The 144,179-nt window shown below is 41.6% G+C and overlaps 2 protein-coding genes and 1 pseudogene across 3 annotated transcripts in view; 2 read left to right on the plus strand and 1 right to left on the minus strand.

Moving 5' to 3' along the window:
• Window positions 1-22,450: 22,450 nt before the first annotated feature.
• DYNLT2B (dynein light chain Tctex-type 2B) lies at window positions 22,451-31,949 on the minus strand. The gene is made up of 5 exons (XM_088444710.1): window positions 31,791-31,949; window positions 29,016-29,149; window positions 28,783-28,852; window positions 26,133-26,196; window positions 22,451-22,673 (listed from the first exon to the last, which is right to left on the minus strand). The coding sequence occupies exons 1-5, from the start codon at window positions 31,922-31,924 to the stop codon at window positions 22,626-22,628; spliced, it is 450 nt and encodes a 149-aa protein (XP_088300836.1). The 5' UTR covers window positions 31,925-31,949; the 3' UTR covers window positions 22,451-22,625.
• Window positions 31,950-36,838: 4,889 nt separating this feature from the next.
• Window positions 36,839-102,157, plus strand: LOC148508237 (uncharacterized; annotated as a pseudogene).
• A 36,079-nt stretch (window positions 102,158-138,236) lies between these two features.
• PDCD1 (programmed cell death 1) overlaps window positions 138,237-144,179 on the plus strand; it is a 14,731-nt gene continuing 8,788 nt past the window's right edge. The window contains exons 1-2 of one of the 2 annotated variants that reach the window (XM_088444711.1): window positions 138,237-138,321; window positions 142,566-142,898. In XM_088444711.1, coding sequence (XP_088300837.1) covers window positions 138,237-138,321; window positions 142,566-142,898 — 418 coding nt within the window. The remainder of the gene's footprint in view (window positions 138,322-142,565; window positions 142,899-144,179) is intronic. The other variant, XM_088444712.1, reaches the window with a different exon arrangement.

A 144,179-nucleotide genomic window follows, 5' to 3' on the forward strand; every position in this document is an offset into this window, starting at 1 on the left:
TTCACACTAAATTCTCCTTTTTATTTTTTATGGACTGGTCCGAGACTTCTTTACACAAATAGAAAATGACGGAAAGGTTTTTTGATGTTTGGCTCCCTTATGTCCTCACACTTTCTGATGTTATAAAGGATTCATTACGAAAATGTTTTGGCTTAGCAACATGGTACAATTTGGAAGTTTTGTCCACAGGTGTGCCATTCTAATAGAATTAGATGGTTATTATGTGTTTTGCTTTGTATTTGATGGGGTATAATATGGATATATTTTTGTCAATGTCTTATGGTTGTAAAATATGTATCTTCTAATCTGTTTACCATGTTTATTTTACCCGATATTGCAATATTTATGTATTTTGTCATTTTTGCCAATCTGTCAATAAAAATTTGTTGAAAAGAGAGAAATCCAGGAGCAGAGCATTTTGTACCGGATGGAAGGGGTCATGTTGGAGAGTCTGCCTATCCCCTCCCGCCTACTCTGCTCCTGCTCTCCTGTGCCTGTTCCCATCTTGCACATCTCTTCAATCTTTCCCTCATCAGGCACTGTCCTGTCTACAATCAAGCATATCCTTGACTCCTCCATTCTTAAAAAAAACACCTTTGATCCTGACACTCTCTCTAATTACTGGCCAATCTCTCTCCTCCCCTTTGCATCCAAACTCCTTGAATGGATTGTATAAAACCACCTTAATGCCTGTGCTTCCCATTGATCCATTTCAATCTGGCTTTTGCCCTTTCCACTCCACAGAAACTGCCCTCACTAAGGTCAGAAGTAACCATCTTGCTGCCAGATCCAAGGGACACTACTCTCTGCTCATTCTCCTTGACCTTCCTGCTGCTTTTGACACTGTGGACCACCCTCTCCTCCTACAAATCCTTCACACACTTGTTCTGCACTGTCCTCTCCTGGCTGTACTCCTACCTCTCTGTTCGTTCTTTCTCTATCTCCTCTCATGATTCCACTTCTATCCCACTTCCACTACCAGAAGAGGTTCTTCATGGTTCTGTTCTTGGACCTCTTCTATTTTCCCTTTATACCTTTGATATGTCCTATTGGCATAGAACAATAGGCACCAGTGGAATGTGAAAAGAAGGTTAGTCCATAGAGTTTATCCTTAAGCAGGTTTTTAGGTTTATTGAGGATAACAGAGGCTATCAGTGTTAACAGCAGTAAAATAATGTAATACAGAGACAGTGGTAGTGGTAATATCTGTGTTACTACTTGCCCAGAGGAACATGTGCTGCAGGTCGGTGTAGTACACTCTCAGACATATACACAAGATGGTGCAGGGTCACAGTTACATAAACACAGTAGTCCTGGATGGAGCAGAGCTTGAGCTGAGCATACCAATGGCCAGTTGGTCATCTATGAAAGTAGAGGTGCAGGGATACAGCGGTATAACGCAGATATATGCAGGCTATATGTTGGGGTCACCGAAGACAAGTAGTACACAGCCGTGTACTACTGCGGATCTTAAACACAGTGGCAAGATGGCGCTACATCTGCACAAAGTACCAAACGGTGGCCATCTTTGTAAAGGAGAATGCTTCAGTTATGGATCATTCATAGAGGCAATGCAGTAGCACACTCCATATTTCAACAAAATAGGGGTTATGCATCAAAATATAAAAGAATGAAAACACATCAACATGTCCAATACTTTTCAGTCCACAATTCCCTATGAACATGTCTAGTGACATTAGTCCCTTTGTGAACATAATAACATAATTATTTTCACTTGCTACAACGGTAGGAAAGTAGTTCCACTCACCACTAGTTTACAGATGAAGTGGTGCCTAATAGCAATGTGCTTGGACTGTCCGTGGTGCTTGGTTATGTAGGACAGATCAATTGCAACTTTGTTGTCACATTACATGTTGATAGTTTCATCTTGATCCAAAAGAGTTAATTCACACAGTCTCTTTTAGGAATAGTGCATCCTTAGCTGCTTCTGCTAGTGTATTATATTTCAGCTCAGTGTTGATGAGGGGTGCTTTCTTCTTGTCCTGATAACATAAATAGATATCCCCTGTAGGAACAACTATCATCCGCATCTGATTCCCAGTTGGCATCACAGAAAGAGGAATTCCCAGATTTTAGCTTTAAGGAAGATGAACCAATCAGGTATCTGAAGATTCATTTAACTGCTGTTCAATCTTGCTTCCTTGGGATGATAACAAATAGGCTCACAGTATGCGTGATGTCTGAGTTGATACACTGGCATACATTAAACTTCCAATAGTGTTTTGATAAGGTACATCTCTCATGTCCTCTTGTGCTGCTTCACTAATGGTTGACATGGCTTTAATTATTTTAGCGCTTTTGTCAATGGGAGTACACATTGGTTTTACATCTGAATACTTATACTTCTCAAGTGTTGCTTCAATGTATGTTTGCTGATCAATAGTGATTGTTCCTGTCACTAATACCCCTTTTACACCGGAGCTAAAACCCAGGTTTTTGAAGGGTTAACCCGGCCAGCTCCCTGGTGTAAAAGGGGAGAGGGCAGGATCGCCGGGTCGAGTGACCCGGCAATCCAACCCAGGTAACTAGCAGGGTTTAACACGGGCGCAGCCTGTGAAACCCTGCTGTGAGAACAGCGCACTCCGGGTCACGATAACCTGCAGTGTGCTGCTAGCCGGCCGATTGGTCCAGCTTCAGTGGCGCTTGGAGATGATGTCATCTCCAAGCGACCACTTTCACTCCGGAAAAGCTGGGTCTATGCAGACCCGACTCCGGTGTGAGTGGCGCCGACTCGAGAATATCCCGAGTCGGCGCCGGCAAAATTCCGGGTCTGATCCGGATAGGAACTTTGTTCCAACTCCGGATCAGACCCGGAATTTAGGTGGAAAAGGGGTATAAGCTTTGTTAGATTCTTAGCCCTAACAGGTGATTTGCAGGTCCTAGGTCTTTCAGTTTAAATTTCTTCTCTATCAGCTGCTTGACACTTGTTATGTGCTGCTTTTAGCCTGTTAGTAACAAATCATCCACATACACCACAATGATGATCAATTTCTGTTCTATGTACTTGTGGTAGAGGCAATAAACAGTCTATGAAAGTACAAAGCTCATTTCAATTAGTGCTGCATCTAGCTTAAGGTACCAACAAAGACCACCTGTCTTTACACCATACATAGCTTTCTTTAATAAACACACTTCTCCCTCTTGGAACATATCCTCACAGTAGTCTTCAGGCGGGTTCCATGTAAATTTCTGCTAGCAATTCTCATTTAAGAAAGCTGAGTCAAAGTCTAATTGGTAATAAGTCTTACATGACAGATATGGCAATGATGTAACATAACATGCTGTACCTCGCCACTGGAGGGAATATCCCCCCGTAATCAGGGCCCAATTCAAACCTGGTCACAAGGCTGCATTCGCACGCAGCCTGCCGATGTCTGCAACCCTGTGCACAAGACGCAGATTGCGTGCGCATACCAGTCACTGCGATTGGGAAGCGATCGTACCCAGTACACAGACGCCCCGCAAGCATGAGTGACAGGACGTGCCGTTTGTGGGTGGTGACAGGGGTGGTCAATGGTAATGGCGGTGTTGTGGTGCGAACGCAGGCGTGTCTTTGTGTTGGGACACCATTTCAGGGTCATGCATAATTAAGACGCATCGTCAGCATACACGTCACATGACTGAATTAAACACAGCAGCATTCGCAGTGCTTGCGGTAGGGTATGGTCAGCCACAAGTGGTTCGTATGGGTCCGATGTCAGCTGAAGTTACCGATTGTTTAATACACTTCCTGGAGATGACATATGTTACTAAGGGAAAGTGGGCGCCTTGTGTCAGGCTGGTAGGCGTCTAATTTCATACCATGATCGCATGGCAAAATATAGTGGGTGTGCTAATGTCTTGCTAGCAATCGCAGGATTTGCATACTTTGACTGCGGACGGCTGCGTGCGAACACAGCTTTGCGTCCATGTCTGAATCGGGCCCTCAGTTCCAGATCTCTGTGTATACCCCTTTGCGACCCAACAGGCTTTTTAACGCGCAATTGTTTCTTCTACATTCAGCTTTTTACAGAAGATCCATTTCCTCATGACTGTTTTTCTATGGCTTGGCCTGTTGGCTACAGTCCATGTACCATTGCCATTTAAAGATGCCATTTCTTTGTCTGTTGCTGATTTCCATTCTTTCCAGTTATTGCCATTTTGATTGTTTTGAGGTTCACAGAATGTGATGTTAGCAAACTCTTTTCACTTACTGTTTCTCTCAGAACTTCTACTATTGTTGTTGAGTGTGGTTATCTGTACTGTCAGCTTCTGGTTAAAACACACTTTCTGCTGCTGGCATATCCAACATTACAAACTCATTCTGTTGTTCTTGTTTCAGCTTTATTTTAGGTGGTGCTATTTCTTGGAATATAATGTCTCTTGACTTTATAAGCTTTTCTTTGTGGTGTCTCAAAGTCTGCTGTATCCCTTGCTCTCTTGGCAATATCCAAGAATGATACACTCCACTGATTTGGCATCCTGCATCATTTCTCTTTAGGTATGTGAGCATATGCTTTGATTCCAAATACTCTGAGATGATTGATGCTTGGCTTAATTCCAGACCATGCCAGTAATGGTGTTTTGACTTGTACTGCAACTGTGGGATCATGAGTCTTTAGGTAGACTGCTGTAGACACTGATTCTGCCCAAAAGCATTTCTCTAGGTTGGCGTCATGCAGAGTATATCTTCCTTTTTTCACAATTGTACGATTGGCACGCTCACTTACACCATTTTATTCTAGCAAGTATGCAATTGTTAGTTCAGGGGTCTTCAACCTTTAAAACAGTGTGGCCCACATAAAAAAATTCAACAAAGCCCAAGGGCCACTAAGCTATATGACACACAGCAGCACAGTCTTGATTCACCCCTGATTCACATTACACCACATAGCAGTGTCCCTTATTCATGTATGACACACAGCAGTGCCCCTCTTACACAATGCCCACATTTGTGTCTCTTATACACAATGCTCACAGTAGTAGTGCCCCTAATACACATAATGCCCATAGTAGTAGTGCCCCTTACACATAATGCCCACAGCAGTAGTGCCCCTTACACATAATGTCCACAGCAGTAGTGCCCCTTATGCATTTCCCACAGCAGTAGTACTCCTTACACTTAAAGTCAACAGCAGTAGTGCCCCTTATGCAATGTCCCCAGTAGTCGTGCCCCTTATGCAGTGCCCCCAGTAGTGGTAGTGCCCATTATGCAGTGCCCCCAGTAGTGGTAATGCCCCTTATGCAGTGCCCACAGTGGTAATGCCCCTTATGCAGTGCCCCTAGAAGTGGTGCCCCTTACACAGTGCCCTCAGGAGTTGTGCCCCTTATGCAGTGCTCTCTATGCAATGCCCCCTGTAGTAGTGCCCCCTGTACTAATGTCCCCAGGAGTAGTGCCCCCAATAGTAATGCCCCTTGTACTAGTGCCCCCAGTAGTAATGCCCCCTAGTATTAGTGCCCCCTGTAGGGAAGCCGCTTACACAAAAAAAAGAAAAAACCTAAAACCTTAAGCCCCACTCTTGCGTTTGCTGCTGTCTGTTCCGCCTGGCTCCTCCTCTGAACTATGGGAGAGACGTAATGACATCTCTCCCATAGTGCACTACACACTGTGGGAGCCGGAAGCCAGAGCTCACGAGTGAGCTCCAGCCTCAGGCTGCCGTTGGCTCGGGGAGAGAGCTGGATGTCCGCTGGTAACAAAATCTCAGTGGGCATTCGGCAAATAGAGCCTGTCGGCGGGCCTTGGGGAACCACTCCACGGATCCGCAGTCAGCGGGGCCACGGGTTGAAGACCCCTGTGTTAGTTGATGCTCAATTTCATACATCTTTAGAAAGGTTGTTATGTTTCTATTCTCTAGCATTGTCAGACTCAAGACTTTTATCTTCTGACCAGTTTACGCTTCTATTGATCTCTTAAGGTGCCCACACACATACCGACTTTTAATCCAATTTGGCCGATTTCGACGAATCGTGATGACAGATCATGTAAAAAATGGGCAAATCGTGAGTTTCTACTCTTGATCACGATACCGATGCGCGTCCCCGCTCGTCGTACATCGCATCTTCAGATCTGCCGTGCTGTAGGGCAGATTAGCCAATCTGGGATACAATGCATTGGCTGCAAGATAGATCTTTAGTCAGATTGGACATTTTTAACTCCAAATTGTGACCACGACTGCCTGGGGAGAGTTCAGGGGAAATCGTGTACATCGGCCGATTGGGAGCAAGTCGGTATGTGTGTGGGCACCTTCATAATCTGCAATCTTACTTATTACCTTGCTTTTTGTTTTGATGAAGTAAACATGTGTCATTCTTATGAAGTCATCAGTGAATGTCAGAAAGTCAAAACCACTTGTGGTCCCGCACCATACGTATTAATAAATGATTAATCCAGAGATTATATAATTTTAAGAATTCTAATACTCCTATAACATATTATATTTATTTTAATTTGTATTTATTTATATTTGTATACAGTCAGGTGCATAAATATTGGGACATTGACAGAATTGTCATATTTTGGCCTCTATTCACCACCACAATGGCTTTGAAATGAAACAAACAAGATGTGCTTTAACTGCAGACTTTCAGATTTAATTTGAGGGTAATTACATCCAAATCAGGTGAACAGTGTAGGAATTACAACGGTTTCTATATGTGCCTCCCACTTTTTAAGGAGCCAAAAGTAATGGGACTATCAACTCAAAAGCTATTTCATGGACAGGTGTGGGCTATTCCCTCATTATTTCATTATCAATTAAGCAGGTAAAAGGCCTGGAGTTGATTCTAGGTGTGACATTTGCATTTGGAATCAGTTGCTGTCGACTCTCAATATGAGATCCAAAGAGCTGTCATTATCAGTGAAGCAAGCCATCATTAGGCTGAAAAATCAAAACAAACCCATCAGAGAGATAGCAAAAACATTAGGTGTGGCCAAATCAACTGTTTGGAACATTCTTAAAAAGAAAGAACGCACTGGAGAGCTCAGCAACACCAAAAGACCCGGAAGACCACGGAAAACAACTGTGGTGGATGACAGAAGAATTATTTCCCTGGTGAAGAAAAACCCCTTCACAACAGTTGGCCAAATCAAGAACACTCTCCAGGAGGTAGGTGTATATGTGTCAAAGTCAACAATCAAGAGAAGACTTCACAAGAGTGAATAGAGAGGATTCACCACAAGATGTAAACCATTGGTGTCTCAAAAACAGGAAGACCAGATTAGAGTTTGACAAACAACAGCCATTACAGTTCTGGAACAACATCTTATGGACAGATGAGACAAAGATCAACTTGTACCAGAGTGATGGGAAGAGAAGAGTTTGGAGAAGGAAAGGAACTGCTCATGATCCAAAACATACCATCTCATCAGTGAAGCATGGTGGTGGTAGTGTCATGGCATGGGCATGTATGGCTGCCAATGGAACTGGTTCCCTTGTATTTATTGATGATGTGACTGCTGACAAAAGCAGTAGAATTAATTCTGAAGTGTTTTGGGCAATATTATATGCTCATATTCAGTCAAATGCTTCAGAACTCATTGGACGGCGCTTCACAGTGCAGTTGGACAATGACCTCAAGCATACTGCAAAAGCAACCAAAGAGTTTTTTAAGGCTAAAAAGTGGAATGTTATGCAATGACCATGTCAATCCCCTGACCCGAATCTGATTGAGCATGCATTTCACTTGATGAAGACAAATCTGAAGAGAAAATGCCCCAAGAACAAGCAGGAACTGAAGACATTTGCAGTAGAGGCCTGGCAGAGCATCACCAGGGTTGAAACCCAGCATCTGGTGATGTCTATGTGTTCCAGACTTCAGGCTGTAATTGCCTGCAAAGGATTTGCAACAAAATATTAAAAAGTGAAAGTTAGATTTAGGATTGTTTAGTTTGTCCCATTACTTTTGGCCCCTTAAAAAGTGGGAGGCACATATAGAAACGTTGTAATTCCTACACGGTTCACCTGATTTGGATGTAATTACCCTCAAATTAAATCTGAAAGTCTGCAGTTAAAGCACATCTTGTTTGTTTCATTTCAAAGCCATTGTGGTGGTGAATAGAGGCGAAAATATGACAATTCTGTCAATGTCCCAATATTTATGCACCTGACTATATTATATATGTGTTTTTAGTAGGTGCTACTTGACAATCTTGATTAATACATCATTTAGAACACAGAAGAAGAAAAGGCAAGATTTAATGTCAGGTGCACTAATTAGATCCAATAATTTTCTTTAGGGAAATCCTCTGGAAAAATATATAGTATTAAAACATTAATCTTTATTGGTTATTATTAAAAGATATAGTCCAAAATTAGGTGAAATATTGTATAAAATAAAAAAGGTACTCAGTAATATAAAGGATGTGTGATAGATATATAGAAAAGTAATATAGATTTAGTTCCTGCTGCCTTCGGACCTATTACCATCTATTATTCACATTCCCGAGTTCAATATAATATAATGATATCAGATTATAAGTGAGTGCTATTTGATAATAGGAGAGCAATACTATAGATATTATATTGTTCGTTAAATAGATTTAATGTTGTTAGAATGGGCTTATCAGTTGATCACTATATATGAAAATGGCTCTTATATTAGTTCACAAAAATTGAGCACTTCTCTTATCTTTCCGTTTCTCCATTGGGATCTATATATAGGGGATCTAGATACCTAGATATTGTGAATTATAAGGTTTGAATTAATCAGTTTTAATTCAGAGACACATTTCTCATTCCTGCCTTCATAGCTAGTTACTTGATTTAATAATCATGTGTTATTGCTATGTCACAATATCTAATAGTGGGCTTGATTCGGAGCCGCTCGTAAGCCGCCGCTCGTTCGCTCCGAGCGATGTTCGCACATCTGCGCATGCGTATGGGTCATAATGCGCATGCGCCAACCAGTCATTGCGGTCGGAAATCGTGCGCTCGCAAAGCAGCGAGGGCCTGCTAATTTGAGTGACAGAATGAGGCGTTTGTGGGTGGTAACAGGGGAAAGTGCTTGAAAACGGGGAGTGGAGATCCGAACGCAGGCGTGCCTAATGGTCAAAACGGGCGTTTAATGGGTGTGCATAATTAACAAAGCAGCGTCATTGACCACGTCACTTGGTTGTCTTTTAGCATGAACTGCTTGCAGTGATTGCGGGAAGTAAAACCTACCACAAGCACTGCGAGCAGTTCAGACGCCTTTCGATGTACTCGATTAATCTAATAAATAGCGGAGATGACGTATGATGTGAACGGCCAGGGAGCGTCTTTACAAAATAGCGAGCGCATGTTTTCGTTCGCTCGCTCAGACATAGAGACGTCAACAGACCTCAAAGAGCGAGCGCTCAATTTAAATAGCCGGCCCCTTTTTCTGAACGACCGTTCGCAAATAGCGTCCGGCTCTGAATCAGGCCCAGTATCTCTTTATACGTTTAGTAAAGTAACAATAAAGTTAAATTCACAGTCCTGGAATATAATCCTATAACTGGATATATAAGAAATGTAGTGCAGACAGATCAATTCCTGCGTGGTATCAGTTACAATTACAAAGTTGGAATTATTCCGTTTAAGTTCAGAAGAACATTAATCATCTCTGCATTCATAGCCGATAGCTTCTTTTATGTCATGTATTGTTGCTTTATTACAATATCTGATAGTATCCCTTCTTTCATTTAGCAAAATAGGAGTATAGCTCACATGTCATAGAGTGTAATTCTATGACTGAATGTATAGGGAATGCAGTGCGGTCAGACCAATTCCTGCATACTATCAGTTTATCTTGCCCTCATTCTATTGAACATTTATATGCTCCCATGTATCATTATAGCCTCCGTGAGTATCATGATCGGGATTAGGTATTTGGTGATTCAATACATTAGGTACAGATATAGCATAACGTTTGCTGCGTCCGGCGGCAGCATAAGGAATGCCGACGCATGTTTCGCCGAGTGGCTGCTTTATCAAGGCAGTGCAACAAGAATGTCTTCCGTGTCTCCCTAATATACCGTCTCCGTGAATCCTATTCGTCTGTTCAAATCTTTCATTGTCTAGCTCGTTATCTAGTTGGTATCTACGTTCCTTCTCATACATCTGGGTGTAATGACATCATCTCATAACGTATGAGATGATGTCATTACACCCGGACATATGAGAAGGAACGGAGATTTCTAAATGACACCAAAATCACTGACTAGTAATTTTAGCACTAGACCTGTTCTATTCCATTCTAAAATGTGTTTTGATGGTGGTTTTACAGCGGTTTTGAAGCGGTTTGGCCTTAGTAAATCTGCATATAGCAAAACCGACACCAAACCACCGGGTTTAGAACCCGCCGCTTAGTAAATTTTGCCCTAAAGGTCGATTTGATCTCTAAACTGAGACCCCCGTCGATCCCAGTGGTTTGTAAACGACAACCCGCCGTGGATAGTTCTATTCGGCAGTGGTTTCTATTCTATTTCACTGGGGTTTCTATTGAAACCACTGCAGATTAGAATCTATTCTATTCACATTCAGTTAATAGTACTTTATAGAAAGAACATTCGCCTGACATCATAGAAACAGACTACTTTGAAATAGAAGCTATTCTATTCATAATCATTTATTTGTGCTACAGTATTTGTTATAGAAAGCAAAAAACTATTTTTATCATAGAAACATTCACCTGACATCATAGACACAGACTACTGGCTACTTTCACTTGGTGGGTGTGTAAGGAGTGGAGAAGGAGAAAGTTGTAGGAAAGTAGTGATAATTGTGGTGATTTATTTTTTATAAGTTATCATGTTTCTTGTTCTGTATTTGTCTATTACCCCCTTTCCACTGGTTTGCCGGGTCGCACACAGAATGCTGGTCATGCGCCCATCCCGGGAGAAACCCGGCTGAGACCCTGTCAGACAGGCAGCCCGACCCGGCACTAATGCCGAGTCGATGACGCCATCAGCATCACGTGATGAGCTGCTGGCTCTCCCTATGCAGAGAACGGGACCCGGGTCCAATCGACCCGGGTTACCTATTCACACTGCTTCACAAGCCGGGTTGAACTCGTGACCAGGGTTTAAATGCCGGGTCACCACTCGACCTGACTTATTTCAAACCTGCCCTTTCACACAGCAAAATAACCCGGGTTGCTGCCCGCTCACGTGCAAAACTCGGGTTATTGCTGGCAGTGGAAAAGGGGTATACTTGAGCTGTGTTTTTCATATATAGTCAGTTTTTAAGTCCTGTGTGTAATTTTTTTTGCGGATAGTCAATTTTTTCAGCGTGCTTGCTGCCAGTTCTATGGTGGTCTTCAAAACGGTATGCAGTAAGGAAGCCGACGGTCGAAATGCAGACCGCCGGCTTCCCAACTCTGCAATCCCGACTGGGGACAAATGATAGACGCCTATCATTATCCCTACGCCGGGAGCCCGAGGCCCGGCATTCCGAACAAAGGTAAGCCAGGCGGCGGGTGCGGACAACCGTGGGGGGGGGGGGGGGGGAGAGTTAGGTTAGGGGCTCCCTGGGGTGACTTAGGGTTAGGCACCCCCCCTGGGAGGGCTAGGCTATGGGAATTGGTGTGTTAGGGTGAGGCACCCCCGGGGGGGGGGGTTAGGGTTAGGCACCCCTTCCCCGGGAGGGTTAGGTTTAGGCTGCGGGGACGGGATTAGGCAATAGGGGGGTAGGTTATGGTAGGCACCCCTAAGGGAAGGTTAGGAAGGGAGAGGGAGAGGGGGTTAGGTTAGTTAGTTTACTTACCGATCAGGATTCACCACTTACCTGTCGATCTTGTTACCGTTGGGATCCCTTTCCCACTCCCTCACTTATACTATCATCACCTTCCAACTGCCAACAAAAGCAACAAACCTCTGGGTTTGACTGTCCCGCTTCTCATTTGGGCATTATGGCCCTGATTCAGAGCCGGACGCTCTGACCAGAGCGCTCGCTCTGAATCAGGGCCCACCTCCATTAATATGGAGCGTCCTCCTGGACGCTCGTATAGCTGTGGGTCACCACCCACAGCATATACGAGGGTTCAGGATGATGGTCGCGATGGTCTTGACCATCGCGACCATCGAAACTGCGAGCAACAGCCTGCGGTTGAGTTTTTCAACCGCAAGGCCAGGAGTGATTTTGGCTCTATCAGAGCCAAAATCACTCCCACTGACATCACTAGTGATGTCAGTGGGGCCGGCTTCAGACGGTAGGCGTTCCCATGGGAACGCCTCCGTCTGGCAGGCTCGTCCCCGGCACGCCCACCAAAGGGGGCGTGCTGTCAGTCACCATCGACAGCACGCCCCCTTTGATGAGACACTCCGAGCATGCGCAGTGCAGACCATCGACCCACTTGCGAGCGGACAGCTGCTCGCGAGTGGGTCTGAATGAGGGCCTATGTTTATAAACCTTGTCCATGCTCTGCAAAGTTATGTACTGTAAGTCAATGTTCTATTTATGTACTCTACGAGGAGCTGGGGACCCCTTGTGGCACCATATAAAGGATAATAATAAAAATAATGCAGTTATCAAATGCTGAGGAGTCAATGCAATATTGGAATGGTAGCTAAATGCTTTAAGACTGGAGACTGAATCAGATGCAGAATGCACTATGTAATGTAGATAACTGGACACGGTCTGATGCAGAAAGCACTTTGTAATGCAGGTACGTGGAGACTGAGGGCCTGATTCAGCAAGGAACGCATGTGAGAGAACGCACGCAATTGGCCTATATTTCCGTACTGTGCATATATCGCACTGTGTGTGCGCGAACTAGCCAGTGCGATCGAGTAAGCGTATGCAGACCATACTCAGCGTGTACGCAGAGCCCTTCCAACATTGATTGACAGGAAGTGCCGTTTGTGGGGGGTGGTCGGGTGAATGCAGGCATGCCTGTGCGTTGGGACGCCATTTTAGGGGTGTGCATAATTAAGGCAGTGCGACAGCATACGCAGCCATACCATAAGTTCTACACAGGAAGCGGCCAAAATCCTGCGGCAGGTCAGGCCAACCACTAATATGCTAATGGATACGATGGTTCTCGATGTTTAAGCTATCTTGCGTACTGATCAGGCTGTGGGTAAAGGTAGATGGGCGGTTTAATATGGGGCTGGGCGTCTGCATCTTGTGCTTCTGTCTCCGTGCGTTGGCACTGATTAGCATATTCTAGCAGTGGCTGGGTGCGTGCGTCTGCTAGCGTGCGTTCCTTGCTGAATTAGCCCCTGAGTCAGATGCAGAATGCACTAGGCAATGCGGTATCTAGAACAGAGGCAGGAAGTAACCGAAAAGAGGAACCAGGATACAGTTCTTTAGGAGGGAAGTGTTGTTCTGGCAAGGAACATAGCGCCAGACAGGGTTTAAATAGGGCGCTCCTTGCGCCTATTGGCCGTGCGGATCATGTGAGCGTGACTTCAGAGACCTTGTTTATTAAAGAGAAACTGTACTCAGCATGAAACATATCTACAACAGTGTGAAGAATTGAAAAATAAATTTATACAGAAGAGCTACAAGGGAACAAAGCTACAAGAAGAAATAGATAAAATAGCACTTCTAAACAGAAAGGAAATGATACAATATAAACACAGACAGAACAACAATGACTTTGATATAGCCTTTGTCGGGATGTAGTTATGTGACCGGCGCCTATCATAATCGCCGGAATCCAGGACGAAGCGTGCCCGTACGAGCTAAGTCAGGGGCGCCCGTCCCGTTAGCCGCGGGTTAGGGATAGGGCACTTAGCGGGATTAGCGTTTTGGGGGGGAGAGGTTAGGGTTAGGCGCTCCCCCCGGGAGGTGTTATGTTTAGGGAGCGGTAGGGGGGGGGTCAGGGTTAGGCACCACTAAGGGAGGGTTAGGGGAGGGACAGGGGAGGTTAGGATACTTACCTGACTCTGGGCCTGATTCAGAGCCGGACGCTATTTGCGGACGGTCGTTCAGAAAAAGGGGCCGGATATTTAAATAGAGCGCTCGCTCTTTGCGGTCTGTTGACACCTCTGTGTCTGAACGAGCGAATGAAACATGCGCTCGCTATTTTGTAAAAAACGCCCCCTGGCCGCTCGCATCCTATGTCATCTCCGCTATTTATTAGATTAATCGAGTACATCGAAAGGCATCTGAACTGCTCGCAGTGCTTGTGGTTGGATTTTCCTACCGCAATCATGCGAGCAGTTCAGGCTAAGAGACAACCAAGTGACGTGGTCGATGATGCTGCTTTGTTATTTATGCACACCCTTAAAACGCCCGTTTTGACCGTTTGGCACGCCTGCGTTCGGATCTCCACTCCCCGTTTTCAAGCACCTTCCCCTGTTACCACCCACAAACGCCTCATCCTGTCACTCAAATTAGCAGGCACTCGCTATTTTGCGAGCACACAATTACCGACTCGCGCATGCGTATTACAACCCATGCGCAGTTGTGCGAACATCGCTCGGAGCGAACGAGCGGCCGCTTACGAGCGGTTCTGAATCAGGCCCTCTGTCGGGATTTTCATCCTGTTGGGCAGCCGCCAGCATTTCAATCCCATTCCCCTTTGTCACACAGTACAACAGTCAGCACCATTTTTTTGAATCAATACTTAAAAGACACTGGCACATCCTGCAGTTAGAAAAACAATTAAAGCCTCTTATTAAAGAAATACCACAGATTATCTATAAAAGAGCTCACAATCTGAAACAAGAATTAGTCAAAAGCTATACTAAAGTAGAAAAAACAAAGAATACCCCAACTGAAAGGAAAGGATACTTTTTCTGCCTAAATTGCTTGGTATGCAAAACCACTAAGAAAATATCCACACCCCCCAAAAAGAATTTAAATCAAATGTAACAAAAAAGAATTGCAAAGTGAAAGAGAGAATCTCCTGTGAGACGGAAGGTTTGATTTACTTATTAGAAAGCACGTGCGCCATCAATACATTGGGAAAACAAAAAGAAAGTTAAAAACGAGAGTTGTGGAGCATATCTTCAATATAAAGAAAGGCTCACAGACACACAGTGTCTCAAAGCACTTCTCTGATTTTCACAACAGAGATTCCACTGGACTTATATTTATGGGGATCCAGACAGTGGAAAAACATTGGAGAGGAGGAGACATATCTCAGGAACTAAAAAAGAAGGAAACAGAATGGATATATTTTATGCAATCCCTGCAATCGGCGGTGCTGAATATTGACATAGAATGTAAAGCTTTTCTACAATAAGTTGAAAGGGAATCAGTATGTAATGCCGGCGGCTAAACAAATACCAACAGTGGCAGCCCGGCAGGACAAAATCCCGACAGGTAAAGGTAAGTAACCTAACCCTCCCCTCCCCCCCTAACCCACCTTCAGGGGTGCCTAAACCTAACCCCCCCTTCCCCAAGCCTAACTCTAACCTAATCCAGGGGGTGCCTAACCCTAAGTCCTCCCGGGGGTCCCTAACCTAACCCCCCCATCCCCGGGCTAAGTGATATACTTACCCGTCAGAGGATGATCCGGATGGCGGGGGTCGGGAATAAAATAGGCGGCGGCATTTTGACGACTATCATAAGCCCCTTGTCGGGCATGAGGAGTCGGTACTTAGACCAGCGGCATCGCGTCCGCCGGTCTACTAACTACATCCCGTTGAAAGGCTATCAAAGTGGATTACATTCTCATAATTTCTATTCCTTATAAAAAAAATGTATAATAATGTTAATCTTTCATTTTATTGTACATATATACTTACCAATCTAATACACACATATGAGCGCTATACCAACTTTTAAAACGAAACCTTGGAGTTTACAAGGTCACTAATTTTTTAATGAAGAAATTTGAATCAATCAGTGCTTTTAATTAATCAATTCACTTTTTAAATAAAGAGACCATAGAACCTAAACGCTATCCTTGGTAAAGGGCAGCAGCCTGAAATGCGTTGCAAAGCGTACCACCTGTGAACCGGGAGTGATGTCATCATACAGTGCCATCGGGTGAACAAGCGAGGCGGACAAAGAAGGAACCAGCCAGCATGATCAACGTATCACGGAAAAGGTAGGCAGATATAGGGACAGCTAGACAGCTCTCTTTGCCACCTAAGTGAGGTGAACTGCCGGTAACAACGGAACCTTGATCTCCCTGCACAGGACTATCAAAACATATGCAAACAAAAGAGCTTTATAAACATGAATATGTACTAACCTTTTTTTTTTATCCTTACAGGTATTGCGTTCACACATCATTTACGTTTTAATTTTATATAGCACATATCATTTAACTAACCTTTTTTATCCTTACAGGTAATGCGCTCACGTATCATTTACGTTTTATTTTTATATAGCACATATCATTTACAAGCGCTCTATTTTAGTTCTTAGATCATTTGTATTTTACAGAGCTGCTATTTTACCCAAACATTAGCGGAGTATTCCATAGAATATGCAGAGACATTGTTGTCAGATGCAGTCATGTGAGTGAAATCCAATTTGGTGGCACCCGAGCTCCAGAACCACAGGAATCACCAGGAGAAGATGCCAGGGCCATATGTAGCAATAATCATTTTGGGTGAGCGTTTGGGAGTGGAGCCCCCGGAGTTATTCTGGCTGGACCTTTTTCAGGGCATCACCACTTAATTCACATAGATATTTTTTATCACTTTTCTAATTGTTTGTTTATTATTTATGTCATTTTAATTCTTTCACATTTCATTAACACTTATTGATTTATCTTTACACATCTATCCTTTATACTTCACTATTACCTTTTTTCCCCTTTTCGTGTGATGCCCTGGGGATGGTCCTTGGCTGGAATTTTTTGGGGTACCCTGCTTCTCGGACATGAACCCCATAATGTTAGGGACACCAGAATAGAGGAGCCTTGACGATGGCCTGGCGCTTATGTACATATTAGTTACATATTTATGTAACTAATACCTCTGAATCTCTATTATCATGTAGGATTTAAGTATTGTTTGTTGATTTTGCTGCAGTGTGCTGGAGGGCAGGGCCGACATCAGGGGGGGACTGACGCAACTATAGTCCCGGGCCCGGACAGAAAGGGGACCCGGGTAGCAGCGGAGTGGACAAGTGCGGGCTGTATTTTACATTTGGAGCCGGCCGCAAGCTGATCGGAGCTTGTGGATCGGCAGCCAATCAGGAGCGGCCGCAAAAGCGGCTCCTGATTGGCTGCCGGTCTGCAAGCTCTGATTGGCTTGCAGCCAGTGCTATATTCAAAGTGCCGTTGCCTGCCCCCCGGGTCCCTCTCTCTCTGTCTTTCTGTCCGGGTACAACAACCGGCTGCCAGTGGGGAGAGGCTGTGCAAGGAAGATAGCAGCCGGGGAAAGAGGGAGCAGCAGTGGAGAAGCTATCTACAGCCGCCAAGTGATGGTGCAGAGGAAGGACGGGCAGGAGCAGGAGAGGCTGGAGACTGACCAGGTACATAGACTCCAGATCCCACACCCTCAGTCTGCTCTCACACCTTCACCCTGCTCTCATATCCACACCCTGCTCACAACCTCACCCTGCTCTCACACCCTCACCCTGCTCACACTCTCACCATCACCCTGCTCTCACACCCTCACCATCACCCTGCTCTCACACCCTCACCCTGCTCTCACACCCTCACCCTGCTCTCACATCCTCACCATCACCCTGCTCTCACACCCTCACCCTCACCCTGCTCTCACACCAATTCTGCTCTCGCACACTCACCCTGCTCACACCGATTCTGCTCTCGCACCCCCACCCTGCTCTCGCAGCGACACCCTGCTCACACCCTCACCCTGCTCTCACACCCTCATCCTGCTCACACCCTCACCATCACTGTGCTCTCACACCCTCACCCTACTCACACCCTCACAATCACCCTGCTCTCACATCCTCACCCTGCTCACACCCTCACCATCAACCTGTTCTCACACCCTCACCCTGCTCACACCCTCACCATCACCCTGCTCTCACACCCTCACCCTGCTCACACCCTCACCAATACCCTGCTCTCACACCCTCACCATCACACTGCTCTCACACCCTCACCATCACCCTGCTCTCACACCCCCACCCTGGTCTCACATCCTCACCCTGCTCTCACCCTCACCATCAACCTGCTCTCACACCCTCACCCTGCTCTCACCCTCACCATCAACCTGCTCTCACACCCTCACCCTGCTCACACCCTCACCATCAACCTGCTCTCACACCCTCACCCTGCTCACACCCTCACCATCACCTTGCTCTCACACCCTCACCATCACCCTGCTCACACCCTCACCATCACCCTGCTCTCACACCCTCACCCTGCTCACACCCTCACCCTGCTCTCGCACCGATTCTGCTCTCACACCCCCACCCTGCTCACACCCTCACCCTGCTCTCACACCCTCACCCTGCTCTCACACCCTCACCATCACCCTGCTCTCACAACCTCACCCTACTCACACCCTCACAATCACCCTGCTCTCACATCCTCACCATCAACCTGCTCTCACACCCTCACCCTGCTCTCACACCCTGATTCTGCTCTCACACCCTGATTCTGCTCTCGCACCCCCACCCTGCTCTCACAGCGACACCCTGCTCACACCCTCACCCTGCTCACACCCTCACCATCACCCTGCTCTCACATCCTCACCCTGCTCACACCCTCACAATCACCCTGCTCTCACATCCTCACCCTGCTCACACCCTCACAATCACCCTGCTCTCACACCCTCACCCTGCTCACACTCTCACCATCACCCTGCTCTCACACCCTCACCATCACCATGCTCTCACACCCTCACCCTGCTCTCACATCCTCACCCTGCTCTCACATCCTCACCATCACCCTGCTCTCACACCCTCACCCTGCTCTCACACCGATTCTGCTCTCGCACACTCACCCTGCTCACACCGATTCTGCTCTCGCACCCCCACCCTGCTCTCGCAGCGACACCCTGCTCACACCCTCACCCTGCTCTCACACCCTCATCCTGCTCACACCCTCACCATCACTCTGCTCTCACACCCTCACCCTACTCACACCCTCACAATCACCCTGCTCTCACATCCTCACCCTGCTCACACCCTCACCATCAACCTGTTCTCACACCCTCACCCTGCTCACACCCTCACCATCACCCTGCTCTCACACCCTCACCCTGCTCACACCCTCACCAATACCCTGCTCTCACACCCTCACCATCACACTGCTCTCACACCCTCACCATCACCCTGCTCTCACACCCCCACCCTGGTCTCACATCCTCACCCTGCTCTCACCCTCACCATCAACCTGCTCTCACACCCTCACCCTGCTCTCACCCTCACCATCAACCTGCTCTCACACCCTCACCCTGCTCACACCCTCACCATCAACCTGCTCTCATACCCTCACCCTGCTCACACCCTCACCATCACCTTGCTCTCACACCCTCACCATCACCCTGCTCTCACATCCTCACCCTGCTCACACCCTCACCATCACCCTGCTCTCACACCCTCACCCTGCTCACACCCTCACCGTGCTCTCGCACCGATTCTGCTCTCACACCCTCACCCTGCTCTCACACCCTGATTCTGCTCTCACACCCTGATTCTGCTCTCGCACCCCCACCCTGCTCTCACAGCGACACCCTGCTCACACCCTCACCCTGCTCACACCCTCACCATCACCCTGCTCTCACATCCTCACCCTGCTCACACCCTCACAATCACCCTGCTCTCACACCCTCACCCTGCTCACACTCTCACCATCACCCTGCTCTCACACCCTCACCATCACCCTGCTCTCACACCCTCACCCTGCTCTCACATCCTCACCCTGCTCTCACATCCTCACCATCACCCTGCTCTCACACCCTCATCCTCACCCTGCTCTCACACCGATTCTGCTCTCGCACACTCACCCTGCTCACACCGATTCTGCTCTCGCACCCCCACCCTGCTCTCGCAGCGACACCCTGCTCACACCCTCACCCTGCTCTCACACCCTCATCCTGCTCACACCCTCACCATCACTCTGCTCTCACACCCTCACCCTACTCACACCCTCACAATCACCCTGCTCTCACATCCTCACCCTGCTCACACCCTCACCATCAACCTGTTCTCACACCCTCACCCTGCTCACACCCTCACCATCACCCTGCTCACACCCTCACCAATACCCTGCTCTCACACCCTCACCATCACACTGCTCTCACACCCTCACCATCACCCTGCTCTCACACCCCCACCCTGGTCTCACATCCTCACCCTGCTCTCACCCTCACCATCAACCTGCTCTCACACCCTCACCCTGCTCTCACCCTCACCATCAACCTGCTCTCACACCCTCACCCTGCTCACACCCTCACCATCAACCTGCTCTCACACCCTCACCCTGCTCACACCCTCACCATCACCTTGCTCTCACACCCTCACCATCACCCTGCTCTCACATCCTCACCCTGCTCACACCCTCACCATCACCCTGCTCTCACACCCTCACCCTGCTCACACCCTCACCCTGCTCTCGCACCGATTCTGCTCTCACACCCCCACCCTGCTCTCACACCCTGATTCTGCTCTCACACCCTGATTCTGCTCTCGCACCCCCACCCTGCTCTCACAGCGACACCCTGCTCACACCCTCACAATCACCCTGCTCTCACATCCTCACCATCAACCTGCTCTCACACCCTCACCCTGCTCACACCCTCACCATCAACCTGCTCTCACACCCTCACCCTGCTCTCACACCCTGATTCTGCTCTCACACCCTGATTCTGCTCTCGCACCCCCACCCTGCTCTCACAGCGACACCCTGCTCACACCCTCACCCTGCTCACACCCTCACCATCACCCTGCTCTCACATCCTCACCCTGCTCACACCCTCACAATCACCCTGCTCTCACATCCTCACCCTGCTCACACCCTCACCATCACCCTGCTCTCACACCCTCACCCTCACCCTGCTGACACCCTCACCATCACCCTGCTCTCAAATCCTCACCCTGCTCACACCCTCCCCATCACCCTGCTCTCACACTCACCCTGCTCACATCCTCACCATCACCCTGCTGTCACACCCTCACCATGCTCACACTCTCACCCTGCTGTCACACCCTCACCATCACCCTGCTCTCACATCCTCACCCTGCTCACACCCTCCCCATCACCCTGCTCTCACACACTCACCCGGCTCACACCCTCACGATGCTCACACCCTCACCATCACACTGTTCACCCACAGCGATGCCCATCTCTGACAAACTGCCCCCCCCCCTTAAGGGGACCCTGCCTATTTTGTCAGTCCCGGGCCCCATAATTTCTGATGGCAGCCCTGCTGGAGGGCAAATCTCTTTTTTTCTGTGTTCAGTGTAAACCCCGCCCTTTACAAGCACCTGTGCTATGTCATTAAGCTGATATGAGCGACCACCATACTTTTTGTTTGCAAGCCCACTAGAAGGCTACAAGGTAAAGGCTAGTTAATGAGGTGGGTAGTGCACAGGAGGACAGAGCTTTTAGAGGAATACTAAAGCAAAAAAAAACTAAACTAAACATGAAACTGCACATTTGTAGAGGTTGCAGACCTTGTCCTGTAAATCACAGCCTTTGTATTATGCACTTAAGTTCTCCATAGCTCCCCACTCAGTCAAAGTCCCCCGTCCCTGTATTGTACTGCATTGCAGGTTAATATTTGTACTACGTTTACAAAGATCTGCAGGTTTCTTTTTTTATTTATTATACATGCAGCGTTCTCATTTTGTTGTTTAATGTGAACAGAATCATGGTTTTTACACGAAGGAGCAAACAAATTCTGGAGTTGATATTTCTATTACTGCGTCATAATGTTTCCAGTGAGTAGGAAATGGTGTGGTGTTATCACTGTCATTAAAGCGGAGATGTACTAAGCTGTGGAGAGCGATGAAGTACCAACCAATGAGCTCCTGTCTGCCATTCTTCAAACACAGCCTGTACTACTAATAATTGCGGACTACCACGAATATTATCTATCCATATCATAGGGGATATTTTGATTTTTAATGAAAATATCCCCGCTATGTACAAATGGGAACCGCTGTTCCTGTGAATTATATCACTAGCAAATTGTATAAGTCTTTCACAGAAGTGAAAGACTTCTCCTGCTAAAGCTGACACTGCGTATACGCACAGCGTCAGCTTCCGGAGCCGACCAGGGGCTGCGAGAGAGAGATCGAAAGAACTCTCTCCTGCACCTGGAGCCACCATAGGCTTAAAACAGTTTACACCATCTGAAGATAGTGTAAACTACTGGGGCCAAACTCCGAAAAGCTTTGCCTTTTGGAGTTTAGTACATAGGGGTCAGATCATAGTCCCCATTGATAATAATGGGGATTGTGACCTGAAGTGCCAATTAGCACTGCCAGAGACTTCTGTGAAATCTCCTGTATAGTGGCATTAGTACATAGGAACAATACATAAAATTTTTTAGAATAATTTATGTAACAAAGAGCTTGATACATAGGCCCCTTAAATCTTTTATATTGCAAGTTATCAATGTTTAATCAACTATAATGCCACCATGAAATGTAAATGAACATTTGTATACAGAAAATACATGTTTATTATATATTTTCACATATTTCATTAAAATTATACAAAAACGTATACACCAATATATTTATGCATTTCGTATTGTGTGAACAAAATGCATCATAAGATTTTTGCTGTCAATGGATAGGATTCTAATATCACATGTAAATAATTGTGTCTTCTTAATAGTAGAAACACCCAAATGCAGCAACAACACAGAAAAGATATTCCTAAAAATAAAGAAAAAAATAAAAAGTTATATGGGGCAAGAAAAATACATCTATACTAAAGTTCATTTAGAGGATGTAGAAGCTGCACTGTACAACACACGTGTACTGCTGTGTCTATATTACATATCTAGGATACCAAGGATGTCCAGTTATAGATATTTCACCACCTACTATACACTGACTGCACCACCACATTACACATAGGTGGTGTTTACTCCACTGGGAAAGGGTCAGCTTCAGAAAATAAATATCTTGGACACTGGGTAACCCATTATTGAACAATCTAATCTATCTGTATTTTCTATCTTTTTTTTTTAAAATTTTGTTATTACTGAGCTAAATGATTTACATGATAACTTGGTGTTAAACACGATTAGGTGCATGTGCCATTCTCTCTGGTCCACTTGCTTAAATAAGTGGATCAGCAATAATGCCCTGGTTTTAGTATAAGTCTATATGATTATTCAGTATATATGGGATGTTCATACAACACAATAGTGTAATTAAAAGAGACTCTCTATGGCAGGGGTTCCAAACCACGGTCCTCAAGGCACACTAACAGTCCAGGTGTTAAGGATAGCCATACTTGAGCACAGGTGACTTAATTAGTACCTCAGTTATTTTGATTTAACCATCTGTGCTTAGGCATGGATATCACTACAACCAGGACTGTTGGTGTGCCTTGAGGACAGAGGTTGGGAATCACTGCTCTATGGTAACAGCGATAAAAGCATTGTTAGTGAACTGGATGAATATGATTGTCTACGCAATAAAACAGTTCAGAGGTTCTTAAACTCGGTCCTCAGGACCCCACATAGGTCACGTTTTCCAGGTCTCCCAGCAGGTACACAAGTGTATTCATTACTCACTGACACATTTTAAAAGATCTACAGGTGGAGATTATCTCACTTTTGATTCTGTGAGGAGACCTGGAAAACATGCACTGTTTGGGGTCCTGAGGACAGAGTTTGAGAACCTGTGAAATAGTTGGTAAGCTGAATTCCTTTGCCACAATTTCATGCTTAAAGACTAATAATATGTGTGCAATTTCTAAAAAGCAGCTAAGTGCATGCGTAGTGTCAGCCCCTTTACAACGTGTGTACATAAGCATGACCAGGGCACTGTTTTACTATTATTTATATACACTCCTGGGGTGCCATCTTCCTCTAATAATTCCACTAACTGGAAAGCATAGTGGCATATTGGTTAGCAATGCTGCCTCACTCTCCTGGGGTCATGGTTTCGGTTGTGACCAGGGCCTTACATGTTTTATCATTATCATTTTATCATTAGATGACCCAAGCTGACAATAGGAATACATGGGTGTCATTATTTCAGATTCACTGGATTATGCAGACTTCTTACTACTGTACAGTAGCTGCCACTTACTGCTCATCTGTGTCAGTTATAGACTGGGAGTGTGGCACTGTGATGTCATGACGCATCACCACGCTCCCGGCTAGAAGCTTCACAGTACTACCTTCCCTTTCCCTTCTTGCTACACACTATGCAAACAGCAGGGGCAGAAGCAGGGGTGCATCTAGAGAGCTTCCACCAGGACTGGTTGAGTTGTTACGACAAAATTATTGAAACTATTGTATAAAATGACCTGCAGGCTGTGTGTATAAGGTGCATATAAAATAAATGCATTCTGTGTTTAGATTTGGGTCCCATTCCCAAGATCTCATTATAGTGTGCAAATATTCCAAAATAAGGAATATTCCATTATCCAAAATACTCCTGGTCCCAAGCATTTTGGATATGGGAGACTCAACCTGTACTAGAATTCAAGTGGTACCCTAATAGACTTTATATAATTTTGCTTGACAATATTAAATTTCAATGTGTTGTTTTACTAATTACTTAAAAGTTCTTTTTCTCTATGCCTATGCAGAAAATGTTACATGTTGGTGCTTTGTAAATTATAACAAGTTAGAAAATACGCCATCACCAACTAGAGACTGGAAGCGATGATCAGATAGAGAGCCCTTTCATAAATGCATGTATTTTTTATTTTTTTTTAACTATGTGCATTGTAAGTTATAAGCATTAGTTTGAACAAGAACCATATCTGTATATGACAAATGCTTGTTTGATAATCACATATAATATAGTATAACATGGATGTTTGAACTTGCATCCTTGTGAAAGTAAGAGCCCTTCCATACAGTACATCCATAAAAATGTATATTTAGCCTAAATTCTAATTTAGAAATACACATTTTGAACCGGAATCATAGGCGGTGATTTCATTATTTTGGAAGCCCACCGGTGTTTATAGCCACCTGAAGGAGCTATTCAGTTGTTTCACCGTTCGGGTTCCCACTAATATTTACCATACCTAAAAACACCTAGTTTAGCCGTACAAAGAGGCTAAACCCTTATAAAGAAGTGGTAAGGGCGCCCAAACCATCGTTATGGCACCCAAACCAATGGACTTTGCACACACTTCTTGCACCTCAGGAGACTGCAAGAAGAAATGTGTCCCCCCCCCCCCCGTGGCTTTAGGTGTCTGAACAGAGCAACAATTGAATTGCTCCATCGGGCGCCCAATCATATCGACGCCCAGCGGGTATGTCCAAAACAATTGAATTCCCCCAAGAATGTTAACGTATTAATGTGCAGGTTTAAAGTGACATCTGCATTTTATTAATCTGGAATAGCAATGGCCAAAATCCCGCTTTTAAAGATTAACATTACCCTAAATGTTTTTCACAGACAAGTTTAAACAGTCACAGAAACTCATTCTATTTCAGGAACACCACTATAAATTTTCTTAATAAGTAACTATAACCGGAGTGATGTAATGCAGGTTGAGTCTCCCATATCCAAATATTCCAAAATACGGAATATTCCGAAATACGGAATTTATTTTTGGAATGATTGAGATAATGAAACCTTTCATTTTTGATGGTTCAATGTACACAAACTTTGTCTAAAGGCACAAATTATTACAAATAATTATAAAATTACCTTCAGGCTCTGTGTATAAGGTGTATATGAAACATAACTGAATTTTATGTATGTACACAAACTTTGTTTGAGCCACAAAATTATTGAAAATATTGTATAAAAGTAATTGCCGGCTGTGTGTATAAGGTGTATATAACACATAAATGCATTCTGTGTGTACATTTGGGTCCCATTCCCAAGATATTTCATTATGATATGCAAATATTTCAAAATACGGAATATTCCGTTATCCAAAATACCCCAGGTCCCAAGCATTTTGGATATCGGAGAATCAACCTGTATTGTGTTTCCCATGTAGGAGACCATTTTTTTGTCCTAGAAGTCTATGAACTTCTAAATCCACAATAGTAAAAGTATATTATTTTCATTATTTTTGTAGATTTTTCTCCACGTCTGCAGCAGTAGAATTAATGTCATTATGTAGCTACAGCATATTGAATCTATTTTGCTAAGGTTGTGAGATAAGTTATGAAATATAGATCTTACATTCATGAAAACAGCTTCAGCATAGTTATCAGTATCAGCATCCCAGAAGCATCTGGCAGCCATTCTGCAGGTAGAGAATAAATAGGTTAAGCAAATGTTTTTAAAGATACCAAATGTCAAATGTGGTAGGATGATGTACCGTACAGGGCCCCATCGTTACTTTTTGCGGATTACAGGTCTGTTCTTTGACTCCCAACAGGCATCTATGGGCCTAATTCAGCAATGATCGCAACTGTGATTACGCAAGCAATCGGTCGATTGTTGCATTCTGCGCGAACAAGCCACTGCAATCGCAGCGACTGCACAGACCCATTGCAGTGTGAATGACAGGAAGTACCGTTTGGGGAGGTGGTCAGCGAAACGCAGGCGTGCCAGGGTGTTTTGAACACTGTTGCAGGAGTGTGCATAAATTAGCCACTACGATGCCATATGCAGCTCGAGTACTCGAGTGCGTGCGATGAGGTTAGCATTTCCTGAATAAGGTCAGAGCTTGTGCAAGTGTGTGTAAGGCTGCGATTGTACTAGATGGTACCGATTGTTTTGCAGTCTTGCTAAACATTACGGATAGTCTATGTAGATCGCAATGCCACATGGGGCAAAATTTACCAAGAGTTGATTTTGGTCGATTTGGTGTTTTTCTGCAAAATCCCGTTGATTTTGCCAATCGGAAATTTGCTGAAGGCAAACCCGCAGGGAATTCTTATGAAAGACATGACTTTACCAACGGACTAAACACTGAATACTTTTAAGTAACCGGAATACAGACCCTGGATTTACTAAGCATCGTCTCAATCAACCCGACAGAAACCGCAGAAATATCACAGCTGAATAGTCAAGAAAAAAAAATAAAAAATAGACCTGGCTGTGAGGGACAAATGGCTGTTAATGTATACACTGTATTCCTTAGAAGTGTTGCATGTATATTGGATCACTGTGGTTGTAATGTATATTGGGTTATTTTTTTCAAGATTGACATGTGGGTCTTTGTATCTCAAGCAGTCTCAGATGCCACTGAAATAATTGGTCAAGATGTTCTCCATCCTTACCACCCCCCTCTCTGTTATTAGCTTGACAGAAAATATTTAACTGAAGTCCCTGTGATATTTTTTTCACCAAGTGGCCAAGTAGACTACCTGGCTTCAACACCCCAGAGGGTATAGCCACACATGACCACAGTAGCAGTGTCTCACTCCTGTTAAAACAAAACCCTACAACACCAATGAGATCAGTCTAGACTGGGTGAGCCGACTCTACCAAGAAAAGGGGGGAAGGGGATCTATGAAAGGAGTACCCGGCAATTCAGAGGTGTTCCAATGTTGTCTTGACAAAGCTTGTGCACACATCAGCAATGGTTCAGATGACTTCGCCATTCTGCTCAGGATTACAATTACCAGTCTGAAGAAATCTAAGTAGCACTGAGGTGAGACCCTCACAGTCTGGGTACCGAACAGATGATCCCGGACTCCTGCCAAGCTGCAGAGAGCTTGTGGCTGGGAACTCTTCAAGGTCTCGATTTAGGTCATTGCACTTGTTACTCCGTTAACCCATTGAACTAATATAATCATCAGTCTGGTAAAGGTCTAAAATTATTTAAGAACAGTGATTTTCTTGCTAGCGGTGAATGTTAAGTACACTTTGTACAGGTATTGACATAACGGGATGTAGTAAGCATCCCGGCGTGCGGGATGCTGACGGTCTAAATACCAGGGCTGGAATCCCGACAGCCTCGGGATCCCGACTCCAGTATCCCGACCGCCGCCATCCAGAAGGTAAGTATCGGGGGTTAGGTTTAGGGACTAGGGAGAGGGTTAAGCACTAAGGGGGGAGAGGGATAGGTTTAGGGTGTGGGGAGATTAGGTTTAGGCACTGGGGAGGGAGGGTTAGGGTAGGGGTTAGGGGTAGTATACTTACCTAAGGGTGTCGGGATGCTAATTGTCGGCATCCTGACTGCCGGGTACCCATACCCAACTCGACATAACACCCGATTATGGGAGACTTACCTGGCTTCCTTGCTTGTTTATCCTATATAGTATTGTTGGTTTATATTCTATTTTGTTGGGTATAATAAAGATAGCGTTGTAACTTTCCTATGCCTCTTTGCCTTAGTGTCTAGTAACTTTCTTACATACTGAAATAACCCTGTGAGTTCTGACATCACCACATCATTTTAAACTAGAATGAGGGTAAACTGGAGGACTGACCTGCATCTTAATGAGTTCATATAGCTTTTACAATAGACACAGAAATAAGTTGTCATTGTCATCAGTATAACACATGTAGACTGATACACAACAATATTTCAATGTAGATTATTTTTAAAACTAAATTAATTAAATCTTAATTGTGTAAATGATAGCTATTCCGAGTCTGCATTGATCTTAGTGCTTGGCATTTTTTTTAATAGATAAAACAAAAAGTATTTTATCTCCCAACAACCCTCAGCCATACTGTAGGTACTGAGTCTCACTGGTTACATGTTTTGTTTTTCACATCCTTATCAGAAGAAGCATTTCTTTTTATTCAGCAAGGAAAATAATCCTAGAATGACTCTGGCAAAATGTAGCCCATGATAACTGACGTACAATAACGATTAATTTTTTGTTACTAAGTACTACAATTTTCCGACACTAAACATATAGACACTACTTACTTCACTCCTTCCCCTCTCTGTTCACCAATCACAACTTGCACCACAATTTTATATCTATCGAAACCCAATTCTGTGAGCAAAAGAAAAAGAAATTATGTCATAATATACAACTAAGCATCATATATTCAAACATTCATAATTTTAACATAAACTATGACCAAATACTGAAAAAGAAAGATTATTATATATTGTATATTTATGGGTAAGTACACTACATGCTGCTTTTTCTTTACCTTTAAGTTGATCTTTTATAGTTTCTGACAAAAAACGGGACAATTGTGGAATCTCTTCAGGTATATACTGTTTGCTTTTGAGTTCTTTCTTCAGCACAGACTGGATGCAATCCTTTACTATTGCAGTTCTAAATCTAATAAAAAAAGAATTCTAGTATAATAAAGTGACAATAAAACATTAAACCCAACCTCTTATTAAGAATTTTAGGGGACAATTCAAATGTTTGAGCCTGTGTCTGTCAGTGTCAGGAGCCCCACAGAGCAATTCAATTGTTGCTCCGTTCGGTCTCAAACAGCTGCCGGCAAGGGCGCCGAGAGGGGGGGGGGGGGAGCGGGTACAGATTACCCGGGCCCGGGCTTCCAGAGGGGCCCGGCGGGGGCCCGGGTCCGACCCCCCCTCCCTCACAGCAGCCCAGCACACAGCGTGTGCTTAGCTGCAGTTGGAGACAGCCGCAGCAGTCTCCTATGCCTGTGCGGGGGAGCAATCACACTGATTGTGCCCCCCCCTGGCTTTGCGCCGGGCTGAGGGGGCTCAGAGCGCCCCCCTCCCCTGCAAATCTTATTTCTTTTTTTGGCAAGGGGGCGTGGCCACACCACCCGAGATTAGGCCACACCCCCTATTACCAGGGCCCGCCTTGGTTCTTGGCGGCCCTGGCTGCCGGTGTCGGCATTTCTGTTCGAGGCCTCCTGAGAAGGCAAGCAGAAAAATGTAAATGTTTTTTGTTAGCCTTGTTTATAGCCTTGTTTATAAATTCATTTAATCATCATACCTAGAGGACATTGGATTTTACATTTAGAAATGTACTTCAAGAAATGCAGAAGTGGCACTGGAAAATGTGCAGCATTTTAAGTATATAACAAGGGAATCCATATGAATTACGTCCGGCGGTTCAAATCCCGACAGCGGCTGCCCGACATGGGTGAAAATCCCAATTGTTCCCAGGTAAGTATTTACTAACTTAACCTCCCCCTCCCTAACCATCCTTAGGGGAGCCTAACCATAACCTTCCCCCCAGTGCCTAAACCTAACCCCCCCTTCCCCGCCGCGTAAACTTAAGTCCCCTGGAGGGGTGCCTAACCCTAACCCTCCCTTCCCCTAGCCAAACCCTTATGTCCCGGGGGGGTGCCTAACCCTAAATCCTCCCCGGGAGCCCTAAACCTAACCCTCCCTCTCCGCGGCTATCCGCAGCGGCGCCCGGCATCACTTCGATCGGGATGCTGGGCGCCCGGTCTCCCGGCGTCGGTAAAATGACAGGCGTCTAGATTTAGAAGCTTGTCATTTAACCCTCGCTGGGATAAAGCAGTCGGGAAGCCAGCCATCGGGATTACGTCTGCCGGCTTCCCGACTGCATACCATAACAAGACTTGATCTCTGCCAGCTCAGTGTTGTGACAAAGGTCTATCCTTTTAAGTAATGTCAATGTGTCCTTCCATACAAACCTTAATATAAACCCTCTCCATCTCCCATTTTGTACTGCCCTGCAAAACTGGGCATACTGGTATGCTTATACTGCACTTTACAAGTAATGCCCAACTCCTTCCACCTTATGCACTATAGGGTAAAGGAGGCACAAATCAAGGATTTTGCACTGCATCTCAGGTATTTATCCTATTAACTGTTCCTCCTCCATTATATTCATTTTTACATCATTTTGACCTAAAGTATGTCACCAGATTACACTTTTATATTTAGTTTCAGTACAAGTCTCCTGCAGTGCACACACATCATATATTGAGTGAGATTTATCAAACCTCCTAAACCACATGTTCTCAAACTCTATCCTCAGGACCCCAAACAGTGCATGTTTTCCAGGTCTCCTTGCAGAATCACAAAGCTCCACCTGTGGATCTTTTAAAATGTGTCAGTGTGTAATGAATACACCTGTGCACCTGCTGGGTGACCTGGAAAATGTGAACCTCAGGACCCCGAGTTTGAGAACCACTGTCCTAAACAGTGGAGAAAAGGACAGATTGCCCATAACAACCAATCAGCTTTTTGCTTACATTTATTAAATAGATTCTATAAATGCATTCTATAACACTGACTGGCTTCTATGTGTAAGTCTCCACTCTATACATCTCCCCACTGTCTCTCAAATGCTGGGTCTGTACACAGAGCCGTAACTAGACTTTTTGGTGCCCTGTGCCAGAAAGAGCATTGGCGCCCCCCTCATTTTTGAAAGGGACATAATGCACCCAAAAAAGGGTAATGGCCTCATGGGGAAGGGCCTGGGAAGAGATAGGGGAGGCCAGGAGATGCTGGGGATGAAATAAGAGGAAGCTACAGGTGAGAATGATAATAAACAGAAATTTGACAGGCCCAAACAGCGCCCCCTGATCTCCGGTGCCCTGTGCGATGGCACCGGCAGCACTACCCTAACTACGGCCCTGTCTGTACATAGGCATGAATGAATGACCAGCTATACTTAAAGGGCTTCATGTTTTAGATTTTTTTTCCCATTTAACCATTTACATGGTACAAACAGATGTGAAGATTGTTTTCCTGATCTAGAAAATGTAGGGGATGCAGAGGCCGAGTAGTTCATTCTGTAATCCATCATCCTGCAGGTGATAAGGGAAAGTCTTGTGTTTGGGATCGTTTGTAAATTGTTGCTACACGCCCAGCACCCGCAACACACATGCCCCCTGTCTAGCATTATGCACTTGGAACAAAAACAAAATAAATCCTACTATGTCCTCCACATAAGCTGAGATGTACATGACACGCAGCAGCCATAGCGGGTAACTTGCTGACACACACAGGCTGGCACTTACTTGTGCTGGAAGTTAGGCCGGATAATGTATGAGTTATTATCTCCGCTCTCCCCCATGGTTGGGCTGCTGGGAATAACAACACAACGTAAGAACCCCACTGGCGTGCCCGTCACCATGGCAACCACCGGGGCCATCCATCACTTCCGGTCTGTAAGACACTTCCGATGCCGGCATGGAATGATTTGTTATGTCAGTCTTGTGACATATCCGGCCATGGGCGGGGCAGCAGCTACCGCCGTGTTACAGCAGGTGATGGCTGCAGTCATTGTTGTCGCTGATCTGCTGGACCGCTCATACACGTTACGGCCCTGCACTGTAATTTTGGGCACTAGTGTCTCGTTTAGATCGCATTGCAAATGCAATTATCGATAGATGGGCCCCTAAATACGAAAGGGGTGTTAGATCTCATGTATGTGCAAATGTAGGTCAGAAGTATTCTAGTGGCCGCTACAAGGCTATACTCCAGTACGCAGCTATAGGTTAAGCTGGGTACAAACTAGATGATGTGTGTAATCAGCGACGGTAGATGCGACTGGACGATATATAGGGCGGTCCGTATGCCCAGGATGATCTGTTGTATGACCGCCCAATATATTGTTCCCCCGCCTCATCCTGAGCCATGGTGTTGGATGCCAGATGTTTAGATTGTTCTGCACTGCTGGCAGATCTGAAGATGCAATGAACGATGCGCGGGAGTGTGCTATAGTGTGTACACACTGGATGTTGTGAACGACTTGTTCCAATTTGTCCCAAAACGACAAATCGTCCAGTATATTGTATAGTGTGTACCCAGCTTTAGAGCTATGTAACATGCAGGATACCCACTGATATGTACATGCTCAGGGTGCCGCCTGTCGGTGGCCAAAGTGAGGTGCCAGATTCTAAGCAAACCTTTCCAACCTAATGTCAGTATGTGGGAATATTTATAATATTTGGTTGATATCTGCAAGTATGTCATCACAATTCAGGCCCATGCCAGACTTTGCAAACTCCATTAGATATCTTGGGGCAAATGAATTAGCCACGAGGTTCTGCAATAGATATACCCGTTATGTTCTTGTAAAAATAACAGTAATGTTAAAATCCCTCATTTTTGCTCTTACTGTACCTCACAAAATGAAACTAATTTAGCCTATTTTATTCTGGAAACAACGTGACAGCATATTGTAACTAGGGTTGGGAATTGAAGATTAATGTATTGGAATTATTGATGTCTGGGGTTTGAGATTACACTTTATATTTGAAGAGGCGAATGGATGAAGGTGTTATGTTACTTTTAAAATAATCAGATATTTACAGTTAAAGATTAATTATTAGAACTTAAGAATAGGACATAGCACTTTTAGCCACAAAATATATCTGTAAATAGACTACCAGCATTGAAAATCACATTGTGTATTTGTTCTTTCACATTGTTACTATGATCCCTATTATAATAACACCTTCATCCATTAAAAAAAATGAATTTATAAGAAAATTGTTAAATACCACCTTCATTCACTCGCCTCTTCATGTATATAGAGATGACTGCAGGAAATTTGATTTAAAAAAAGCAGCCACAGGTGAAACATACCTTGGCTTCAGTGAGAGTCTCAGGGCCCCATTTATTAATGAATGTAAACATCAGCAGCATTTTTCGTTTAGTATCACTGTGATACAAACGAAAAAGTCACTGGTATTTACCAATACTTACCACCCGGCGAGGTCCAACGGATCCTCCTCATCTGCGAGGTCCTCCGCTGAGCTGCTGGCAGCCTAACGCTGCCAGCGAGAGGGGTCTTGTGTAATGCGCATGCGCGGCGGTCCGTCTTCGCATGTGCATGACACAGGGACACGGCAGTGCCTTGGGTGCTTCGCTGAAGCCGGAAAGATAGTGCTGGGTGCCCATTGTCATCAATACCATCTAAAGATGTCAAGAACGATGCTGTGACCAACAGCGGTAGTCTTTGTTAAATCCACAAAGGAAGTCATACTGTACCTCTTAGCTAGCGCTAAAGGGGTTATGCTTTGTTAATAAATGGAGCCCTCAGAAGCCGATAGACACTGTGGATGTGTATTAGCTATACAGTACAATGATGAAGGCTTAGACTAAAAGCCATTTAACAACAGTATTTAACATACACATCACAGTGCTGCCTTGAACGTATAAGGGCAGATTAAGAGAGTGACTAAATGAACCTATTACTCCTATTATAACTAGAAATCACATGTGCCCATGATATGTGTATTTTGCAGTGTTGATAGGATCATGGAATAACTGTGCAGATGTGATCAGTACAATACTAGCTTATAATAAACGTGTACTTAATAAAGTCTGCTTACATGTGTCTACCATTATGCAGCTGCCCATTGTGTGAATATGTAAGACATTATGGTCCCACTATAATTCTGAAATGAGCCTGATCAGGACTGATGTAGGAAGATTACCATCTAATTAGGTCTTGATGGATATAAATTATATCAGCAATAAAGAGAGAAAACAGTTACATTTAAAGAATGTTTTTATAAAATAATCTGATTAGTTATATTAATCTTTCTCTGCTTCCAAACCAAACTAATGGACTCAAAATCCGAGAGGCAATGCTGACTTCTATAGCTACATTGTAACAATGTAATGTATCCTTATTGGGACATTGCTACTGAGATTTGAGGACTAGTAATACAATGTGTCCCAGTACCAATGAGTGCCGTATACTATTTTGAAGCTATTGAGGCATTACTATAAAAAAACATCTTGGACATAATAAATAGAATACTGAGATCTTTTGGGAACTAGAAACCTTCTAATTTGAGAAGTAGCAATAGTACATTTTAAATGAAGTAAATGACAAAAGAATATTAAATACTAAATGGCTATTAGCCTTTATTATAAAATATTAACAGAGTTGAAAAAGCAGCGGCCACAGGTTTTATCATATATTTTAATACACACTTTTCCATATCTAATTCACATTTTCTTTATTTTAATATCACAATTCTGTTTACATGTGTATATTATTTTAAAGTATACCAATAAAAAAAATATAATTTTTTTAATATTGTTAGGGTCTTTAGTGCACCTAAACAATATACTTTCTTTATCTTGTGTTTGTATTTATGGTCGCGGTGGAGTAGTGGGTAGCACCTCATCAATATTTAAGATAGGTTTAATAACCCCAATTTGTTTGTGCCATTGTCGCTAATACCCCTTTTACACCGGAGCTGAAACCTGGGTTATTGAAGGGTTAACCCGGGCAGCTCCCTGGTGTAAAAGGGGAGAGGGTTGGATCGCCGGGTCAAGTGACCCGGCAGTCCAACCCAGGTAACTAGCAGGGTTTAACACGGGCGTAGCCCGTGAAACCCCGCTGTGAGAACAGCGCACTCCGGGTCACGATGACCTGGAGTGCGCTGCAAGCCGGCCGATTGGTCCGGCTTCAGTGGCGCTTGGAGATGACGTCCCGACTCTGGTGTTTAGACCCGACTCCGGTGTGAGCGGCGCCGACTCAGGAGTATCCCGAGTCGGCGCCGGCAAAATTCCGGGTCTGATCCGCATAGGAACCCTGTTCCAACTCCGGGTCAGACCCGGAATTTTGGTGGAAAAGGGGTATTAGTTTAGCCAGCCAGCTTGCTGCAGCCTTTGGCCATTATTGGTGAAAACAATATTGTGAGTTGGTCAAAATTTACTGAAAATGAATGTTATTGCGTTAATAATACTATAGGTCAGAGTTTCCCAAATGCGGTACTCAAGGCACCCCAACAGATCAGGTTTTAGAGATATTCATGGTTGAGCACAGGTGGTTAAATTAAATTGACTGAGGTACTAATTAAGTCACCTGTGGTCAAACTTGGTTATCCTTAAAACCTGGACTTTTAGGGTACCTTGGGACCGAGTTTGGGAACCTCTGCTATAGGGACAAAAACAGTCCAAGTTACGTTGTTTTAGCTATTTCTCCTTCATCCACTAGGGGACACTGAGAGAGTGAGGTATAGACGTGTACTAAGTGGGAGCTGGCACTTTAAATTTTGAAGTGTGACTAGCTCCTCCCCCTCTATACCCCCCTACAAGCCCAGTCTTAGTTTGTGCCCGAGGGGAGCTGGTTGTGTTATTCACATTCTCCTCAGGGTATTTAAATAGAGCGCTGCTGCGCTGAAGCTAAAGAATATCTACATGACAGGAAAAGGCAGCAGCTGCACTGCCTGTCTGCATTGATGGAGCTGCTGGGGGGACCCGCTCGCAACTGCACGCAGTTTGCCTGGGGTCCCCGACTACAGAGACAACTGTCTCCATATAGGAGGTCCCGCATGCCGCTGCTTGCAGCATTCATAGCGGTCCTCCATTAGTCAGCTGGCAGCGGAGCAGCGTTGTGAGTATGCCCTGGCTCCCCGTCTAGCGAGGTAGCCAGGTTAACAATAAGGGGCAGCATATACAGCAGCAGGCTGCTCCGATTAGCGGGGCAGACAAACAGATCACTAGCTTGGATGACTCATCCAACTAGTGCAGCAGACATAGCGCGCTTATAATTCAATTTAAGCCCCATAGCGGGGGGCGGAGCTCCTACCTCCTTGCTCCTTCCTCCCAGTGGCCTCAGCACTTCCCTCGAGGTGTGCTGGTGGCCATTACACGGAGGGACAGTCTGCTACATAAGAAAAATGCTGCTGCATGAAACTGTTAGCCTAACCTGGACTATAAGGAAACAGTGGGGCTTAGGCTGGTCTGGAGAGCATTTAAGGCAAATCTACTTACAGTGGTTACTTCCTTCTATGCCTAGCATTTTATGGCACTACTAGGAGCGCTATTAGGGCTAGTGTGCCTCTCTCCTGACTCTCTGTATCTCAGTTTCTTCTTTTGACCTTTTTCAGTACACTTTACTGTTTGTGTGGAGTCTGTATGTATCATGACTGGTAGGGGCTCTAAGGCATCCCAAAAGTTATTTACCTACAAAAAGTGTGCAGAAAAAAGTACACAGGGGCAGTCATCTAACTCCCTAATGTGTGACAATTGCAATCCTGATCAACAATCTTCTGCGATGTCAGATCCGCTGTCTTGGACGGCGTGGGTTACATCAGTTATGTCCCATCTCTATCTCTCTGCTGAGCTGGAAGCTTCTTGGAAAGAAAGAGAGGCTTCCAGGTCAGCGGCTCTAGAACCAGCATGGGCTAGATCCTTAGCTAAATCCATGGATGGGATCTCAAAAGCCATGGCTCTTTCCCATACCACAACTGGATCCTCTCCACAGGTCTCAAAAAAAGAGACTGTTGCCCTCAGTCCTCCAGTCGCAGGAGGATGATATGCCAATTTTAGAAGAAGGCGAATATGCTCCAGATTCGCCTAAAGAACCCCAAGAGGAGTCTGAGCCAGTGTCCAATGGGATAGAGGCTTTAATTTCTGCAATCCACCAGGTATTGCAGACATAGGAGGAGGACACAGGTCCTGCTCAACGGTCTTTCTTTCTAAAGAAACAAAGACAGGCTATTGCATTTCCAGTTTCAGAAGAGCTGGATTATCTTCTGATGTCAGCTTGGGAACATCCAGATAAAAAATTTCAGATGTTCCGGCGGTTATTATCCTTTTACCCTTTTCTTGCAGATAGCAGAAAATCTTGTGAGACTTCCCCTACAGTAGATCCATCGGTATCGCGGCTGTCTAAGAAGACTACGCTACCGCTTCCTGGGGCCACATCTTTGAAATACACATCAGACAGGAGATTGGAGAATACTCTCAAGTCCATTTATACAGCTGCAGGTGTGACACTGCGTCCTGTGATTGTAAGCTGCTGGACTAACAAAGCAATTGAACTTTGGGCAAAACAATTTGTTGACGGGATGACAGATCAGCTACCGGGGGAGTAGCTTATTCCGTTAGCAGAGCATATAGGTGAAGCTGCAAATTACCTTGGAGAAGCACCCAAAGACGTTTGTAATATCGCCTCCAGAACTTCAGCTCTGGCAATTCGGCACGTAGGGCGCTGTGGCTTAAACAATGGCAGGCGAATGCAGAATCAAAAAGCTGTGAAAGCACTTCCATTTATAGGAAGTGTATTATTTGGACCGGAGCTAGATAAATGGATTTCTCAAGCTACTGGGGTTAAATCCACTTATCTTCCGTCTGCGGCTCTTCCTCCTAGAAGATCTTACTCGGGACCCTCGTTTTGGTCCTTTCATTCTCCGGGATGTTCACGTGGTCGCTTCAGAGGAGGACCATCAACTTCACGCGGTTCCAGATGACGTGGCAGAGCCGCAACAATGCCTTCTCAACAGGAGGTTAAGTCCACTACCAAGTCTACTGCATGACGGGCTTCTCTCTCACCTGGGGGACCCCAGAGTGGGAGCACGTCTTCGGGACTTCAGAGAAGTATGGACGGAATCTTGCACGGACGCTTGGGTATGGCATCTCATCACAGGGATACAGGCTCGACTTTCAGTTTCAACCTCAACCTCATTTTTTTACCACAGGTTTACCAGTTTCCAACGACAGGAGTATCGTTCTACAAGAAGCAATAGACAAGCTTCTATCCACAAGAGTGGTGGTCCACGTTCCCAGAAATCAGACCGGAAAGGGTTTTAACTCCAGTCTCTTCGTGGTTCCGAAGCCTGAAGGCTCGGTCAGACCTATTCTGAACTTGAAGGATCTCAATCCATACCTAAGGATTTTCAAGTTCAAGATGGAGTCCCTTCAGTCGGTGATTGCGAGACTATAGAAAGACGAATTCATGGTATTTCTAGATATCAAGGATGTCTACCTTCACATCCCTATCTGGCCGCCTCACCAAGGCATTTCTGAGGTCGCAGTTCAGAATTCATATTTCCAGTTTCAGGCTTTACCCTTAGGCTTATCATCAGCCCCCTGTTAGGATATGCACTTCTGCCATCCATCGCCAGTGTCATCCCGGTGGCTCTGGTAGCAACTCTGCGTTCCAGGTGCGTAATCTAGCACACCGTCACCAGTGTCATCCCGGTGGCACTGGTAGCAACTCTGCGTTCCAGGTGCGCCATCTAGCACACAGTCGCCAGTGTCATCCCGGCAACATTGGTAGCAGCTTCACATTGTGCATACTTCACCTTAGACTCATCAGCCCAAAGGCTGCATCTGTCCTGGGTCCCCAGGTCACTATCAGCCCCCAATGCTGCTCCAACAGCCCAAAGGCAGCTTCACATCTTCAGTCCCTTGGCCACGACTATAAAGGCCACAATCAGCCCTCGAGGCTGCTCCAACAACCCACAGGCTGCATCACATCTCCAGCCCTCGGCCACAACTAGTCGTAGCAAATCAGCTCCAAGGCTGCATCAACAGCCTAATGGCTGCATCATATATTTAACCCTCGACCACAACTAGTAAATACATTCCAGCCCTCAAGGCTGTCATCAGTCGGCTCTACATAAACGCAGTCGATGTCCTCCTGGAATCACAACTCCCCCAGGGTATTCACAAAGGTCATGGCTGTGATGATGAGTCTCCGGAAACAAGGGATCACTATTATCCCTTACCTGGACAATCTCCTGCTGAAGGCCCATTCCAGGGACCAATTACTGCAGAACATCACAGTGACACACAGCCTTCTCATTCGTCATGGATGGATCCTGAACTTTCCCAAGTCTCATCTGCAACCGATGCAGAGACTACAGTTTCTGGGAATGATCATGGACACATTATGTCAGGTGTTCCTCCCTCAGGAAAAGGCAACTTCCATTCAGGAGATGGTGAGGATGGTCCTTCGACATTGTCAGGTATCGGTGCATGTTTGCATTCGACTCCTGGGGAAGATGGTTGTGGCATTCAAGGCCATTCCTTATGGACATCTTCACTCCAGGACGTTTCAGCTAAACCTCCTCTCACATTAGACAGGATCCCATCTTTTCCTACACCAACAGGTAAAGTTAAGTCCCAGAATTCGGATATCCCTTCTCTGGTGGTTGAACTCAGTACACCTAATGGAGGGAACAAGATTCGGAGTGTGGGACTGGACTCTTCTCACTACAGACGTGAGTCTGAGAGGCTGGGGGCGGTGATTCAAGAACATCACTTCCAAGGCCGCTGGCCATCACAGGAAGCGAGTCTGTTGATAAACATATTGTAACTAAGGCCCTCATTCAGAGCCGCTCGCTATTTGCGGTCGTTCGTTCTAAAACAAGGGGTGGCTATTCAAATGAACCGTTCACTAATTGCGGTCTGTTCACGCCTCTAAGTCTGAACGAGCGAGCAAAACTTGCGGTTTTAATTTTGAAAAATACGCCCCCTTGCCGCTCGCACCATACGTCATGTCCGCTATTTATTAGATTAATCGAGTACATCGAACAGCATATGAACTGCTCGCTATTCTTGTGGCTGGTTTTTTCAACCGCTATTTTGCGAGCAGTTCTGAGTAAAAAAAACCCAAGTGACGTGGTCAATGACGTTGCTGTATTAATTATGCACTCCCTTAAAACGCCCGTTTTGACCTTTAAGCACGCCTGTATTCGAATTCCACACCCCCGTTTTCAAGCACCTTTCCCTGTTACCACCCACATACGCCTCCTGTCTCTCAAAATAGCAGGCATTCGCTATATAGCGAACAAACGATTTTCGGCCGCACTGACTGGTTCGCGCATGCGTATTAAAATCCGTACGCATGCGCAGATGTGCGAACATCGGTCAGAACGAACGAGCGGCCGCTTACGAGCGGCTCTGAATCGGCCTAAGAGCAGTCTTCTACGCTATTCAGACAGCAGATCGCCTGTTGCGGGGCGGGGCAGTCAGGCTCCAGTCGGACAACGCCACGACAGTAGCATACATAGCAAGGCGGCACCAGAAGTCGAGCGGCTATGAAAGAAGTAAGCCAGATTCTAATCTGGGCGGAAAAGTTCACAAAGCAATTTCAGCAATCTTCATTCCAGATGTCGAAAATTGGGAGGTCTACTACCTCAGCCGGCAGGTTGTGCATCCAGGGCACTGGGCACTACATCCCCAGGTTTTTCACCAGCTGTGGGGTCTTCCGCAGGTTGACTTCATGGCATCCAGACAAAATCATCAACTTCCTCTTCTCCCTCGAATCCTACAATGCATCAAAAGGGAGAAGGCCAAGGTTTTATTGGTGGCTTCAGATTGGCCTCGCATAGCTTAGTATTCCAACATTCAACTTCTGCTGATCGACGATCCGTGGCCCCTTCCACTGAGAGAAGATCTCTTACTACAGGGTCATTTAGTCTATCCAGACTTAAAGCGGCTATGTTTGACAGTGTAGTTGTTGAAAGGCCAGGGTAATCCCTACAATGCTTAGAGCCCAGAAAGAAGTTACTTCAAAACATAACCACCATATTTGGAAGGCTTATGTTTCATGGTGTGAACGTAGAGGGTCTCCTCCTACAGAATTCAACCTAGCCAGATTTCTGCTTTTTCTGCAAGCAGGTTTCCCAGCCGGTCTGCGTTTGGGTTCTCTGAAAATTCAAATTTCAGCTCTGACGGTTTTCTTCCAAAAGAAGCTGGCCTTAATACCGGAGATGCAGACTTTTCTGCAAGGTGTGATTCGGTCACAGAAACCCTTTGTTCCTCCTACGGCTCCATGGGATTTGGATCTTGTCCTTTCCTTCTTGCAGTCTTCTCTGTTCAAACCTTTGGAGTCTGTGGAGTTAAAATACCTTTCGTGGAAGGTTATACTTCTTGCACTGGCATCAGCCAGGAGGGTGTCAGAACTGGGAGCTCTATCCTGTCATCTTCCATACTTGGTATTTCATGAGGATAGAGCAGAACTCCATACAAGAATGGATTTTCTTCCTAAGGTGGTTTCGACTTTCCACATCAACCAACCTATTGTGGTTCCGTTTCTTCCACAGGATTCACCTTCGTCAAGATCCTTGGATGTTGTTAGGGCTCTTAGGATCTATGTGGAGAGGACGGCAGCCATATGTAAAACAGACACTCTATTTGTTTTGTATGATGCTGTTCGTCCTGGTTGGCCAACTTCCAAAAATTCGCTGACCCGCTGGATTTATCTGACCATCAGACAGGCATGTATGGCCTCATCTAGGGAGCCTACGCCTTCTATTACTGCGCATTCCACTCGCTCAGTGGGTTCCTCGTGGGCGGCTGCTTGCGGGGATTCCATGGAGTTACTTTGCCGGGTAGCTACTTGGTCTGGCCAGCATACCTTTATTAGTTTTTATAGACTTGACACGTTTGCTGCCTCTGCAGTGCAGTATGGCCGGTCTGTTTTGCAGAGTTCTCAGCACTCTCCCGCCCGTGATGGGAGCTCTGGGACGTCCCCACTGTCTTGAAGCCTCCAGTGTCCCCTAGTGGATGAAGGAGAAAACAGGATTTTGGTACTTACCGATAAATCCCTTTCTCCGATTCCATAGGGGACACTGAACGCCCTCCCTGGGCTGTTCCTTCCTGTCACGCTTGTGGTCATTTTTATGTTATGACTGTTAGAGAACTGTTTGACATCTCTTGTTGTATTACTGTTATTTCAACCTTCTAAAAGGTTCTGTGTACTTTCGCCTCCTCCTCTTCCGTTTGTTTTTTCTCAGCTCTCCTTGGGCACAGTTTCCTAAGACTGGGCTTGTAGGGGGGGAATAGAGGGGGAGGAACTAGTCACACTTCAAAATTTTAAGTGCCCCGTATGGAATTGGAGAAAGGGATTTATCGGTAAGTACCAAAATCCTGTTTTTATAAATTTTTTTAAGAATCCTGATCCAAAAACAAAGAACATTCAAGGAATATTGGTTCTGACTCCATCAGCCTCCCACTCCCAGACTGCTCACAATCACTTTACTACCTCTGCCAGTTTTGCTGCATTGCGTTCTGTGAATGAAGAAACCAGAATATGGGGTCACAGGTGGAGACAGATGAGAGGGAAAAAAAACTACTCAGTCATCTGGTGATTAATAAATTTGACATATTAGTTTTAAAAATAAAAGTTTTCCACTAATGATTACTTGTATTCGTTGTGCTGGAGCAGATCCTGAATGGCTGTGTATTATTGATGCGTGCACTTAGATTGTCCAACACTAAGCTTAGCACGCAAGGCTGCTACAGAATCTCACAGATAATTGAAACGTCCCCGTGGGCTCCTACCACTTTAGAACCAACTTTCATTAAATAAAACTAATCCATTTTCTTCTAAAATAACTATTTAGTTTTATTCATAGCTTATAAATGCATCAAGAGAGTGAGGGTATAGCTCGATAGTCTCTAGTACATGGCATTTTTAAGTTTTCAATAGCTTTTTATTAGATTGGGCAACGAGTGCATAGAAATGCGCTTTTTACCTGAAGTACAAATGGTGGGTGGCTGAGTGTATCTCATCATCAATTGCTATGTACCCTTCCTCAAAATAGGGAATGTTCCCAAAATTGTGCACTTTTCACACCTTTATTGGATAAATGGCATCTCAGTCTGTACTCCTTCCATCAGCAGGTACAAACTTTTCAGCATCTTCAGGTACTGCCATCTAGCCAAGCAATGTACTAGATGCCGTGGATTTTGCAATGTGCCTACTCTGCCAAGGAATATAGTGTATGCTTGTTGTAAGATATTTCTTCTGAGAACTGGTGTTGGATGACAAAAATTTCCAAAAACGTCTATGAAGCATGCGTTACACAGAGTGTACGGACACAAAGGTGCTGCTGCATTCGGGGCAAATGGTATCACAAAAGTGGCTGTAAAGTGATGGGCATTCCTGAGTGTGACTTGAAGGTGGTTAGAAGTGCACACAAAAATGGTTTTCAGTGGACATGTTATGGGAGTTTCGCTGCCGCTTGTGCTTTTGTGTGTGACTCAGAATCAAGCCAGAAACCTCACATGATAAAGGAACTGAGAAGCCTCTGCAATATGTATTGTTGTTCCTAGAACGTCCATGGCAGATTTTAGGCCTCTGCATTAGGTAGTAAAACCAAAAAGTTTGTAAATTGTAATATCTAACAGTAACAATGCAGTCAGTTAGTGACATATGTTTAGTATGGTAATAAAGACTAATGCTGGTTTGGGAATTTAGGTTACATGTGGACACTAATTAAAGTAATTCTCTGTTCAATGACTACATGTTCATGCAAATGTGGGCTATGCAGATCTGCATATAAGCTGAAATATGCCTGTTTAGAAATGTAGCTATTGCACTTAGTGCAAGGTAGGTGCAGGGCAGTAGAGAGACTGGTACGGTAGGGGGTGTGACATTTTTACCTTGAAATAGGGATTTTCCCCATCTTTTCACCTGTTCAAGAGGTGGGGAAAACTTTTTGCGACTTTATACTATGGAAAATTCACACTCGCGAACACCACGGCTAATAGGATAGCACAATAAGTACAAATTTGCACTATAAGCTGTTTTTTGTGAAAAAGCGGCTTATCACGACTATTTGAACTCCCCCCTTAATTTTTTTTTAGATATTGCTAAAGCTGTGCCATTAAAGCATTTTCAGAGGATGAAATCTTGCATCTCCAAACCTTCATCTGTCAGGTCTGAGCCAGTATAAAGTGGGAGCTCTCCCTCTTTTGCAAAATTAAAAAACAAACCAAAACGTGCATTATAGAGAGTGTATAGTAGTAATAAAGCAGATGATTTATAATTGATTTAAAACATGCTGATAAAATAGCCAGTGATGAGGCAGGAAGTAATTACAGAGAAGGAGTACTACAAAATATACAATTTGTCATCATCCTACTTTCCAAATATGATGTTATTAAGAGTTGGGTACGGGATGTGGGAGCTCAGGATCCCGGCAGTCAGAATCCCAACGCTAGCATCCTGATAGGGTTAGGATACCGACACCATCGGTAAGTATTCTAATCCTACCCTTAAACCTAACCCTCCTTACCCGCAGCCTAAACCTAACCCTCCCTCCCCTTGTAGTCTTAACCTAAACTCCCCCTCGGCTGCCTGAACCTAAGCCTCCCCCCTAACCCCACTACTTGCTGTCGGGATGCCAGCAGACGGGATGCTGGTGCTTTGATTCTGACTGGTGTCGAGGCGCCGGCATCCTGAGCGCCAGCATCACAGCCGGGATTTATACTACATCCCGATATTACAACATATATATAATGACGATCAAATTTAAAGCATTTTTAAAAATAAATGCGCTCAAAACACTTTAACTAAATCTACGAAAGTCATATCTATACATGTATTTATTTTCCTCCTTCACACTGTGTGAATGTCAGTTAGACTATAAAATCACTTGTACTGTGTAGTGTTATTCACTAAAGTAACTGACTAATTTCCATTGTCAGTCAACTGTTGTATGGCTTAGAATCTGATATTTAGGTGAGGAAATGTATAACTGAATGTACAAATTATAGTTAAACTGTAATGTTAGACTCTTGTAGTTAAAACTTTTATAAAAGTTTGATGCAATTAAACTTCTATTGTTTTAGTGTATCTGGTTATTTAAATACGTAAAAATGTGCAATGCAGAAACATTGCAAAACAATGTGTGTTTGTTTTACCTTTTACCACTTTTCACAAATAACAGATTGTTTTCATATACTTTTAGAACACTTGCTGTAAATTGTAGGGCACTGATAACCTAGAACTTGAAAACCACAGAACGATTTTGCAGAAACACAAAAAAAACGACATTACCCCAAGTCCTTACAAAGTGTCTCACATGCAAATTAGCATGCGTGTCACTTATTTCTGAGAACAGAAACGTTCGTCTCCCAAATTTTGCTTATATTTGCTAACTCAGCTCACCATATCCTGTCTCGTATATGGCCCTAATAGTTTATTATACTGTATCTATGAAACTAAGAGGATACTTTTTCCAATGTATGTAATTAGTCATCTGAGGTTGTATTCTCATGCAGGGATTTTTTTTTTCTAAATGAATGCATCGTCTTTGTGTTGTTGAAGGCAGGATTAATTAGCACTATTTCCTCCTTTGCTAATAATGAAATACAGCCTTCTCTCACTCTCTTCTGTGGCCTTATAAATGTTAAATTAGGACCATTAGTATTGGGGAGACTCGAAAGAAACGTGAGAGGTGGCAGACAAAAATGTCAGCTCTGATGAGTCAGGGACTGAATAATGGAAACAAAGAGAGTGAAGGGCAGAGAGGGAAACTGAGTTAGAGTGGGTGAAACAAATGAGGCAAGACTTTAAATGAGTGTACTGAAACTTGTTTCTGAAGCATAGAGAGCATCTTAGTAGTGTGAATTAGTTGGGGGCAGAGTTTTCAAGAGTGAAACAATTTGCTACAAATTTGATTTATTTCCACACATGGAGGAAATAAAAAATGTTTAATATAGGGAGGGTTTATTTTATCCAGAATTATCGGCACTATGGGGTTTTCTTAATTTGGAGCACCATGCCTAAAATATATGAAAACTAGAGATGTGCGCCGACCCTCGTGTTTTGGTTTTGGATCTGGTTTTCTCCTGGTTTTGGATCTGGATTGGTTTTGCCAAAACCTCACCTCTGTGTTTTGTTTTTTCGGTTTTGGATCTGGATTTTTTCTTAAAAAAATCATAAAAGCAGCTAAAATCACATAAAATGGGCCTGTTTTTGTTCCTACGTTATTATTAACCTCAATAACATTTATTTCCAGTAATTTCCAATCAATTTTGACCACCTCACAGTATTATTTTTTTCATCTAGTTAAGGCCAAAAGGTTGCATCCAGCTAGCTGGCTGACTTAGCTAAGCGACACAGTGGGCAGCACTAACATGTGGCAGTTCAGCTACCAAGTTCCAACACGGATACAGTGTGTTATACAGTGTGGGTTGGATACACCAATAGTCCACTTACTGTGACAGCAGTATCGGCAGTGCCGGGTGCTGGTGGTATCCTCAATCTGATAGTGCCAGTGGTGTCCACAATGTGGTAGTGTTGGCAGTGTGACGGTGTTGGCAATGTGGGGGCCCTGGCAGTGTCCTGAGTGCATAGTGCTGGCAGAGCAGGGGTGCCAGTGGTGTGCTCACTGCAGGAGTGCTGACAGTGTTGGCTGTGCGGGGATGCCCTCAGGGGTGGGAGTAGCAACAGTGCGGGGTCGCTGACTAAGTCCTCAATACATGGGGCAGTAGTGCGGGGGTGCTGGCAGTGTCCTTAGTCCACGGGGCCGGTGGTGTTGGCAAAGCAGGAGTGCCATCAGTGTCCTCAGTGCACGGTGACGGCAGAGCGGGGGTGCCAGCGGTGTCCTCAGTGTGGGGGTCCTGATGGTGCCCTCAATGCAGGATGCCAGCAGTGTTGGCAGTGGGGGTGTCAGCAGCGGGGGATGCTGCCAGTGGGGGTTGGCAGCAGGGGGTGCCGGCGGAGTCGGCGGCGCGCGCAGGGGTGCCGGCGGTTTCAGGCTGCGGGGGATGGCCGGGCGGCATCTTCTTTTCCTTCCTGTGCCCATATTCAATGGGCTTAACGCTGATTGGCTGTGAGTCGTGACAGACGGCTCTCTCAGCCTATCAGCGTTAAGCCACCTCAATACAAAACCTCGCGATCCGACAGCAGGATCACAAGGTTTTGCCTCAGTGAGGGATCCAGGAGCAGGTAGGGAGATCCGAGCTTTGGCTTGGATTGCCCCGGATCCCCAAAATTCGTGTGGATTCGGTTCTCTGAGAACTGAACCCGCTCATCCCTAATGAAAACAAATATTAAATTGTAAAATATGTGCAACCATGAAAACAGTGCACTGCTACTATGCTAACATTAACTACTACTCGTGTGCAACCATCAAAACAGTGCACCGCTACTATGCTAACATTACCTACTGCTCGTGTGCAACCATCAAAACAGTGCACCGCTACTATGCTAACATTAACTACTACTCGTGTGCAACCATCAAAACAGTGCACTGCTACTATGCTAACATTACCTACTACTCGTGTGCAACCATCAAAACAGTGCACTGCTACTATGCTAACATTAACTACTACTCGTGTGCAACCATCAAAACAGTGCACCGCTACTATGCTAACATTAACTACTACTCGTGTGCAACCATCAAAACAGTGCACTGCTACTATGCTAACATTACCTACTGCTCGTGTGCAACCATCAAAACAGTGCACTGCTACTATGCTAACATTACCTACTACTCGTGTGCAACCATCAAAACAGTGCACCACTACTATGCTAACATTACCTACTACTCGTGTGCAACCATCAAAACAGTGCACCGCTACTATGCTAACATTAACTACTACTCGTGTGCAACCATCAAAACAGTGCACCGCTACTATGCTAACATTACCTACTGCTCGTGTGCAACCATCAAAACAGTGCACCGCTACTATGCTAACATTACCTACTGCTCGTGTGCAACCATCAAAACAGTGCACTGCTACTATGCTAACATTACCTACTGCTCGTGTGAAAACAGTGCACTGCTACTATGCTAACATTACCTACTATTCGTGTGTATTACGGATGTGCGAAAGCGGTAGTGTGTATCTCTATGCTGACTTTGGGCGTCTCTATAATAGCCTGGCGATTGTAGTTATTAGCATATTTTCGCAATGGACCTACGTAGGTACTCGCAGCCTCGATCGCAGTAGCGATCCCTAATGAATAAGCCCGTATATTACTGTTTCATTGGATTAACATACTTTGAACTACTAGATGGAGATTAACACATTAACCTTGAATTGGATCCTGGCCATAAACAATTAAATTATTAAAGAAGATCCAAGGTGGAGCCGTGGACGGCTGCCTCGGTGCTGCTGCACCTAGTACTCTTCTGTGTGCTTGTGTCGGTATGCCAAGTCCTTGCTCATGTGACATACAATAGGGATGAGCTGTGGGGCATTCTGGAGATGACTGACCTTGCCACCTAGGCGGAATTTGTGTGGCTGCTGGCTGACGGAGTGGCAGCTCTCTGCCCTAGGAGGTGAAGCTGCATAGAATGACCATATTATGCAGAGCTGTACAGAAAATGTGTAATCGCAGCATGGCCATATTATGCAGTGCTGTACAGAGAATGTGTAATCGCAGCATGACCATATTATGCAGTGCTGTACAGAGAATGTGTAATCGCAGCATGACCATATTATGCAGTGCTGTACAGAGAATGTGTAATCGCAGCATGACTATATTATGCAGTGCTGTACAGAGAATGTGTAATCGCAGCATGACCATATTATGAAGTGCTGTACAGAGATTGTGTAATCGCAGCATGACTATATTATGCAGTGCTGTACAGAGAATGTGTAATCGCAGCATGACTATATTATGCAGTGCTGTACAGAGAATGTGTAATCGCAGCATGACTATATTATGCAGTGCTGTACAGAGAATGTGTAATCGCAGCATGACCATATTATACAGTGCTGTACAGAGAATGTGTAATCACAGCATGACCATATTATGCAGTGCTGTACAGAAAATGTAATCACAGCATGACCATATTATGCAGTGCTGTACAGAGAATGTGTAATCACAGCATGACCATATTATGCAGTGCTGTACAGAGAATGTGCATAGAATGACCATATTATGCAGTGCTGTACAGAGAATATGTAATCATAGCATGACCATATTATGCAGTGCTGTACAGAGAATGTGTAATCACGCATGACCACATTATGCAGTGCTGTACAGAGAATATGTAATCATAGCATGACCATATTATGCAGTGCTGTACAGAGAATGTGCATAAAATGATCATATTATGCAGTGCTGTACAGAGATTGTGTAATCAAAGCATGACCATATTATGCAGTGCTGTACAGAGAATGTGTAATCACGCATGACCACATTATGCAGTGCTGTACAGAGAATGTGTAATCACAGCATGACCACATTATGCAGTGCTGTACAGAGAATGTGTAATCACAGCATGACCACATTATGCACTGTTGTACAGAGAATGTGTAATCACAGCATGACCACATTATGCAGTGCTGTACAGAGAATATGTAATCATAGCATGACCATATTATGCAGTGCTGTACAGAGAATGTGCATAAAATGATCATATTATGCAGTGCTGTCCAGTGATTGTGTAATCGCAGCATGACCATATTATGCAGTGCTGTACAGAGAATGTGCATAAAATGATCATATTATGCAGTGCTGTACAGAGATTGTGTAATCGCAGCATGACCATATTATGCAGTGCTGTACAGAGAATGTGTAATCGCAGCATGACCATATTATGCAGTGCTGTACAGAGAATGTGTAATCGCAGCATGACCATATTATGCAGTGCTGTACAGAGAATGTGTAATTGCAGCATGACTATATTATGCAGTGCTGTACAGAGAATGTGTAATCGCAGCATGACCATATTATGAAGTGCTGTACAGAGATTGTGTAATCGCAGCATGACCATATTATGAAGTGCTGTACAGAGATTGTGTAATCGCAGCATGACTATATTATGCAGTGCTGTACAGAGAATGTGTAATCGCAGCATGACTATATTATGCAGTGCTGTACAGAGAATGTGTAATCGCAGCATGACTATATTATGCAGTGCTGTACAGAGAATGTGTAATCGCAGCATGACCATATTATACAGTGCTGTACAGAGAATGTGTAATCGCAGCATGACCATATTATGCAGTGCTGTACAGAAAATGTAATCACAGCATGACCATATTATGCAGTGCTGTACAGAGAATGTGTAATCACAGCATGACCATATTATGCAGTGCTGTACAGAGAATGTGCATAGAATGACCATATTATGCAGTGCTGTACAGAGAATATGTAATCATAGCATGACCATATTATGCAGTGCTGTACAGAGAATGTGTAATCACGCATGACCACATTATGCAGTGCTGTACAGAGAATATGTAATCATAGCATGACCATATTATGCAGTGCTGTACAGAGAATGTGCATAAAATGATCATATTATGCAGTGCTGTACAGAGATTGTGTAATCAAAGCATGACCATATTATGCAGTGCTGTACAGAGAATGTGTAATCACGCATGACCACATTATGCAGTGCTGTACAGAGAATGTGTAATCACAGCATGACCACATTATGCAGTGCTGTACAGAGAATGTGTAATCACAGCATGACCACATTATGCACTGTTGTACAGAGAATGTGTAATCACAGCATGACCACATTATGCAGTGCTGTACAGAGAATATGTAATCATAGCATGACCATATTATGCAGTGCTGTACAGAGAATGTGCATAAAATGATCATATTATGCAGTGCTGTCCAGTGATTGTGTAATCGCAGCATGACCATATTATGCAGTGCTGTACAGAGAATGTGCATAAAATGATCATATTATGCAGTGCTGTACAGAGATTGTGTAATCGCAGCATGACCATATTATGCAGTGCTGTACAGAGAATGTGTAATCGCAGCATGACCATATTATGCAGTGCTGTACAGAGAATGTGTAATTGCAGCATGACCATATTATGCAGTGCTGTACAGAGAATGTGTAATCGCAGCATGACTATATTATGCAGTGCTGTACAGAGAATGTGTAATCGCAGCATGACCATATTATGAAGTGCTGTACAGAGATTGTGTAATCGCAGCATGACTATATTATGCAGTGCTGTACAGAGAATGTGTAATCGCAGCATGACTATATTATGCAGTGCTGTACAGAGAATGTGTAATCGCAGCATGACTATATTATGCAGTGCTGTACAGAGAATGTGTAATCGCAGCATGACCATATTATACAGTGCTGTACAGAGAATGTGTAATCACAGCATGACCATATTATGCAGTGCTGTACAGAAAATGTAATCACAGCATGACCATATTATGCAGTGCTGTACAGAGAATGTGTAATCACAGCATGACCATATTATGCAGTGCTGTACAGAGAATGTGCATAGAATGACCATATTATGCAGTGCTGTACAGAGAATATGTAATCATAGCATGACCATATTATGCAGTGCTGTACAGAGAATGTGTAATCACGCATGACCACATTATGCAGTGCTGTACAGAGAATGTGTAATCACAGCATGACCACATTATGCAGTGCTGTACAGAGAATATGTAATCATAGCATGACCATATTATGCAGTGCTGTACAGAGAATGTGCATAAAATGATCATATTATGCAGTGCTGTACAGAGATTGTGTAATCAAAGCATGACCATATTATGCAGTGCTGTACAGAGAATGTGTAATCACGCATGACCACATTATGCAGTGCTGTACAGAGAATGTGTAATCACAGCATGACCACATTATGCAGTGCTGTACAGAGAATGTGTAATCACAGCATGACCACATTATGCACTGTTGTACAGAGAATGTGTAATCACAGCATGACCACATTATGCAGTGCTGTACAGAGAATATGTAATCATAGCATGACCATATTATGCAGTGCTGTACAGAGAATGTGCATAAAATGATCATATTATGCAGTGCTGTCCAGTGATTGTGTAATCGCAGCATGACCATATTATGCAGTGCTGTACAGAGAATGTGCATAAAATGATCATATTATGCAGTGCTGTACAGAGATTGTGTAATCGCAGCATGACCATATTATGCAGTGCTGTACAGAGAATGTGTAATCGCAGCATGACCATATTATGCAGTGCTGTACAGAGAATGTGTAATCACAGCATGACTGTATTATGCAGTGCTGTACAGAGAATGTGTAATCGCAGCATGATCATATTATGAAGTGCTGTACAGAGATTGTGTAATCACAGCATGACCATATTATACAGTGCTGTACAGAGAATGCGTAATCACAGCATTACCATATTATGCAGTGCTGTACAGAAAATGTAATCACAGCATGATCATATTATGCAGTGCTGTACAGAGAATGTGTAATCACAGCATGACCATATTATGCAGTGCTGTACAGAGAATGTGCATAGAATGACCATATTATGCAGTGCTGTACAGAGAATATGTAATCATAGCATGACCATATTATGCAGTGCTGTACAGAGAATGTGCATAAAATGATCATATTATGCAGTGCTGTACAGAGAATGTGTAATCAAAGCTTGACCATATTATGCAGTGCTGTACAGAGAATGTGTAATCACAGGATGACCATATTATGCAGTGCTGTACAGAAAATGTGTAATCACAGAATGACCATATTATGCAGTGCTGTACAGAAAATGTAATCACAGCATGAACATATTATGCAGTGCTGTAAAGAGAATGTGTATAGAATGACCATATTATGCAGTGCTGTACAGAGAATATGTAATCATAGCATGACCATATTATGCAGTGCTGTACAGAGAATGTGCATAAAATTATCATATTATGCAGTGCTGTACAGAGATTATTTAATCAAAGCTTCACCATATTATGCAGTGCTGTACAGAGAATGTGTAATCACGGGATGACCATATTATGCAGTGCTGTACAGAGAATGTGTAATCGCAGCATGACCATATTATGCAGTGCTGTACAGAGAATGTGCATAGAATGACCATATTATGCAGTGCTGTACAGAGAATATGTAATCATAGCATGACCATATTATGCAGTGCTGTACAGAGAATGTGTAATCACGCATGACCACATTATGCAGTGCTGTACAGAAAATATGTAATCATAGCATGACCATATTATGCAGTGCTGTACAGAGAATGTGCATAAAATGATCATATTATGCAGTGCTGTACAGAGATTGTGTAATCAAAGCATGACCATATTATGCAGTGCTGTACAGAGAATGTGTAATCACGCATGACCACATTATGCAGTGCTGTACAGAGAATGTGTAATCACAGCATGACCACATTATGCAGTGCTGTACAGAGAATATGTAATCATAGCATGACCATATTATGCAGTGCTGTACAGAGAATGTGCATAAAATGATCATATTATGCAGTGCTGTACAGAGATTGTGTAATCAAAGCATGACCATATTATGCAGTGCTGTACAGAGAATGTGTAATCACGCATGACCACATTATGCAGTGCTGTACAGAGAATGTGTAATCACAGCATGACCACATTATGCAGTGCTGTACAGAGAATGTGTAATCACAGCATGACCACATTATGCACTGTTGTACAGAGAATGTGTAATCACAGCATGACCACATTATGCAGTGCTGTACAGAGAATATGTAATCATAGCATGACTATATTATGCAGTGCTGTACAGAGAATGTGCATAAAATGATCATATTATGCAGTGCTGTCCAGTGATTATGTAATCGCAGCATGACCATATTATGCAGTGCTGTACAGAGAATGTGCATAAAATGATCATATTATGCAGTGCTGTACAGAGATTGTGTAATCGCAGCATGACCATATTATGCAGTGCTGTACAGAGAATGTGTAATCGCAGCATGACCATATTATGCAGTGCTGTACAGAGAATGTGTAATCACAGCATGACTGTATTATGCAGTGCTGTACAGAGAATGTGTAATCGCAGCATGATCATATTATGAAGTGCTGTACAGAGATTGTGTAATCACAGCATGACCATATTATACAGTGCTGTACAGAGAATGTGTAATCACAGCATTACCATATTATGCAGTGCTGTACAGAAAATGTAATCACAGCATGACCATATTATGCAGTGCTGTACAGAGAATGTGTAATCACAGCATGACCATATTATGCAGTGCAGTACAGAGAATGTGCATAGAATGACCATATTATGCAGTGCTGGACAGAGAATATGTAATCATAGCATGACCATATTATGCAGTGCTGTACAGAGAATGTGCATAAAATGATCATACTATGCAGTGCTGTACAGAGAATGTGTAATCAAAGCTTGACCATATTATGCAGTGCTGTACAGAGAATGTGTAATCACAGGATGACCATATTATGCAGTGCTGTACAGAGAATGTGTAATCACAGCATGACCATATTATGCAGTACTGTACAGAAAATGTAATCACAGCATGAACATATTATGCAGTGCTGTACAGAGAATGTGTAATCACAGCATGACCATATTATGCAGTGCTGTAAAGAGAATGTGCATAGAATGACCATAGTATGCAGTGCTGTACAGAGAATATGTAATCATAGCATGACCATATTATGCAGTGCTGTACAGAGAATGTGCATAAAATGATCATATTATGCAGTGCTGTACAGAGATTATGTAATCAAAGCTTCACCATATTATGCAGTGCTGTACAGAGAATGTGTAATCACGGGATGACCATATTATGCAGTGCAGTACAGAGAATGTGCATAGAATGACCATATTATGCAGTGCTGGACAGAGAATATGTAATCATAGCATGACCATATTATGCAGTGCTGTACAGAGAATGTGCATAAAATGATCATATTATGCAGTGCTGTACAGAGATTTTGTAATCGCAGCATGACCATATTATGCAGTGCTGTGCAGAGAATGTGTAATCGCAGCATGACCATATTATGCAGTGCTGTACAGAGAATGTTTAATCGCAGCATGACCATATTATGCAGTGCTGTACAGAGAATGTGTAATCGCAGCATGACTATATTATGCAGTGCTGTACAGAGAATGTGTAATCGCAGCATGACCATATTATGAAGTGCTGTACAGAGATTGTGTAATCGCAGCATGACTATATTATGCAGTGCTGTACAGAGAATGTGTAATCGCAGCATGACTATATTATGCAGTGCTGTACAGAGAATGTGTAATCGCAGCATGACTATATTATGCAGTGCTGTACAGAGAATGTGTAATCGCAGCATGACCATATTATACAGTGCTGTACAGAGAATGTGTAATCACAGCATGACCATATTATGCAGTGCTGTACAGAAGATGTAATCACAGCATGACCATATTATGCAGTGCTGTACAGAGAATGTGTAATCACAGCATGACCATATTATGCAGTGCTGTACAGAGAATGTGCATAGAATGACCATATTATGCAGTGCTGTACAGAGAATATGTAATCATAGCATGACCATATTATGCAGTGCTGTACAGAGAATGTGTAATCACGCATGACCACATTATGCAGTGCTGTACAGAGAATATGTAATCATAGCATGACCATATTATGCAGTGCTGTACAGAGAATGTGCATAAAATGATCATATTATGCAGTGCTGTACAGAGATTGTGTAATCAAAGCATGAACATATTATGCAGTGCTGTACAGAGAATGTGTAATCACGCATGACCACATTATGCAGTGCTGTACAGAGAATGTGTAATCACAGCATGACCACATTATGCAGTGCTGTACAGAGAATGTGTAATCACAGCATGACCACATTATGCACTGTTGTACAGAGAATGTGTAATCACAGCATGACCACATTATGCAGTGCTGTACAGAGAATATGTAATCATAGCATGACCATATTATGCAGTGCTGTACAGAGAATGTGCATAAAATGATCATATTATGCAGTGCTGTCCAGTGATTATGTAATCGCAGCATGACCATATTATGCAGTGCTGTACAGAGAATGTGCATAAAATGATCATATTATGCAGTGCTGTACAGAGATTGTGTAATCGCAGCATGACCATATTATGCAGTGCTGTACAGAGAATGTGTAATCGCAGCATGACCATATTATGCAGTGCTGTACAGAGAATGTGTAATCACAGCATGACTGTATTATGCAGTGCTGTACAGAGAATGTGTAATCGCAGCATGATCATATTATGAAGTGCTGTACAGAGATTGTGTAATCACAGCATGACCATATTATACAGTGCTGTACAGAGAATGTGTAATCACAGCATTACCATATTATGCAGTGCTGTACAGAAAATGTAATCACAGCATGACCATATTATGCAGTGCTGTACAGAGAATGTGTAATCACAGCATGACCATATTATGCAGTGCAGTACAGAGAATGTGCATAGAATGACCATATTATGCAGTGCTGGACAGAGAATATGTAATCATAGCATGTCCATATTATGCAGTGCTGTACAGAGAATGTGCATAAAATGATCATATTATGCAGTGCTGTACAGAGATTATGTAATCAAAGCTTCACCATATTATGCAGTGCTGTACAGAGAATGTGTAATCACGGGATGACCATATTATGCAGTGCTGTACAGAGAATGTGTAATCACAGCATGACCATATTATGCAGTGCTGTACAGAAAATGTAATCACAGCATGAACATATTATGCAGTGCTGTACAGAGAATGTGTAATCACAGCATGACCATATTATGCAGTGCTGTACAGAGAATGTGCATAGAATGATCATATTATGCAGTGCTGGACAGAGATTGTGTAATCAAAGTATGACCATATTATGCAGTGCTGTATAGAGAATGTGTAATCACGCATAACCACATTATGCAGTGCTGTACAGAGAATATGTAATCATATCATGACCATATTATGCAGTGCTGTACAGAGAATGTGCATAAAATGATCATATTATGCAGTGCTGTACAGAGATTGTGTAATCAAAGCATGACCATATTATGCAGTGCTGTACAGAGAATGTGTAATCACGCATTACCACATTATGCAGTTCTGTACAGAGAATGTGTAATCACGCATAACCACATTATGCAGTGCTGTACAGAGAATATGTAATCATAGCATGACCATATTATGCAGTGCTGTACAGAGAATGTGCATAAAATGATCATATTATGCAGTGCTGTACAGAGATTGTGTAATCAAAGCATGACCATATTATGCAGTGCTGTACAGAGAATGTGTAATCACGCATAACCACATTATGCAGTGCTGTACAGAGAATATGTAATCAAAGCATGACCATATTATGCAGTGCTGTACAGAGAATGTGTAATCACGCATGACCACATTATGCAGTGCTGTACAGAGAATGTGTAATCACAGCATGACCACATTATGCAGTGCTGTACAGAGAATGTGTAATCACAGCATGACCACATTATGCAGTGTTGTACAGAGAATGTGTAATCACAGCATGACCACATTATGCAGTGCTGTACAGAGAATATGTAATCATAGCATGACCATATTATGCAGTGCTGTACAGAGAATGTGCATAAAATGATCATATTATGCAGTGCTGTACAGTGATTGTGTAATCGCAGCATGACCATATTATGCAGTGCTGTACAGAGAATGTGTAATCACAGCATGACCATTTTATGCAGTGCTGTACAGAGAATGTGTAATCGCAGCATGACCATATTACAGGGTTGCCTACCCTCCCGATTCGGGCGGGAGCCTCCCGATAAACGGGTGCAGCTCCCGCCCCCCCGGAAAGGCAGGCAAGCCTCCCGCCTGCCGCCGATCCCCCGACCCCCCCCTCCGAATTACCTGATAATCCCCCGCAGCAGGGGGGGCGCTGACGCTATTCGCGTCATTTTGGCCCCGCCCCCTGCTTTGCAATGCCTATTTTTCCTGCATTGTGTAGCGGGGGCGGGGCTAAAATGACGCGATCGCATGGCCCCGCCCATGTCACGCCCGCAAACTGACCTCACCTCATTTGGACCCGCCCCCTTTTGCCGGCCACACCCCCTGTGTTGCCGATCTGGCTGCTCCCTCCCGGAAGGAGCAGCCAGATTGTCGGCAAGTATGCCATATTATGCACTGCTGTACAGATAATGTGTAATCATGCATGGCCACATTATGCAGTGCTGTACAGAGAATGTGTAATCATGCATGACCACATTATGCAGTGCTGTACAGAGAATGTGTAATCACAGCATGACCACATTATGCAGTGCTGTACAGAGAATGTGTAATCGCAGCATGACCATATTATGCAGTGCTGTACAGAGAATGTGCATAGAATGACCATATTATGCAGTGCTGTACAGAGAATATGTAATCATAGTATGACCATATTATGCAGTGCTGTACAGAGAATGTGCATAAAATGATCATATTATGCAGTGCTGTACAGTGATTGTGTAATCAAAGCATGACCATATTATGCAGTGCTGTACAGAGAATGTGCATAAAATGATCATATTATGCAGTGCTGTACAGAGATTGTGTAATCGCAGTATGACCATATTATGCAGTGCTGTACAGAGAATGTGTAATCACAGCATGACCATATTATGCAGTGATGTACTTAGAATGTGTAATCGCAGCATGACCATATTATGCAGTGCTATACAGAGAATGTGTAATCACAGCATGACCATATTATGCAGTGCTGTACAGAGAACGTGTAATCGCAGCATGACCATATTATGCAGTGCTGTACAGATAATGTGTAATCATGCATGACCACATTATGCAGTGCTGTACAGAGAATGTGTAGTCATGCATGACCACATTATGCAGTGCTGTACAGAGAATGTGTAATCACAGCACGACCACATTATGCAGTGCTGTACAGAGAATGTGTAATCAGAGCATGACCACATAATGCAGTGCTGTACAGAGAATGTGTAATCACAGCATGACCATATTATGCAGTGCTGTACAGAGAATGTGTAATCGCATCATGACCATATTATGCAGTACTGTACAAAGAATGTGTAATCACGTATGACCACATTATGCAGTGCTGTACAGAGAATGTGTAATCGCAGCATGACCATATTATGCAGTGCTGCACAGAGAATGTGTAATCGCAGCATGACCATATTATGCAGTGCTGTACTGAGAATGTGTAATCGCTGCTTGACCATATTATGCAGTGCTGTACAGAGAATGTGTAATCGCAGCATGACCATATTATGCAGTGCTGTACAGAGAATGTGTAATCGCAGCACGACCATATTATGCAGCGCTGTACAGAGAATGTGTAATCGCAGCACGACCATATTATGCAGTGCTGTACAGAGAATGTGTAATCGCAGCATGACCATATTATGCAGTGCTGTTCAGAGAATGTGTAATCACAGGATGACCATATTATGCAGTGCTGTACAGAGAATGTGTAATCACAGCATGATCATATTATGCAGTGCTGTACAGAGAATGTGCATAGAATGACCAAATTATGAAGTGCTGTACAGAGATTGTCTAATCACAGCATGACCATATTATGCAGTGCTTTACAGAGAATGTGTAATCGCAGCATGACCATACTATGCAGTGCTGTAAAGAAAATGTGTAATCGCAGCATGACCATAATATGCAGTGCTGAACAGAGAATGTGTAATCACAGCATGACCATATTATGCAGTGCTGTACAGAGAATGTGTAATCACAGCATGACCATATTATGCAGTGCTGTACAGAGAATGTGTAATCACAGCATGACCATATTATGCAGTGCTGTACAGAGAATGTGCATAGAATGCCCATATTATGCAGTGCTGTACAGAGAATATGTAATCATAGCATGGCCATATTATGCAGTGCTGTACAGAGAATGTGCATAAAATGATCATATTAGGCAGTGCTGTACAGAGATTGTGTAATCAAAGCATGACCATATTATGCAGTGCTGTACAGAGAATGTGTAATCATGCATGACCACATTATGCAGTGCTGTACAGAGAATGTGTAATCACAGTATGACCACATTATGCAGTGCTGTACAGGGAATGTGTAATCACAGCATGACCACATTATGCAGTGCTGTACAGAGAATGTGTAATCACAGCATGACCATATTAAGCAGTGCTGTACAGAGAATGTGTAATCGCAGCATGATCACATTATGCAGTGCTGTACAGAAAATGTGTAATCGCAGCATGACCATATTATGCAGTGCTGTACAGAGAATGTGTAATCGCAGCATTACCATATTAAGCAGTGCTGTACAGAGAATGTGTAATCGCAGCATGATCACATTATGCAGTGCTGTACAGAAAATGTGTAATCGCAGCATGACCATATTATGCAGTGCTGTACAGAGAATGTGTAATCGCAGCATGACCATATTATGCAGTGCTGTACAGGGAATGTGTTATCGCAGCATGACCATATTATGCAGTGCTGTACAGAGAATGTGTAATCACAGCATGACCATATTATGCAGTGCTGTACAGAGAATGTGTAATCGCAGCATGACCATATTATGCAGTGCTGTACAGGGAATGTGTTATCGCAGCATAACCATATTATGCAGTGCTGTACAGAGAATGTGTAATCGCAGCATGACCATATTATGCAGTGCTGTACAGAGAATGTGTAATCAGAGCATGACCATATTATGTAGTGCTGTACAGAGAATGTGTAATCGCAGCATGACCATATTATGCAGTGCTGTACAGGGAATGTGTTATCGCAGCATAACCATATTATGCAGTGCTGTACAGAGAATGTGTAATCGCAGCATGACCATATTATGCAGTGCTGTACAGGGAATGTGTAATCGCAGCATGACCATATTATGCAGTGCTGTACAGAGAATGTGTAATCGCAGCATGACCATATTATGCAGTGCTGTACAGAGAATGTGTAATCACAGCATGACCATATTATGCAGTGCTGTACAGAGAATGTGTAATCACAGCATGACCATATTATGCAGTGCTGTACAGAGAATGTGTATTCGCAGCATGACCATATTATGCAGTGCTGTATTTAGAATGTGTAATCGCAGCATGACCATATTATGTAGTTTTGTACAGAGAATGTGTAATCACAGCATAACCATATTATGCAGTGCTGTACAGAGAATGTGTAATCGCAGCATGACCATATTATGAAGTGCTGTACAGAGATTGTGTAATCGCAGCATGACCATATTATGAAGTGCTGTACAGAGATTGTGTAATCGCAGCATGACTATATTATGCAGTGCTGTACAGAGAATATGTAATCGCAGCATGACTATATTATGCAGTGCTGTACAGAGAATGTGTAATCGCAGCATGACTATATTATGCAGTGCTGTACAGAGAATGTGTAATCGCAGCATGACCATATAATACAGTTCTGTACAGAGAATGTGTAATCACGCATAACCACATTATGCAGTGCTGTACAGAGAATATGTAAACATATCATGACCATATTATGCAGTGCTGTACAGAGAATGTGCATAAAATGATCATATTATGCAGTGCTGTACAGAGATTGTGTAATCAAAGCATGACCATATTATGCAGTGCTGTACAGAGAATGTGTAATCACGCATGACCACATTATGCAGTTCTGTACAGAGAATGTGTAATCACGCATAACCACATTATGCAGTGCTGTACAGAGAATATGTAATCATAGCATGACCATATTATGCAGTGCTGTACAGAGAATGTGCATAAAATGATCATATTATGCAGTGCTGTACAGAGATTGTGTAATCAAAGCATGACCATATTATGCAGTGCTGTACAGAGAATGTGTAATCACGCATAACCACATTATGCAGTGCTGTACAGAGAATATGTAATCAAAGCATGACCATATTATGCAGTGCTGTACAGAGAATGTGTAATCACGCATGACCACATTATGCAGTGCTGTACAGAGAATGTGTAATCACAGCATGACCACATTATGCAGTGCTGTACAGAGAATGTGTAATCACAGCATGACCACATTATGCAGTGTTGTACAGAGAATGTGTAATCACAGCATGACCACATTATGCAGTGCTGTACAGAGAATATGTAATCATAGCATGACCATATTATGCAGTGCTGTACAGAGAATGTGCATAAAATGATCATATTATGCAGTGCTGTACAGTGATTGTGTAATCAAAGCATGACCATATTATGCAGTGCTGTACAGAGAATGTGCATAAAATTATCATATTAAGCAGTGCTGTACAGATATTGTGTAATCGCAGCATGACCATATTATGCAGTGCTGTACAGAGAATGTGTAATCACAGCATGACCATTTTATGCAGTGCTGTACAGAGAATGTGTAATCGCAGCATGACCATATTACAGGGTTGCCTACCCTCCCGATTCGGGCGGGAGCCTCCCGATAAACGGGTGCAGCTCCCGCCCCCCCGGAAAGGCAGGCAAGCCTCCCGCCTGCCGCCGATCCCCCGACCCCCCCTCCGAATTACCTGATAATCCCCCGAAGCGGGGGGGGCGCTGACGCTATTCGCGTCATTTTGGCCCCGCCCCCTGCTTTGGAATGCCTATTTTTCCTGCATTGTGTAGCGGGGGCGGGGCTAAAATGACGCGATCGCGTGGCCCCGCCCATGTCACGCCCGCAAACTGACCTCACCTCATTTGGACCCGCCCCCTTTTGCCGGCCACACCCCCTGTGTTGCCGATCTGGCTGCTCCCTCCCGGAAGGAGCAGCCAGATTGTCGGCAAGTATGCCATATTATGCACTGCTGTACAGATAATGTGTAATCATGCATGGCCACATTATGCAGTGCTGTACAGAGAATGTGTAATCATGCATGACCACATTATGCAGTGCTGTACAGAGAATGTGTAATCACAGCATGACCACATTATGCAGTGCTGTACAGAGAATGTGTAATCGCAGCATGACCATATTATGCAGTGCTGTACAGAGAATGTGCATAGAATGACCATATTATGCAGTGCTGTACAGAGAATATGTAATCATAGTATGACCATATTATGCAGTGCTGTACAGAGAATGTGCATAAAATGATCATATTATGCAGTGCTGTAAAGTGATTGTGTAATCAAAGCATGACCATATTATGCAGTGCTGTACAGAAAATGTGCATAAAATGATCATATTATGCAGTGCTGTACAGAGATTGTGTAATCGCAGTATGACCATATTATGCAGTGCTGTACAGAGAATGTGTAATCACAGCATGACCATATTATGCAGTGATGTACTTAGAATGTGTAATCGCAGCATGACCATATTATGCAGTGCTATACAGAGAATGTGTAATCACAGCATGACCATATTATGCAGTGCTGTACAGAGAACGTGTAATCGCAGCATGACCATATTATGCAGTGCTGTACAGATAATGTGTAATCATGCATGACCACATTATGCAGTGCTGTACAGAGAATGTGTAGTCATGCATGACCACATTATGCAGTGCTGTACAGAGAATGTGTAATCACAGCACGACCACATTATGCAGTGCTGTACAGAGAATGTGTAATCACAGCATGACCACATAATGCAGTGCTGTACAGAGAATGTGTAATCACAGCATGACCATATTATGCAGTGCTGTACTTAGAATGTGCATAAAATGATCATATTATGCAGTGCTGTACAGAGAATGTGCATAAAATGATCATATTATGCAGTGCTGTACAGAGATTGTGTAATCGCAGTATGACCATATTATGCAGTGCTGTACAGAGAATGTGTAATCACAGCATGACCATATTATGCAGTGATGTACTTAGAATGTGTAATCGCAGCATGACTATATTATGCAGTGCTGTACAGAGAATGTGTAATCGCAGCATGACCATATTATACAGTGCTGTACAGAGAATGTGTAATCACAGCATGACCATATTATGCAGTGCTGTACAGAAAATGTAATCACAGCATGACCATATTATGCAGTGCTGTACAGAGAATGTGTAATCACAGCATGACCATATTATGCAGTGCTGTACAGAGAATGTGCATAGAATGACCATATTATGCAGTGCTGTACAGAGAATATGTAATCATAGCATGACCATATTATGCAGTGCTGTACAGAGAATGTGTAATCACGCATGACCACATTATGCAGTGCTGTACAGAGAATGTGTAATCACAGCATGACCACATTATGCAGTGCTGTACAGAAAATATGTAATCATAGCATGACCATATTATGCGGTGCTGTACAGAGAATGTGCATAAAATGATCATATTATGCAGTGCTGTACAGAGATTGTGTAATCAAAGCATGACCATATTATGCAGTGCTGTACATAGAATGTGTAATCACGCATGACCACATTATGCAGTGCTGTACAGAGAATGTGTAATCACAGCATGACCACATTATGCAGTGCTGTACAGAGAATGTGTAATCACAGCATGACCACATTATGCACTGTTGTACAGAGAATGTGTAATCACAGCATGACCACATTATGCAGTGCTGTACAGAGAATATGTAATCATAGCATGACCATATTATGCAGTGCTGTACAGAGAATGTGCATAAAATGATCATATTATGCAGTGCTGTCCAGTGATTGTGTAATCGCAGCATGACCATATTATGCAGTGCTGTACAGAGAATGTGCATAAAATGATCATATTATGCAGTGCTGTACAGAGATTGTGTAATCGCAGCATGACCATATTATGCAGTGCTGTACAGAGAATGTGTAATCGCAGCATGACCATATTATGCAGTGCTGTACAGAGAATGTGTAATCACAGCATGACTGTATTATGCAGTGCTGTACAGAGAATGTGTAATCGCAGCATGATCATATTATGAAGTGCTGTACAGAGATTGTGTAATCACAGCATGACCATATTATACAGTGCTGTACAGAGAATGTGTAATCACAGCATTACCATATTATGCAGTGCTGTACAGAAAATGTAATCACAGCATGACCATATTATGCAGTGCTGTACAGAGAATGTGTAATCACAGCATGACCATATTATGCAGTGCTGTACAGAGAATGTGCATAGAATGACCATATTATGCAGTGCTGTACAGAGAATATGTAATCATAGCATGACCATATTATGCAGTGCTGTACAGAGAATGTGCATAAAATGATCATATTATGCAGTGCTGTACAGAGAATGTGTAATCAAAGCTTGACCATATTATGCAGTGCTGTACAGAGAATGTGTAATCACAGGATGACCATATTATGCAGTGCTGTACAGAGAATGTGTAATCACAGCATGACCATATTATGCAGTGCTGTACAGAAAATGTAATCACAGCATGAACATATTATGCAGTGCTGTAAAGAGAATGTGCATAGAATGACCATATTATGCAGTGCTGTACAGAGAATATGTAATCATAGCATGACCATATTATGCAGTGCTGTACAGAGAATGTGCATAAAATGATCATATTATGCAGTGCTGTACAGAGATTATGTAATCAAAGCTTCACCATATTATGCAGTGCTGTACAGAGAATGTGTAATCACGGGATGACCATATTATGCAGTGCTGTACAGAGAATGTGTAATCGCAGCATGACCATATTATGCAGTGCTGTACAGAGAATGTGCATAGAATGACCATATTATGCAGTGCTGTACAGAGAATATGTAATCATAGCATGACCATATTATGCAGTGCTGTACAGAGAATGTGTAATCACGCATGACCACATTATGCATTGCTGTACAGAGAATATGTAATCATAGCATGACCATATTATGCAGTGCTGTACAGAGAATGTGCATAAAATGATCATATTATGCAGTGCTGTACAGAGATTGTGTAATCAAAGCATGACCATATTATGCAGTGCTGTACAGAGAATGTGTAATCACGCATGACCACATTATGCAGTGCTGTACAGAGAATGTGTAATCACAGCATGACCACATTATGCAGTGCTGTACAGAGAATATGTAATCATAGCATGACCATATTATGCAGTGCTGTACAGAGAATGTGCATAAAATGATCATATTATGCAGTGCTGTACAGAGATTGTGTAATCAAAGCATGACCATATTATGCAGTGCTGTACAGAGAATGTGTAATCACGCATGACCACATTATGCAGTGCTGTACAGAGAATGTGTAATCACAGCATGACCACATTAGGCAGTGCTGTACAGAGAATGTGTAATCACAGCATGACCACATTATGCACTGTTGTACAGAGAATGTGTAATCACAGCATGACCACATTATGCAGTGCTGTACAGAGAATATGTAATCATAGCATGACCATATTATGCAGTGCTGTACAGAGAATGTGCATAAAATGATTATATTATGCAGTGCTGTCCAGTGATTGTGTAATCGCAGCATGACCATATTATGCAGTGCTGTACAGAGAATGTGCATAAAATGATCATATTATGCAGTGCTGTACAGAGATTGTGTAATCGCAGCATGACCATATTATGCAGTGCTGTACAGAGAATGTGTAATCGCAGCATGACCATATTATGCAGTGCTGTACAGAGAATGTGTAATCGCAGCATGACCATATTATGCAGTGCTGTACAGAGAATGTGTAATCGCAGCATGACTATATTATGCAGTGCTGTACAGAGAATGTGTAATCGCAGCATGACCATATTATGAAGTGCTGTACAGAGATTGTGTAATCGCAGCATTACTATATTATGCAGTGCTGTACAGAGAATGTGTAATCGCAGCATGACTATATTATGCAGTGCTGTACAGAGAATGTGTAATCGCAGCATGACTATATTATGCAGTGCTGTACAGAGAATGTGTAATCGCAGCATGACCATATTATACAGTGCTGTACAGAGAATGTGTAATCACAGCATGACCATATTATGCAGTGCTGTACAGAAGATGTAATCACAGCATGACCATATTATGCAGTGCTGTACAGAGAATGTGTAATCACAGCATGACCATATTATGCAGTGCTGTACAGAGAATGTGCATAGAATGACCATATTATGCAGTGCTGTACAGAGAATATGTAATCATAGCATGACCATATTATGCAGTGCTGTACAGAGAATGTGTAATCACGCATGACCACATTATGCAGTGCTGTACAGAGAATATGTAATCATAGCATGACCATATTATGCAGTGCTGTACAGAGAATGTGCATAAAATGATCATATTATGCAGTGCTGTACAGAGATTGTGTAATCAAAGCATGACCATATTATGCAGTGCTGTACAGAGAATGTGTAATCACGCATGACCACATTATGCAGTGCTGTACAGAGAATGTGTAATCGCAGCATGATCATATTATGAAGTGCTGTACAGAGATTGTGTAATCACAGCATGACCATATTATACAGTGCTGTACAGAGAATGTGTAATCACAGCATTACCATATTATGCAGTGCTGTACAGAAAATGTAATCACAGCATGACCATATTATGCAGTGCTGTACAGAGAATGTGTAATCACAGCATGACCATATTATGCAGTGCAGTACAGAGAATGTGCATAGAATGACCATATTATGCAGTGCTGGACAGAGAATATGTAATCATAGCATGACCATATTATGCAGTGCTGTACAGAGAATGTGCATAAAATGATCATATTATGCAGTGCTGTACAGAGAATGTGTAATCAAAGCTTGACCATATTATGCAGTGCTGTACAGAGAATGTGTAATCACAGGATGACCATATTATGCAGTGCTGTACAGAGAATGTGTAATCACAGCATGACCATATTATGCAGTGCTGTACAGAAAATGTAATCACAGCATGAACATATTATGCAGTGCTGTACAGAGAATGTGTAATCACAGCATGACCATATTATGCAGTGCTGTAAAGAGAATGTGCATAGAATGACCATATTATGCAGTGCTGTACAGAGAATATGTAATCATAGCATGACCATATTATGCAGTGCTGTACAGAGAATGTGCATAAAATGATCATATTATGCAGTGCTGTACAGAGATTATGTAATCAAAGCTTCACCATATTATGCAGTGCTGTACAGAGAATGTGTAATCACGGGATGACCATATTATGCAGTGCTGTACAGAGAATGTGTAATCACAGCATGACCATATTATGCAGTGCTGTACAGAAAATGTAATCACAGCATGAACATATTATGCAGTGCTGTACAGAGAATGTGTAATCACAGCATGACCATATTATGCAGTGCTGTACAGAGAATGTGCATAGAATGATCATATTATGCAGTGCTGTACAGAGATTGTGTAATCAAAGCATGACCATATTATGCAGTGCTGTATAGAGAATGTGTAATCACGCATAACCACATTATGCAGTGCTGTACAGAGAATATGTAATCATATCATGACCATATTATGCAGTGCTGTACAGAGAATGTGCATAAAATGATCATATTATGCAGTGCTGTACAGAGATTGTGTAATCAAAGCATGACCATATTATGCAGTGCTGTTCAGAGAATGTGTAATCACGCATGACCACATTATGCAGTTCTGTACAGAGAATGTGTAATCACGCATAACCACATTATGCAGTGCTGTATAGAGAATATGTAATCATAGCATGACCATATTATGCAGTGCTGTACAGAGAATGTGCATAAAATGATCATATTATGCAGTGCTGTACAGAGATTTTGTAATCAAAGCATGACCATATTATGCAGTGCTGTACAGAGAATGTGTAATCACGCATAACCACATTATGCAGTGCTGTACAGAGAATATGTAATCAAAGCATGACCATATTATGCAGTGCTGTACAGAGAATGTGTAATCACGCATGACCACATTATGCAGTGCTGTACAGAGAATGTGTAATCACAGCATGACCACATTATGCAGTGCTGTACAGAGAATGTGTAATCACAGCATGACCACATTATGCAGTGTTGTACAGAGAATGTGTAATCACAGCATGACCACATTATTCAGTGCTGTACAGAGAATATGTAATCATAGCATGACCATATTATGCAGTGCTGTACAGAGAATGTGCATAAAATGATCATATTATGCAGTGCTGTACAGTAATTGTGTAATCAAAGCATGACCATATTATGCAGTGCTGTACAGAGAATGTGCATAAAATTATCATATTAAGCAGTGCTGTACAGATATTGTGTAATCGCAGCATGACCATATTATGCAGTGCTGTACAGAGAATGTGTAATCACAGCATGACCATTTTATGCAGTGCTGTACAGAGAATGTGTAATCGCAGCATGACCATATTACAGGGTTGCCTACCCTCCCGATTCGGGCGGGAGCCTCCCGATAAACGGGTGCAGCTCCCGCCCCCCCGGAAAGGCAGGCAAGCCTCCCGCCTGCCGCCGATCCCCCGACCCCCCCTCCGAATTACCTGATAATCCCCCGCAGCGGGGGGGGCGCTGACGCTATTCGCGTCATTTTGGCCCCGCCCCCTGCTTTGCAATGCCTATTTTTCCTGCATTGTGTAGCGGGGGCGGGGCTAAAATGACGCGATCGCGTGGCCCCGCCCCTGTCACGCCCGCAAACTGACCTCACCTCATTTGGACCCGCCCCCTTTTGCCGGCCACGCCCCCTGTGTTGCCGATCTGGCTGCTCCCTCCCGGAAGGAGCAGCCAGATTGTCGGCAAGTATGCCATATTATGCACTGCTGTACAGATAATGTGTAATCATGCATGGCCACATTATGCAGTGCTGTACAGAGAATGTGTAATCATGCATGACCACATTATGCAGTGCTGTACAGAGAATGTGTAATCACAGCATGACCACATTATGCAGTGCTGTACAGAGAATGTGTAATCGCAGCATGACCATATTATGCAGTGCTGTACAGAGAATGTGCATAGAATGACCATATTATGCAGTGCTGTACAGAGAATATGTAATCATAGTATGACCATATTATGCAGTGCTGTACAGAGAATGTGCATAAAATGATCATATTATGCAGTGCTGTACAGTGATTGTGTAATCAAAGCATGACCATATTATGCAGTGCTGTACAGAGAATGTGCATAAAATGATCATATTATGCAGTGCTGTACAGAGATTGTGTAATCGCAGTATGACCATATTATGCAGTGCTGTACAGAGAATGTGTAATCACAGCATGACCATATTATGCAGTGATGTACTTAGAATGTGTAATCGCAGCATGACCATATTATGCAGTGCTATACAGAGAATGTGTAATCACAGCATGACCACATTATGCAGTGCTGTACAGAGAACGTGTAATCGCAGCATGACCATATTATGCAGTGCTGTACAGATAATGTGTAATCAAGCATGACCACATTATGCAGTGCTGTACAGAGAATGTGTAGTCATGCATGACCACATTATGCAGTGCTGTACAGAGAATGTGTAATCACAGCACGACTACATTATGCAGTGCTGTACAGAGAATGTGTAATCACAGCATGACCACATAATGCAGTGCTGTACAGAGAATGTGTAATCACAGCATGACCATATTATGCAGTGCTGTACAGAGAATGTGTAATCGCATCATGACCATATTATGCAGTACTGTACAAAGAATGTGTAATCACGTATGACCACATTATGCAGTGCTGTACAGAGAATGTGTAATCGCAGCATGACCATATTATGCAGTGCTGTACAGAGAATGTGTAATCGCAGCATGACCATATTATGCAGTGCTGTACAGAGAATGTGTAATCGCAGCACAACCATATTATGCAGTGCTGTACAGAGAATGTGTAATCGCAGCACAACCATATTATGCAGTGCTGTACAGAGAATGTGTAATCGCAGCATGACCATATTATGCAGTGCTGTTCAGAGAATGTGTAATCACAGCATGACCATATTATGCAGTGCTGTACAGAGTATGTGTAATCGCAGCATGACCATATTATGCAGTGCTGTACAAAGAATGTGTAATCACGTATGACCACATTATGCAGTGCTGTACAGAGAATGTGTAATCGCAGCATGACCATATTATGCAGTGCTGTACAAAGAATGTGTAATCACGTATGACCACATTATGCAGTGCTGTACAGAGAATGTGTAATCGCAGCATGACCATATTATGCAGTGCTGTACAGAGAATATGTAATCATAGCATGACCATATTATGCAGTGCTGTACAGAGAATGTGCATAAAATGATCATATTATGCAGTGCTGTACAGAGATTATGTAATCAAAGCTTCACCATATTATGCAGTGCTGTACAGAGAATGTGTAATCACGGGATGACCATATTATGCAGTGCTGTACAGAGAATGTGTAATCGCAGCATGACCATATTATGCAGTGCTGTACAGAGAATGTGCATAGAATGACCATATTATGCAGTGCTGTACAGAGAATATGTAATCATAGCATGACCATATTATGCAGTGCTGTACAGAGAATGTGTAATCACGCATGACCACATTATGCATTGCTGTACAGAGAATATGTAATCATAGCATGACCATATTATGCAGTGCTGTACAGAGAATGTGCATAAAATGATCATATTATGCAGTGCTGTACAGAGATTGTGTAATCAAAGCATGACCATATTATGCAGTGCTGTACAGAGAATGTGTAATCACGCATGACCACATTATGCAGTGCTGTACAGAGAATGTGTAATCACAGCATGACCACATTATGCAGTGCTGTACAGAGAATATGTAATCATAGCATGACCATATTATGCAGTGCTGTACAGAGAATGTGCATAAAATGATCATATTATGCAGTGCTGTACAGAGATTGTGTAATCAAAGCATGACCATATTATGCAGTGCTGTACAGAGAATGTGTAATCACGCATGACCACATTATACAGTGCTGTACAGAGAATGTGTAATCACAGCATGACCACATTAGGCAGTGCTGTACAGAGAATGTGTAATCACAGCATGACCACATTATGCACTGTTGTACAGAGAATGTGTAATCACAGCATGACCACATTATGCAGTGCTGTACAGAGAATATGTAATCATAGCATGACCATATTATGCAGTGCTGTACAGAGAATGTGCATAAAATGATCATATTATGCAGTGCTGTCCAGTGATTGTGTAATCGCAGCATGACCATATTATGCAGTGCTGTACAGAGAATGTGCATAAAATGATCATATTATGCAGTGCTGTACAGAGATTGTGTAATCGCAGCATGACCATATTATGCAGTGCTGTACAGAGAATGTGTAATCGCAGCATGACCATATTATGCAGTGCTGTACAGAGAATGTGTAATCGCAGCATGACCATATTATGCAGTGCTGTACAGAGAATGTGTAATCGCAGCATGGCTATATTATGCAGTGCTGTACAGAGAATGTGTAATCGCAGCATGACCATATTATGAAGTGCTGTACAGAGATTGTGTAATCGCAGCATTACTATATTATGCAGTGCTGTACAGAGAATGTGTAATCGCAGCATGACTATATTATGCAGTGCTGTACAGAGAATGTGTAATCGCAGCATGACTATATTATGCAGTGCTGTACAGAGAATGTGTAATCGCAGCATGACCATATTATACAGTGCTGTACAGAGAATGTGTAATCACAGCATGACCATATTATGCAGTGCTGTACAGAAGATGTAATCACAGCATGACCATATTATGCAGTGCTGTACAGAGAATGTGTAATCACAGCATGACCATATTATGCAGTGCTGTACAGAGAATGTGCATAGAATGACCATATTATGCAGTGCTGTACAGAGAATATGTAATCATAGCATGACCATATTATGCAGTGCTGTACAGAGAATGTGTAATCACGCATGACCACATTATGCAGTGCTGTACAGAGAATATGTAATCATAGCATGACCATATTATGCAGTGCTGTACAGAGAATGTGCATAAAATGATCATATTATGCAGTGCTGTACAGAGATTGTGTAATCAAAGCATGACCATATTATGCAGTGCTGTACAGAGAATGTGTAATCACGCATGACCACATTATGCAGTGCTGTACAGAGAATGTGTAATCGCAGCATGATCATATTATGAAGTGCTGTACAGAGATTGTGTAATCACAGCATGACCATATTATACAGTGCTGTACAGAGAATGTGTAATCACAGCATTACCATATTATGCAGTGCTGTACAGAAAATGTAATCACAGCATGACCATATTATGCAGTGCTGTACAGAGAATGTGTAATCACAGCATGACCATATTATGCAGTGCAGTACAGAGAATGTGCATAGAATGACCATATTATGCAGTGCTGGACAGAGAATATGTAATCATAGCATGACCATATTATGCAGTGCTGTACAGAGAATGTGCATAAAATGATCATATTATGCAGTGCTGTACAGAGAATGTGTAATCAAAGCTTGAACATATTATGCAGTGCTGTACAGAGAATGTGTAATCACAGGATGACCATATTATGCAGTGCTGTACAGAGAATGTGTAATCACAGCATGACCATATTATGCAGTGCTGTACAGAAAATGTAATCACAGCATGAACATATTATGCAGTGCTGTACAGAGAATGTGTAATCACAGCATGACCATATTATGCAGTGCTGTAAAGAGAATGTGCATAGAATGACCATATTATGCAGTGCTGTACAGAGAATATGTAATCATAGCATGACCATATTATGCAGTGCTGTACAGAGAATGTGCATAAAATGATCATATTATGCAGTGCTGTACAGAGATTATGTAATCAAAGCTTCACCATATTATGCAGTGCTGTACAGAGAATGTGTAATCACGGGATGACCATATTATGCAGTGCTGTACAGAGAATGTGTAATCACAGCATGACCATATTATGCAGTGCTGTACAGAAAATGTAATCACAGCATGAACATATTATGCAGTGCTGTACAGAGAATGTGTAATCACAGCATGACCATATTATGCAGTGCTGTACAGAGAATGTGCATAGAATGATCATATTATGCAGTGCTGTACAGAGATTGTGTAATCAAAGCATGACCATATTATGCAGTGCTGTATAGAGAATGTGTAATCACGCATAACCACATTATGCAGTGCTGTACAGAGAATATGTAATCATATCATGACCATATTATGCAGTGCTGTACAGAGAATGTGCATAAAATGATCATATTATGCAGTGCTGTACAGAGATTGTGTAATCAAAGCATGACCATATTATGCAGTGCTGTTCAGAGAATGTGTAATCACGCATGACCACATTATGCAGTTCTGTACAGAGAATGTGTAATCACGCATAACCACATTATGCAGTGCTGTATAGAGAATATGTAATCATAGCATGACCATATTATGCAGTGCTGTACAGAGAATGTGCATAAAATGATCATATTATGCAGTGCTGTACAGAGATTTTGTAATCAAAGCATGACCATATTATGCAGTGCTGTACAGAGAATGTGTAATCACGCATAACCAAATTATGCAGTGCTGTACAGAGAATATGTAATCAAAGCATGTCCATATTATGCAGTGCTGTACAGAGAATGTGTAATCACGCATGACCACATTATGCAGTGCTGTACAGAGAATGTGTAATCACAGCATGACCACATTATGCAGTGCTGTACAGAGAATGTGTAATCACAGCATGACCACATTATGCAGTGTTGTACAGAGAATGTGTAATCACAGCATAACCACATTATGCAGTGCTGTACAGAGAATATGTAATCATAGCATGACCATATTATGCAGTGCTGTACAGAGAATGTGCATAAAATGATCATATTATGCAGTGCTGTACAGTGATTGTGTAATCAAAGCATGACCATATTATGCAGTGCTGTACAGAGAATGTGCATAAAATTATCATATTAAGCAGTGCTGTACAGATATTGTGTAATCGCAGCATGACCATATTATGCAGTGCTGTACAGAGAATGTGTAATCACAGCATGACCATTTTATGCAGTGCTGTACAGAGAATGTGTAATCGCAGCATGACCATATTACAGGGTTGCCTACCCTCCCGATTCGGGCGGGAGCCTCCCGATAAACGGGTGCAGCTCCCGCCCCCCCGGAAAGGCAGGCAAGCCTCCCGCCTGCCGCCGATCCCCCGACCCCCCCTCCGAATTACCTGATAATCCCCCGCAGCGGGGGGGGCGCTGACACTATTCGCGTCATTTTGGCCCCGCCCCCTGCTTTGCAATGCCTATTTTTCCTGCATTGTGTAGCGGGGGCGGGGCTAAAATGACGCGATCGCGTGGCCCCGCCCCTGTCACGCCCGCAAACTGACCTCACCTCGTTTGGACCCGCCCCCTTTTGCCGGCCACGCCCCCTGTGTTGCCGATCTGGCTGCTCCCTCCCGGAAGGAGCAGCCAGATTGTCGGCAAGTATGCCATATTATGCACTGCTGTACAGATAATGTGTAATCATGCATGGCCACATTATGCAGTGCTGTACAGAGAATGTGTAATCATGCATGACCACATTATGCAGTGCTGTACAGAGAATGTGTAATCACAGCATGACCACATTATGCAGTGCTGTACAGAGAATGTGTAATCGCAGCATGACCATATTATGCAGTGCTGTACAGAGAATGTGCATAGAATGACCATATTATGCAGTGCTGTACAGAGAATATGTAATCATAGTATGACCATATTATGCAGTGCTGTACAGAGAATGTGCATAAAATGATCATATTATGCAGTGCTGTACAGTGATTGTGTAATCAAAGCATGACCATATTATGCAGTGCTGTACAGAGAATGTGCATAAAATGATCATATTATGCAGTGCTGTACAGAGATTGTGTAATCGCAGTATGACCATATTATGCAGTGCTGTACAGAGAATGTGTAATCACAGCATGACCATATTATGCAGTGATGTACTTAGAATGTGTAATCGCAGCATGACCATATTATGCAGTGCTATACAGAGAATGTGTAATCACAGCATGACCATATTATGCAGTGCTGTACAGAGAACGTGTAATCGCAGCATGACCATATTATGCAGTGCTGTACAGATAATGTGTAATCAAGCATGACCACATTATGCAGTGCTGTACAGAGAATGTGTAGTCATGCATGACCACATTATGCAGTGCTGTACAGAGAATGTGTAATCACAGCACGACTACATTATGCAGTGCTGTACAGAGAATGTGTAATCACAGCATGACCACATAATGCAGTGCTGTACAGAGAATGTGTAATCACAGCATGACCATATTATGCAGTGCTGTACAGAGAATGTGTAATCGCATCATGACCATATTATGCAGTACTGTACAAAGAATGTGTAATCACGTATGACCACATTATGCAGTGCTGTACAGAGAATGTGTAATCGCAGCATGACCATATTATGCAGTGCTGTACAGAGAATGTGTAATCGCAGCATGACCATATTATGCAGTGCTGTACAGAGAATGTGTAATCGCAGCACAACCATATTATGCAGTGCTGTACAGAGAATGTGTAATCGCAGCACAACCATATTATGCAGTGCTGTACAGAGAATGTGTAATCGCAGCATGACCATATTATGCAGTGCTGTTCAGAGAATGTGTAATCACAGCATGACCATATTATGCAGTGCTGTACAGAGTATGTGTAATCGCAGCATGACCATATTATGCAGTGCTGTACAAAGAATGTGTAATCACGTATGACCACATTATGCAGTGCTGTACAGAGAATGTGTAATCGCAGCATGACCATATTATGCAGTGCTGTACAGAGAATGTGTAATCGCAGCATGACCATATTATGCAGTGCTGTACTGAGAATGTGTAATCGCTGCATGACCATATTATGCAGTGCTGTACAGAGGATGTGTAATCGCAGCATGACCATATTATGCAGTGCTGTACAGAGAATTTGTAATCGCAGCACGACCATATTATGCAGCGCTGTACAGAGAATGTGTAATCGCAGCACGACCATATTATGCAGTGCTGTACAGAGAATGTGTAATCGCAGCATGACCATATTATGCAGTGCTGTTCAGAGAATGTGTAATCACAGCATGACCATATTATGCAGTGCTGTACAGAGAATGTGTAATCACAGGATGACCATATTATGCAGTGCTGTACAGAGAATGTGTAATCACAGCATGACCATATTATGCAGTGCTGTACAGAGAATGTGCATAGAATGACCAAATTATGAAGTGCTGTACAGAGATTGTCTAATCACAGCATGACCATATTATGCAGTGCTGTACAGAGAATGTGTAATCGCAGCATGACCATACTATGCAGTGCTGTACAGAAAATGTGTAATCGCAGCATGACCATAATATGCAGTGCTGAACAGAGAATGTGTAATCACAGCATGACCATATTATGCAGTGCTGTACAGAGAATGTGTAATCACAGCATGACCATATTATGCAGTGCTGTACAGAGAATGTGTAATCACAGCATGACCATATTATGCAGTGCTGTACAGAGAATGTGCATAGAATGGCCATATTATGCAGTGCTGTACAGAGAATATGTAATCATAGCATGGCCATATTATGCAGTGCTGTACAGAGAATGTGCATAAAATGATCATATTATGCAGTGCTGTACAGAGATTGTGTAATCAAAGCATGACCATATTATGCAGTGCTGTACAGAGAATGTGTAATCATGCATGACCACATTATGCAGTGCTGTACAGAGAATGTGTAATCACAGTATGACCACATTATGCAGTGCTGTACAGGGAATGTGTAATCACAGCATGACCACATTATGCAGTGCTGTACAGAGAATGTGTAATCACAGCATGACCATATTATGCTGTGCTGTACAGAGAATGTGTAATCGCAGCATTACCATATTAAGCAGTGCTGTACAGAGAATGTGTAATCGCAGCATGATCACATTATGCAGTGCTCTACAGAAAATGTGTAATCGCAGCATGACCATATTATGCAGTGCTGTACAGAGAATGTGTAATCGCAGCATGACCATATTATGCAGTGCTGTACAGGGAATGTGTTATCGCAGCATGACCATATTATGCAGTGCTGTACAGAGAATGTGTAATCACAGCATGACCATATTATGCAGTGCTGTACAGAGAATGTGTAATCACAGCATGACCATATTATGCAGTGCTGTACAGGGAATGTGTTATCGCAGCATAACCATATTATGCAGTGCTGTACAGAGAATGTGTAATCGCAGCATGACCATATTATGCAGTGCTGTACAGGGAATGTGTAATCGCAGCATGACCATATTATGCAGTGCTGTACAGAGAATGTGTAATCGCAGCATGATCACATTATGCAGTGCTGTACAGAAAATGTGTAATCGCAGCATGACCATATTATGCAGTGCTGTACAGAGAATGTGTAATCGCAGCATGACCATATTATGCAGTGCTGTACAGGGAATGTGTTATCGCAGCATAACCATATTATGCAGTGCTGTACAGAGAATGTGTAATCGCAGCATGACCATATTATGCAGTGCTGTACAGAGAATGTGTAATCAGAGCATGACCATATTATGCAGTGCTGTACAGAGAATGTGTAATCGCAGCATGACCATATTATGCAGTGCTGTACAGGGAATGTGTTAACGCAGCATAACCATATTATGCAGTGCTGTACAGAGAATGTGTAATCGCAGCATGACCATATTATGCAGTGCTGTACAGGGAATGTGTAATCGCAGCATGACCATATTATGCAGTGCTGTACAGAGAATGTGTAATCGCAGCATGACCATATTATGCAGTGCTGTACAGAGAATGTGTAATCACAGCATGACCATATTATGCAGTGCTGTACAGAGAATGTGTAATCACAGCATGACCATATTATGCAGTGCTGTACAGAGAATGTGTATTCGCAGCATGACCATATTATGCAGTGCTGTATTTAGAATGTGTAATCGCAGCATGACCATATTATGCAGTTTTGTACAGAGAATGTGTAATCACAGCATAACCATATTATGCAGTGCTGTACAGATAATGTGTAATCACAGCATAACCATATTATGCAGTGCTGTACAGATAATGTGTAATCACAGCATAACCATATTATGCAGTGTTGTACAGAGAATGTGTAACATATACTTGCCTAGTTTTGAAAAAGCATTTCAGGGAGATTGTGAAAGCAACACCTATGAGTGCTCTTTAAAGTGGATGTGCACTGCTACAACTGAGAGGCGTGTCATAAAGTTGTTATATCCAAATGTGATTAAACCCCAAAGTAATTCGTAAAATATCTACTGTTTGGTGAAAAACACACTAATTATTTCCAGAAAATGCATGTAACTATAGGGATCATTGTGCCTGTTATAAGCAATGCAGGAAAATTATACTATTTGAATGTATATATCTGTTTTTTTTAAATATATAACAGCTTCATAATGGGGAAAAAATGCAATCAGGGAGATTTCTAGACTATTCAGCGAGTCAGGGAGATTGCTGACATTTCAGGGAGAGATGGCAATTAAGTCATAACCTATGGTATGCATGTAATATTTATTTAAAGTAATCGATTTAAGGCAGGGCTTTAGAATCCTTATCATAAGTTTTGCCTTTACAAGTACTTTTATTCATCTGCAATACTTCACTTTATATTAATAAACGTATTATAGCAATGCACTACTCTAGTACTGTATACATGTTTTTGATAGTGGTTTTAAGTAATTTAATCCCAATATTTTTTTTGTTAAACTAGTTTTAGGTAGTTTAACAGTCTTCATATTTTAAATGAAGTCAGTATATATAGCTTGTCAGCGCGGGGATCCACCCAACCCAAATAAGAAACTGGAAACATTGAGCTTTACTGACAACCTGGAGAGGAGATTGTTGCTCATTAGGCAGCCACTACCGCTGTATAGAATGGTGGAAACATAGGAAAGTCTGGTCCTGAGGTAGGTACCTGGATCACAGTAAACAGCCAGGGGAATGACTGCTCCATAAGAATGGAAATGGATGTGCAGCGATGGCCAGACGGGTACTGATGGTGGGAGATTCAATTATCAAGAAGATTTCAGTTCCTTTGGACCGTGAATACAATCTCCTGGCTGCTGGGCTCCAGATGGACCTGTAAGTTTTTTTTCTGCTGTCAAATTCTGTGTCTTTTTAAGTGAATAGATTATTCAGAAGGGCTGCGAAAGACCCAATGTTCCAATATACAGTATGGTAGGATAACTATTTCAAGGATTTAGGGGCCTATTTCTCATTACATAATTATTACTAGTGATAATTATGATTTAAACTCGATGCGAGTTTAAAAAACCTTTCAGTGGCATTCATCACATCTCATAACAAAATATCACTTCCAAAAAGTTGCTCTTTTTGTGGAGTCAGATGTATAGCCCCCCCAGTGTCTGTGCCCCGCTAACCCTGCCACCATCTCCCCCCACCCCCCCAGGTGTCCATACCAGCCCTCCTGTGGCCGCTACTGTATAACTACTTCACCACCGCCACCACCTATAACCACTGTGGGCCGTCGCCAATATCTGTCATAGCTCCCCCACTGTGTGTAACTACCTCCCCCCACCAGTAACCACCTCCATTGCTGCATCCGGTATCTGTCCCAGCACACCCACTCCCCTGCCTATGGCACAAGCTCCCCCCGGCGCCCCTGCAGGAGAAGCTGCTGGTGAGCACAGACAGAGGAACCTGCTTGGGGAGCATGGAGGTAACCAGTGACAGCCCAGAGATGCTGGAGGTAAGGAGACACAGCTGGAGGGATCTGAAGAGATCCCTCTGCTGCTTAATCTGCCGAGTACATGTCAGCTTGTGAAACTTACGGGGGCTGTACGTCATCTTGGAATAATTATTTTATGGATTTACTAAAGTATGGGGACTGTGGAAATTATCGTCTGGGAATTGTAACCAGGAGACATCAGTGATATCCCCTGCGTTACATGCTTAATGAATGACCCTGAAGCTTAATTTTTACAAAAGTAGAGGAAAATATTAATATTCACCCACTTTTTTAGAAGGGTTGATGAGTAGACCTCTTAGACTGTATACCTAATGCTGCGTATCCACTAGGCGATTAAAATGAGCGATTGAACAATAATGACATCGTTGACAAATCGGGCATTAAAATGTCAAAAACGACCAGCGATGCGCTCTCCCGCTGGTTGTTTTTGTCATCAATCATCACCTGAACATGGAGGTCAATCTGCCGATAACTACAGATTGGGCATGTTCGGGTATGAGGGAGGTGCCTACAGGATGAGGAACAACAATGTTGTAATCGTACTGTTGTTCCTCTATCGCCTAGTGGATACGCACCTTAAGAGCCATTGCCATATAGACTTTGGACTGCAATTTATTACATCAAGTCACCCACATTAAATACTGTAGTATTCTATTTATTTCTAGGCATTGCTCTGCTGCAATGTGAGGTGATAACTTTTAAGGCTGTACAGTTCTGCAGAAGAAAACTAACAAATGAAATTGAGACAAAGGATATTGCTACAAAATAATCTTGTGCTGATATTTTCTGTAGATATTTCTAGTTCACCTTCGCACAGAAGTTGTATCGTGTTATCAGACTGCTGCGTGGGTAGATAATCTTGCAACATTCTTCCTGTTTTTCTTCCATTGAAAAGTAAATTATATTCTAATATTAAACTGTTGTAAATACATTTAGTTAGTTTTTTATGCTGTAAACTACCTTTCATGCTTAAGACATAAATGAGGTTAAACTGGCCATTTTTAGCAGAAATAATTATAGGTAACATTGATGGAAGTGTCACCTATACAGTGGTAGGAGGTTGGCCTTTCGATGTGACGTCTAAAGGTTTTCAACCAATGCGCTCCCCACAAAACTAGACATAGATTGGTGATAGTGAATGTTAAATAAATGCTGTTTGTTAGATGATTTAAAGAGTGTAAAAACATACCTATTTGTATATTGTTGTTCATGTATTTTATTTTTTGTATCTTGAGTCTTATCACTGCACTTTTATATACATTATCCATACTTACTTAAAATACTTAATTCCTCCTGGCAACTTATGTTATTTTGTACCCTTTCTTTTGTTTATTAAACTTAGTAAGACACTAGGGTCCTGATGCAGATGTGCATGCAGTTGCCGCCGTGGCCATAATATGAAAATGCTAGTTTCTGCCCTCCCCTGGTGCACTAGTCAGTGGCTGAATGAGCAAATACTGAGATGCCCTCTTTCAGTTTCTCTGCATGCTGTAACTCAGCTGGTGGTACTTGACATGCCACCATCGGTGCACCATCACATTCACCATCGACACTTGCACCAGCCTTATGGCAGGTTCAGTGTCTTCGCCTGATACTGGCTTCTGTGGCTGAGAGTGCAGCTGCTGTCACTGACATGCCCGTGAGACTCCCATATCACGCCAATAAGACTTTTTTTTGCATTCACTTCAGGCCGCCTCCCAGTCACCTCCCAAGAACGCCCATCACTTTGCTGCCCCATATCTGATACTGTCCTGATCTCAATAGAATTGTAGAGCGTACACTCTATGTAACACACGCATCATAGGGTTTTCCAGAACTTTTCGCACATGTGCAGTGGTAAATAATGGCTCAACTATGTGAGCATTGGCATTATGTTCACATTAGGCGCGCCTCTGAATCAGGCAATATAATACCACATTCACTACTAATTATTGCAATTTTTAAAAATTTTGATGAATGTTCTATGTCGGATGATTGTTTAATTAAGGATAATTGTCATTACTTATTGACAGAAAGTGTGGTATTACACATTTCCCAATCATTCATTAAATATAGGCTCAATGATGTATATTTTTTTCCTTTTTTAAAGCAGCAATCCCACATTTTTTTGTATAGCAAGTTAAGTTTTTTAAAACATTTTTGATTTTTCTTAGCTGTCCTACAAATCTTTAAGAAATTGGAGAGCAGACAAGTCTCTACTTTATCAGCCTGATTCTGAGTTTGGAGTAATGCGAAAAAGAGCCAGTCACTGTGCACCTGGACAAACCATGTTACACTTCAACGAGGCACAAATACAGATGTGTCCTCATACACTGGGGCTTCATTTGTGCCAAACAGCCCCTTAGGTGCATCAGATCCAGTGCAACTCAGCAACGCTGAGCGTCTTTTTCACTGAAAATGTGCATCTTATTCACACAAATAAAACAACTGAAAGTGACAAAACTATTTTACGGCTGTACTTCGCCCCCGTATTCAGACTGCACTCCCTTGGCCGGAAGCGGACTCTGTGTGTGACAGCTGATGTCACTTCCGGTCCGTGCCAATCACCGCCCCCACAGCCGGCTGCTAGGAACAGACTGTCCCCAAGTCTGTGGACCACACCAAGCAAAGCTTGACCCGCATACACCTTCTTGATCGTCATTTCCGGTAGCAGCATGCAAAATCGATATCGTCTGAACAATTCCATTTTATTTTTAAATATTGTCCCCTAGTGATGTTGCTTCTCCATTTTAAATGATGACAACTGGAAAAATGTAAATAATTGTTGCAATCCACATCCTTTCTATATGTCTTAGTACAAATATGATTGTCCCTGATCGAGAGGGCAATGTCCAGGTAGTTGATATATATATATATGAGGCTCCTTGAGGAGCAATATGCGTGGGGGGGTCCATTCGGGGCGAACTTGGTGCTCTATGGTAGATATATAGATGATTTATTATTTGGGATGGGGATTTAGAATCTGCATCATCCTTTGTATCTTTTCTTAATTCTAACACTTTTCTTTTACACATAGTGCTCACCCTTCACATATCAACTGACTGGGATTTGAACCCGGGATGTCTGCATGGTATGCATGATGCCCTAACCAGGGCTCTTACATGTTTCTATTGAATTATTCGATAGATTTATTGTGTATATACCTAATATGGTGGTGACACATCTCTGTCTCAATAAGTATGATTATATGTATATGTAGATTTTTATAATGAACATTTATATGTTTAATATATTTTTAATTCATTGAAAACTGTTTGCTTTTAACAAATGTATGAAATGTGATTGAATTGGTTAAACAAATGTGGTAAATATGGCTTTAAGACACATCTGCTCTAAATTAAATGATTAGCAATATTATTGGCTTAAACAGAAAGGAGTGGTATATAAGGCACCACAACAGAGACTCTGTTATACTGCCCTTTTGAGGAAACTGTCACATGACAGAGAAACGCGTCAAGGGAATACTGATACTTTGAATCCAGTCTACACAACTATCTTATTGATTGCTACACCTCCTGCTTTGAAGTTGAGCCACCGCAGCAGACAGTGAGACCTTTCCAGCTTTTAACCAAGAGCTTTCTTCAGCGCGCAGTGAGACTGCACTGAATGACACACGCTCATAAGGTAACATCCCACGAGCGGGATCCACGCTATTTCTGGACCGGCACTTCTCTTCTAAACATCTTTTAAATCAAGAGTGAGCTGGGTAATTATACCGGGATTTATTGTCTACATAAATACCATCTTTTCTATTTGCTGCTACCGATTGCTGCATCAGCATAGACTGTGGCTCGTACTAATTACTACCAGTGGAGTGGAACATTTATTTATCATCTTCATTCTCAGGAGGAGCTATTATGACTTCACTTATGCCAGCAATGGTATACTGATTCTGAGGTTTCTAAACCCCTTTTCTGGATACAATATCACTCTGAGCTGACATTCAAATGAAGTGATTTACTACTATGTTTATTACATGTCACAAATGTAATGTATTGTGTGAGACAATTTATTTAGCCTCATAATTGCTTTTATATGTATCTAAATTGATCTTAATAAATTGTGATATTGAATATACCTGATTTTGTAATCCACATTTAAGCGCTCCCTATAGGTGAACCATATGTTGATTCACCTTTTCCATTTCTATATAACTTATTGGCTTAATTAGAGGCTAACATTGGGTAGCAGCTGTGAGATATATATCATATATCTATTGTTTTTTCACTCTGAGCACCCGGCTGTGCTGTTTTTTTTTTTTTTAGGTTTCCACAGATTGTATCTCTTAGCACACATTATACAGAAACTCTCGTCTTCAGAACTCGACGATGTTTACTCTCTTTTTTTTAGATTTTGATGTCATCTTCGTAGTCTTTTTATTTTTGCCTTCATTCCAGAGTAAAGATTTCTTAACTTTCTGTAGTGTTGCCTCTTTTTTTTTTTTGTAATTTCTTATATTTGCCTCTAATTCTAGCTGGTCTTTAATGGGAGTGTCAGTGAGTAACAACTTGCCTCCGTTATTGTGTAGCAACTTACCCCAAGTAACGTCAGATAACCAAGATGGCCATAGTTCAATTTCCGTGCTTCAATTCACGATTATAATAACTAATGGTCTGTGATTCTAACAAAATGCATGATAAACCCTTACCTTTAACAGTCCAGTCCAAAGAAAAAGGAGCTTATTCTAACCTGTATAATAATACAATTTAGATCAATGGTGACTCATTATTATGGTGACACACTAGAGGATTTGCTATAATTCCTAAATCTACAATAAAGTGATGTACACCAAACCTGAATTACGGCTCCAGAATTACAACATAGACCCATATTCAATTAGAAGCGAAAAGTCAGTATCCGCAAAAAAGTATCGGCGATTGCGACTTTTCGCCAGGCGGAAACTTATCTCTATGTTCAATTGCAAACACTTTTTGCGTACATGAAGATGTAATGCAATGTAATAGGTGAAAAAGATTTGCCTCTGAATAGGTAGAGAAAAAAAGTGCAAAATCGCTCTTTTGGGTGCAAAGGTGGGGAAACCACTCAGCACCCTATGGGTGAGGTGTTTTTATGATTGCAGGAGCTTACTTAAGGCTGCGTTTTTTGTGTTTTTTAAAACTTCACTTTAGTGACTTTTAAAAATGCTAGCACCCATTTTCAAGTACCCTAAATTTGACAGGACTACTTTTTTTCACCAAAAAAAACTGCTTAATGCTATTCTTCAACACTTGTGCAAAAATGCTAATTAGAGGCAATTGTAACAACTTAAGTACCCCAAACAATTTCATTAGGGCTAATCTGGCACATTGATTCCCAATGCTTCTGCATCTTTTTGGTAGGGTTCAGGCTGATTTCCCCGATTAAGACACCACTTTTCGCCTGTTCTGACTTTGCATGTCTCCTTTTTCGCATCTTTTGAAACTGAATAGGGCGAATCGTGGGTATGCACACGATAAGTTTCTACAGGTAAAATATGTGTTGTAGGCAAACTCCGGCAGGTGAAACTTTATTGTGTACGCGAAACTAATTGAATACGGGCCATAGTGTTTATTCATCAATATGGGATTTGCCTTAATTACTAAATTAACACTAAAGAGGTGTGTACGAGTAAGAGGTATACACCATAGTTAAATCAGTGCCTTCAAAGTCATAGGACAATATACATCATATCATGGGATTTCCCTAAATTCATAAACCAACACTAGAGTGGTGTGCACTATTAATAAACGAACAGCTTCTGGAAACATAATAATCAAATTACGGTGTATCATTGTCATAGTATTGAATAACTGAGTATTAACGAAATTGGATATATATTTATAGGTGTTCTTGAGCAATTTGGTGATGACACACTGAACATACTGGGTTAGTATTATGGTTAATAATACACTTTCAACTACATGAGGGGAATAACACATCCACAGTGATCAGAGCATACTTATGGTAGTGCGGATGCGCACAATTAATCTTTTTGAATTATATTACATGTGTGTAAGAGGGGGACATTGAAGATAAACATAGGGGAGATAAGAAAATGAATAAACCCCTGAAAACACAGGAACAATAGAGACCTAGGTGCACTAAAGGAACTTAAGTGAGTAATAAGACAATATAGATGAGCATATAGGTCCGATAGTCTGACGACACCCTTTACTATATTACATTGCCTAATTATAGGGAAATATCTAGAACAGGAATTTGACTACATGGGGTAAATTTACTAAGAATCGAGTTTGGTCGAGTTTTTTTATTTTAAATCTCGATTTGCATCGCCGAAACTCGGGCTGGTTTTTTTTTTTGGTTCTGCAAATTTACTAAGAAGCGAGTTTAGGTGAAAGTCAGTTTTCCGATGGTGAAGCAATTCGAGATTTCTCGGGTCAGTTTTGCTTTAACTCGGGGGAGATATCTCTCTTCTGTCTGAAATTTGTTTTTTGGCGGGTTTTTTTTCTGATTTTGGTCAGTTGCGTCAACTTAAGTGTAATTACTCGCCCGAGAACACCAGATACCTTTTAAAACCACCTTTCATATTAGTTTTGATTGGTGGAAGTGGTCACATGGTTTGGAATGTTCAGACAGAATATAAATACTCCCTGTGACATCCGGACCATGTGGGTTTGTTGCAGGAGTTAGAGAAGAGAGGGACAGTGAGGAGTTGGTGGCATATTGTTAGTAATTTCGATTGTTGATTGGTGAGTGAATTTTGTCTTGTGTCTGTTTGTAGTCTAGTTCATTTTTTTGTAAGTGTCTATATTTTTGTCTATTGTCATTTTAATTTTGTCCTGTCAGTGGTCATCTGTGTGTGTGTGTGTGTGTGTGTGTGTGTGTGTGTGTGTGTGTGTGTGTGATATAGAGGTAGTGGTGGTGGTTTTGTTTTGTGTTCGTTTGTCTTTTAATTTTTGAGTGTTATTTGTGTCTTTGTGGCAACGGTGATGTCTACCCAACAGGAGACCCAGGGAGAGATATAGGGGCTTGAGGTGTCGTCTGCCCAGCCTGATGTTTATTCCAGTGAGGAGAGTGAGGTTGAGGCACGGCGCAGGGGAAAGACAAATTCAGGCAGGAATATCAAATTTACATTTGATCAGAATATGGCACTTGTCACTGAGCGTCTTAAGTACCAGCACTTGCTGTATGGTAGACTGGCTGTCCGCACCCCTGCACGCCATAAAGCTGCTATTTCGGCCGGAGTGGTGAATGCTGTCAATGCAGTGGGGCCCACTAAACGTGATGCCAACCACTGCAAAAAGCGTTTTTCTTATATAATGCGGAATGTTAAGGCTAAAATGGCAGATGAGCTGAGGTATGCCAGTGGTACTGGCGGAGGATCCCCGTATCATGCAATTTATTTAGATTATGAGGAACCAGTCAAGCAGATCATCCCTCCTGAGGTTGTCCATAAAACGTATGTCTGTGACACCGATGCCGCGAAGCAGACCTGTGAGTAGTTTTTATTTTAATTTGTTAATTTCAACATGTAAAAAGTGTTTGTTTTCACTTAATGGTCCAGTGTGTTTGTTTTTTCTGTTAAAGTTTGTTTGCAAAGAATTGACTAATTTGAGTGTGGTAACCAACAGCAACCATTACTGCAGAAATTATTTTTACCCTACAATCACAGGTGTTAGTTGTTTTCACCCAGCTTGCAGTGTATTTTGCAGTTGGCCGGTTCAAACATGTTTGTCATGTCCTCCAGGATTTGTTCTTGGAACACGCATTAAAATACCAAGCACTAAATAAGTCAAACACACATGTTTATTGAGATAATTGAGTTAACAACATAATGATTTTATGTAATAAATGGTCCAAAGTACAATTAATTTAAATAAAGATCAGGTTCACAATTCCTGGAAATGTAAAGGAAATACCCCTGCAACACACATAATGCAACTTGCTTTATTTCTTTAAAGCCCTTTGTCATTAATGTGGCAGTACTGATTTTTGTTTTATGGTACCTTGTTAGCACATACAAATGTCATGTATTTTTGTTTTTATTTTTGTTTAAAACAAATAGCCAAGAAAAAGAGTAAAAAAACACTCCCCCAAAGGGAGCAGCAAACACCCCAGCAACAGCAGAAGCAACAAGAGCAGCAGCTCTAAATAACTCAACAGCATGAAGAGGCCGAGGAGGCTGGTGAGTTGTGGAGCTGGAGTTGTGTGTAGACCCACAGTAATGTAAATGAGACCATGATGATGTTAATGTTGTTCTGTAGGATCATCAAATCTGCCCCCCAAAAAGAGGCGACTGACCCCCCAGTTTTTGCAGCACCAAACAACAACTACAATATGTAATGAAGTTGCTATGTTTTCTGGAGGCCCCTCTTCACCTCTTCTGGATGGTGAGTTGTTGTGAATGTGTTTTGGATAAAGATATGCATAATTTTTATTAGTTGTGACGTAATTTTTTGACTCAAACTTTTTCAAGGTTGACATTGTTAGCTTAAAGTCTATTTTTTGGGGGGTGTTTTCTTTTTTTTGTTTGGATGTTTTTTAAAAAAAAAAACAAAACAGTTTTATGGTTTTTAATGTTGTACTTTGAACTCGGCCCATGGAAACACACTGGCAAGGTTTGTTGTGCCTTTCATTTGCAGTATTGTGTTGGTTTCTCAACTTAGGCCCTGATTCAGAGCCGGACGCTCTGACCAGAGCGCTCTCTCTGAATCAGGGCCCACCTCCATAAATATGGAGCGTCCTCCTGGATGCTCGTATAGCTGTGGGTCACCACCCACAGCATATACGAGCGTGCAGGATGATGGTCGCGATGGTCTTGACCATCGCGACCATCGCCACTGCGAGCAGAAGCCTGCGGTTGAGTTTCTCAACCGCAAGGCCAGGAGTGATTTTGGCTCTATCAGAGCCAAAATCACTCCCACTGACATCACTAGTGATGTCAGTGGGGCCGGCTTCTGACGAACACCTCCGTCTGGCAAGCACGCACCCGGCACGCCCACCAAAGGGGGCATGCTGTCAATCAACATCGACAGCACGCCCCCTTTGATGAGACACTATGAGCGAAGGAAAGTCCTTCGCTAGTCGCGTCTCGCGCATGCGCACGACAGAGCTCCCTCCGTCGTGCGCATGTGCAGTGCAGACCATCGACCCACTTGCGAGCGGACAGCTGCTCGCGAGTGGGTCTGAATCAGGGCCTTAGTTAGGTGTAAATTTGTATATGCGTTGGTTTGTTTTATGAGCCAACCACATGTATGTTACAAACATACTTTATGCATTTGTAAAATGTCAGAACCTTAATTACTAACTTTAGTCCAAACAAAAAAAGGTGATTTTGTAACCTATGTACCTTCTTATTTACATAATTTTGCTTTGTATGTTGTGTAATCTACATCATCTTTTTGAGGTTTTGTGGCCTCATGTTGCACCTGTTGTTATTTTGTGTTCTAATTTTTGGGCCCATGCTAGGGGCAAATTTACTACAATGAGAGTTTTAAAAGTGATGTTGCCCATAGCAACCATTCAGATTTTTGCTATTATCTTCTAGAAGGTGCAAGTTAATTGTTATATAGAATCTGATTGTTTGCTATGGGCAACCTCACTTTTAAAACTCAATAGTAAAAACTCGCACTTTAGTAAATTTACCCCCTAGTTTGGTGTTATTACCAAAACATTAATTTGGTTTATAATGAAACCCAACATTCTCCTTAATTTGGCATTTTAATGTGTGTCAACCAAGATAATGTGGATCATGTTTGTAGGTTTGTAGGACAATACTTACTAAAACATTATTCTTGTGGGTAAAACAGTAGAAATGTGAAGGTGAACTTCAAAAAACTTACCAGAACAACTTGATCCTCCAGAAGACACCTTATCGACTGAAGATGGACTTTCTGACCCTGAAAACACGGTTACATTAAACATCATACCTTCAACACCATCGATGCCAGCATCAAATTTTAGTCCCTCCACTCCCCCAATTTTTTTGGGGTCACCACTAGCTCAGCCAGCATCTCAACCTCCACCACCACAGCCAGAAACCACATACTGGCAACAAATGTATGTTTGTCAACAACAACAAATTGATTTATTGCGACAGCACATTTCACAAAATCAGACCATAAACAAAATTGGTCATAGGCATATCAAAATCCAGATGGCTCAGAGGGTGGAGCTTACATGAATGGCTAACTCTTTAGAACAAATAAGACAGAGCATTGTGAGATTTGAGGGTGCACAGGTACAACAATCTGAGTTTTCTACTAGGCAAACTACTAATTTCAATACCATCATGGCAAACCAAACCACTGCCTTTTGTGAGTTTGGTGCTGTTTTGCAAAATTTAGGCACACAAATGTTAGGTTGCCTACCTGAAACAACACCAAGCCTGACCTCGAGCAGCACTTCACTGGCACCAACACCAATTAACACACCACCTAGACGCACACTGCGAACCAGAGGTGGCAGCAAACCAAGTCAGGGTGGCAGGGGTCATTCTAACTGATTTTTAGACCAAAAGACAGATGTAAAAAATATTGTTAATAGACAATTTCTATTTTATGCTTCCGTACATTTGTAAAGATTTTTTTTATTCTTGCTTAAAATTTGGAGATGTTAAGCTACCTCCAAACATCAAAAGGGCATGGCCCTGTTTTGGGTGTTGTGTGTGTTTCAAGTGTATTTTAATTTTTAATACACTTATTTATCCATTTTTGTTGCAAATATGTGTTTGTTTATTTAACAAAGATGTTGTGTAATATTTTTGTACCAAAAAACAAGCCGATTGTTTTGTATGAAAAGAAACATTTCAAATGACCATATAGGTTATGTTGGTTGTTTTTGACAACTGGAAATTAGAATAAAACCCCAAAATAAAAACAATTTTTGGAATGCCAAAGTCAAGACTTTTTTTTACTTAGACATCACAAAATGGGTGTAATGACATGGTAAATATGTATTAAGCTTTGGTTAAAGATGAGAAAGGTACAGGTTCCATCAAAGGTTGAGCAACAAAACAGAATAACAAATAACAGTAAAAGCACCAATGATGGCTCATAGGTGTGGGAGTAACACACGACACAACAAATTCAGGGGACCAAAACAGCAAGTTACAAACATACCTTAAAAACCAGCTAGCATAAAACGATATGGATAAAACATATTGACCAAATATGCAAAATCCTAATTAAATACATAAAAATTAAAAAATGAGGTATTAGATTAAGGGACAAAAACTTGGACAGCAAAAAAGCACTTTAAAAAGAAAAAAAAACAATTTGTAACCCTAAAACATAGGAGACATTTAATAAACCAGGTGAGGAATGACACTTACCAGTAAATGCTCCTCAATCAGATTCTGCCTCACCTGTCTTCCAGTTTCTGTGCTCACGCTGTCGCCTGATGTGTCCAAAAAGCCAGCCTGCTGGCTGTCCTCCACATAATCTGTGGTTAAAGGCTGCTGCAAACACATATTATGCAAAAGACAGCAGCATAGCACAATATCTGACACTTTATTGGGCGCATTCAATAAAATTCCACCAATTTTATGTAGACAAGGGAATCTAGACTTTAACAAGCCAAATGTACGTTCTATCACACATCTGGTGGACTTATGTGCATCATTATACTTATGCTCAGCTGACGAATTTGGTAGTGACAGTGGAGTCATTAACCAAGAAAAACACCCATAGCCAGAGTCTCCTATTGGTCAGAAGAGAGAAATTAGATTTAGAACAATGTGTGTATTTCTAGGTAACTTAGACAAAGACAAAAAATAAAATACTTACCCAGCAGCCATCCTGCCGGCATTTGACCAGCCTTGAATTTGTCATGGAGGGATGACTGACTGAGGACAAAGGAATTGTAGCCAACTACAACACTCATGATTTTGAGTTTTGCATCACAAACCACCTTCACGTTGGTCGAATGGGCATGTGCCTATTCAAAAACACATGGGCCCTAGCCCGAAGTGGTCTCAGCTCAATGTGCGTGCAGTCTATTGTGCCAAGGACATTTGGCATGCCTGCAATGCCATAAAAAGCTACCTTGACTGCATACCAGTGTGACTCTTGGTTAGGGAAGCAGATTGAGGCTTGGAGCTGTGAGAGTCTATAATAATTTATAGTGTTTATTTAAAACATACTGTATGATTCATCAGTATTTATGAGAAAAAGCCATTTTCCTTTGCACAAATATCATGAGATTCAGCCAGCATTATACTGAATGAGCAGTTACAAGACAACTGCAGCTGTCCGCTCGCAAGTGGGTCGATGTTCTGCACTGAGCATGCGCACGACGGAGGGAGCTCCGTCGTGCGCATGCGCCAGACGCGACGAGCGAAGGAAAGTCCTTCGCTCGTTGTGTCTGATCATAGGGGGCGTGCTGTCGATGTTGATTGACAGCACGCCCCCTTTGGTAGGCGTGCCGGGGGCGTGCCTCCCTGACGGGGGCATTCCCACGGGAACGCCTCCCGTCAGAAGCCGGCCCACTGACATCACTAGTGATGTCAGTGGGAGTGATTTTGGCTCTGATAGAGCCAAAATCACTCCGGAGCTTGCGGTTGAAAACCTCAACCGCAGGCTCCGGCTCGCAGTTTCGATGGTCGCGATGGTCACGACCATCGTGGCCATCAAACTGCACGCTCGTATAGGCTGTGGGTGGACCCACAGCTATACGAGCGTCCAGGAGGACGCTCCATTTTTATGGAGGGCGGCCCTCATTCAGAGCGTGCGCTCTGCTCAGAGCGTACGGCTCTGAATGAGGGCCTAAGTCTGGACACTGTGAAAAAAAGACAAACTGAAGATGTATTGACACATCCTATATATTTGTTAAACCAATCATATGTATTCTTTTCTGTCAAACCATTTTTGGCAAATGTTTGTGACAGCAGCTTTCTGTAGAAGCAAATTCCGATCGGTGAGTATTGAAAAACAAATGCGCATTTGCGCTTTTCAATGCTCTCTTCTGCGCTTCCTAATTAGTATTGTGGGGTTCAGTATGGATAGGCTAATCGGGATTTATGAATATATTGTATGCCAAACCTGCTCTTTTAAAGTATAAGTTGTCTTGTCTTGAAGTGAGTGAAAGCAGTGATTGTATGTGTGCTAACTGTGAGATGTATATGAAGGAACCAGATCTTTAAATGGTCAACCAGAGACTGCACCTCTCATCTGCTATTAGAGGCTTGTCCTTTCTTTTGAGAGGTGTGACCCATGGGTTGAGACATTCACTGATCTCCTTGCTCTCATAGTAGCTGTAAGAAGTGACACCTAGCGCCTAAACATAGCAATTGTGTTTAGGAGTGCAGAGAAAGGTGCCCATTGATTCGGGATAGGGTCCTTCACATTTCCTCATTGGTACTCCTAGGGGCACCTGGGGCTGAAGGGTTGTACATGTTATTCATCTGGGTAGCATGCCAGAAGGATTAGAACAGTGGGTCATAATCTGTGGGAGTGTTATAGTGACATTGGGAATACTGTATTGTTTTTTTTTTAAGGACAGGGATAACAGGTCTCTAGAGTCTGCTATATGAACCACATATAACTAAAGTGTGAGGGGTGTACTTGTGTAGTGATATTACAGTAAACCAGATCATTTATAAGTCCTGATCTAATAGCTGTAATAAATCAGAGGATCCCTGTGGTATATACTTGCCTCATAGGGTGTCAACATATTTGGCTACCAGGATAGATAAAGACTGGGCTGGACTAATAAATTAGTTACCCAGTAATTTGTGCAGGGATAGTTAAGTAGTAGCTTGTCCAGTTATTAGGGGGTTGCCAGCTGATAGACATTTAAAGCTGATAAGACAGGTTTTGTTGTAAAGTTACCCAGTAGGAATGCAGGAATAAGTGAATGTTCTTTTGAATAAAATAAAGATTCCTCAGGGGATTCAGGAAAAACTAGGAGAGGTAACCCATAATAGGGGCTCAGGGCAGTACAGGCATGGTAAAAGAATTACCATGTGCTCCTGTGGATCTAGTCGAATCCAGGGAGGGGAAAAGTGCACATAAAGATATTCAAAAGATACTACAGAAAGCAGGGATGCCCAGTGTGGTTTCCCTGGATCCTGTAAGATGGGAAACCTTTGCAAAAGAAAACAAGGCTTGGATAGAGTGTAAGAAAGTAGGCAAGCAAGTACAGGCTTGGTTAAAGGTAGCCAAAGAAATACATAAAGTACAGGAGGTAACACAAGACACTGAGTTTATGGAAAATTGTGGTCCAAATACTGTGAGGCCTGTCCCAGTGACCCCTTTTGTAAATCAACAGGCATCACTAACAGCCCCTGATTTAAGCCCAAAATACCCAAGTTTGGCTCCATTTACCACACCAGTAAGGGATGGCAGGAAATGCCCAGGATGTGGTAAATGTGTACCTAATGCTAACACTAATTGTCCATTTTGTGGAAATCAAGTGCCCTGGCCAGGGGAACCCTGTGATCAACAAGGCTTAACCAGATCACCTCATTATCCATCACCTCCACACTTATCACCAGTTACACCACCAGCTCCTCCACTGCCTTATGCAGGAGGAAATTTCAGCCCCATTCCCATACAAGGGTGGGCAGGTACATTAATGCCTTGGATGTTTAATAAAAACAGACACAGGACACAGGTGTGCAAGAAGCAAGCCACAGGCAATAATGATGAACCTTGTGGCTGTGAACACTGTGGGGGTGAACAGATGTATTTTCAGAAAGGGACAGGTCCACCCCCATAGCAAAACACATCTGTAGAGGCTTATCCTGTAACTATTCAGGAGGTGTTTGAACCAAATCCCCAGAATGCAGCAGTTATGATAAGAGTAAGAATCCAAATTCAGTATAGACCCTAGACAGACCAGAGATAATAGGAAATTATCTACAGAAGAAGCAAAAAGGAGAGGGTTATGTTTCTTCTGTCATTAAGTAGGGCACATGAAAAGGGATTGTCAGAAATATAAGGAATGAGCAGAGAAATGGGAGCAATTTGGAGTAAGGGTTCAAACAGCGCACAGCCCATAGGAAATAGGATGTCCAGTGTCAGATCCCCCACAATCCACTATTAATACCTCAGGTCTCAAGGGAATAATACAATTGACACTACCTGGTGGGAACAAATTGACTGTATAATAGACAGTGGCACAAGCTGTACCATTTTAAGGGCAGAAGATGTTCCCAAGAAATATGTAACAAATCAGACAATTCCTGAAACAGGACTAACAGGACATACCGTATCCTTACATGTTAGTAAAGCCCATAAAAGTTGCAGTGGGGTCAGAAGAAATTAAAGTGCCTGCAGAATTCCTGACCTCCACATCTTGTCCAGTTAATTTGTTAGGAGCAGATATCCTTAATAAATTACAAGCTACCATTGAGTACAGGGATGGTAATGTAATACTGAAAGGAAGTACAGGGCAGGATCTTCAATGTCAGCTAGCAGCAGCAATATATTTGCTGCAACACCAGACACAGATAGAAGTGATGATCCCTGACTGGCTTTCAGAAGTCCCTGAAAAATTAGGGTCTAAGGGTAAAACAGATGTGGGATTACTGGATGTACAACCTGTTACACTCACCTTAAAACCAGGTGTAGTGCCAGTAAAGATTAAATAATACCCATTGACCAGAGATCAGGAAAAGGCCATACAGCGGCAGATTGCTGCATATCAGAAAACAGGGGTTATAAGAGAATGTAGGTCCCTATGGAGCACCCCTTTATTTCTGGTGAAAAAGAAGGTGGGGGCAGATGGTAAACAGGAATACCGGATGGTGCATGATCTAAGAGAGGTAAACAAATGTTTGGTGGTGGACGTACCTATAGTGCCTAATCCACACACCTTATTAAACCAAATGCCAGCAACAGCAACTCATTTCACAGTAATAGACGGTTAATTTATTTAATTATTATTTTTTTTCTGTACCTCTTACATCAGAGTGTCAGCTTTATTTAGCTTTTACAAGTATGGGCAAACAGTATTGCTGGACTAGATAACCCTAAGGAGGGGCAACCTCTCCATCTGCATTTATAGATGCAATTCCATCATTCTGCAAAGGTGGAGACCACAGTTTGAGACCACCCAGTTGTTGCAGTATGTGGATGATTTGCTCCTGTGTGCAGATACAGAGGGACAGTGTCAAAGTGAAACTAAATCATTACTTATTTTTCTGTGTGAACAACATTGCAGAGTGTCAAAAGAAAAATTGCAAACAGCTCAAGCACAAGTTACCTTTTTAGGACATTGTATTTCACACAAGATAGGATATCAGCTATACAGAAAGTGCCAGAGCCCACTACCACCAGGCAACTCAGAGCATTTCTAGTTCTAATAGAGTATTGATGGAATGGATTGCCAACGCATCCCTTATAATGCAGCCCCTCTATGATGCATTGACAGATACAAAAGACAAAACAGTAATATTAACATCAGAACAGAAGAAAGCTTTTATGCAGATAAAAACTGCAGTTACACAAGCACCAGCACTAGGATTACCCAGATATGACAGATCTTGTATGCTATTCTGTCATGAAACACAAGGACATGCTCAAGGGCTATTAGTGCAGGGACATGGTGGTAAACAACGGCCCCTGGCATATTATTCATTGCAGCTTGATAGTGTAATCAAAGGAGCACCCTCTTGTATAAGAGCAGTAGCAGCTGCAGCTATGCTTAACGACAAGGCAGCATATTTAGTGCTGGACCACTCATTGATCATACAGGTTCCCCACTCAGTAACATACTTAACCAGGCCAGAACTAAGCATCTTTCTGCAGCCAGGTTAACCAAGTATGAGGTAGCCCTACTAAGCCGTCCCAATGTGACCATTAGGATGTGAACAGTGTTGAATCCTGCTACATTGCTTCCAACGCAGGACTCAAAAGAGCAGAATAGTGAGGGAGGCATACATACACCTGTTGATAACATACGAGGTAATGGCAATAAGGAACACAACAGTGAGGATGATGAGGGAGATAATCTACTGCAAATGCAGTCACATAAAAATACCAATCAAAATTTTTCTGACCATGATTGTCTTGAACTTATGAAAATGGAAATGAAGGAACTAGAAAATGTAACAGATGTTCCCTTATCTAATCCAGACTGAGAATTGTTTGTAGATGGTTCTAGATATTATCATGAAGGGTCCCCAAGAACAGGGTATGCAGTCACCACCTTAGATGAGGTATTGATTCAGCAACCACTCCCACCTTCCTGCTCAGCACAGGAAGCAGAGTTGAGGGCACTCACTGAGGCATGTATAATGGCTGAAAATCAGACAGCAAACATTTACACTGACTACAGGTACACCTGGGGTGTGGCCCATGATTTCGAGCCTATTTGGAAGAGTAGGGATTTTATGGGATTGGCTGGTAAAACCATTAAGCATGCTGAGCTCATTAGATTGTTGTTTGCAGCCTTACAGCTTCCAAGTAAGAGTAGCCATTTTAAAGGTGCAAGCACACACCAAGAAGAAAACAGCTGAGGCCAAGGGGAATGCCAAAGCAGATGCTGCGGCTAAGCAAGCTGCCCTGTTAGCTATCCCAGCCCTCTATGGTATAGAAACAGACACAAAAAAAGACCCCTTAGACATACAGGCTTTACACCAGTTTCAAGAACAAGCCATAGAAGGTGAAAAGAGAGGCTGGGAGAAAGAGGGAGCCATCTGTGTTAATATACATTGGGCTAAAGCCACCAGGTGGTGCCTCCCAAGGGCCTTATATCCCCACGGTCCAGTGCATAATTCAAAGGAGGCCATGGTAAACACGGTGCTCCAGCACTGGATAGCACTAGGCTTTAATTCAGCAGCTACAGCATACGTAGCATCATGCCAGGTGTGTGGGAAACACAATCCAGGACAGACAGTAAAAGTACCACAAAGACATACACCAAAGCCATTATACTCGTTTCAGAGACTGCAGATAGACTATATTCAGTTGCCTAGGGTGGGGACATATGAGTACGCCCTCCTTTGTACAGACCTCTTCTCTAATTGGCCAGTGGGCATGTAGATACTAAATGGTACCCTCAAACTAAAGATACAAGAGATTATGGCACAGGCAGGAAAGACATGGGTGGACTGTCTGCCCATAGCTTTATATTCAGTTAGAACCACCCCCAGTAAGAAACATAAGCTGTCACCTTATGAGATACTATTCTTAAGACCTCCTAAGACAGGGTGTTAGTTCCCCCCAACAGTTGCAGCACAATCATGCAGATTTAACAGACTATGTAGCTACTCTTTGTAATCAAGTGAATAACATCCATTCTTTAGTTTTCTCCTCCCTTCCAGACCCAGAAGCGGTACCTGGTGTACATTCATTGGAACCGGGCGACTGGGTATTCACTAAGAAACACGTCAGAAAGTCTCTGGAGCCAAGATTTGATGGTCCATATCAGGTTCTGTTGACTACACCAACTTCAGTGAAAATTGGAGGAAAGAGCTCGTGGATGCACACCTCACATTGCAAGAAGTCGACGGTCAAGATTGAACCACCATCATGAATCCTTTTTGTGTGATAATGTTGGCTATACTTAGTCTAAGGGTATTGCCCACACACCAGGGGACAACAGGAGGACAAATAGAGTACTCTAGGGTAGTCTATGGTAACCAGACTCACCAGTTACACAGATTTAATGTAACCTGGTCAGGAGGTTCGATATATGTAAAAAGTTTGGGACAATATAATATAAGGCATCTCTACTGGGTACCAAGGGAGCATGATAATATTACTATCATAAATGGAATAAAAATTAAGTGTTGTACTGATAAGTTTACGGGTTATAAAGAATTTAAGAAAACGTGGGCATGGTGTATACCCATAGGAAGCCCAACAACTATAGAAAGAGGTGTAGTGCTAGTTTGCACTAATACCACGCAATTACCAAATAATTCAGTAATAATGACAAGGATGTATGTCCTAAATAGCAAACCCACTATAAGGAATGACTCACTAGTTAAAGTTCCCTCCACTTGTGTAAATGTGGGTACCCAAAGACAAACCACTATATTAAGATTTAATATTTCTTTCCCCCCAGATCCAAAATGCTATAGCAGACAAAAGAGAGAATGGTATGATACATTGCTAGGAGCATCAGGAACAAGTACAGGGTTACTTAATAGTATAGATACAGAAACTTTAGCCAGCAAAATGAGTAATGCAGGAGAAGATGAGAAGATTAGTTACAATGCAAGCTACATGGATACCTACAGTATTTACCCCATTACAGGCCAGTATATCTTGGGATAATGAATATTTACAGGTGTTCAATAGCACATTGTTTAACACACTTTACCTGTCAACAAATGTTTCTGAACTGTTTAATTGGACTGAATGTTCTCTCAGAACCATGCATCAAAATATGCAAAAGGGTAAAGCACAAACACAGTTAATGACAGGTAACGAACAAGTATACAGAAGGATGTTTAATATATCTTCTTTGTTATGGATACAAGTTCAGGGAAAGAAGATGTTGTGTACTGACAACTTTTGCACGGGTGAAGTTCATGTCTATAATTTCACACAGAAACAGGTTATGTGTAAGTACTTCATCTTACCAGTCCCCTTGTAGACAACTACTGGAGGCACTCAGTTGTCGACTCCCCTGATGAGAGGTACAAACATAGACACCAGTAATAGGACACATGACTAATCCCTATGTACTGATACCGATGATGATTTAGTATGTCCTCAGCAAACACAGCTATATGAGCCTTGTAAGTTAGAACACCCAACTAATGTATGCAACTGGGAATTGCATGATAAAGAGGTGGATATGTTTATAGAGGTAGAGCCTCCGGTTGTATGCCTAGTCACATATGATATGAATACAACTTCCCTCTATAATTTACCAAATCCTTATTCTGGATGCTTATTTAATGTTACACACCTCAGGTGGAAGAACACTACTTATGTTTTCTAAACGAAGAGACAAGAAGATGTACAGTTTGAATTTCAGGTGACTGAGATACCTCCCCATAACCTTACAGTTAATCTCCAAAGTATCATTAATGCCATTAATAATACAGAAAAACTTGCTCACCACTTGCAGAAAGTAAAATATTCTGCCCATCATGTACAAATGCAGACAGTTGTAGAAGTAGAGAAATTGGTGGAAGTAGCCACACAATTAAAAGATAATTTACAGCACCATTGGTGGGATGTGTTCACAGGTAACTCACCTTCAGTCAAAAGGATGTTTAGTGGTCTCATTCACCCAGTAATCGTTATAATCATTGTATTAATTTTGCTCATTTTGTGGAATTGCTCTCTATCTTATAATATCAGGAAAATGGTAAATAAAGCATCTGCACCGGTAGGGACTCTCTTTGTCACACATAAGAAGAGTGCCTCTGAGTGGGAAAAGTGTTCAGCATGTGAAAGAATTACATTGATCTCACCTGAGAAGAAATGTGTTTTCTGTAGTACTGATGTTGGAAGAAACCCCTCTTTCTAGGGAAAGATGCACCAGGATTCTTGGTATTCAGGTGATGAATGATGCTTGCATCTACTTGCATAGGGTGACTATGGAAGTAATATAGTTACTATGAAAGCCATGACTCCAGTAAGGGAAAGATAGTATGTTTTAATAAAAAGAGCGGATTGTGAGAGTCTATAATAATTTATAGTGTTTATTTAAAACATACTGTATGATTCATCAGTATTTATGAGAAAAAGCCATTTTCCTTTACACAAATATCATGAGATTCAGCCAGCATTATACTGAACGAGCAGTTACAAGACAACAGCAGCTTAATGATCCCAGAATAGGATACTAAGTCTGGACACTGTGAAAAAAAAGGCAAACTGAAGATGCATTGACACATCCTATGTACTTGTTAAACCAATCATATGTATTCTTTTCTGTCAAACCATTTTTGGCAAATGTTTGTGACAGCAGTTTTCTGAACTTATAAAAAACGGCTCAAAGGGGATGTACCTCTCAGAGCTAAGTGGAATTCATCACAAGTGTGTTGAGTTTCCTTATCTTCCCAGCCGGCTGTAAGGAAAATTAATAAAATAGGAGCAGTGTTTCTCATACCATGATCCAGGGGTAGGAAGCCTCGTCACCCAAACAGAGCAGAGGCTGAAATGAGACCATGACCTGGGTTAAATACCTTGAAAATGTGGCCTGGGAAATTCCAATCACCCTACCAGTGACAGACTGGAAGTTTCCTGTAGCCAAAAAGTGCAACACACTCAAATGCTTGTGCAGTCCTGAGACAGCACATGAGCGACCTGTCTCAGGGTCTAGGTTCAGTTTGACATGATCACACAGATGGAATATGTTGGCTCTATTGAGCCTGAACATCTGTATGACCTCAGCATCGGCCAATGCGTTCAGGTTCAAATGCCCCCTAAAAAACGCTGCCTCCGTGGTACCTGCACAACCTCTTCAGCCTGCTCAGTTTCAAGCTCCAAATCTCCACCAGCCTGGTGGTAGAGCCTCTGCCTGGGAGTGTCCTCATTACTGGAAGTACAAACACATGTAAAATTGAAAAAAACAGGTGCGAGTTTCGCGTAAAGTTGACATTTTCCCTTAAATTTACAGTGGTCTCGCAAGAACCCACAGCTCACAGGCATGTCTGTTGGAATCGGGAAATCCCGCGCGAGATAATCAATTTCATGGGCTAGTTTACAAACTCGTTTTTTGGTAAATTTGCGGACTGTATTTCTGACATGTTAAAAAGTACCGATGTTTGCGGAAAGAGAGGTAAAGCGAGATTTAAATCTCGGGCTCGAAAACATGTGCGAGAACCAAAAACCCACCTGAGTTTGCAATCTCGACCAAACTCGATTCTTAGTAAATTTACCCCCAAGAGACATCCTTGGTGGCAACATTTTTAATGCACTCTTACATATATTTTTAATACAGCAGCGATTAAGTATAAAAATAAAAAAATAAATAAAAAGCACGCAATAAATAAAATGAACTTGTTTAATATTTAATATTTTACTGACCTAATTTTAAGGTGGAAATAAAAGTTATGTTTTATGAACTCTCATCAATAATATAGGTCATTAAGAATTTAATGTAAATACCTCCTCATTTTGACTCTGGATGGGTAATAAACTATAAGAAAGTTTCAAACATATCTCAATTATTATAAGGGGTCATTAGAAATTAAATATTGTTTTGAACTAGATTAGAGCAACATTTGGTTTGTGAGTGCTCCGCAATGGGAATGCTTCTCTTCTTGTTTTGACTTTAACACTTTAACAGTCCAGCCAAGATATGACTTCAAATCTAGGTGATAGATTTTACTTTGGAACAAGAAAAACAAGTTTGTTTAGGTACCTATTACATAAACACATCTAAGTTAGCGTGGTTTCGCTGAGCACTGACGTGGGCGTGGTTTTAGATTCATTGGGGTAAATTTACTAAAGTGCGGGTTTTAGAAGTGGAGTTGTTGCCCATAGCAACCAATCAGATTTTAGCTATTTTCTTCTAGAAGGTGCTAGATAAATGATAAGTAGAAGCTGATTGGTTGCTTTGGGCAACAACTCCATTTCTAAAAAACCCGCACTTTAGTAAATATACCCCATTTTAAAAACTTGCCTCTGTAACAACTAGCCCCGCCATCCCCTAGTTTATATAAATTATTTATTTCTGCACTTTTCATTATTGTCATTTGCTATTTAAATACACAAATGCCCTGGCAACACATTAGCATCTCAAAAATGGATATTTTCTTACACATATCACTAGTTTCTCCATTTTAAGCCCTTGTATTGTATATCAAGTTTATGGTAACAAATTACAAACTGAATAAAACACATGAAACTGTGGACTGATCGGCCCATGTTGGCAGCTCAGATTATAATACATCTTTATTGTTCCCTTTATCAGATTGTGATACCAAGCTTTCTTTATTATCTAACACCTTTGTGGACTTTCAGACAATATATGCCTGGTCCCAGCTGGGGTGAAAACAAAGTACTGTACACCTAATATACAATTAGGTGTCAGTACACAGCAGCTTGATGACAAGAAAGCAATACTGCATTGTGATAATCATATCTAGATACTTTTATCCTCAAAGGTGGACAGTTGACAAGAAGCAATAACCCTAAATCTAGCATGGGCAAATAAGGAGAAATGTGCTCAGACAATGCCAAAATGATACATACTCTGCAATGTCAAGACGGTAAGCCCTTATAAATTGTTTTATTGGCTAAACACCACTGTATTTACTGCTCTGCCACTAGGTGACACAATACATACTTGACTACTGTTTTGATAGCGCGATGTGTTTTGGATATTATTTATAAACCTTACTTATTATAAGAAGAAATGAAATAATTTACACCAATACCAACTCTAAAATAAATGACAATGTTTTGCTTAAAAGCAAATTAATTATACATGTATTATGGTATAATTTGTCAAAGCAGACTTACAACATAAAAAAACAACAGGTTCAGCAGCAGCAACAAAATGATTATTTGCAATGCCTAGCATAGACTCACAAGGTGACAATCAGTCCTGTTTATACTTACAGCCCAGCGCCCCGCGACTCTATCGACCTACGATCTCTCCTGCTCAACCCGACTGACCGACCCCTCCCCTATTTGATCAATCTTTTATACTTTTTCCCTCTCTGCTACTGAGATATTCTAAAATGATGAATATTAATTCATTAATTCAATATTCATGCGCACTAAACATTTCACTTATAATATCTTTTAATAATAACAAAACCTAAAATCTCCTTTCTATGTTCTCAAAATACTGGTGACCGCTTATAGGCCAAGGCTATCCCGATTAACTCCCTTCTTGTTTATACGGATCTGGGACCTACTGTCTCCTAGTCAGTTCATACTCAACTAACCCATTATTCTGTCTTGCTAGAGAAGAAATGGTTTTGATCAGTTCTAATTTATACCTATTTCTGTAATAACATTTATACCTTTAGATTAAACAATATTAAACAATAATACGTGTTGCTTCAGACACACACCTGCCTACTTTAGAGAGAGGGTAGACCTCATCTCTAGGCCTGAGGCCATTCGACACATGTGACAGTCCTCCGCAACTTACAACTAATATATATCTTGAATCATTTCTATGTACTCTTAATTGCAATGAAAATAATGAAATACATAAGCATGCATATATTCGTGAATTGCTGAAGGGATATGTACGGCTACATATTCCTGTGCTATCAGTTCCGTCCTCATGAAATTTGAGGGGTCATAACTCCGAAAAAAGTTCATATCTCTGAAGAAAGTTCATATCTCTCTTAGATTGCATCATCGAATTTCTTCTTAATACATTGGAAAATCTTTTTGAAGCATTTCACTAATATATAGAAAATCAACAATATCATCATGACAAAAAATATTAATCTTCCCAATGTGTACATAACATTGCTTAACCAATTTCCAACCCATGCGAACTAGGTACTGGGGTTCGACCAGGTGAACCAGCTGTCAGGAATCACACCCTCATGTTTATTTATTACGCAAATTCATTTTTAACCTGAGTAATTTCATTTAACCTTTATTTTATTTCTTCATAAGAATTTGTGAAGTATGTACAACACTTTAACTCATATACTGTTTGTAATGTTACACAATATCCAAAGTTGCAGCTGTAAGGTAGTGTGTGCTGCATTTTAATTCAGTGTTTTATTGCTTGAAACTCTCTTACCACAATGTCTGCGATATTGTTTATTAATTCCCTAAGTACCAATTGTTAGTATGTTACCAAATCCCAAACCAACCTTATAACTTTGGGACAGTGTAAAGAGGTGCTTTTACTTCTCCATATACTATTTGTATTTCTATTTACCATTCTTACACAGTAATTATTTCATATGTTTCTTTTAGATTTTCTGTTGTATTACCTTTGCATCAAGTAGCGATGTTCTTATAAGACCCTTTTCAAAAGAATTCACCGGTAACCATCAATAAGCCTTATGCCCACACATATAATATAACCCCTGCGGTAGTGTCATGGTTTATTAGACAATGTGTTAGAAAAACATTATAAGGAACATTACAACGGGCACTCTTTTCATCCACTCTTTCTTCTTGCTTGTTCCATTCTGCGATATGATGACTGTATGTTTTATTGTACCCCAACATTCCTTCTGTTATTACACAGTTTATTAATGCACTCACATATAATTTTTTATTAGGTTTTTGTGTATTTAATAATTTCTAAAAGATCCCCAAACAAGTTTAATTCAGTAAGATCCTCCTTGTAAGATTGTGTTACAAACACTGGTTCCCAAATAAATACCTTCAGCTCCTGTACCATTTTGTTAATACACATGATGTTGTCCTATCATACCTTGGATACCTTGTTAATTCCAAACATAGGGAACCTGTAACATTATAAGGTTCAAGTGTATGAGTTCCACATAGTGAGTGAAGTGTTGTTTGATTTCTGTGCAATGAGAGAGACATTAGCACAACATTCCCTGAATGACATTGTGACTACATACCCAACAATCAACTTTATTGTTCTTCCTATCAGCTCATGATAAGTGTTAAGGGAAGAAGTGTCAGTTTGTATAGAGGTGCTCTCTTTGCACCATTGTATACCCCTTTTCTAAATTTAAACCACAGTATTTACATACTGTATACCTTGGAATTGTGAGACAACCTTTCACACCTGTGCCTTACAGTAATGGTTCTTTTTTTCCGATACTTCATCAGATGTATCTTGCACCTAGTACCAGTATGAGACCTTATTTACCTGTAATGTATTTCTTTTTCAAACATTTTAATTATTTTTTTCCTTGGTCTTTTGACCATCCTCTGATGTGTACCTATACCTGGGAGTATCAGTAGTAAAATGAGTGTGTGCATCTTTTATGACTCTTAATGTGATTAAAACCATATCCCTTATGATAATGAGTTTTAAAATAGGAATGGAGTCTACCAATATGACCCCAGCAGTACCCCTAGGATAACTTTCCACACCGTCCTCATCAGTCACGAGTCCTTGTCATCTCCTATTCACTATAAAAAATAAAAAATGGAAAAATGGAAAAAAAATAACTTTCCCAATCAATGGATACACAGAGACTTGATCACCAATAGCCATCTTTCCTTTTCTTTGTTCACAACCCGCAGAACACTACTAATAATGTCCCCGATTCTGTGAACCTTATCTTGGCCTGAACTGTGGCTCTAATCAGGCCCATCATCAAATAAGTTTATTAGATTTAAATCACATTCAATGTCTTTATCTGTGTCTTCTTTGGCTTTAACTGACCTCACCGCTGGGTCGGAAACCTTCTTGCAGTGAGATTTTGTGAATCCAATTGTCCTTTCCAGCCACATCGAGGTTGTTAGCAGAACCTGGAACGGGCCTTGCCAGCGATCTATGAGACAACCAGAATATAAGAAATTTCTCACCATTACATAGTCTCCAGACTGGACTCCATGACAAGGTTCTTCTGGGAGTCTCTTCATAAGCTTTCCTTGCTTTTCTTTAGATGCTGTGAGAATTGTATAACATAGTCCGTAGTTAAATCATATAACAGTGACAAGTCTGTTGCTGGACTTACAATCGGGATAGGCAGTTTTCCAAAAAGTAGCTCATAAGGCACAGGTTAAGTGGCTGCTTTGGAGTGGTGTGAGTGCTATACAAAACCAGATAAAAGTCCCAGTCAACTCATGGTAGTCTCCATACCCACCTCATCTAACTTGTACTCAATGTTAGTGTTTACACATTCAATTTTACTTTTTTTTATAAACCCATATGTTGACATATTGCTTGTAATACCTTGAAAATGTGTACCTCTGTCACCTTCAACAACACATAGGATACTATATTATATCTGGAAACACAAATAACGGCACAAATTCTTTGCTGTGAATGATGCTGCACACGATGTAGGATTTCTGTGACAACATCCGGAAACTGTGAAGTACTCACAAACAATAAATGGTCAGATAAACACAAGGTATCCAGGACACACTGAACCTGCTAATGATAGTGAGATTAGTTGCAGGAAGGACACGAATATCAGTAATAATCATCAATTGTATCAGCTGAATCAGATCTAACAGTTCACTTCTGGGGAATAGTCATAAACAAATTGTTGATTAGAATAAACAGGCATAAATATAGCAGTAAGCTTAGACATTTAAGTTAGCTTCAGAGACAATAGTCTATAAGATACAAATCTTGGTATTATTTATTAAAATAAGCAAGCATAGAGAAAGCAATAAGCTTAAGCGTTACATCAACATTGTCATCACCAGAGACAGGAGTCTCTGGGGTTCAAATCTTGAAAAAAAACAAAAAACAAAAAACAAAAGGGGGGTCAGTCGGGCCAGCTGTGAGAGCCGGTGCTGCTGTTGGCTGACTGCCACCTTGTTCCACCTCTTAGCTTCCTGCTGCCATATTGCCAGACATTGCAAATACTTAACCCTATTCTTCACCAACTTAGACAAAATAATTGTTGCTTTCAAAGCCTCCAGAACAGATTGGTTAAATGTGCCAGCAATGGGGAAATGACCAGAGGTCCATCCGGTCATCCCACTCCACCCTGCAACAAACCTCACACTCTCATCTCCGTACCTGTCTTTCATACCTGCATACATACTTGTCATTCTTAATCACATATGCTTTTGTTTTATTATTATTCCTAGATCCCGCATTACGCTACCCTCATTCCCCATCCTCTGTTGCATTTTTTTAAACATTTTTTTTTAAATAACCACCCTCTTAACTCTTGGCAACTCACTTGATGCCATATTAAAAAAATGTCTTTCTCTCTTTTTTTTTCTTTCTCTGCTGCAAAAATAAAACTGCATTTTTTTTCTCAAATAGCTATTCTCTATGACTTTGAAACGGGAACACTCTTCCAGCTCCTCAAATAAGCTTTTACACTTGCAATGAGAAATATTAATTCTTTCTTAAGTACAAGTTTTGTTAGTGGGATACCTTTACAATTTCATGGTAAACTATCCTGGTTTCAGATTTCCGTTTCACCAAACCAATTCCTTCTCACCTTCATTCAAACAACCATTACCATCCAGGTGCGTCACGCGCCATTCTCCCCATACTCTGTAGCTTATCAAGCTACATTCAACCTCTGCAACCTCAAATCACTTGCGCTTACCCTCTTATCACTTACTTTGTCCACCTTCAATCCCATACAAGTACTGAGACAATGTTGCCTTTTAAAAATCAAATGAGATTAACTGTTTCTTTCACTTTAAAATTGTGACACGTCTGTCAAAATGAAAACCCCAAAAAACTACCCTAATCGTGTTTCCTGTCCTTCGTTATTAGGCCAAACACATCTCAGGTACGATCTGACCTCGTTAACAGATTCAGTACTTCAATTACCTTGTGCCCCCCTTTATTAGGGTTCAGGACACCTTTTGCATCACTTGTAACTACACAAGCCTACTTATATACCTACCTTCCTTTATCAGGTACCTTTATCCACGTGGTTAGATTTATATCTAACCACGTGGATTTTTCTCTTTGTTTACAATATTACTCCGCAATTCACATAACCAGATTCATGTCTCTCTACTCCACTTCTCATACAAGGCATACTACAGGGGAAAATGGGAAAAGCTAGCTCACCAAATGCCTCTCGTCCTAACCCCTTGCTGACATTTAATTTTTATAACCACAAAACCAACCACCAAAAAACTCAACAATACTACCCCTAATTTCTGGGAAAAATGACTCAAATACAATTTCAAATTTCTGGAAACAAGGAATCACACAACAATTCTAATAAACTGCTTCCGTCGGAATCCACATCCTCAATTTCTAGTAAAACCAAATCAAATGACAAATGACTCTCTAACAACACTATTGAATCGAAAACCTCAAACCTCAATTTCCAAGAAAAGCACATCAACATTACATATATCATAAAATATTAGGAAAAACTCATCTATGGTAATCAAATCCTTTACTAAATTTAACACAGCAACATATGCACAATTAAGACACATCAGGGGTCCCTGTCAATGGGGCTGTCAATGAAAGAGAAAGACAGAAGAATGAGGAAAGGTAAAAGACAGTATGCACAACCCTTTTTTTTTTAAGAAAAAGTTATAGATCACTCACACAAGTTGCATACACTGCTATCTACGGTTTTATAGTGTCTCTTTTTTTTGACACAAGACCCTAATCTAACCCCAGCTCCAATCAGAAGCCATAAGCGATACTCAGGTGGGGTCCTTACCAGAATCTGCTGCCGTGAAGGTCAGCCAATTACCCAAACATACGTCATTCAACCAATCATACGTCACTCTTTCATACAGAGCAGGGAAGGAAGGAAAATGAAGAAGAAAAAAAAACAAAAACTGGTTTGCGCAAAAAAAAAAAAATTCTCAGAGTGAGCAGAAAAAAAATAGAAGATATCAATAAAACTTCTTAAAAAAACATCAATCTAATAATAATTTCAAAAATAGATATATCAAGAATGCCAAGAAAATCACTTAACTTGCAAATTTAAAATCATCTCTATTCTACACTCAACATATTTCAGTGCATGGGGAAGGAGAAAAAAACCTCAGCAAATACCATTTACTTTCCCTATCTATTCGGCACACTGCCCAGACAAGAAAAGGAGGGGAGAATCCCTCCTCCTAACACCATTTCTCCAAAATAAAAAACTTTTTTATACAAACTACACAATGGAGAAAAACCTTATTTTAAGAAACAAATCCTACCAAAACAAAACAAATCCAAAACATTCAATACAGCACAATCAACTTAACCACCATATCAAAGACTGAGGGAGAGAGAAAAAACAAAACTGCATGTTTAAAAATAAAAAAATTTCTAATGAGCAAAATAACTCACTGCCGTGCACTCTCTCTCAATCACCGATATGGCGGGCATCAACAGGTGTATCTCGCTGGGGTCTCCATGATTGATATCGTGGTGTGTTTTGGATATTATTTATAAAGAAGAAATTAAATAATTCACACCAATATCAACTCTAAAATAAATGACAATGTTTTACTTAAAAGCAAATTAATTATACATGTATTATGGTATTATTGTCAAAGCAGACTTACAACATAAAAAAACAACAAGTTCAGCAGCAGCAACAAAATGATTATTTGCAACGCCTAGCATAGACTCACAAGGTGACAATCAGTCCTGTTTATACTTACAGCCCAGCGCCCCGCGACTCTCTCGACCTACGATCTCTCCTGCTCAACCCGACTGACCGACCCCTCCCCTATTTGATCAATCTTTTATACTTTTTCCCTCTCTGCTACTGACATATTCTAAAATTATAAATATTAATTCATTAATTCAATATTCATGCGCACTAAACATTTCACTGATAATATGTTTTAATCATAACAAAACCTATAATCTCCTTTCTATGTTCTCAAAATACTGGTGACCGCTTATAGGCCAAGGCTATCCCGATTAACTCCCTTCTTGTTTATACGGATCTGGGACCTACTGTCTCCTATTCTGTTCATACTCAACTAACCCATTATTCTGTCTTGCTAGAGAAGAAATGGTTTTGATCAGTTCTAATTTATACCTATTTCTGTAATAACATTTATACCTTTAGATTAAACAATATTAAACAATAATACGTGTTGCTTCAGACACATACCTGCCTACTTTAGAGAGAGGGTAGACCTCATCTCTAGGCCTGAGGCCATTCGACACATGTGACAGTCCTCCGCAACTTACAACTAATATATATCTTGAATCATTTCTATGTACTCTTAATTGCAATGGAAATATTGAAATACATAAGCATGCATATATTTGTGAATTGCTGAAGGGATATGTACGGCCCCATATTCCTGTGTTATCAGTTTGTAAATGGCTTGGTGGAAAAACCTGTGCTCCACTTGCCGTTATATTTTCCTTCTGGAGGTAAACATGGATATAGAAAGTGATGAAACTTCCCTGCCAGCTCCCCTTACCCAGGTTTGAAGTGCAGCAGTGGGCAGGGACTCACAGTGTAAATGGAATGCATGGCTATAAAGCAGCATGCAGTCTGGACTACAAATACTGGTCTCTCTTGGCTGTGTACCTGGTATTCTGGAGGTGCCTCCCCTCCTCTCAGCACTCCTGCTGTTGCCTATTTGCCAGGGCCGGCTCTAGGGGTGTTCGACCATGCAGGCACGCCTCCAAATAACAGCACATAGGGGGCATGGCCTATGGTAATTAGGTAACGCCCCCATTTTCGGGCGCGCATGGCTCCACTGCGCACGATGTTGGGGCGCACTGTAAAGAGCCTGCACAGGGTGCTCCGACCCTGGAGCCAGCCCTTCTATTTGCATAGCCAGCTTTAGACATGAGGCAGAACATAGATGGAAAAATAGATGCCCCAAGCACAAGTGTTCCAAAGTTCAAATTACAGCATCTAAATACATTATTTGCAACCAAATTACATCAATTATCCCTTACATTACATTGATACTCCCATACACGCACACACTACAGAAACAATATAAAGCAACACAGTCATAACTCAGTGATCTTTATACAGTAAACAGAGCATCCTATTGCTGTCCATATAATAAACATAGCCTCCAGTGCCCACCATATAATAAATACAGCATTGCAGTGACCACCATGGGTGTGGATTGAAAGATAGACTGTAAAAAGGTTGACAATGTCTAGACAGACACCAGATGTTAGACAGTCGACAGGGACAAAAGGTCGACACTAAAGGTCGACATGTAAGAAGGTCGACAGGTACAAATGGCCAACATGGCCAATTTTTTTCTAACCCTAATCTTCACCATAACCCTCCCCTTGGTGCCTAACCCTAACCCTCCATCCTGGTGCTTAACCCTAACCGTCAGGGTAGGTGCCTGACCCTAACCTTCCCTTCTTTTGCCTAACACTCCAGTAAGTGCCTAACCCTCCCTCCTGCTGCCTAACCTTAACCATTGGGGTTAGTGTCTAACCCTAACCATTGGGGTAAGTGCCTACCCCTAACCCTCCGATAAGTACCTAAACCTAACCCTAAAATCAACTTTACATTTTTGTGGCGACCTTTTGACCATGTCGACCATTTGTACCTGCCGACCTTCTTACATGTCGACCTTTTGTGTTCCAACCTTTTGTCCCTGTCAACCTTTTGTTCCTGTTGACCTGCCTATTGACTGCCTAACATCTGGTGTCTATCTAGACATTGTCGACCTTTTTACTGTAGATCTATAGACCGGATCCTGACCACCATACAATGATTGAAGTTTTGTGATAGCTAAACAATACATGGAGCAGTTGTGAGACTGTCATAGAATACAAAAGCATTTTTGAGACCTCCATATGTTAAATATACATCTAGCCACAGTGTGCTATATACAGGCCAAGAAAGGGCAGTGTATCTGTGGGACAGATGAGTGCACTGTTGCCATAGTAATTGGTGGGTATAAGTTAGGGTAGTTATGACTTTTCATCAGAAGAGACTATCAACTCTTGTACGCTATTAAGCAGAGTAAGCCCATGCATTGGGTTCACATATATTAGTGTCTGTTAATCTGCAGATAGGTTGGGTATTGTCCAACCACTAATTGGTTTGAGTAGTATTCAATATCAGTCAGTAATAGTCACTGTGCAACTCTGTAAATAGAATTAAGTCCCAATGGTAGTAGGGTCTAAAGGTGCGGCGTCCCATGACCCCAGGTACCCTACTTACCCACAGTAGTCTTCCAATAAGTCGTTACTTATCCCTCCTCACCTCTCCTTGACCGGAGCCGTGGGAGTGGAAGCGGGGGATTTGGTTACAGCTCGTCCTGGCTTGTCCTCGGTTCCGTATGTTGGAGTGCGTGGACATGTCACGCTCCAGCTTGGTTCCTTGGCAGCCTCGTTGGTCAGCTCCGTGATCGTGATACTTCTGGGTTGTAGTCTCGCGATACTACAATACCCAACCTATCTGTGGATTAACAGACAGTAACGTAAAGCCATTATCTATTAATCAAACACAATCTAATATTATTTATCAACCTACTCTTATCAAGGCTGCTTTCTCCCAACTTTTATTTTCTTAACCTTAGTATTTTTGGTTTCTAAATCTCTTGATTGTTTTTCTTGTTTTTGATTGTTTGTTTTCGATTGTTCTTCTTGTTTAGCACAATTTGATACAGTCTGTATCATATGATTTGAATGTACATTCAAGGTTTTAATCCTATAAGTAAATCTATTTTGGGACACATATATACTGTTTAAGTGTGTTACATTCACATTTACATTAACTGTAGAACCATCATTTAACTGTGGTTGAGTACAGGAACTTCCCCTCTATATCCATTAGGTAACAGGTACCAACTTTTCCTTACCAGATTCTTGAACAGGGGAAGTGACCAGGGGACATGGCCAAAACTGCTATAAGGTTACAACCATTTTATTTATCAGATTCCACAAATGCATTTTATATGCCATCAGTGCCTTCACATTTCCCTTTATATGCTATTGGACCCCTCCACCAAATGCCCCTTTATAAGTTATCAGACCCTCTCCTCCACATGCCCCTTTATATGCCAACAAAGTCTCAACAAATGTTCCCAAAGACTGAGCACTGAACTATTAATTGGATGCATCTCCCTTTTTTAATGTCATAAATTATCAATGATATCTGTAAGACTATAAGACATAATTATTAAAATTATTAATGTAACCATTCCAAAAAGAAGTTTAAGAATTAAAATATGCTGCAACATTTAACATCTGGGATTTTAGTTACCTCCGGACAGTTTCTGGTCTAAACAGACTGTCCAGACATGTGGTAACCCTATGCTGCATCCTGTGAGGAGATGGGACCACCAGGGAGGATGTAAGGGCTGTGCATTGTAGAGACCCTACAATGGGAGGGGAAGCGGAGTAAAGTGCTTCACCTGGGTGGTGGCCAGCCATTCTCCATCTGTTCACTATCCTTTCTGTTCGACCCATACTTGGCTACTGCATTCCATATTGTTAGTGGAATAAAAGACACTTTAGGCAGCCCCTCTTGCTCTTTTATGGAACAAACCCACAGCCATGCCCCTTCCCAGTTTTTGATTTAAGCATGTGAGTCCCATGAAGAGACCCCTACCCAGTCCTTGATGCCTTTGTCCAACGTATTTTGCACGTGATTACCGTCCGTGCTTCGTAAGGGATTCTTCACAAGTGCTGGTATACCGGTAAAACCAACTTCCACACACGTGCAACATGGGATAGACAGAAGGAATATATTAGGTATCTGTACTGAACCTTAACAGGAATAACAACTGAAACTATTCTGCTACATTTAAAACTAATATCAACTGAAACCATTTTACTACACTACGTACAGAAAACTACAACTTTGTGGCCAAGGTATTGAACACAACACCACCCGATTTTTTAATAGGACAGAAGAATTTGACTTTAGTGGGAAAACCTTATATTTTATAGTATTATTGTCTTTTTATAACCATTACTGTTTTAATTGGCTGTTCAAAATGTTTATGATGCAATAACACATAGTATGTTCGCATATTTAATAACGCTTGACTTTATATTTTTATTTGTTTTTAGAATAACCATTACTATTTTTAATCTTTTTAGGTTTTCACACATGCACAATATATCATTGTCTTTTAACATCAGTTTTACACAGAATAAAATGTGAACGTTTGTTATTACATTCCAGTTTCTGAGCACTCAATAGGATATTATAACCCCCAATACTATTAAACATCACTGGGAGGAAGAAAAGAACTCCCATTTATCCTAGGCAGCTCCCTGGATATACACTACATCCAAGATTAGGAACGCAGCAATACTACTATTTTTTATCCACTACGTATTGGTGTAACCTTATTCCATATCTGCAAATATAAACAATGCAGATAACCTCTGAAATGAATAATAATAGGGTGCATAAAATCATACTTACTATTTAGTAATATGCAGTTCCAGTAAATTCTACACTGTCTTGTTATGAAAGATATCAAAGCGCTATTTGTAAAAGAGGAAAATATAGACACACTCAGATGTTTCCTGTGCCTTGTGCTTGTTTTATCATAAGCTGGTATATTGTCATGCTCTCAATATACAGTTTCCAGTTGCAGGTTGTGCGGATAAGGCTATGGAATATTACTAACAGCTTTGTGGTGGTTTGTCTGGGTTCTATAATATAATCACTTTATATGGTAAATGGAAGTCATAGGTAATGCTCTTCCACTTTTCGCTGACAGCACTCTACAATCACTTTGTTTCTCTAAAGGAAACTATTTATCATTTATCATAATTAGTTTCCCACAAACTAAATATAACAGTGAACAAATATTTATGTATAGATTGATAAAGGTTCCTGAGCAGACCCGAAAAGCTGCTGTTTCTTGCACCAAATAAACTCAAGGATTAATACATTCAAACTGTGGGGCTGATTCACCAAGGATCGCTATTGGGAACACAATAGCGGTTATGCATGCAGTTTCATTGTGAAGATATGCTAATGATTGCAATCACAATGCCATACACCAGGGCCGAAACTAGGGTGGTGCTGCCGGTGCCGTCGCACAGAGTGCAGGATGCCATGGGGTGAAACCGTCTGCCACCACAATCTGTATATATGCCGGGTGCCCGCATGTCACTTGCAGTGCACCCAGGCTTCTTCTATGCATCCAGACCTTTGCCTCCCAGACAAAGCCCTGTGCCAATTGCAGTAGCGGGGAAGTGGGGCAGAGACCAATAGTGGTAGGGGTGGGCAGAGCAATGGCTGACTGGAGGAATGTGAACGGGATAGAAGAGGATGACAGACACTAACCGTCGGCTTCAGCAGTGCTGGTAAGTAACTGTATCTCAATGCCCGCACACACCCCCTCTAATCAGCAGCACCCTTAGTATTAGCCCCCTACCACCCCTGAACGGCAGCACCTTCAGTATTGCCCCCCCCGCGATCACCCCACCCCCTACTGAACAGCAGCACCTTCAGTATTGCCCCCCCGCAATCATCCCACCCCCTACTAAACAGCAGCACCATCAGTATTGCCCCCCCCCATGCAGCGCCTCTCCCCCCCGTGCTATCACCCTCCCACCTCACTGAACAGCAGTACCTTCAGTGTTTTTTTCGGTGTTATTCTCATTGAACATTTTCCAATATAACAATATAAACTTTCCTTGCTGCACTATAGTTCTATAATTACTGTTCCAGTTTCACTAAAGCCCAGTTTTATTATTTTTTATTTATATGACAACTGTATGCCATAATGTGTATAAGGGCACTACTAATTTGTGGTATAATGTGTAAGAGGCATTACTGTGTGGCATAATGTTTATACGGGCACTACTAATGGGTGGCATTATGTATATAAGGAGCACTACTACTATGTGGCATAATGTGTTTAAGGGGCATTACTACTGTGTGGCATAACATGAATAAGGGGTGCTACTGTGTGGCGTAACAGCAATAAGGGGCTCTACTGTGTGACGTAACGTGAATAGGGGGCAATACTGTGTGGCATAATGTGAATAAGGGGTACTGCTGTGCAATGTAATGCGAATAAGGTTCAGTATAGTGTAATTTGAATTGGTACTATTGTGTGATCACACCCCCATGTGCTGTCCCAATGAAAGTATTTGGGGGGGGCGCCAATGCTCTTTCTGGCACAGGGCACCAAAATATCTAGTTACGGCTCTGCCATACGCAGCCTGACATAAGGATGCCCACTTTACCTTACACATATTCGTAATACTTAGCAAGACTGCGAAACCATCGGTAACATCGAGTACAATCGCAGCCTCACGCACACTTGGACAAGGTCAGACCTTACTCAGAAATTGCTAACCTTGTTGCATGCAATCAAAGCCCAGGCTGTGTACGGCATTGCAGTGGCTAATTTATGCATGCCCCTGTAACGGCGTTCAAATGTCCTGGCATGCCTGGGTTTCTCCAACCATCCGCTCATCACCACCCCCAAAGGCTACTTCCTGTCAATCACTCTGCGTAGTCACTGCGATCGCAGTCCTGGTTGCAGTGGAGTGCTCGCGCACTGCGATGCATACAGTACGCAGTACGCAACAATCGGTCGATTGCATGCGTACTTACAATAGCGACCCTTGCTGAATCAGCCCCTGTTTCCTTTCTGCACATATATCATTTGTGTCCTCTGGCACCTGAAAGAATATCTGAACTTCTGGAGTGCTGACCTCTACCTTTATTTATATTCAGTTTTCACTGCTGAATTCAGGTTAGCTACAGCAATGTGGCTGCTTTTGCCTCCAAATACAATAACTGAGTATTGTTTAGCAACATGACATGTTCTAATTAATTACAAGGGATGGATACTGCACAATTTGGGATGTGCTCCCTGTTAAGCAGTTGTCTGAAGATTTTTTTTTGCTCTATTGTCTGAGGGCCTGACTCAGTTTTGGGAATAGACTGAGATATAGCAAATAACTGTGAACCTGGACAAACCATGTTGCAATGCAAGAGGTGCAAATACATACAGTTTTTTGCATGTGGGGTAAATACTGGCTGCTTTTGCATGTAGCCTACAAATGCTGGACAGCTTTATTTTTACACTGCAATTTAGATTTCAGTTTGGACACACCCCTCCCACATCTAAATCTCTCTGCACATTATAAATCTGCTCCACTTGCAGTGCACTATGGTTTTACAAAGATGCTCAGTTATACCCCTTTCACACTTGCTGCAGTAACCCAGGTTATTGCACGTAAATGCGCAGCAACCTGGGTTACTGTGCAGTGTGAAAGGGCCAGGTTGAAATATGCCGGGTTTAGTGACCCAGCATTTCAACCCTGGTCATGAGCAGGGTTGAAAGCAGGTTCAACCCGTCTCACGATACTGGGCCTGATTGAGCAAGGATTGTAAATGCAAAGCTGCATGCAGGCAGATTTGCAATTGCGACACTTGCAGATATGGTAATGCAGCAGGAGGCATCATGCCTCCTGTGTATTACTTATCCGAGCTGCGTTGTTCAACACAGCATCGGATAATCTGCGTACCATCGGCTGGCTGCGGTGACCCATGGAGTCATAAAGCCGGCCGCTGCAGTTTAGAGGAAGAGGCCAGGAAATCTCCATCAGCTGAAGGAGATCCTGGCTTCTTCATTCCCCTGCAACGGCGGTGACATGCCTCCGTTTCGGAAAACGGAGGGCATCGACGCCCCTCCCCGCCCACAAATGGCAGCAGACTGTCAATCACTGACAGTCTGCTGCCAGTCTGTGAGCGAGTTAGCAGGACCCATTCTGCACACTCGCAGAATGGGTCCTGCGCCTGCGCAGATTCTCAAACACCGGGAATCTGCGTTCAGCAGTACATTAGCGTGCATTGATAATTTAGGCCCACAGTGTGAACAGAATCTCATCTCCAAGTGCCGGCTCGGCACGTGATGGTGGTGACATCATTGACCCGGCAATAAGCCGCCAGTCTGAATGGAGTCTCAGCTGGGTTACACCCGGGATGGACGCTTGAACAAAATCCCGGGTGCGACCCAGCATTGCAGTGTGAAAGGGTCATTATTTGCTATAGCTTACTCTATTGCCAAAGCTGAAACAGGCCCTGAGTTAACAGTGAGCAGCCACCATTTAGTCATTGTTACACGTTTTGTGCCACTTAGGCATACTTCTTAATAGATAAGACATATCCACACACCTTACAGCCCATCTACATTGGACAAATGCTGTCTACGGTATAGATGGAGTTTGTAGGATTGATCCAGTTTATATAGTACTGTAATTCAGGGTTGCATGCAATTTGCGTCCAAGTGCAAATGTAAAATGCCCCAGGGAATTTGTTTTTCATTTTGCTATGTATGCACAGTTGGGTGCAAACGTGAGAAGCAACCAACTCTGCACAGGTAGCAAATGCGACCCCCACCCCCGCTACTAAGTGAAGCAGATGCATCAGGAATATGACAGGAGGTGTGGCTTCACTGGGAGCACAAAGATAGGTAGAAACACAGTACACAATATTTTGTCTAAAAGTAGGTATTACCATGTATTTAGGTGCTCCTCAACATAAATGCTGTGACGGAGTCGACCGTATAGATGACATAGGTCAGTGTAGACGTATCATGACATTTATTCATGAATACAGGGTGATGCATGAAATATAAATGCATACAGTAAAAACATGTGCTGTAGATTCAGAAAGGATGAGAGGTTGTCATATACTGGATGATGCAGAAAAGCGGTATCTGCCGTGGACATTAGACATATGCAATAGGTGAATGATATATATTTATGTAAATATACTAAAAAAAACAAAGGTTATGGATGAATAAAGACATGAAACAGAAAACAAACGTCAGGTCTGGTGGGATCTGATTACAGCAGGAAATGTGACTCCTGTGGTTAAAATAAGCACTATCGTGCAATGTACAAATAAATAATTATAATTGTACACTTGGTAAGCAAAAAAGTACAGGATATCATACCCGGTGGGTGATGGGGAGCCAGCGGGTGTTGAATTGCAGGGTACCCGGGTTGCCCTGCAAGGCTCCTTATCGCTTTACCCAAACGGAAGTCAGATCCTGTAGAAAAAGTCCAGAGTCCTTGGAAGTGATTACAGGTGTAGCTATCCAACGCGTTTCCAGACACTGGGTCTCTTCTTCAAGGCTTCATGGGTATGACATCCTGTACTTTTTTTGCTTACCAAGTGTACAATTATAATTATTTATTTGTACATTGCACGATAGTGCTTATTTTAACCACAGAAGTCACATTTCCTGCTGTAATCAGAACCCACCAGACCTGACATTTGTTTTATGTTTCCTGTCTTTATTCATCCATAACCTTTTTTTTTTGAGTATATTTACATAAATATATATCATTCACCTATTGCATATGTCTAATGTCCACGGCAGATACCGTTTTTCTGCATCATCCAGTATTTGACAACCTCTCATCCTTTTTGAATCTACAGCACATGTTTTTACTGTATGCATTTATATTTCATGCATCACCCTGTATTCATGAATAAATGTCATTATATGTCTACACTGACCTACAGTATATCATCTATATGGGCGACTCCTTCACAGCATTTATGTTGAGGAGCGCCTAAATACATGGTAATACCTACTTTTATACACACAATTCAGACTTTCGTTTTCACTAGGGAAAACCCATTACCATTCAAGGCCCGCTTATCCTCAACAGGAGCACCCGGTTTCACCAACACATCACAAAATCACAGTACACAATATATACATATTACAGTAAGTTATGGAAAGTGTAGATAATAAAACATATGTCGGCGGTCAGCTCGCTTCCATATCAGCAATATGCTAACTGAATGAATCTAACAATGTATTAAGCACAGTGATTACACTGATTGAGCAAATACTACCCTATATACTGGAGCCTATGTTATACCAGTTTTCAATCTGTGTGCCGGGTCACACCCGGGATTTTATTCACGCGCCTATCCCGGGTGCGAACCAGCTGAGACCCCTTACAGACAGGCAGCCTGACCCGGCACTAATGCCGGGTTGATTACATCATTGGCATCACGTGATGAGCCGACACTTGGAGATGATTGGCTCTTCCTATGCAGTGAACGGGACCTGGTTTGCATCAACCCGGGTTACCGGTTCACACTGCATCACTGTACACTGCATCACGAGCAGGGTTGAACATTCGTTCAACCCTTCTCTTGACCGGGATATTGGAGCAAGTGTAAAAGGGGTATTATTTGGTTCACGAATATCAGCAAAAAACGGCTCACTATAAACATACTGAAACCCACAGGAACTGCTCTTCAGATAAGGCTGCATGGAGCCATTACCATTAGGACTCCTGATACTAGTTAACATTGCAGCTGGTATCTGTTTTAAGTAAAACTGTGGTTTAAAGCATATGCTAGAATATGTACAAACTGCTCTCCACTTAAATCTGCATGGTGAATAAATACTGTCAGCAATTATACAGTATACTGCAGAAAAGCCTAACTGAATTGCTAAATAAAGAAAAAATAATACATTTTAGTGGCAGTATTAGGGATGAAACACTAATTGACTAAAGTCATATAACCTGAAACATTTATTGACTAAAGTCATAATACAGTACCTGCTCTCCCAATATTGTATTATAGATAAAACTCTGTTTAACCATATTCTGCAGAGATAGCTCATATTGATACAAATTAATTACTTTAATCACAAGGTGTGTGTTATGTTTCTATTGCATGAATATTGAAATATTTGGCTTTTATGTAAAGCTGGAGTGTAATAGGCTTCAATGAACATTAAATATATAACAATAGCCTAATATATGTATATTGCTTCCAATAATTCAGTGGGTTATAAAGGATAATTTTATCCACATAACATCCCCTAATGGCACACGATTATAAATGTCCACATTACTAATTTTGCAGTTTATGTTTCTAAATATGGACTATATGATTGAATTTTAACATACATTGCTCATTCTATCTAATATTGTAGGGTAATACTTGTGAACTTACCTGAATAAATTATAAAATATTTCTATAAACACAATCCTGTGGAAACAAGCTACTGCAGTTCATACTGCTAACAGGATATTGTGGTTAATACTACTAATAAGTAGAGCTAATATTTAGTGACTGTCAGATGTACTAAGCTCTGGAAAGTGATAAACTGCCAACCAATCAGCTCCTTCCTGTCATTTTTCAAACACAGCCTGTAACATGAGTTAGGAGCTGAATGGCTGGTAGTTTATCACTTTCCAATGTATCACTTTCCAGAGCTTAGTACATCTCCACCTTAGGTAATTTGGAACAGTGTGGTGTAATTAATCTTTATCTATGTCACAGTAACATCCCTTACAAAACGGCTAATGGCATTAATACATCAAAATGAATTTGAGCAATTCTGAAGTGTGTCACTTGTTGGATTAACATTAAAGATGACTTAAGAAATATCACATGATATATTTGTTATATTAACCAGCAATTTTGACATCTATATTTTGATACTAATAAGCTGACTACTCATACAGTATTTAAAATACAACCATTGTGAATATGAGCAATTTCATATATGGAAACACTTGTGTTGTGTGACCAATTGCTAATTATTACACTGCCGAAAAAGTGGATACCCCTGATTATCATATGTAAGTGCACATATCATAATAGTTAATATTTTTATCCCAGAGTACATTAAAACATTTAATTTGAAACAATATTAGAGCATAAAATAAATGGACGGCGAGACATTCACTGTTTAACTATATATTTTTTATTCTTTATTCTTTTACATAATTATTTTGCATATGATATATCTTTTAAAATATTTCACTGATGAGGCATTCAATTTTAAATCAATTTAATAAAAGTTACTTTTTATGACAAATTTCTATAGTGCGCCAAGCAAAAAAGACAATCCTTTTTTCTCTTATCTCCTTTGTGTTCGTAGATAATAAGTACCCAAATCACATGGAGCACGTTGAAAGCAAATAGAATCAGACACAAATATGAAATTAAAATATAATAAATATTTTTTTTTTAAGTCCACACTAATAAATATATTAGCAGGACTCTCCTTCCCAAACAGAGTAGGAATCATGTTTTATTTTTAGTTATATTTATTTTGTCCAATACATTACAATCCTGCTATTACATTGTAGCTACAGCAGGTATACTTTATTTGCATAATTAGCTATGCAGATGTATTCAGCAAATCAGCTCACAACTTGCAACATAGATTACGTAGCTGCCTGTATTCCCCCTCCAGCCTGCTTCTTGTGCATCTGTCAGGTCACAACATCTAGTGACACATTTCCTGTAGACATGCCCTTACTGTACTTTAGCCACATTTACATGTCCTTAGCACAGGGAGCTGAGTTACCAGGGCAAAAGATGTATATTGTTTAAAGACATGCATGCGCATATTTGTCATTTCTATGTAAACCACAATAAAAACATTAAAAAAAAAAAGAGCAAAATGTGTGGAAACTAGGACACAACTTGCGTTTATGTCCACCTCTGAATGACGTCCACAGATTCAAAAGATGTTATTTGGTAGAACAGTTTCTGGTCTTTAAAGTTCAGTACACATAGTACTGAGATTTAATTGGGAGTATGAGGAGAAATGGCAGAGGTTGTGAAAATTTATATTCTACTTATACTATACTTTGTTGATATTAAAATGAACCTCTATATACCCCTGCCTGTACCTTCTAAAACCCTTCCTATAAACCTCTAAAGATGACGCTAATTTGTGTATGCAGTCATACCATAAATAAAGACTTAGACGTGGAATCTGTGGTTCCAAAGCACAAGTGATATTCAGGTGAAAGTTCAGACAGTTACACACAATTGATCAAGACACAATTTAGGCGCAAAAGGAAATTATACAGACCCCAAGTACAGTATACATACGTAGGCGCTTCCGGACCCGGAGATAGGCATCAGCAAGAGACCCCTAGTCATACAGCGTTCAGCATGAAGACCGAGAACCAGCATTCGTGCACTCATATTTATACCCCCCAGAATAAACAGGACAATAGGGAAGTCTGTTGCTGATATCATTGGTTCCCAGGGGAGAAGCATCTGTTACAGCACATTTAACAGGCTGGTTCAAACAGACTCTCCCTGCCTCTAACAGCTGGGGATCTTCCTCTTCATGCCCCCTGCAACATCCTAACAGCTGTTAGTAAAATATAATTTTGTTGCTTGTAGGCTCTGCGATCCATAACTTGAGAATGCATGATGCGATCTCCTCACCGATAACACCGGAATACTGCAAAAAGAATACGCATCAGTACAACTCCAGTTGGGGCCATCCTGTCTGTGTATGGGGCTAAGACCTGTTTAGGAGTCAGGCAAATCCAATTGTGTAGATCAATGCCTGGATTATATTACAATTGCCACAACTATACTTTATCTGCATCCAGGGATTCCCAATTTGTATGTAAAAATACCCATTGTCTATTCTATTTACTTTTACTCAGAAAGCTTGTTTTTCCAGTTACCCTTGGTAGATTAACAAAAACATTGCCATCTGTTCTTAGCTCCTGAGTTGTAACTTGAATTGATGCTGGTCACAAAATGGCGTCTTGCGATCTCATTTCCAAAATGGAGTCTTCTCTTGACCGGGATGGCGTCGCTGCGATTAAATTTTAAACTGAACTTGTCTCAGCCAATTATTCAGCTTCTACAGTCCACCCTTTGATAGCAAACAACATGCTATCACAATCTGCTATTAGAATTTAATTTAGGCTTACATTTACATATTATTTGGTGTTATTATGGGATGGCACAAGGTGGTTCTTAATCCATCAATAATGTGTCTCTGGGTGGGGACATAAAACTACTATTATACGCACACCGCGGATCTTGGAAGATCATGTGAAAGGTGTGGGGATGCACCAGTCTTATAAAAGCAGTCTTGAAGGGGAATTTAGACTTTACATTATTTGGGGTGTTTTTAAAAAAAAACAAAAAACATTTCAATAATAATTTATGCATGGCTAAATATAATACATTAAATGATGGTATTTCCTAGCTCAGGGTTGTAATGCAGTTCTGTATTTACCTCGATAATCATACTGGCCACTATCATAATTTCATTCTTTCATTTTACTCTGTTTTTACATTTTCCACACTTCAACACAATAGGAACACACCTGACGCATCATATTTCTTTTGCCTCTGTGTTCATATTGTGTGTGAAGATAGGGTGACGGTGTGTTTTTATATATACCCAGCATTTCAACATGTGTGAGGGTCATAACTTCTGGAAGTATTTTTACCAAATAGCATAACAATTACAATACTAAAATTGGTCAGACACCCCCCTGATTGGCATTGCACTCCTCCTGACTCCACTCCATCAGCACTGCCATCAGCTCCCATTTCCTCAATCGGTCCTCCATCACAGACACTGAGTATCCCCAAACAGATCATCACGACAAAACTCTGGAAGGAAAAAGAACTAGGATGACCACAGCAGACCACTCCATTGCTGGAAGCACTGATCTACACATTTCTTTAGCTCAGATATCTCACCGTCACCTTTTTAATCCTTCCGGCACAAGCTCGCAATCGACAGGTCCACGTTATCTGCCTTATCTCTGCCTTGTATCTCCACCGGTTGGTTAACCTTCCTATAGTGAGTGGAATGGACCCACGTATCTTCCCCGGCCACCCTTTGTGGATGTAGTATCATCAGATACGGACCTTTCCACTGATCAGTCAAACAACCTTAGCTAAAAAAAATTTGGATCATAACAATTTCTCCAGATTTGACATCATGACAGTTTGCATTAGACATGTTAGTTAATAACACTTTCAATTTTGGTTATTCTCATTCATCTTCGTGAGACCCTGCACAGTAACCTCATTATCATATTTTCACATGAGGCTGCCTATTTGAACAGTATCTCCAAGGGGGGGCAAATAAAGGAAAAGACAGTCTGGGATAATCTTAGTGTTGTTACCCATCACCTTTCGCATGTTCTTGGAAACGTCACCTGTAAAATAAGTCCCCCCATCATTTTTTTAATAATTCTAGGGATATAGTATCTGCATACAGGTTCCTGCAATTAAATCTTGTTATTAATAACTACTGCTCTAAATAATGCCTGGGCCACTGGGTTGAATAGTATTCTGAATAGTCGACCTCAGCCTGGCATGGCTGCCGTTTATCCTTAGCAACCTTGTGTCCTGTGAGTGGGAGATAAAGCACAACAGTTTAATATCATTTAAACATGACCTAAAATACAACAATAAATCGTCCACATTTTACATTAGAACAGATACATTGGCAGGTTGAAAAGATTGTAAACAGTCATATAAGGCCTGGGAGAAGATACTGGGGTTACCTATGAACCATGGGAAACTCGTGTTCCTGTGTGGTGTTCTTCACTTTGAAGTACTTACTTATGTGTCCCACTTGGTGACAGTTAACACATAATTTTGAACGGGGTGGATGAAAAGATTGTTGTGGGATTTGAGCAAGAGGGAAAGGTGGTGGGTATGGGTAAGGATAGGGAGAGTAAGGATATTGCGGGGGATATGAGTATGGGACCTGTGGTTGTGTATGATATGTGGGGTAAGGATGTGTTTGCTGTGGTGTGGGATTGGTGAGGACATGTAATTGTTCAGGTGCAGGTGTGTGTGTGGGTGCAGGTGTGTCGGTTGGCTGTGATGTTATTGTCATTCCTTCCAGAGCTTGGATACTGACAGCCATTAGTTTTTCTCTCTGGGCTTCTCTATTTTTGGAGATGTTTTTATCATGTTCAATGGCGGTTTCTATGAGGGTATCTATTGTGAGTCCCTACCAGCCAGGCTGTGAGGTCTGAACCCGAGTTTTTAAACTCTCTTTCAGACCGTCCACAAGTACTATGACTATCATCCCCCGGTGGTGAGTGCTATCTTTAATATCCTCTATCCCAGTGTACTGGGTGATAGCCTGCAGAGCTCGATCGCAATAATCTTCTGCAGTCTCACTCTCTTTCTGCTTAATGGTGAAAATTTTGTTCCAGTTAACTACTACTGGAAAATATATACCCAATTGAGTTACAATGCGGGAAATGTTACCTTGGTTTACTTGGTCTGTTAAGGGAACGTCACCATCTAATACACAATCCTTGATAAATTTTGTCACGTCGGTATTGCGTGGCAGACAGGCCCTTAACACCACACGCCAATCTTTATTAGTGGGCTCTTGTGAACTACCCAAATTTTTCAAAAATCTTTGACATTTGGCTAATTCCTTTTTGGGATCTGGGAAATCATTTATGATGGAATTTAGTTCTGCTCTTGTCCAAGGAAAATGCATTACTACTTCCCTCGTGGGCACTATACCGTTCGCGTCTGCATTTCCATTTGGAACAGTTATTGTCCGAATGGGATGCAGACCGGCAGCGTTGCTACCTCTGACCTGGTTTACCTGGCTGGGGGTTTAATCTGCTGCTGCTACGTATGGTATTAACAACTTCCTCTACTGGTGCAGAGTGTGTTAACACTTCCCTTGCTGTTATCGATGGAGATGGCGGCACCACTCGTGATTGTGGTGATGCAGCATCTATCATCTGCACAGCATGGGAAATGGCAGACATTACAATAGACTCATCATCCGCATCATGAACATTTTCTTTATAGTTGCTTAAGAGAGGGTACAAGTTGCTTGTTACATTTTTATGGGTATTTTTGGTAACTGTACTTGCACCTCCATCCACATAAGGTGGGGGAGGTAATCCTGAACTGCTGGCAATACTCTCCACAACGCTATCGTGCCGCACGTGCGCGCCATTTTGCGGCTCGCCCATATTGCAATTCAGCGTCGCGGATGTATTTTCTGGCAATGTGCATCCCCTTCATGCTGCCCCAGTTTTAAACATTCAAAATATTTAACCTTTTTCTCTCGGGAGCGCATCAAACTGATGTGATCCCGGACATTGTCTAACACATTTTTATCAAAACTACCAATTCTGGGAAACGGTCTAACACTCTTCCTCATCATATTAAATAATAAATCACAATACCTTATTGCATAAGTACCGTACTTGGTATGCATGATACGACGGGCCGATCCAATCGGCGCCTCCATTAGCAGCACATCATTGTCTAACATCATTACTGTTTGCATGGCTCCCATTCTGAGACAAAATCCTACGCTTTTCAATAAAAATTTAAACTGGTGAAAGACAATCAAGATACTTTCACTTACCTGTGGACGATATTAACAGGATGCGCCCACATACCTGGATAAGATTTGAAAAAGGCAACTTCCACACCAGGATAAGATTTAGTAAGGCAACTTCCACACCTATAGGAGTTTATATGTCGGCCACTCCTACGCACCTCTCTACAACAAAGACAATATGTACACCTGCTACTGTGTATAGAACGGTAAAGCTGCTTACCGAGCGGCTAGGCTAACCCTTGCACCTAGCCCTTAAGGATCAAACGATACCCTTAACTTTGTTCAACAAATATTCACTGTTACACACTTTTTTCCTGCGCAGAAAAATACACATTAACCCCGATATTGGTAATAGAAAAAAATGTAAACCTCAATGGCTTTGTTTAAACACCATGGCAGCACAACCGGAAGTACGTATACGCTATTGTGCGACCAGCCACATAAAAAATAATGCGACTACCACACAACCGTATAATGACTTTTTAACTGCGTACACAAAAGTGCGTCTTTTCTGTGCGCAAAACTGCGACTCAGCCACATACTCAATACTATGGCACCCCTTTAAACGCTAGGTTCTATCAACAAAGGAAAACAAACTTTTTCCTTTCTTGTCCCTGGATTCTAGTCAGCTTCCTTTGCTCACATGAAAACAGATAACGATTTTTCAGCACAAAGCGGTTGCAGGAAAACCCTGCATGTGGCCACTCCACCCTTTACTGAGACATCGATAGCCGTATGTGCCATGTGAGTAGGTAAGTGACTTCACTCGATGAGCCCCATCTGTTGATATTAAAATGAACCTCTATATACCCCTGCCTGTACCTTCTAAAACCCTTCCTATAAACCTCTAAAGATGACGCTAATTTGCGTACACAGTTATACCATAAATAAAGACTTAGACGTGGAATCTATGGTTCCAAAGCACAAATGATATCCAGGTAAAAGTTCAGACAGTTACACGCAATTGATCAAGACACAATTTAGGCGCAAAAGGAAATTATACAGACCCCAAGTACAGTATACATGCGCAGGCACTTCCGGACCCGGAGATAGGCATCAGCAAGAGACCCCTAGTCATACAGCGTTCAGCATGAAGACCGAGAACCAGTGTTCGTGCACTCATATTTATACCTCCCCAGAATAAACAGGACAATAGGGAAGTCTGTTGCTGATATCATTGGTTCCCAGGGGAGAAGCATCTGTTACAGCACATTTAACAGGCTGGTTCAAACAGACTCTCCCTGCCTCTAACAGCTGGGGATCTTCCTCTTCACGCCCCCTGCAACATCCTAACAGCTGTTCCTAAAATATAATTTTGTTGCTTGTAGGCTCTGCGATCCATAACTTGAGAATGCATGATGCGATCTCCTCACAGATAAAACCAGAATACTGCAAAAAGAATACGCATCAGTACAACTCCAAACACGACTTGTTTAGCATGTATAATACCTTAGTTATCAAATATCTTTATTTCTCAGCATTTAACTAACTGAACCAACTTAAATCATACACTTTAGAGCTTATTGAACCTTATGTGTGAATATGTAATGTGTGGGTATTCGGGGTTTGATATAAGGACGCTAGTTATTAATGGGTGAGATTTAAGTGCATAATTTCTCATACACGAAGTGAACATCCAGCAGTGTGGATTGCTGAGGGTTGTAGTTCCACATGCCCTCTGTCAGCAGGCCCCCACCTGTCCTGCATTCAATGGAAAAAACCTCTTTTGTTCTCCCAGACTCTTGTGTGAACTGTGAATCAAGCTGTGAAGTTGGGGCCATCCTGTCTGTGTGTGGGGCTAAGACCTGTTTAGGAGTCAGAAAAATCCAATTGTGTAGATCAATGCCTGGATTATATTACAATTGCCACAACTATACTTTATCTGCATCCAGGGATTCCCAATTTGTATGTAAAAATACCCATTGTCTATTCTATTTACTTTTACTCAGAAAGCTTGTTTTTCCAGCTGCCCTTGGTAGATTAACAAAAACATTGCCATCTGTTCTTAGCTCCTGAGTTGTAACTTGAATTGACGCTGGTCACAAAATGGCATCTTGCGATCTCATTTCCAAAATGGAGTCTTGTGGCCATTCGCAAGATGGCGTCGCTGCGATTAAATTTTAAACTGAACTTGTCTCAGCCAATTATTCAGCTTCGACAACTTATACTGTATGAATTATGAATAAGGTATAGCAGTCAATGTAGACCTTTTCTCAGGGAAATACGGTTTCTGTGACAGGATCTACCCTTTGCAGGTTGTTTGTAAGGTTCGTCCATGCATAATGAGTGATGTGTTGACAGAATCTAAAACATGTGGCCTAAGCTTATACTGAATAATCGATGTAGTACTGATACTAACGTTATGTATTTTCTTTTTTTTTAATGTTTCTGATTAAATCAGCTGTATGTCTCTGAATGCTATATCTACTGCTTGTGGATTTATTATTCCACGTTGTTATATCATCTCTTGTTTATCACAGGTGGCGATTGGTTTTCTTCCTATGATGAAATTACCTGGAGTAAAGAAACTAGTTAGGAGACTGCTGGGGAGATCGTTTGATCCTCATTATTTACTGGACACCCTAAGGACTGCAGGGACCTGCTCAGGAAGTTTGTAGATACATCACCTGGCTATTGCGTTAACACATCTACAGTGGACTCGTTAATACACCTGTGTTGGAGCCACTCACATGCAGTTTTTCTTCTCAGGATTATTGGAGAAGCAACGGCTATCCAGATGGTTCTGTGCCGCCGATGTGCACCGCTCTGAGCTAGATAGAGACGCTGGTCTCATGGTCTCATTGAGCTTTTGAGAGGAGCTTCCAGCACGCAGTACAGACCAGCGAATTCTACGCTGAATACTCCTGGATAACTTCAGTGCTATCATTACACCTATTTCATGTGGTAAGCAATTCACTGATATCACCATTCGTGACATTTATTAGTATTTAGCACGGATGAAAGAAGTTGCCGGCTGTTTACCTTTTTTTTAACCTATTTATACGATCTATACACTACAGTGTCAACAACTTACTTATTCTGTGAATAAAAGTGGCTCCCCTTTATGGAACATTTGTGATCACCACAAACTACATTTTGATGGAGACATTGTTTCACTTGTTTAAACCCACACTCCGGAGCAGATATAATTGTATCAATTGAATATTTATATATATATATTTTTTACCCCCTGCAATATGTATTGAATATTTTTTCGTGGAGGATTGATTCTTTTTTTATATTTATTAGCATTAATATCTTTCCTGTTAGGAAGAATTTGCTCACACATTGTATTGCAATCATTCTGTTTCATTAATGCTTTTTATTATTATTTGTACTTATGTTATTAATTTAATTTGTTTACAATTTACAATAAACTATATACAGTAAAGTGTTATTGCTGTGATTGATAAAGCGCAGTCCCTTTGTATTTTCTTTTGTTTTCTTCCTCTCCCCTGCTGCTGTGATTAATAGCATCACTACAGTGACATTTATAATCAGTCAGCAGGAATAAAGCAGATTTCCATTTGATATGTTACAGATGAATGCTGACAAATGTGTGTATTGATTTTAACTTAAATAGTACTTTCATGTGTTGTTGTTCTAATTTAATTTTACATGGTAAATGAGACTTTATTGTGGGGAGGTGTGGTGGGCATGTCATGAGGGCTGAGCGAAATATGAGGGCAATATGGGCAGGTATGGGGTCATGTGTGGAGGTTTGAAGGGCATAAGGGGAGGTCTCTAAGGCATGTTGGTGGCATGTGCAAAGGTCTGACATCCTACGTGGGTCACTGCACTAGGCAATGGTGAAGTACTGAGTTGGACACTCAGTTAATCAGCGGATGCTGCCATAGGAACCATGCATTGATTGGCTGAGAGTGTCCAACTCTTTGCCAGTCAGCGCTTCACCATTATTTAGTGCAGTAATACATGTGGGAACTGTCAGATATCGGGTTAGGGTGTACATAGAATGCTGTGTGTGTGTGGGCTTGGGTGTTTGCATATTTTGATTTGCCAAGACCATGGACAAGGGAACCGAGCACATCCGAGGACAAGGTAAATTTTTCAGCCCAAGGCTATTTCGATCCTTGGAAGGGGATATTCCATTTTATTTTTGGGGTCACCACTTTCATCCCTGGGCTGACCAGTTTGGGGCCTGTTTTTATATTATGGCTGGTGGACTCTACTCTGTATGTCTCCCTGCTGTAGTGTGAGCCCCCGGCTAGTTCAGCCCAGTGCAGGTTACTGGAAAATAAGGGGGAGCCGACGCCAGTTTTCCCCTGATTTTACAGTACTAGACTGGGCTTAGAGGTCTGAGGCTGGTTATGCTTTTGAGGGTGGCACGCCATTTTTTTCTTATTAATAACCCTTTATTCAAATGTAATTTTGCTCAATTTGACAATCACGACTCTTAGTAAATCTGTGATTTCTATTCTTGTCAATGTTAACCATACAATGTTTGGTCTATTACTATGTATTGGAGTGTGAAGTCGTGTTTCACCTAGGCTTTGCTGTCAGTTTGTGCTTTAGTAAATCTCTGATTTGCAAAATGACACTCAAATCGCACAAAAACACCAAATCAACCAAAAATGAATCTTAGTATATTTACCCCTAGGTGTTATTTCTTATTTCCTTATTTTGGGGGCATTGAGTCAGCAGTATCTTAATACCACTACATATATTCATACAGATTATACTTTCACATGCTGTTTGTTCTCCATATCTGTTTTTTAACTGTAATGAGATGTTGGTAGTTTTAGCTCTATATCTTTAAAAGATGAAGCACTAACTTAATGAAAAGTATTATTGACTAATAACTTTTTTGTCCATTCAAAAACGTATATTTTTATTCAGTCTGGAAACTTAAAAATGGCACAGAAGATGCTTGTCTCGTCCCAGACTTGAAAATAGATCTTAACCTGGATTTTACTGTGTGGGGTGGAAAATTAATGAATCATCTATTTGTTTTGAAAGCATTTTTAAATAGGTTAAAAATTTGGATACCATCTTGAAGAAAACATGTAAATGTTAAATCTTTAATCACTTACAGTAATTTAAATTAAATCTATGAATTGTTATAAAATACAGAATCTTTTTTTTTTTTTTAGTTTAAAAATTAAATGAACTTTCTAATGACAGAGTTAAGGGATAATTAATTTTCTAAAGTTCATGACAATTTACAGTGACAAAACAGTGAATTACTGTTTGAATAATAATAATAATAATTATAATAATAACACACTCACTAAAACATTTAATGACATTGCAAATGTATACCTGGCTTTTGGAATGAGTTACACCTTCCCACTCTTGCCCCTGAGGCGTGCTTGTCTCAGGAGTCACCCTGGACAGTGGAATAAGTCGAAAGTGCTATTGACTCCCTTCCATTGAAGGCAGTGGGTCCAGACGGATATATTTCTGCAAAGTTTTTAAAGGTGATTTGGCACGGGTCTTTGCATCAGTGTTCGATGAGGCTTCCAAAAAGGGAGAATTTCCCCAAAAAATGTTGGCAGCAAGGATCATTGCTCTCTCTAAACCTGGCAAGGTTCCTACCTCGGTCCAAAACTACTGTTCTATAGCCTTGTTGAATACTGATGTTAAGCTGGTTTCTAATAGATTAAGCCTTGCTTCCATCTTTGGTCCATCAGGACCAGGTAGGGTTTATTATGGGTAAACAGGCTCCTGGCAACACGTATCGAGTCAATAATATGTGCTTGCAATTGAGCCTCTATCTGCAAAAATTAGGAGCTTGAACTCTATTCAAAGTCCATATGTGGGTGGTCACACACACATCTGTTTGCAGACTATATTTTACTTTGTTTGCTACAACCAGAGACATTCTTCTCTGTTTTGCACTCAGTCTTGTTGGAGTTCACATTGATCTCCTTCTATAGACTGAATACTACCAAAACAGATGCTCTTCCTTTTAATATCTCCAACCCTGTACTGAACTCTGCGGTCCACCTACAAATACACTTGGCAATCTCAAACTCTTAGTTAATTGGGGGTTCAGCTATCTTGTGAACAGGACCTCATTAATCGTACCTTTGTTCCAGTTCTCAAAGCCTTCAAAAGCCTTACTTAAGATTGGATATTTCAAGAAGTGTCTTGGTTAAGTAGGCTGGCGGCTGTTAAAATGATCTTGCTTCCAAAGATGATATATTTATTTCGAACTATCCTTCGATCCATTACGAAAACTTGTGTAATAAATTATATAAGGCTATTTTAAATTATGTTTGGAAGGGTGGTAAACTGCGAATCGCTAGAAGTACTCTTGCATTGCCTGAGGTTGTGGGGGGATTAGTATTTCTGGACTTGGCAAAGTATCAGTCAGCATGCTTATTAAATCAAGCTGGAGATTGATTTACTAGGGTCTCACCGAAACCATGTGTAGTAGCAAAGAGGGAATCCGCAAGGCACTTTAATCTCCAAAACCTCCTACGGCTTCCATGTTTTATTAAGATGTCCAATTTGGGAGTTTTGAAGGCAGTAGCTCCAACTTAATCTCTGATGAGTATAGCTAATCTATTCTCAGATCTTCATCTAGACACATGGGACAGTAGAGAGATTACCACATTGGGGAACATCCTGATAGTGGCCTTCATCCGTTATCTTATTTTCAGTCAGTTTATGCTGTATTGGCCCGAGAGTTTTATAAATATTTACAAGCAAGACACTGGTTGCAGAGTTCATTGCCTTCCGCATTGAGGATAAAGAATTTTCCAGCATATGTTTTAGTACGTCATACATGTGGGATTAAGTTGCCAGTCAATTTAAATGGGAGGGGAACCTTTCTCTTGAAATTTCTGAAGAGGATTGGGAAACTATTTTTCGCACATGTTTTAAGGTAACCCTCTGTATCAATCACTCTGAAATGTTCTATCATTGAATCCTTAGAGCTTATTTCACTCTTGAGAGACAGCATATGATCTGGCCTTCTACCTCCAAATATTGTTGGAGAAATGCGGCCAGGTTGGAGATATCTATAACATTTTTTGGAATTGTAAATTGCTGCAGCCATTATGGATTGCTGTGATCACTTTAAATTGGGAAAGTTACAGGGGTGACTTTACCCTTTGGTGGCTTTGTTTCACTTTTATTTAGGTCAGATGGCTACTGGTGATAGGTATATTATGGGACATATTTTAGTAGTAACAAAAGTGGCCATTGCTCAAATGTGGAGGTCAGCGGCTGTACCTAGCCTAGCTCTAGAAAATAAGATGGAGGCTATACCTTCGTCTTTGAAACTTCAGATTGTTCATATTCCTAATCTGCATCGTCTCCATTAATGAAATGGTTTGTATGGAGTAAATATAGGGAGGAACCAGGTCACTCTGACATGTATATTAGGAGTATAGACCTTGGTGTTCTCTGCACAGTGACCATTAAGATGCTTGTAATGATGCTAAATTTCCATATTATGTACATTTATCCAGGTTAATTGTTTAATTATGTAATTTCTTATGGACATGACCCATTTCTTGTACTGTATTTCCTCTTGTGGCTTTCCATTATTCTTATTATTCTTATTATTCTTCTTCTTATTATTCTTTATTTATATGGTGCCACAGTGCCTTACAAAGTACATAAATGAGCACACAAAAAAACAGTTATTAACAATATTGGGTTGGGTATGGATTGCCGGTATGCAGTCGGGAAGCCTGCGAACGTAAGCCCGACACCTGGCTTCCCGACTGCTTTATCCCGGTGAGGGTTAAATGACAGGTGTCTAAATCTAGACACCTGTCATCTTACCAATGCCGGGAGACCGGCGCACGGCATCCCGATCGAAGTGATGCTGGGCGCCGCTGCGGACAGCCGCGGGGAGGGGAGGGTTAGGTTTAGGGCTCCCGGGGGGGACTTAGGGTTAGGCACCCCCCCGGGAGGTTAGGGTTAGGTGGCGGGAAGAGGTGGTTAGGTTTAGGCACTTAGAGGAGGTATTATGGTTAGGCACTGAGGGGAAGGTTAGGGTTAGGCACTCCTAAGGAAGGTTAGGGTTAGAGGGGTTAGGTTAGGTTAGTTGATACTTACCTGGGGACGATCTGGATTTTCAGCCATGTCGGCCAGCCGCTGTCGGGATTTGAACTTGCGTCCGGCGGTAAATCATACCGATTCCGGATTGCTGGTGGTCAAGATGCTGCTGGTCAGAATACCAACACCCATAGGTAAGTATACTAGCACTAATCCTAACCCCTACCCTAACCTTCCTTCCCCAGTGCCTAAACCTATCCTCCCCCCTAGAGCCTAAGCCTAACCTCCCCCTCCCTGCACCCTAAACCTAACCCTCCCTTCCTAGTGCCTGAACCTAACCCTCCCTCCCAGGGCCTAAACCTAACCCTCACTCCCCAGTGTCTAACCCTAACCATCCTCCTAGTGCCTAACCCTTAACCCTCCCCTCCCTGCCGATACTTACCTTAAGGATGCCGGCGGTCAGGGTACTCGTTCCGGGATCCCGGCTCTGTCCGGATTTCGTCGCTGGTATTTAGACCATTGGCATCCCACACGCCGAGATGCTGACTACATCTCACAGTGTGCCTGTATCCATCTTAATGTTTGTTTGTGAAAATTCAGTAAAAATCTAATAGTAAAAACCTAAATGAAACATTTAACACAGAGTGCCATTGGCCTGCTGCTCCATTTGCTTTCAGTAAAAACTTATGTTTGCTCAAAAGTAGGCACATAACATTATAAAGGAGCAAGTGCACTGATATGGCGGCCTGGAGACAATATGGCGGCTGAATGAAACCATTGCTAATTGTTTTCTATATAAATATGCCTTTAATGAAGATTTCTAATACGTGCACCCATCTCTATTAAATAATGCAACAATAGCAAGATTTGCAAGGCTATAAGGAAGTATACCCAGCTGCATGCTGTGTCTAGGCTTAATAGACCTTTGTGGTGGGCCAGTTATTGGAATCATGGGGAACTGATAAGTATGTGTAAAGGTTAAATGTCCGTTTAGATGTCTGGGGCATACACTCGTGATTAGGGCTACGTGACTATAATAATGAGATTGGATTACTTCCAATTAGGGGGTATATTCATTACTGATTGGTTTAGATCTTAGTGGAGTGAAACAAATGACAAGTGTTTTAATCATTTGATTGATTTATATGTAAAAACATAGCTGGTATATAAGGTATGTACAATGAATGTATGGGCAGCTTGTAATGATGTACTGCCAGCTCTGTACGTACGTACATAAGAATAAAATCTTCAAGGCGACTTCATCGTATATTTGATCATTTCCATATAATGCACTAAGGTGGTATAGTTTTTAACATTTATAAACAACCCTTAAAATGTAAAGTTGGCTAAAAACAATTGTATTAAGTGGTAATTGCTAGTGTAAATAAGCAGGGGGCTGAGTAAAGCATTATAAAACATTTGCTGTAATGCTGGCATTACTTAGTGTATGATGAGGTTAGGTATATCTTCTTTTTCCCCCTCCTCCAGATTGGTGTATGGGGGAGAGAAACCTTAAAGTCTCCTCCTACAAAGTGAGATGGTAATGTATGAAAGCAGCAGGCATGTGCAGACATTCATATGCCACCTCCTGATTTTTCTTCTCTAATATGAGCTTCTATCTACAGAACCGCCAAGTTATCCATCTTTTCTTTTTACTTTTAAACAGAGATGAAACCTCAGATTCTATTGCTTTTTCCCATTGTACAGGAACGCGTAAGTAGAAATTAGAATGAAAGATGCAAATAATGTGACTAAGAGATGAGAGCAGAGATCAGCGCTACAATGAAACAGGATATTTGATGTTTTTCTATTTTTCACGGCCTTGACATACTGCTCTTACCAGCTGTATCTCACATAACCTCTACCAAGACATAAATCCTCCAGACTGCCTCACACAGTCCAACATCTGTAACAGTCAGCGGCCACTGGCAGTTCAAGAGTGAAGGTAACCACAGCGCACAAATTGAGGAAGACCACAAACCACAAAGAGACCACCCATTCTACTAGCAAGCTCCGACAGTGCTCCATAAGGCTGTTAATTATTATCATCAGAAAGGACTTTTAAGTTCATTATTTTCACTTAGTAACCAGCACTTACACAGGTGCTGCTTCACTTTTTTTTTACATTGAAGCAGAGCAAGAGAGAGGGAAACAAGACTCCCCCGCTGCCTTTCATGTCAATGGAGCATTTTTTTCTAATCTTCTGCAGTATCTGTGTCAGTGCCGTTTTGGGACATGTTCCCCTTGGTAAGAATGCGGGTTTCTACATTATACTATCTGTATCTTGCTGATTACATATGAACACACACACACACATATATATATATATATATATATATATATATAAAATGTGTGTGTATATATATATATATATATATATATATATATATATATATATATAAATAAAAATTACTTTTCACTGCTGGTGAAATGGACTAAGCACCATGGGCACACTATTATTACATATTACAGCTGTATTTTATGTTATGGCTACAACTTAAACGTAGAGCTGGAAATGATAACAGTAAAATTGAGCATCAAACAAGTCAGAAACAGTGTACCCAGTAAAGGGCTCAGTAGCCAGATCTCACATGTATACTGGTGTATGACTACATAAAATAACATGTTAAAACATACAGTATAATTCATATTACATTCAAATTATCACATTTTATCACATTTGGAGTTGTACAATGTAACCAGAGCCTTTGGGCTTGTAGTAGTTTGTTATATTTCAAACTAAGGGGGGAATTCAATTGTATCACGCTGCCCACAGTTCCCATCTAAAGTGACGGGAGCTATTCAATTGTTTATGCTAACGGGCGTGAATGCCGCAGGCGCCCATTATTTCTGCTGGGACACTCCTGAGGTGGTGAGCAAAAATACGCAAAAAGTCAGGCTTTTGGGCACCCAACTATCATTTGGGCAATGCGCCCATTACTTTGCACGGGTTTAGCTGCTTTACACGTCTAGACCTTGTGCATTTGGACACAACGTGCATGATAAGTAATGGATGCCCGCCGCACTCAGGTCCATTAGCATAAACAATTGAATATCACCCATAAAGGGCATTATAAAACAATTGAATTTAACTCTAAGAATTAACGAGTCATTTAGAGCTGCTGTTAGCATACATTTTAGCATATACTTATATATATTTTAGTAAATACATAACCATGTTGCATGGTCAAAGTTACATAATGATAATTTAATAGCAGGTTGGAAGTAAATTATTAGTTTAAATAGAACTCTATCAGGAGTATTCAATATGGAAGCGATAACATCGTTTTTGTGTTAATATCAGAGCTATGACGTCATTATCGCAGGTTTTAGTTTTACACTGTATTCAATATCAAAGACTTATCGCAGTTTTGAAAAGTCTTTGATAAAAAACGGGGATAACTTTTCACCATTGAATCGGTGTCGAAAAAAAGTGCAGAATTGGGGTTTAGGGGTGCAGGCTTAACAAAAATAGCCTGCACCCCTGGGACTTACATTTAAAAAGAACTGTGTTAAAAAAAGTTTAAAAGAAAAATAGGGCCACTCCAAAAAAATTATTTAAAAATTGGGGTGAAAAAAAAAATGGGAAAAAATTGTTTAACAATAGGGAAATAGGTTCAGGGCTATTCAGCAAGTATGTGGCAGGTGTTTTCTAGAATAGATTTATAGCGGCAGGTGCACAAATGCAGAATTTTTAAAAACTTTAGGGACATCAAAATATGCTAGTACCCATTTTCATGTACCCCAAATTTGATGGGACCACTTAAAAAAACGAAAAAAATAACCTAAGTGCTCTTCTGCAACACTTCTTCAATGTTGGGAAAAAAACACCTGCTGCGGCTATTTAAATCCCCGACTTTCAATTAAAGGCTACAACGGGGGTACCCATAGTGTTCCCCCATGTTTTTACAACTTTAGGGGGGTCTTACAATTTTTTTAAGGAAAAATTTGTAACTTTACGCAAATCCAACTTCGGAGTTTCCCGTTTTCGTTAACTTTATATTGAATACGGGGATAAGCGGGAGCGTGCACCATACTTTAACGCAGGTAAAAACTCCGATATGAAACGTTAACTTCGACAGTGAAGTTAACGTTTCATATTGAATACCCCTTTAAGGGAGATATTTATTCAATTTTGGAGAGAGAAAAAGTGGAGAGATAAAGTACCAACCAATCATCTCCTAACAGGCATTTTACAGGCTGTGTTTGAAAAATGTCAGGAGCTGAGTGGTTGGTACAGTACTTGATCTTTCTCCAAGCTTTGATAAATATGCTCCTAAATACTGCATCATACAACATTTTGCTCTGAAGAATCGGTCTGAATTTCTGAAAAAGCCCTCTCAGGATGGTGTTACAAGAACAGAGGGTCTCATTCAGAGCCGCTCGTAAGCGGCCACTCGTTTGTTCCGAGTGATGGTCGCACATCTGCGCATGTGTATGGGTTGTAATATGCATGCGCGAACCAGTCAGTGCGGTCGAAAATCGTGTGCTCGCAAAATAGCGAATGCCTGGTAATTTGAGTGACAGAGTGAGGCGTTTGTGGGTGGTAACAGGGGAAGGTGCTTGAAAACGGGGAGTGGAGATCCGAATGCAGGCGTGCCAAACGGTCAAAACGGGCGTTTTAAGGGTGTGCATAATTTACAAAGCAGCGTCATCGACCACGTCAGTTGGGTGTCTTTTAGCCAGAACTGCTCGCATGATTGCGGTAGGAAAATGCAACCACAAGAATAGTGAGCAGTTCATACACCTTTCGATGTACTCGATTAATCTAATAAATAACGGAGATGACGTATGATGCGAGCGGCCAGTGGGCGTTTTTTACAAAATCACGACCGCATGTTTTGTTCGCTCGTTCAGACATAGAGGCGTCAACAGACCGCAAAGAGCGAACGGTCAATTTAAATAGCCAGCCCCTTTTTCTGAACGAGCGAGCGCAAATAGCGTCCGGCTCTGAATCAGGCCCAGAATCTTTAAATAATGTTTTAGTCTGGGAATAATATTTACATAATGTATATTTAATTTCTAAAATAATGTATATACAGTTATGCAAGTAAAAGAAAAAACATTATATAAACATTATATTTACATGGACTGTTGTTTATATGTGTTTTTGTGTTTATTTTGAAGATTGTATTTTATTGTAACATTTTTTTTTTTAAATAATGGAACTGAAAGCCAAATCTGGATTTCCAGTTCCATTCCTCTTGAACATGTCGATTGAGACCAGCCCATCAATGTTGTAAATTAGTGTTACAGATCTGCATAGTAAAATATTATAAATTTAAATTATATATTTAGAATTGTAATTATAATTTAGGCTTAATTAGTTTTCTTTACTGTACAGCACTATGCAGTATGTTATATTACATAGTGCTGTGCACTGTGTAGCGGCCTAAAACATAAAATAAATGCGTATAAAATTCTCAAATATAACTACACTAGTTGCTTAATATACTGTATAAGTCATTGCTTGAAAGGCTTTTAGAAAATGTGTTTTCACATAATTTTTTAGCGTAAAATGTATTTATTGCCTATAAGCCTTGAAATGAATGTGTTGTTTAGTTGTTTTATCAAAAGGTGTGACCTATTCAATTTAACACAGGATCCACTGTCAGGTCACAAGCCTAACTGAGTACAAGTACCATGTTTACTACATGAATATAAAAACAGTTGTTTTATTCTTCTGTGTTGTCATAAAATGAATAAGCAAATACTGTAACCTACTTTGGAATTATTGTGTGCGGTGGGTATAAAATGTGTGTATGGCATAATATATATTGGGCCTGATTCCAAATTGTGTGCTAATTCCGTAGAAACTGCGACTTTTTTTACGCAGCTGCTATACAATAATATGCAAATGTCACAGCCACCAGGAGATGTATTGAGATGCCCAACTGTGGCTTTGCAAATCCAAGCATCTGCGTAAAAAGTCACAGCATCTGTGTAAAAAGTTGCATCATTGTTTGCAGATCGTTGATCCAATGTATACTCCGAATGGAGAATGGAACTAAGACACTAGCACCAGTGAAGCTGCATACAAAGACACAATTGCTGGATCCGACACTCCTATAAAACAGGTGCCACCTATTTATCACACACAAACGGCCCATAACTGATAATCACTCTGCTTCTAAATCTTCTCTGCGAGCGACATTGCAGACGCATGCGCCGTGTGACTAGACGCATACACTGTAATATAAACATTGGCCAACTGTGTAAATATCGGCATAGTGTTCAATTCTGAATCGGGCCCATTATGGTTTAGATTGGATTTGCTTTTGTATCCAGAATGCCCCAGTTCATCACTGAATGTGATGGGCTGACAACCTGGCAAACCCTCCCAGGAAATCACCTCTGCTTCTTTGCATAACTGTGATCTTATAATATCAAGTTATTTTGCAACTGGAAAACAGAGATTTGGCTCAGAGCTCAGATGCTGAGTAGTAAAATAATGTGTATGGCGAGTTGCAAATCAATTTTAATGTATTTGGTTTTGTTTGCAGAGGGAAGAATGCTGTTTACACATTTGCCTGTGAAAAGTCATGTAAAAGTAGGAGAAACGGCTATATTCACGTGCAACATTACAGCACTGGAACACAACCCTGTGGATATTAACTGGAACAGAGAAAAGAATAACAAACAAGAAAAAATCGCAGACTTAAAGACTGGACAAAACGATAGACTGGCCATCAATATGTCATGGCACAGGAGAATAGCTGAGCTGCACATACATAATGTAACACTTAATGATAGTGGAAACTATTATTGTGTACACGTGAATGTAACGGAAAGTAGGAACATTATTACCAGCAATATATCCGAGCTGACTGTAGAAAGTAAGTTTCTATTTTTACATTTATAGAGTGTTAGTACTATTATTAAACCATGGGATAATTTGATTACAGCAGCTAGTTATTACTTTAATACGGTTAAGAACAGAAATGTAATGCCTTGGTTGTGTATGTGTGTTTGTGTTTGTGTGTATACATATATATACCTTAAAGAATATTCAAAGTAGCATTAATAATTTCATAATTATCACACAAAGGTTACAAAGAGTTGTATTGTATCCTATCACAGACTAATTAATTGAAGGGGTGGATGAAAGTTTCTATTTCTACTGTTACAAATCACTACAGGCAGTATTTATGACAAGACAATTAGGTACTGTAATTTACTGTAACAATGTAATGTTCCATGTTAAGCAGTACATGATAACCTTTTATTGTTACCTACCTCTATCACTCCCCAGAGTGATAACAATCTTCTTCAAATACTAGCATCCGGCCATTCAATCAGGTTCAACCTTTATCCTACACATACTTAGATGGACCTCTATGTGCAAAGATTTTTATATAAGATTAGCTATTTCTGTTTATTTGCTAGCAAATGTATCATATAATATTTGCTAGCAAATTGTGGGGTCTATGTACTAAGCCTTGGAGAGAGATAAAGTGGATGAATATACAGTACCAACCAATCAGCTCCTGTCATTTTTAAAACACAGTGGTCTATGGCCCTCATTCAGAGCCGCTCGCTATTTGCGGTCGTTCGTTCTAAAACAAGGGGTGGCTATTCAAATGAACCGTTCGCTAATTGCGGTCTGTTCATGCCTCTAAGTCTGAACGAGCGAGCAAAACTTGCGGTTGTAATTTTGAAAAATACGCCCCCTTGCCGCTCGCACCATACGTCATGCCCGCTATTTATTAGATTAATCGAGTACATCGAACAGCGTATGAACTGCTCGCTATTCTTGTGGCTGGTTTTTTCAACCGCTATTTTGCGAGCAGTTCTGAGTTAAAAAAAACCAAGTTACGTGGTCAATGACGCTGCTGTATTAATTATGCACTCCCTTAAAACGCCCGTTTTGACCTTTAAGCACACCTGCGTTCGAATTCCACACCCCCGTTTTAAAGCACCTTCCCCTGTAACCACCCACATACGCCTCCTTCTGTCACTCAAAATAGCAGGCATTCGCTATATAGCGAACAAACGATTTTCGGCCGCACTGACTGGTTCGCGCATGCGTATTAAAATCCGTACGCATGCGCAGATGTGCGAACATCGGTCAGAACGAACGAGCGGCCGCTTACGAGCGGCTCTGAATCAGGGCCTAT

This window comes from Taudactylus pleione, unplaced genomic scaffold (assembly GCF_031769625.1).
Source record: "Taudactylus pleione unplaced genomic scaffold, aTauple2 ptg000372l, whole genome shotgun sequence".
Classification (NCBI taxonomy): domain Eukaryota; kingdom Metazoa; phylum Chordata; class Amphibia; order Anura; family Myobatrachidae; genus Taudactylus; species Taudactylus pleione.

Excerpts from the sequence above, each read along its gene's own strand:
- DYNLT2B (XM_088444710.1), bottom strand. The coding sequence starts at position 31,924 with ATGGCCCCGGTGGTTGCCATGGTGACGGGCACGCCAGTGGGGTTCTTA. Across the intron at positions 28,853-29,015 it reads TATAAAAGATCAACTTAAAG|AATTGGGTTTCGATAGATAT; the intron begins GTAAAGAAAAAG and ends TTTTGCTCACAG. Across the intron at positions 22,674-26,132 it reads CTGAAGCTGTTTTCATGAAT|GAATATCTTTTCTGTGTTGT; the intron begins GTAAGATCTATA and ends CTTTATTTTTAG.